General features: G+C 40.6%; 6 protein-coding genes across 10 annotated transcripts; 2 read left to right on the top strand and 4 right to left on the bottom strand.

The window, feature by feature from the left end:
• The first annotated feature begins 8,833 nt into the window (after positions 1-8,833).
• LOC5506437 (E3 ubiquitin-protein ligase TRIP12) lies at positions 8,834-43,803 on the top strand. 2 transcript variants are annotated; one of them, XM_048732281.1, is made up of 56 exons: positions 8,834-9,115; positions 11,462-11,524; positions 12,955-13,020; positions 13,513-13,566; positions 14,017-14,733; positions 15,401-15,469; positions 15,864-15,931; positions 16,500-16,580; positions 16,768-16,863; positions 17,275-17,357; positions 17,531-17,596; positions 17,906-17,941; positions 18,422-18,517; positions 18,952-19,044; positions 19,120-19,173; positions 19,761-19,868; positions 20,455-20,523; positions 20,688-20,741; positions 21,078-21,189; positions 21,304-21,371; positions 21,633-21,682; positions 21,796-21,824; positions 22,762-22,970; positions 23,798-24,402; positions 25,828-26,074; positions 26,608-26,808; positions 27,098-27,124; positions 27,322-27,404; positions 27,608-27,692; positions 28,073-28,144; positions 28,382-28,437; positions 28,753-28,795; positions 29,122-29,208; positions 29,644-29,723; positions 30,123-30,150; positions 30,233-30,264; positions 30,945-31,026; positions 33,121-33,200; positions 33,469-33,587; positions 34,256-34,309; positions 34,419-34,501; positions 34,705-34,786; positions 35,172-35,232; positions 35,356-35,440; positions 36,070-36,138; positions 36,301-36,399; positions 36,772-36,886; positions 37,420-37,470; positions 37,991-38,162; positions 38,578-38,785; positions 39,135-39,188; positions 39,554-39,667; positions 40,068-40,116; positions 40,712-40,757; positions 41,585-41,688; positions 42,061-43,803. In XM_048732281.1, the coding sequence occupies exons 1-56, from the start codon at positions 9,060-9,062 to the stop codon at positions 42,255-42,257; spliced, it is 5,967 nt and encodes a 1,988-aa protein (XP_048588238.1). In that variant the 5' UTR covers positions 8,834-9,059; the 3' UTR covers positions 42,258-43,803. The 2 variants fall into 2 exon arrangements, with proteins under 2 accessions (XP_048588238.1, XP_048588237.1); XM_048732280.1 differs by having other exon boundaries at positions 15,398-15,469.
• Positions 43,804-45,063: 1,260 nt separating this feature from the next.
• Positions 45,064-47,602, bottom strand: LOC5506443 (leucine-rich repeat-containing protein 74B). 2 transcript variants are annotated; one of them, XM_001627100.3, is made up of 2 exons: positions 47,463-47,602; positions 45,064-47,187 (listed from the first exon to the last, which is right to left on the bottom strand). In XM_001627100.3, exon 2 carries the CDS (start codon positions 47,159-47,161, stop codon positions 45,449-45,451), a length of 1,713 nt encoding a protein of 570 aa, XP_001627150.3. In that variant the 5' UTR covers positions 47,162-47,187; positions 47,463-47,602; the 3' UTR covers positions 45,064-45,448. The 2 variants fall into 2 exon arrangements, with proteins under 2 accessions (XP_001627150.3, XP_048588239.1); XM_048732282.1 differs by having other exon boundaries at positions 45,064-47,189; positions 47,466-47,602.
• A 7,753-nt stretch (positions 47,603-55,355) lies between these two features.
• Positions 55,356-70,495, top strand: LOC116614147. Its single transcript, XM_032374803.2, has 4 exons — positions 55,356-55,910; positions 61,729-62,077; positions 67,973-68,218; positions 68,643-70,495. Exons 2-4 carry the CDS (start codon positions 61,745-61,747, stop codon positions 69,234-69,236), a joined length of 1,173 nt encoding a protein of 390 aa, XP_032230694.1. The 5' UTR covers positions 55,356-55,910; positions 61,729-61,744; the 3' UTR covers positions 69,237-70,495.
• On the bottom strand, positions 64,543-67,209 carry LOC125572180. The gene has a single exon (XM_048732257.1). It carries the CDS (start codon positions 66,278-66,280, stop codon positions 65,660-65,662), a length of 621 nt encoding a protein of 206 aa, XP_048588214.1. The 5' UTR covers positions 66,281-67,209; the 3' UTR covers positions 64,543-65,659.
• LOC5506444 (leucine-rich repeat-containing protein 74B) lies at positions 70,491-72,907 on the bottom strand. Its single transcript, XM_001627101.3, has one exon. The coding sequence runs from the start codon at positions 72,207-72,209 to the stop codon at positions 70,764-70,766; it is 1,446 nt and encodes a 481-aa protein (XP_001627151.2). The 5' UTR covers positions 72,210-72,907; the 3' UTR covers positions 70,491-70,763.
• Positions 72,908-73,047: 140 nt separating this feature from the next.
• On the bottom strand, positions 73,048-118,382 carry LOC5506441 (protein unc-80 homolog). 3 transcript variants are annotated; one of them, XM_048732254.1, is made up of 50 exons: positions 118,092-118,382; positions 117,186-117,237; positions 114,894-116,639; positions 114,154-114,403; positions 113,188-113,561; positions 112,748-112,853; positions 111,541-111,830; positions 110,852-111,067; positions 109,737-109,895; positions 108,586-108,928; positions 107,497-107,680; positions 106,404-106,560; positions 105,817-106,016; positions 104,894-105,094; positions 104,291-104,546; positions 102,931-103,069; positions 102,653-102,761; positions 100,981-101,053; positions 100,142-100,403; positions 99,124-99,207; positions 98,109-98,219; positions 97,428-97,528; positions 95,514-95,600; positions 93,952-94,035; positions 93,777-93,845; positions 93,241-93,279; positions 92,923-92,982; positions 92,461-92,548; positions 91,794-91,918; positions 91,333-91,407; positions 91,066-91,170; positions 90,856-90,900; positions 90,064-90,251; positions 88,512-88,590; positions 88,271-88,321; positions 87,788-87,874; positions 86,671-86,778; positions 86,427-86,546; positions 84,923-85,077; positions 84,129-84,289; positions 82,896-83,110; positions 82,237-82,316; positions 81,297-81,420; positions 78,757-78,796; positions 78,624-78,679; positions 77,719-78,001; positions 76,756-76,980; positions 76,471-76,566; positions 75,963-76,051; positions 73,048-75,545 (listed from the first exon to the last, which is right to left on the bottom strand). In XM_048732254.1, the coding sequence occupies exons 1-50, from the start codon at positions 118,181-118,183 to the stop codon at positions 73,527-73,529; spliced, it is 10,458 nt and encodes a 3,485-aa protein (XP_048588211.1). In that variant the 5' UTR covers positions 118,184-118,382; the 3' UTR covers positions 73,048-73,526. The 3 variants fall into 3 exon arrangements, with proteins under 3 accessions (XP_048588211.1, XP_048588212.1, XP_048588213.1); XM_048732255.1 differs by having other exon boundaries at positions 104,894-105,091; XM_048732256.1 differs by lacking the exon at positions 99,124-99,207.
• Between the last annotated feature and the right edge of the window lie 5,109 nt (positions 118,383-123,491).

Raw genomic sequence — 123,491 nt, 5'->3', positions numbered from 1 at the left:
CGAGTTGAAACAGTATTTAGGCATAACAGTTTATTCAGAACAAGTCCAACAGCATTTTCGTCGGGTAAATTTCGATGCTTTAACGTGCTCGCTGCTAAGAGGAGCTGTGAACATGAGACTCTATCTGCTACAAAAGGTCAAATTACGAAATGCGTGCAATCGCTTTCACAAATGAATCTAGCAAAAGAGAGGAAATCTACCTCTCATCTAATAAATGTATTTGTATCTTGGGCTTTATTTCCAAACGCATTAATATATTTAGAGGGGAAATATTCACGCTTTACTTGACTACGTACGTATGTCGTGTGAATTTGACCTTGCTAACAAAACCACAATTTGACAGATAGCGCTTGTTGTCAATTAACACCTTGGCTACTACATAAGGCTCTGACAAAACAAATAGATTAGTGCAGTGACACGAATAGGGGACTGCTCCTTATTCAAGTTAGTTTTCGCGGATAAGGAAATGGAATCTCCCAACGTCCGATTTCGTTTTACCACTTTATCCGAATAAGGAATAGACTATGAAGAGGATTGTCAGTGTTTGCTTATCATTTCTCAATAAAGGAAAGGAAATTTCATAACTCCCGATTCGCTTTTACGACTCCTTTCTAAAGAGTTCTCGAAAAAGGAAATGGTATTTCATAACTCCCTATCTCGTTTTAACTACTTATCCGAATAAGGAATAGACTAAAGAGAGGGTTCTTTAGTATTTTCTTAACATTTCTCGAATAAGGAAATGGTATTTCATAACGCCTGATTTCGTTTTACCTACTTATCCGAATAAGCAATAGACTAAAGAGAGGGTTCTTTAGTATTTTCTTAACATTTCTCGAATAAGGAAATGGTATTTCATAACGCCTGATTTCGTTTTAACTACTTATCCGAATAAGGAATAGACTAAAGAGAGGGTTCTTTAGTATTTTCTTAACATTTCTCGAAAAAGGAAATGGTATTTCATAACGCCTGATTTCGTTTTACCTACTTATCCGAATAAGGAATAGACTAAAGAGAGGGTTCTTTAGTACTTTCTAAACATTTCTCGAATAAGGAAATGGTATCTCCAAACGTCCCATTTCGTTTTAACTACTTATCCGAATAAGGAATAAACTATGAAGAGGATTGTCAGTGTTTGCTCATCATTTCTCAATAAAGGAAAGGAAATTTTATAACTCCCGATTTCGCTTTAACTACTCCTTTCGAAAGAGTTCTCGAAAAAGGAAATGGTATTCCATAACTCCCGATCTAGTTTTAACTACTTATCCGAATAAGGAATAGACTAAAAAGCGGGTTTTTTTATATTTTCTAAACATTTCTCGAATAAGGAAATGGTATTACATAACGCCTGATTTCGTTTTACCTACTTATCCGAATAAGCAATAGACTAAAGAGAGGGTTCTTTAGTATTTTCTTAACATTTCTCGAATAAGGAAATGGTATTTCATAACGCCTGATTTCGTTTTTCCTACTTATCCGAATAAGCAATAGACTAAAGAGAGGGTTCTTTAGTATTTTCTTAACATTTCTCGAAAAAGGAAATGGTATTTCATAACGCCTGATTTCTTTTTAAATATCTGTTCGAATAAGGAATCTACTTTAAAGAGGATTGTTAGTATTTTCTCACAATTTCTTTAGAGGAGTATATTCGCGCTTTACTTGACTACGTACGTATGTCGTGTGAATTTGACCTTGCTAACAAAACCACAATTTCACAGATAGTGCTTGTTGTCAATTAACACCTTGGCTACTACATAAGGCTCTGACAAAACAAATAGATTAGTGCAGTGACACGAATAGGCAACTGCTCCTTATTCAAGTTAGTTTTCGCGGATAAGGAAATGGAATCTCCCAACGTCCCATTTCGTTTTACGACTTTATCCGAATAAGGAATAGACTATGAGGACACATGAGGACACATTCCATTCCATCTCTACAGTCAATTGAAATTTTGAATCTAGGAGAAACATCTCCATTCGAAATGTGTACTGCGTCAACTGCGTTGTTTACCAGCACCCTGGCGTCGGAAAGTAGCTTTTCTGCAACGTTTCGATTGATATGGACGTTAATACCCATTTTGCGCGCTTAACGACATAGCTTCCCTGTCTCTTAGCCTTCCATTGCTAGCAAGCTAGCTACAAGGGGACAACGTTCAAATGATGGACTTGAATATTACAATGATACCATGAGGTAATGACGTGGGAACCATCCTTATCGAACATTTATATCAGTGTCAGGGTGTAACCTAAACTGTGAAACTGGTACTGTTGTAAAACGCATTGGTACAATGAGGAGTATAAATCTTCATCCACAGGCTGCATAGCTGTCTTAATCCAGTGGCCTTCTATTGGGGTGGGGTATCTGAGTTGCGCTTTTCAGCCTTATATTTATTTTCATATTTATTTTTATATTTATGTTATCTGTTTAATGTTCTTCGGGCCTAGCCCTAACCCACACACGAAGCGTTAAAATTCAAGGCAGGGGAGCCGCTAGAGTATCTAGTTACAAGGCCGATACACCTAAACAACAAACTATTTACCATAAGTAGTGTTTATTTACTTGTTGAGAAAGAAAGAAAGAACAGGGAGCCTTCCTATCACCGGCTTTGCTACATCTTCTGATATAACCAGAGACCATTCAAATTAAAAGCATAGAATATGTATAAATTACCTTACTGACAGCGTTAACAAGAGCACGATGATAAAGATAAGCTGGACTACATGTCCTTGCGGCTTGGACATAGGACAATTTACTTGCTTGTATCGTGTATCATTTGCCAAAGTTCGTTAGAAAGTGTTGATCTTGGGCAACACACTGTACAGTGTTTTCATTGCAATAACATAGAATTAAACAAGACTTCAAATAATGGTCCAAACTCTGTATTTTAATATATTTATAAATACATTTATAGCACACACTAGAGCTGGGCCAGAACCGTAGCATGCCATATAAGATTGCGGATTGCGGGGGGGGGGGGGGGGGGGGGGGGGGGGGGGGGGGGGTGGGGGTTGGCACAAAATTGCGGGTGGGGGGTGCACAATACAAGAAATATTAGGAAACCCAAACAAGCCGATGTTGAAAAAAAAACACGCTAACAATCTTCTTTTTACTCCATTCCTTTTTCGGTAAAAAAAAGTAGTAAAAACGAAATCAGGCGTTATGTAATGCCATTTCCTTTTTCAAGAGATGTTGAAAAAACACTGACAATCTTCTTTTTGAGTTTATTCCTTATTCGGCATAGGTAAGTTAAAACGAGATCGGGAGTTATGAAATACCATTTCCTTTTTCGAGAACTCTTTCGAAAGGCGTCGTTTAAGCGAAATCAGGCGTTATGAAATTCCATTTCCTTTATTGAGAAATGATGAGCAAACACTGACAATCCAGTTTTTAGTCTATTCCTTATTGGGATAGGTAGTTGTTGCGTTAGGTTCCCGTGAGGATTTCGCCACAAACCGTATAACAATCCAACGATGTGTAAAGATATATTTATTCGATCTAGAATGAATGAAAGTTATTTGATTTACATTGATTGCATGGAATCAAAGCTTATTTACAGTTATTCAAACTCACAAATTAACTTACTTCAATGGCGTATCCTATCGTGTTTTCTGATTCTCAAAGTCCTGGTTGGCTGTAGGTTTTGTAATCGTACTGGTTAGCTGTATTTCAGAGTTCCGATCTCGGTTACTGTTGATCTGACTGATTTACAATGGATTATAATCACGTGGTTGAAATCGATATTAACGAAACTGTCACTTGTCACTTATGTAATAGATTTATGCCGAAACAGTAGTTAAAACGAAATCAGGCGTTATGAAATACCATTTCCTTATACGAGAAATGTTTAGAAAGTACTAAAGAACCCTCTCTTTAGTCTATTCCTTATTCGGATAAGTAGTAAAACGAAATAGGACGTTGGGAGATTCCATTTACTTATTCGAGAAATGTTTAGAAAGTACTAAAGAACCCTCTCTTTAGTCTATTCCTTATTCGGATAAGTAGTTAAAACGAGATAGGGAGTTATGAAATACAATTTCCTTTTTCGAGAACTCTTTCGAAAGGAGTAGTTAAAGCGAAATCGGGAGTTATGAAATTTCCTTTCCTTTATTGAGAAATGATGAGCAAACACTGACAATCCTCTTCATAGTTTATTCCTTATTCGGATAAGTAGTTAAAACGAAATCAGGCGTTATGAAATACCATTTCCTTTTTCGGGAACTCTTTAGAAAGGAGTCGTAAAAGCGAATCGGGAGTTATGAAATTTCATTTCCTTTATTGAGAAATGATGAGCAAACACTAAGAACCCTCTCTTTAGTCTATTCCTTATTCGGATAAGTAGGTAAAACGAAATCGGAAGTTGGAAGATTCCATTTATTTATTCGAGAAATGTTTAGAAAACATAAAAAACCCTCTTTTTAGTCTATTCCTTATTCGGATAAGTAGTTAAAACGAGATAGGGAGTTATGAAATACCATTTCCTTTTTCGAGAACTCTTTCGAAAGGAGTCGTTAAAGCGAAATCGGGCGTTATGAAATTTCATGTCCTTTATTGAGAAATGATGAGCAAACACTGACAACCCTCTTCATAGTCTATTCCTTATTTGGATAAGTCGTAAAACGAAATGGGACGTTTGGAGATTCCATTTCCTTATTCGCGAAAACTAACTTGAATAAGGAGCAGTCCCCTATTCGTGTCACTGCCCTTATCTATTTGTTTTGTCAGAGCCTTATGTAGTAGCCAAGGTGTTAATTGACAACAAGCACTATCTGTCAAATTGTGGTTTTGTTAGCAAGGTCAAATTCACACGACATACGTACGTAGTCAAGTAAAGCGCGAATATACTCCTCTAAACAAATTGTGAGGAAATACTAACAATCCTCTTTAAAGTAGATTCCTTATTCGAACAGATATTTAAAAAGAAATCAGGCGTTATGAAATACCATTTCCATATTCGAAAAATGTTTATAAAATACTTAAGAACCCTCTCTTTAGCCTATTGCTTATTCGGATAAGTAGTTAAAACGAAATCAGGCGTTATGAAATACCATTTCCTTATTCGAGAAATGTTAAGAAAATACTAAAAAACCCTCTCTTTAGTCTATTGCTTATTCGGATAAGTAGGTAAAACGAAATCAGGCGTTATGAAATACCATTTCCTTATTCGAGAAATGTTAAGAAAATACTAAAGAACCCTCTCTTTAGTCTATTGCTTATTCGGATAAGTAGTTAAAACGAAATCAGGCGTTATGAAATACCATTTCCTTATTCGAGAAATGTGAAGAAAATACTAAAGAACCCTCTCTTTAGTCTATTGCTTATTCGGATAAGTAGGTAAAACGAAATCAGGCGTTATGAAATACCATTTCCTTATTCGAGAAATGTTAAGAAAATACTAAAGAACCCTCTCTTTAGTCTATTGCTTATTCGGATAAGTAGGAAAAACGAAATCAGGCGTTATGAAATACCATTTCCTTTTTCGAGAAATGTTTAAAAAACACTAACGACCCTCTTTTTAGTCTATTCCTTATTCGGATAAGTAGTTAAAACGAGATCGGGAGTTATGAAATACCATTTCCTTTTTCGAGAACTCTTTAGAAAGGAGTCTTAAAAGCGAATCGGGAGTTATGAAATTTCATGTCCTTTATTGAGAAATGATGAGCAAACACTGACAACCCTCTTCATAGTCTATTCCTTATTCGGATAAAGTGGTAAAACGAAATCGGACGTTGGGAGATTCCATTTCCTTATTCGCGAAAACTAACTTGAATAAGGAGCAGTCCCCTATTCGTGTCACTGCACTAATCTATTTGTTTTGTCAGAGCCATATCTAGTAGCCAAGGTGTTAATTGACAACAACACTATCTGTCAAATTGTGGTTTTGTTAGCAAGGTCAAATTCACACGACATACGTACGTAGTCAAGTAAAGCGTGAATATTTCCCCTCTAAATATATTAATGCGTTTGGAAATAAAGCCCAAGATACAAATACATTTATTAGATGAGAGGTAGATTTCCTCTCTTTTGCTAGATTCATTTGTGAAAGCGATTGCACGCATTTCGTAATTTGACCTTTTGTAGCAGATAGAGTCTCATGTTCACAGCTCCTCTTAGCAGCGAGCACGTTAAAGCATCGAAATTTACCCGACGAAAATGCTGTTGGACTTGTTCTGAATAAACTGTTATGCCTAAATACTGTTTCAACTCGAATTAAAAGGTATCATTTAAGTACCCCCCGGATTTGAAAAGGGAACTGAGCAAATAAGGAAACAGACGAAAAAGGAACTGCGAATAAGGAACTAACTTCACTCTGGTCATCTGGGCAGGCGAGTTTCTTTAATGTAAATATCGCACAGTTGGATTCGAAAAAAATGTTACAAAACTTTTTGGTAAACTTAAATCAGCTATTCCCAGAAGAATATGCAAAACCTGTAAACGGAAGATTGACTCGTTAGTCAAAAGAGAGAAAATTCTGAATAAAGATAAGGCATTGAATGGCTTCTTTTATAATTCGTCGCGTGATATTTCTACGGAGGACGCCGTTTCGAATGCGGGCTTATTATCCCGCAGCGGATATACGTTTTATGCATGCGCTAGTCATTGTGGGCTCAAATAGTGTCCAGTAATTAATGAACGGAGCATGCGCTCTGGATCTCGTCCACGATCGTGGACGGCGGTTTGATCAAACGAACTTGCGACCCATGGCAGAGGTATCTTTTCCTCGCGAACTTCAGCCCAGCGAAATACAGAGAAAAGAGGCCTCTGCTAGCAGGGAAAAGGTCGTGCACCAGATCGAGCAAATGTTGTAGCTGTTGCTTACTCCTGGTAACAGACACCATGTCATCTACATAAAGCAGCTGATTGGTTAATGCAAAGTTATTTTCCTCCCTCCATTGTTTGCGTTTGAATTGGCGCACATCTTTTAAGATAGATCATAAAGTTATAGATTTTAGTCTAAAAATGGTTGTCGAGAGGACCCTTGACTCCAACATTACTGTCAAAGACCTCCAACATTTCCTCGTTAGCTTTGACGACGGCGCGGTCATGGCTGTACATTGATTGAAGGACAGATACAAAATGTCCTGTGACATCTGCCTTTTTTACCTTGTCAAGGAGTCTTTTTCTGGGGATGGTGTCGAAGACCTTTGAAAAGTCGATGAAACAGGAGAACAACAAGTTTTTTCTTTTTTCGGGTTTGCTTTTCACGTATTTATCGATCAAAGCCCTCAGTACAAAGGTCTTGTCGATGGTGCTGTTGTTTTTACGAAAACCACCTGTTCTTTTCTCAACAGCCCGTTTTTGTCTAGAAAGTAAGATAATCTATCTTTTAGAATGGACGTCAGGATTTTGTTGAGGCTTGGGAGCAAAGTCATTCCTCTGAAGTTATTTGGATCTTCAGTGTTTCCTTTCTTGAAAATAGGCACGATAACTCCCAAACCCCACACATTAGGCCAACGCCCTGATTCCAATATGGAATTAAGCTGAAATGAGAAGCACTCCGTTCAAGATATTGTAAAATCCTGGCACTTTGCCTCTTTTCAGCTTTTCGAAGGCGTTTACAACCATTGTGGTAAAAGCAAAATCTAGGGGACTTGTTACCCTGGAATTAGAGGGGTCATCTTCGGTCTAATTATTAGTAGGACTTGTTTGGACTTGTTTATCTAGCCCGATGCATTGCCGCTAAATTTTAAAAATAAGAACAGCAGGCTTCAAGGGGCACATTACAGGGGATGGTGCACTGGGGGCACATGCCCCCCCCCCCCCCCCCCCCCACACACACACACAAAAAAAAAAATTCTAAGGAAATGATAAGTGGCTGTTCCCCATGTTTTTATATCGTGAACCTCCCGATATTTTAAGGCCCGCTAGACACTGTTGCCATCTATGAGGACGTCCCGCAATGCCGTTGTCGTCAAGGGCGGGCCATGCAAATGGTAACGATGACGATATTTATCATGAACATCTCATTTTGATGTTACATAACATAACGAATCCCACAAGAAAGACTTTCTATGCTACAAACGTACTGTAAAGGGAATTATGGAGCCTTGTGAAAGACCTGAGAGCCCTGTCATCAAAACATAGGCCTTGAAATGGTTTCAATGGAATTATGAAATGGTTTACATGGAAATTAAAACCCGGTGCGCTCTGCATGTCGGAAAAAGGGGATGCGCGGGGGAGGAGAAGAAATACAACGCGTGCTGTCGTGGGATATTGAGTTATTTCAATAACTGAATTACATTTTTCGACGTTTAGGCAATGCTGCCTTCATCAGGAATAAAGGATTATAATCGTGACGAGTAAACATGAACAAACACAAGTTCCAGCACGCGCGGTAGTCGACGGCTTTTCATGTTTTTTTTTACTTCCTCCGACTCAGTATCGTGAGCGGGCAGCGATCTGAAGAAGAGAAAGACGTTGTGGCAAAAAACCCGGAGGACCAGGGCATAGATTACATATGCTGACCAAGGAAAATTCGTAAAAAGTTTATGATTTCAAAAAGCGACAAGTAGCTCCGTTTAACAACTCAGTATAGCTAGCAATTGTGGCAAAATCACAACCTTTTTTTTAGATTGTTTCTGTAAAAAGGATGTGAAATTTTATTATCAGAAAAGTTTTAGGTGAATATTCGAATGACGAATCGCGTTGTATGCGCTCTAATTTAACATAGCTTAAAAAAATAAAGACAATAAAAAGAGAGAGATTTCACCAATCACGGAAGTTTTTTTCTGTCGCATGTCGCGCGCACATCGCACATCGCGCGCGATTCGTGATCGCCGGCTCAAATTGCAAGTCGCGCACGCGTACGGACTCGTTCCTGATTGGTAAAGACCGCCTGTACAGGAAGCTGCGAGACCCAACAACTCGTGTCGATTGTCTCTTGTTGTAAATATACGGTCGAAGTATTGAGTCTACTTCGACCCTGTTTCGCCTCAAAACACCACGTTTTCTTCTAAGAAAACATTGCAGCTCGAACATAGATCCTTACAAGTTGCTATTTCTGTCCGCGAGTGCCACAAACGACCCTTTCTCTCGCCAGGGTCGGGTCATGCTTTGAGGTTTATATGGACGAGTCCTCTGTGGAAGGGGAACAAGGGGGGACTTTCAATCGTTCAAGAAGGTTCGTATTATTGTTATAACTTCTTTACAATGTAAAATATGCTGCAGTAGAATGATATCTTGATATCGAAGAATTCCATGTAGCTGCCATGATACAGTTTGAGGGAGAAATAGCGAACTAGGGTAAACATATCAAAATTCGTGTCGAACTCGCGCCATCATTCGACCCCTTATCGCTTCAACATTTCTAAACTAAACATCGTTCGTTCGCTTTAATACGGATTTCTTGGGAAATTATGTATCGGATTTACAGCAAACAATATTGATCTTTAGTTTAATGAAATTTCCATGGCTAATTTTGGCTAGAAACTGATGTTTTGCGCCTTTTAATATTAACGCGAGAAGCTGTAAAAAAAGTTGATCGTCTAGTCTGAATAAAAATTGTCTAGTGGTTTATATACGCCATTCCTGCTGTAATTTTACCTAACTTTTAAACTATAATGTCATTTCTAGTATAGACTTCGCTTTCAGGCTAGAAACAGACCCAATAATGGACGAGGGAGCACAGTGTCTTCGAAATGTTGAAAACAGCTTTGTTCAAAGTTGGCCAATCTCTATTTCTCGCTACGAAATGGTGCCATGACACTAAAGGAACATTTATCGAAAATATATCTCATTAAATCGAAAAATACCAATCATAGAACTCTACGTATAAATCCTTTGCATATTGTTTTTTGTGTGGAATCCTTTAGAGTTGTGCGTTTTCAATATTTATTTATTTTTTCAATGTTTGGTTTGACCACGTGATCAAGCTATAATTGAAGCACCAGAAACTTTATGTAGGTAACCACGCCATGTTGAAGGTCTGTTGATTTATAAAGTACCCCATTAACACCAAAATGCTAAACATATTTAAAGGTTATTTAACGGAACATGTTATTCAACCGTTCACATACCACTCCCCCAACTAAACTGGTTTTAAACGTGTTAAAACTAAACTACCTCGTGAGGTGGTTTAAACCATGTCTGACAAAGATGTGGGATTAAAAGAAGTATTTAAAAGAGGGGGTGAATATGGCATAGCTGTCGACTTACCTGCTTTAGGCGGGTGTCACAAGATTTTGGACCTCATCACAAGCCTAATTTTTGTGACAATGCTCACATACATTCTCTGTATTCACCCGCATTGGCTCCCTTGGGTTTCTTCACATATTTACTGTATTTCACCCGATTTAACAAGATTTCTGTCAAAGTTGGGTTGACAGCTATGACATGGAAACATGAGAATAAACTCCTTTTATTAAACAAAGGGGGCAAGGCAAATGTTCAGCAGTGGCTGAAAGAATGTTTACAAGAAAAAAGAGAACAGAGAGGGAATTTGTGCATTATCAATCGACAAACCTGTAAATTCCTACTAACTTTTACATTTTAACACTCAAAATATCATTCTTTGGGAGACAAATGGTCACAGGTTAATAGAAACACCTAAACTTAGGGATACAACATATCTTCCTCGGTCCACTAGAGACAACCATGATGATGAAAAATCTAAATTGTAACTTACAATTTCAGTACAATGTGAAAGGCAATGTTTGCCTGCCGAGTCCCTCTATAAAGCACAGTCACCCTAGATGATTGGAACAGGGTCACAGCCCTTTAACTCTAGGTTTTGGTATGCACTATGCATGTAAAAGAGGTCAAGACATTCTCTTCTTCGATGTAAATCGCAAAATTGCAAGACAATAGTGATTATTAAGGGGGCAATGACAAGGCAATAAGCGGGTTATTGCACGCCCGGGCGTTGGGACTAATCATCCCTTGGTTGTGGGGACATTTAATCACTAAATTTCATGCCATGGAAAATGAAAACCACTTTATAGAAAATGAAAAATCAATTCAACTGTGATGATGACAAAGTGTTGACTAAACTAGCCTTAACTCAGACTCAGATATTTTTGTGATTTAATAAATCTTTATATAAGGAATTAATTTCACCCTTTTATTTAGCTGCCAGAGTTGACAATTTCTATATACATACATACTATTCTACATAATGAAACATATGTTAAAAGAGGTCTGTTAGAAATCATAAATAATAAGCTCAAGGCTCAGAAAACAGATCTGAATTTTGCTGTTATTTGAAAATATTAAAGCTAGGATTCTGCATGTGAAGTGCTAGAGTACCATATGAGCATATGTAAATACTATTTTCTCTCTATTTTACTGTACACCAGTAAGAAATTTCAAAATATCTTCACAAGTTATTCCTTCTTGGATGCACACTATGTTTCATTTTCACCTTCTGATTATGGTTTCATCTTTACTGAGAGAAAAGCACAGTTACAGAATCTGAATAATGAATTCTCAACTGAGTGCTCAACTGGTTCTTTCACTTCCCTTTTATTAGGATTCCCTCTAAAAGAAAATCTCAGACGTCTGTCTCATCCGAGTTCAAGGTGGAAGAAAAACGGTAAGTCTGTTCCCAAATGATTTCCTTGTTTTGATTTATATACAACTATTTGAAAAAAAAATGTTGTCAGTGCAAACTGTAATAATGTTGATTGGCAAATCACAGTTCTAGTGTATGACTGAAAGGTCTCATTGTATTTTTACTAAATGCAGGCTATTATGGATCAAACAAAAGATAATCCATTTAAGACCATCAGTAAATGGCTTACCAATATTTATTGCCATAAGCAGTTTTCACTGACAATATTTTTTTAAAGTGAGTTCTGTATTTGTGTAATTTTACTGTACACATTCATAGCAAGTAAATATTTAGAAGTTTATTTATTCATTAAATTATAGTTTAATTACAGTAAACTCTATTTTTTATAAGGATAATTTTCAGTTGGGGCTGGGTCGTTCTTATTTTTGGAGTATTTTAAGGTTAAAGCTGCATTTTCACCTGATTACTTCCGGACACCCGACGGTAACCTCAACCGTTGACAAAAAAATCTATTAGAATCCGAGATATTTAACAGGCCATCCGCTTTAAATTATCAATCACATCTTTAAAGAGACTTCCAGTAAACACACTGCTTTTAATATTTTGCAATATTTTTCACGTTCTCCGTTAAAAATCATCGGATATTGTTAGGTAATCGACCAGAAGTAAACTGGTGACAATGCAGCTTTAAGGAATCATAAACCAAATATGGTTGGCCAATGTCCAAACACTATCATTTCTTCTTCCTGGAGTAAAGCAACCACCTACTGTATTATATATCACAATAGATAAAAGGGGGTAATATCCTTTGGATGTAGATAGCACATACCTGTTGCTTGCTGCCGAGGGATTTCTTGTAGAAATGGATGCTCTGGACCTTAAACTGAGAAAAGCATACAGTACATTTAATTTTACCTACTGTAGTATCATAAAACTTTCGAGACATCTATTAGAATCCGAGATATTTAACAGGCCATCCACTTTAAATTATCAATCACATCTTTAAAGAAACTTCCAGTAAACACACTGCTTTCAATATTTTGAAATATTTTTCACGTTTTCCGTTAAAAATCATAAGAGATTGTTACGCTGGTGACAATTGGTAAACTGGTGACAATGCAGCTTTAAAAATGTTCTTAATCATGATTTTCTAATGTGAGTGTATAATTTTTTTTTATAAAACCCAATAGATTATTAGGAAGAGAATTACACAAATGACCAGTAGCATTTATGTTGTTGGTTGCTATTATGAACACATCTTAAATCATTTATTTATAACGCATCACACTAATAAAACAATATTTTGCTTATATCTTAGCTTGTTCTTAAAATTTAGTAAAATCTCAAGCTGAACTTTCTTATTTAAAAATCTTATATGTATACATATGCATCTACTGTATGGCTTCCATTCTGAAAGGCACAACCCTCTGATACTGTATATTATCTTTCAGTAAAAAAGGCTCGGCCCAGCCTGCTGGAAGCAATAGTAGCTCAACCACACCAACTTGCCCATACAAGTAAGTAGCCTCTGGATTTGTTACTTTTCTTTTGAACCTCTGTTAAAGAAGGACAACCTCTATTAAACAGCAAGTTTGCATTGCTCTGGGGGTACTGTGCCACTTGTGTTGGTACTGTACGGTACCGCTCTTGAATATAAGAAACACATGTTTGGGAATAGTGCGTAGTCTAGCCAATCCATGGCTTTCATGTTTTCACTGTTGCGTCATAAACCATTTCAATGCACACAGAAAGGGAATTGATTGGTCATGGTGGTACGTATGATTGACTATGTGCTATTCCCAGATGAGAAATGGATTTGCGTTGTTTGTGAACAAATTCAAACACATTTGCATATGTTTGAGAGTGATACTGTACCTGGGATTGAATGTTTTGTTTTGACTAAAATGTGATGCATCCTGAAATGCGACCCTTTCAAAAATACTCTCATGTCTGGAAAGTTTTATAATACTACAGTAGGTAAAATTAAATGTACTGTATGCTTTTCTCAGTTTAAGGTCCAGAGCATCCATTTCTACAAGAAATCCCTCGGCAGCAAGCAACAGGTATGTGCTATCTACATCCAAAGGATATTACCCCCTTTTATCTATTGTGATATATAATACAGTAGGTGGTTGCTTCACTCCAGGAAGAAGAAATGATAGTGTTTGGACATTGGCCAACCATATTTGGTTTATGATTCCTTAAAGCTGCATTGTCACCAGTTTACTTCTGGTCGATTACCTAACAATATCCGATGATTTTTAACTGAAAACACGAAAAATATTTCAAAATATTGAAAGCAGTGTGTCTATTGAAAGTTTCTTTGAGGATGTGATTGATAATTTAGAGCGGATGGCCTGTTAAATATCTCGGATTCTAATAGATTCTTTTGTCTTTTAACGGTTGAGGTTTTCGTCGGACCTCCAGAAGTAAATTGGTGACAATGCTGCTTTAAGTCAAGAACCTCTATTGCCCTATTCGTTACTGTGATTTGATTTGATTTTTTTTAACAGTTTTGTTAGAAATAGATTAAAACCAGCAAGTAGCAGACAAGAAGACTCTGCTAAATCCATTGTACCTGATAACAACAAGTCCACAACTGTTAGTAGCTGCAAATCTACCACAGCTGTAAATAGCAGGACGTCAACGCATTCCGCTGGAAGCAAGTCTTCTTCGGCTGCTTATAGTAGGACACCAGCTTCTACTAGTAGTAGTAAGGTTACAGCCACATGTAACAGCAAGCCATCTGGTGATAGCAAGTCCAGTTCACAGTCATCCAGACAGAAAAATACACCCAACAGTAAGCTACCTGTTGGCGATAGCAAGTGGAGTTCACACTTTACGTCCAGACAGAAAAGCGCATCACACACTTCAATACCCCCTCCAACAGCCAGTTCCTCAAACTCAGAACTACTGGGAAAAGCCCCACCTACTAATCAAGGGAAGGGAAAAGCTTTGAGGGCAACAAGCTCTGAGAAAAGCCTCCCTACAGCATCTCGTGTCAATAGCCGAGTCTCATTGTCAGGGTTTGGTTTTCTACGTACATCGTTATCGTCAGTAGGTCTCCGAGGCAGAGACCTGGGTAACCAATCCAGCCAGCCAGGCTCACGGGCCTCACAGCTATCTCATCAGCTGAACAGGGATCTTGCTGAACAGCGTGACCAGCCTAAGCCAGACGGCTTTAGGCGGTCCCAGAAATCAGAGGCAACGGGGTCCTGTGCAAGTAACAGGTTAGTGTTGCTTAGCAAAGTAGAATCTCATGTATTAAGTAATCATTCATGCAAGAAGGAACCAAGGTACCATTGCTCTGTGCCAAAAAGCTTTCCCCATATAGGATCTTTTTATACAAAACATGCTGGTAAGAACATGTAGAATATAGTAAGATCTTGAGGAAATTATGTCGAAAATATGCTCTTTAATATATCTTATTGGTGATTTTCTGTTTTGAACCAATCAGATGGAGCAAGGACTATAGTTTTTTTTCTCTCTTCTAATTTTAACAAGGTTCTCCACATCAACTTTCTCTAATAAGCCATATTCAAAAAAAAAAATAATAATCCCTAACAATATATATCAAAACACATTATGAAGGTAAAATCTTGTTTGAAGTGTAACTTATGCTTGAATTCTGTGTCTCGGCCAATCAAATTTCTAGTATTAAAAAATAAATTTTTTACATGCCAGTGTGCATTTTGCATTCCATGCATTTTTTCGCTGTTATCTCTTAGCTGGACCGTTACTTAAGAACTATAAATGTGAAGTACAGGAGAATACACTTAGTGTCTTTAAAACTGTGTATACTGTATCTTCATTTAAATTCTGTCAAATAACACTCTTTTAAAAGAGCTTTATACAAAAGGAGCTGTCTGTTTATACCTTTCAATGTTTCCTTAGCAGTCGGCGAGGTTCCCAAAACAAGAAAAGGACCTGGATGCGCCGACAGTCACCAAATATGTCTGCTTCAGAGTAAGTATAGCACTAAGGGAAGATGTTGTTTTCAACTAAACTCCGTGCACATACTACTTAACCTTATTTTCTAAGCTCATTTGTAAAAAATATATATTAGGATCCATGTGGTTTTCAATCTTATAAAAGTGTATATTTAATCAGATAGGCTGACTAAAGATGCTGCCAATTTTCTTGTTTCTATTCCCATTAATAAATATAGAACCCAAAATGTCCATTTGTTTCACAAATAAAACTGTTACAATTTGGGATCTTCTCCCGATTCTATTTGTTATGGCATTTTTTTAACATTTTATTGTAAGAAGTAATGAGTTTGATTTTAGAATGAATTGAATGGCGATGTATGATTTATGTTGGCATGACAAAAAATTTTAATTGATCTTTTTGTGTTAAGGGGATCACCTGGGCGGGGCTCACCTGCTGGGCAGGCTAGAGCCAATGAACCTGGACAGTCTTCTAGTGGTGAGTGGTATAGTGGAACAGCACCAAGTAAATTATAAATAAACTTCCAATGGTGAAGGGAAATTTTGATTAACTTATAATAATCGGTATGATAAGCCCTGGCTAAACTAGTCGACATGTCGAGTGCGACATGTAGCGTGCGACATGTCTTCTAAATGTTTCCCAGTTTAGCCACCACCAAAAACATGTAACGCGCAACAAATTTTGTATAGCCTGACACGAAAATGTTTCTCAACTCTCTACAAGATTTGGTGTGTGCTATAATGTCTCTGGGTGTCTAAACTGAGAGACATGTTGCACACTACAAGTTGCACTCGACATGTCGCCTAATTTAGCCAGGCCTTTAGGGTAGTCATACTGTAACAAGTCAAATCTAGATAAACATTCAGGCAGGATAGTTGATTGTAATTGGCATCCCCCCCCACTCCATCATGATAGTGGAGCAGCTTCATGGGTATAGAATGTGGTAAACTATGGGATAAAGTTTCTTGTGGTCTGAATGAGATAAAGTTCCTTGTGGTTTGAATGTATTGGGTACCTAATGTGTGTGTTCTTGTTTGTCTTTAAGATGATAGAGCTGCTGGTGGTGGTGACACGTTACAGGCCGATGATGGAGAGTTGAAGGATGATGACATGTCCAGACTGCAGAGTAAGTCTGACTTGAGTTAGGCATCTAGCTAATTAAAATTTCCCGGTCATCTGATCAACTTTCTAGAGATCCAATAACATTTCATTGTTACTTTTTTTAAAATAATCAAAATAATGTTCCATATCGTCTGATCACCTTTTTAGTGTTCCAATAACATTCCCTGCTTACCTAATTATTCAACGTTCAGGTCTGCTCGAAGCTAGAGGTGTCCCCCCACACCTATTTGGATCACTTGGCCCAAGAATGCATCAACTTCTACACAGAGCTAGTAACAGTGGTTCGAGTAAGTAAGACACCCTTGGCATGCCTTGCTTTGGAACAGGACATGTTTTATGGATCTGATTGTATTGCTGTGTTTTTTTTTTCCAGTTTTTCAACTGCATTTTTAACTTTTAAATAATCTGTGCAGCTCACAGTTTTTACTGATTTCATCCACTTCTCCCCCATTTTTGTTTTCCTATTCCTTTTTTTTCAAAGTCATCTCACTATTTCCTAATTTCCATGTCCCTCTGATGCCCTCCTTTACTCCCCCCCCCTGTCTCCTTTACCAGGCCTAGAGCAGTATCTTCAAGCTCAAATAATTATTTAATGCAAAATGACAGAAAACTAGTCAGGTTTCCATTGGTGTGCAGTACAAGTGATGTTTATGTTCTGCTAGAATATTTTTAAAATGCTGTCTGCTCTTTTCTAACAGATAGCAAAGCCCAGCAGTTGCTGCAGGGAATCCAGTCATCTGATGAAAGCCAGCAACTACAGGCTGTGATAGAAATGTGCCAGGTAAGGCTTTTTAGTGCAACTTTGTATGTGGTATTATCACCTCTTGTTAGTTTGTTACCTCTTGATGGATTGCCTTCTTCAAATCATCTGTTTTTTTTTTCAATAAGGTATTTGTAAATGTGTCATGTATTAACTTGTTGTTGTATGAACATTTGTGGCACTGTCTTTTGTAGCTTCTTGTCATGGGAAACGAAGAGAGTTTAGCTGGATTCCCTGTTAAACAAGTAGTTCCAGCCCTGGTAAGTCAACTTGTACCTCAATTATACTTTAGTTGCTTTAGGATTTATCATTGCTGTTTTTCTTTTTGTTTCTATGGGGGTAAAGTGGGGTGTTCATTAGCCCCATTTTGCCTATGTTCGATTTCTAGCTCTGAACTTTGAAACATTCTCTTGTAGTTTCATGATTGAGTTTGAGGCTGGTTCTATGAATTTATCTTTGGCTGCATTTGGCCCACTTGAGATTGAGCATAAATTAGCCAATACAACCTTTTTTTTACTTTTACAGCGTCTTTGAAAGTATGTACAGTATGAGTGTTTCTTTTTTTCCAGATTAACTTGCTCAATAAAGAACAGAAATTTGAGTTGGTAAGTTGTTTAATTGCTGTATAATCTTGGTACTTTAGCTAAGTGCATTTGACACATTCCAACATAATCTTTTACAGTACCAGGAAATATTAAAGTAATTATAGCCCAGATTTTTGTGTTGCACGACTGCCAAGAATTCAAATCCATTTCCCATTTTTTTATTTAAAAAATGCAGTAATTCGATTTAATTTCAGCATATCTTCAAAGCATGCTCAAAGTTCTTGAACTCATGATATTTCTTCAACTTGTTATCTTGTTACTGTAGCTGAGTGCATTTGACACACTCCAACAGAATCTTTTACAGTACCAGGAAATATTAAAGTAATTATAGCCCAGATTTTTGTGTTGCTCAACTGCCAAGAATTCAAATCCATTTCCAATTTTTTTTAATTAAAAAATGCAGTAATTCGATTTAATTTCAGCATATCTTCAAAGCATGCTCAAAGTTCTTGAACTCATGATATTTCTTCAAACTCTTAGGTCAACCATGCCTGCCGAGCACTAACATACGTCATGGAAAGTCTACCAAGGTCAACAGTAGTGGTGGTTGAAGCAGTCCCGGTATTCTTAGAAAAGGTATACATGACACTGGTTTCCTATAATAATTTAAACATAAGTCTAAATTTTTTTAAGATCTGAAAGTTACATATGTTTTAATATTTTTTTTTGGAAGCAGTTTTGTCTCTATTTGACACACTGCACAAACCTATGCAGGAAGATTTTTAAAAAAATCAGGCGCATACCCAGGGTTTACTAGCCAGGAGACCTTAGTCATTGGTACTGTACATATGTATGGTAAAAACATAGTATTTGACAATCTTTCAATAAGGAATGACCAATTTTTTGGCATATAAGGGGGGTGTAAGTGTATTCTGTGCACCCCACTTGGTAGCCTCACCGAATTGAGATGTTGGCTATAAACAGTTGGTTGTTAACAGTCACTTGATTCCATGAATGGAGAAAGTCACTTTTGACAAAAATGATTTTACTGACAATGCTCTCACTTTCAGCTACAAGTCATAGAATGCATGGATGTCGCTGAACAGTCCCTCACAGCTCTAGAAACTCTCTCCAAGAGGCACAGTAAATCCATCCTACAAGCTGTAAGTCTAGCTAAATCCCATGAATTTTGTTAAAAACTCTTGTAATCCTCAGTATGTCTTTTTTCCTTACTTTAGGGAGGACTGGCTTCATGTCTACTCTTTCTTGATTTCTTTTCAATAAGCGCACAGGTGAGAGGTACCAAATATGAAGTGCTCTAGCATAGCATTATCATGATGGGTGATTACCAGATGCCCCCCCCCCCCTGCCACTCTTGTTATAAAGCCCCCCAAAAAAGAAACAGGCTTCCTTATTCAAGACAGCAAGACTAAAAGATACAGTATTTTCTGTATGATTTTCTGCTGTATATACTGTACCTCTAGTAAGGTTTCTTCGTTTTGTTTGTTTGGTTCTCCGTACATCCATTTATTGATCTACCGGTATTCATTCATCCATCCATCCACCCACAAACCCACCCACCCACCCATCCATCCATTAATTCATTCATCCATCCATTCATTCATTCATCCATATATTCATCCATTCATTCATTCATTCATCCATTCATTCATTTATCTGTTTACCCATTTACCCTTTCATTCCTTTATTCATTCATAAGACTTTTATTACCACATGGTACACAATAGAGCCTGGTTCGAACTTGCGAAAAAGAATATAAAAATAAATCATATGATAAAAAAATCCTGGCATTTGTACCTTCATACTTCATCTAACTTATTAAGGTTATACTTTGTAACACTGTCTATTGCATTTCCAGAGATCAGCTCTTGCCATCGCCTCTAACTGTTGTTCTAGTGTTGGTCCTGACGATTTCCACTACATTGAAGATGCCATTCAAGTTCTCAGTTCAAGGCTTCAAATACAGGCAAGGCTATTTGATATTTTGTAGTTATACCGGCTCTCCTGTTAAATATTGAACATATAGATACCTTTTTGAATCACTGAGTCATGGTTTAGCTACATTTTGGCAATAAAGCCACAACATATAGTTGCACTGGTAAAACAAGCGCAAATGGAGCACATTAGGGTGTATTAGATCCATGACACTGGGAAGCACATGCTGGCTCGCTCAAGTTCAATTATATGCTCATGGCTCATGTTCTGAAGAGGGTGTTTTGGATCCATGATTTTGGCATCTCTTGATTGAGTCAACACGAAATGCCATCCTTGGGCATGACGTAACTTCGGCAAGAAATGCTTGCATGAGGCTGTGTCCTCTTCCCAGCATCGTGGATCTAAATCACCCTTTTGACTTTTTCTCTTCTGTGGTCTGAGTTTGAATCTTTGATCTGCCTTCTTAACTTTACTGGTTGAGGTCTGGGGTGTGTGGTACTGTACACCTGTAATATTTTTCTACCTCTGTTGGAATGCAAAAGAGCTTGATAAGGTAGCCATTGAGACAATATTTGATCACACTTAGCAATAGTTATTATTTTGACTATGTTTCCTAGGACAAGAAGTCTGTAGAAAGTTGTTGCCTGGCATTCTCACGGCTGGTCGACAGTTTCCAGCATGATAAGGTACAGTATTAAGAGCTTAATGTAGAAAGTTGTTGCCTGGCGTTCTCACGGCTGGTCGACAGTTTCCAGCATGATAAGGTACAGTATTAAGAGCTTTAGTTTGTTCTTTGTATGCATGTAATACGGATACAAATTGGCTTACGACATAATGTCTCTTGCTTCAGGCCCATCTTGAAGATCTTGCAGGTCACGGACTCCTAACTAACATACAACAATTGGTATGTGAATAGAGTTTGGATTTCAGTAAATTGTTTCCCATTTGAATAAAATACATCACTATTTTTACTTCTGTAATAGTGTGCTATACTATGTCATCAATTCCTGTAGAAAAAAAATAATAAAATGACAAAAAAAGGTAAAGAGAAAATAAAAATGACATTCTTTACTATGCTGTATACATTTTACGCAAATAAAAAAGAATAACTAGGAAAATATATTTGCATTCACGAGTTGGCTCAGAGATTAAACCATGGACCACATTAAACCCATGACTAGTCATGATGCGTTAATTATTATTCGATATTTGTTAAAAGACATTTATTTCTTAATTATAGTTGATGATCTCCCCACCACTAATCAGCACAGCTACGTTTGTAATGGTCCTGAGAATGCTTGCTTCTTTGTGTGCAAACTGTCCAAAACTAGCCGTACAAATGATCAAAAACAGTAAGTGAAATTTTACTGGCCTTAATTTGCTTCCGACCTGTAGTTATACTTTGTTACCCAGTAATTTATGACCTTGTGTAAACTGGTGTAAAACAATTTTTTGCACTTACGCAGATATTGCCGACACATTGAAGTTTCTGCTGGTTGGAACATTGGATATAATAAATAACGAAAATGTAGAGGTAAGTAAGAGGTTTTAAAAAGGTGATGGTACAGAACATTCTGTCATCCTTGTGCTTTGGGTTCAAACTGTTGTAACAAATTTAACATCTTCATGTTTGCCAATACGTACGTTATTATAATTGTTGGTATGATTTTAAGTACTTGTTAGCGTTTATTTGGTGTTTGCAAGCATGGATTGCAAATTCTGCTAAAAAACCGTCCGAATAAACGCACGAATAAAATAGTAAAACACACCTGACATGCTAACCTTCTTTCATCAGCTCATTGCAAGAAGTCCTCAAGAGTTCTACGAAATTACTTGTTTTATCAGGTCAGCGACGTTTTCATGCTTTTGATTACACTTTTTATTATATGATGTTATTTTTTTAAGTATCACAGTTTTGCGTGCACTAAATAAGTCATTTCTTTTCTGTACCTTTCTAGCGAGCTGTTTCCACAGCTTCCAAAAACAGGTAAGAAAATGGATTGCATTCACAACGTTATTGAAGTTTCGCTTCCAAATATGTATTTTCGAGATGAAAGGGACCTTGACATGCAGCTATTATATTTTGACCGAGATAGTGTCATTGAAAGTAGCTTGGGAGTAAATCAAGCAAACTTTTATCTTGAAAACGGTCAAATTTATTAGACTAAGTTTATTTTTAAGAGCCAAAGCATTTTGGACGCACGCGGGTGCTGAATTTATTATATATGTGTAATGACTTTATGGGTTAACTTGTGTTTTCATTGTTTTTCCAATTGACCTGGCTGAAGGCTCGGGCAATTACAGAAAACATCTCGTGAAATTAGAATATAATTTTACTTGGCCCAAGTTATTCCCGATACTAATACCACAATGGTGGTAGAAGTGGTCAAAGTAACCAAGGTAAAAGGTGTCGTAATGTGGTAATATGTAAATTAGGGGATATGTGTGCCTCGTTGACCACAGAATATGTTTGCTCTCCATTTTTTTAAATGAAAACATCCTTTGTCAACAGTTTCTTTTATTCCCGGCCGTTTTCTCTGTGCACACTCTTTCTTACACTTCTTTCATATCTCCTCTTCAAGTGTGTTCTCTGTGGACACATGCCCCCTTGTCTTTTTTTCATATCTCCTCTCCTGATGTGGTATCTGTTAGCACAACTCTCTTTCAAACATCTCTTTCATATATTTTCTTCAGTTGTGTTCTGTTGGTGCATACATGCCCCTTGTCATACTCATTTCTCTGTGGACATTTCTCTGTGTTCTCTGTGGACACATGCCCCATTGTCTTTCTTTCATATCTCCTTCTGGTGTGTTCTCTGTTGTCACAGCCCTCTTTCTTATATATCTCCTTTACATCTTTTCTGCAGTTGTGTTCTGTTGGTACGTACATGCTCTTGTCAAACTCATTTCTATTCTCTTCACCAGGTGTGTTCTCTGTGGATGCTCTTCTCAACAAGAGCCAGCTGAGGACAGAGCACGGCCTATGGCAGTGGCGAGACGACAGGGGCACCTGGCATTCCTACTCCTGGATAGACTGCAAGATCATTGAGGCTGCCTTCCAGAGTGGGGAAGACGAGTTGAGTTTATCAACTATGGGGCGCAGCTATACCATCGACTTTAATGCCTTACAACAGGTACATAAGTGGACAAGTATTCCTTCGTTTTGTTGATGTTTAGATAAAAAAGTGTCTTACTGAAATTTTTGAATATTCTACATCTCTCGCTTACGATTTCAAACACCTAAATAAAAGGTTTCTAGTATCCCTTATTCAAAGTCTTTGGAGCGTTGTCATTGGCCGGCACTGAAATGGCTTCCAATGAGGCCTATAAGCAAGTTAATGACGAACCGAAAAACACCAAATGTATTTTTTTTAAAAAAATGAATGCAATACAACAAAAACTGGAATTCGACCAAATTTTCGTCTTTAATTAGACTCCTTCAGGGCTTTTTGTATTTGTTTTTTGGAATGAATGAATGGAGTATAAAAGCGGTTTAGCAGGACAGTGCTGAATACCGTATGCGCATGCGAGTGCTCTGGCTTAAACAAACAATCGTACTGTTGAATCGTTCGAGCAAAGGTATGAAAGGCTGACTTCAGTCGCTGTTTTGACTAACTGTACAGCATTAAAATCATACAGTACAAAAGATGACAGATTTGATTGATGAGGGAGTCATAAAGAAAAATATAGCCTTAAGTTTGATCTAGTTTTCTTAGCATTCGCCAAAATGTGACGGTTCGCCGGTAAAAAGCCGCTATTTCAAAACAAAAAGGCTGGTTTATCCGCAAGGTACTGGAACTAGTCTTGCGTTTTTCAGCACTGGCGTTTAGCAGTTTGTGTTTATTGACGAGTGTGACTGAATATTTAAAACCGCAGTAAGTCATTATTTTGCCTACAATTTTTCTGTTAGCATATGCTATAGTCTTGGCGCCAACAGGGTACTGATATTAATATTTCACAGATCAATGAAGATACTGGTACAACTAGACCCATCCAAAGATGTGCCGGAGCTGGTGAATCAACAAGCTTGACTTTGCAAAGCGGCTCCAATACAGAGCAAGACGAGCGCATAGAGATTCTCCAAGATGGGCCTGACGGCAATGCTTTCACTCACGTCCTCTTTGCTTGTCTCTACAACATTATGAACTCATCTGTAGGCGTGGCTGTGCGGCACAAATGCATCAATGCCATGCTTCGACTGGCCTGTTACGCCCCTTCTGATTTATTGAGCGAGATCCTCAAAAGGCACCCCATCTCGAGCCTAATAGGCGAGATGTTGCAGTCGAATGATCTACGGACACTAGTCAACGCCCTCCAGATAGCGGATATTTTGATGAAAAAGCTCCCGGACATTTATCACATTTCGTTCCGCCGCGAGGGCGTTATGCACAAGGCAAATGCATTAGCGAGTGGATCGTTCATGGCCACCACACCTCAATCTAAGCAGACCAAGAGTAAAGCTCAGGACGGTGGAAGGGGGCTGTCACTGGCTGGTGAGCCTTACTCATCTCATCAGGCACATTTAATACAAGTGTTTGAAAAGCCACCGTCACCACCAACGTCACGGTGAGTCTCAATTGTTTAATGGTATACCTTGTTGCTGACTGTGCGAGATTCACATAGACACATTTTACTGTAAGACTAATGCATGCACTACACCTCAGCCAGATTTCACTAGATGAAGTATTTTGACAAATGAACAAGCCAAGTTAATCAAAGCAAAGATAAAAAAAAAGCTTTTACTGTCAAATCCGTTGTATCTTGACGCAGCATTTTCAAAACATCGATTTTTTTTCTTTTGGGATTTTCTGTTCCGCCAGTCAAATTATTATAAGCCAATCAGATTCTTGCCATCTCTCGCCTAGTGCAGTTGCCTGGCTTTCTGTCGCAACACTGTCTGGTTTTCGTTCAGAGGATAGCCAGGGAAGTGCACAAAGCGAGACTCTGATTGGCTCAGAATGGTTTTACTGACAGAACAGAAAACCAAAACAAATCGTGTATTGAATACGCGGGTCGCGATACAACGGATTCGACAGTAATGAAACATTCGAGCAAATTTTTGAACATAAGGTGGTAACTGTATGGGTCAGTACGCAGCTCTTACAAGCTACAATTCGATTGGGCAAATGAACAAAATCCGCACCTCGACACAAAAAACGAGAAGAATAGAGACAAAAGAACTCCTTTGTAGAACAAAGATAATAGAGACAAAGCAGCTGCGAACCTTCCAAATTATCTGTCTGACGCCCTAGAGAATGTTCAGAGGCGTGCGCTCAATATCGCTTTCTCAGGTAGTAGTTATGAGGGCTCACTCACGCTTGCAAAGCTTCCAACGTTGCACGAGCGAAGAAATATCGCATGCCAGCGATTCGTTTCCAGAATCAAACCAGAGAATCCTCTTTTTGCTATCATTAAAGGGCGTCGCATTACGCATGATCCAGGTTATAATCTCAGATCTAAATCTTATCAGAGGCCTACTAATACGAGTCGTTTCAACGAGTTCGTTACTGTTAAATATGCTGATTACATTTGATTAATTATAGTTTATTGTATTGCTTACTTGTATCTCTGACTCGCCTGTAATCCAGTCTATACTGCGAAAGGTTGAATTAAACTCATTATTATTATTATTATTACTCAACTGTATATGAATGGGCCTGATCTATGCTTATTGTTGCGCTTTCAATGACAGAACAGTAGATGAACAGCTAAACACTTAAACCACAAAATGCGAACAAGTCTAAACAGATTTAGTACCTGAAGTGTTGCTTTGGCTTCATTGTTCATGCAATGTGTTTCATTGTATTTCACTTCATGATTCATGTTTCTGTAGTCGTGATGTAACAGCAGTTTGTTTCTCAGAGCTATAACTAAAACGACTTCCTGCAATCTATTGAACAATTTCGATGGTTTGCATAGGCATAACTGAAACAAGCTCTGAATGACAGGCATAAACCTGAAACGTCAGTGAATTTATTTCATTATTTTCAGGAGACTTGGGGATGTCTTCAGAGGGAAACGGAGATCTAAGCGCACGCCTCGAAGCAAAGAAAAGTGCCAAAGCTTGATGGAGCAGGATCTAAGGTCAGAGGGAGACGCACCCGAGCTCTCACGGTCAGGTACCATCCCCACGTCGTCACATCACCATGGAAAGTCCTCATTCTTCTCCTCTTTGTCATCGTCAAGATGGAGTGCAAAGGCTTCTACCTCGTCGCTTCCAGCTGATGGGCTTCCCAGGGTAAATGATCAAGAACGGCATATGCTTATAATTAGGAGGAAGCTTTAAAGAATGTGGTTCCGGTTCAACCATAACGTTATTATTTTCATTTAAAAGCAAAGCTTTCTATTTGCTAGAAAACTTTCAAATAACCATCTATGATTGTAGTCTGATTCTTTGTTCGTGATTTTTGGTTCAAAAGGTACTTGCTTGAATTCAAAAATACAGTATCTGTCCTTCTGCATTATGAATGTTCCGTTTTACTGTTTTGCTCTGAAACCTCTGAGCACTACATATCATATCCATATATTTTACAATAAGTTCCAGAATCATCTCCAAAAAAATTTCTTCATTCACACGTAGTTTATTTCGTGAATAAAGTAGGAAGGGAATGGCTAATGAAAAACACGGCATTCAATCATACCATGGCCATTGTATTGTGGGACGTAAAAGAGCTCGGTTTAACTTGCTCAAACAAGGAAGATATGCCTAGATCATGCTTGGATTCAACAGAAGTGATTAACTCGTGCTGAGGTTTGCCTTGTCATACACAGGTGGATGTCAATAACACCAATAGCGCCCTTCGAGTGCTGACATCCAAGTCATCTGATAACAAGGAGAAGATCCGCTCCTGGATCAAAGAACAGGCTGTCACATTCTATTCAACGTATTTTGATGACGACAGTGGCAAATCACACCCTGCTCTGGATGTCATGCAGAAACTAATTGAAGCCACAAAGTCTCTTGGCTTAGATGTGAGTGATTTGACTTTTGTGCCGTCTTTCTTAAGGTGATTTAGATCCACGAGGCCGACAAGGGGACGGCAGCCCGCGCATGTTGGCCAACATCTCGTCCTGTTCAGGATGACTTGTCATGTTCTGTCGCATCTTCTTGACGATGCAACACCCGTAAATATCGAACATGCGCGAGCCAGCGTTGTCTTCTCGGCGTTGTACATTCAACCAGCCCTTGTTTCTAGAAAATATACAGACTTTATTTACCTCTATATATTTACCTCTCGCATTTCCACACTTACTGTTTCAGAATTTGCATGACATCAAAGCTTTAAAGGTAAGCTAATATATTTCAACTACATACTCACCAATACTACATATTTCAACTACATACGGTACTCATTAATACTACATACTCATTAGAAGCTGTCGGTCTAAGAACTGTTTAGGACTCATTTGCACAACATCCACGCAAACACATGTGCTCACAGCATTCGACACATCAATGGTAAAGCTCACATTTCTTGTTTACAGGAAATTAACACTGTACTGTCAGACTCTGATGGCGTCAGCTCTTTTGAAATTCTTCATAGCGGTCTCGTCACGAAGCTTCTCAGGTAAATATTTGCTTTTTACACAACCAATTCCCTTCTCATGTAAACCAATGGTTTGTACATGCCCTCACCCTTGAGATTGTTTATTTTAATTTGATACTCGATCGCCATTGCCAAGTCTCCATCTTGAACATCGAACATTTGCAAGGACTGTGCGAGGCTACCTAGTGTAATAATGTAGCTAATAAACCTGTTTAATTTCACAGCTACATCACACCACAGCCATCAGACGACGGGCCTGATCTCGAGAAAAGACTGAGGGTGTTTGTGCAATCGTTCATGGATCAATCAGTAAGTTTTTTCCCCAAGCATAGCAGATATACAGGGCCTTACACGTATATAAGTTATGTCAAACATCAGCGAAACCCCAAGAGCTCCCATTTTTATGACGTCGCAAGGAAGAAGAAATGTGTACTTTGCGCTGTTCTAACTGATGTTTTAACTACTCAAAATCTTTTGATTTTTGCTGATCCGTTGTATTTGCTGATCCGTTGTAACTGTTACCTGAAATGTATTATGTGTTAATCATGACGGAGTTCACAAATTAATTTTTTGATTTAAAAAAAAGGGAAATTATGATATTCCGGAGTATCATTTTTTGATAAAGATACAGTACTGTATGATTTTTGTTGCCGTGTTCTCTCTTTGACAACCTGTTTTTGCTTGCTTAGAACGTAGATAATAAGCCAGCACTTGCATCTCTGATCAGCAAACTGCACTGCTGTGTCAATCAAGTTGAACAGGTTTGTGGTTACAAGAGAAAGGGAGTGTAATTTTGGCATTTATGCATTTATGGCCTTTATGTTTGCATCTGGGTCATGAGTGCTTGTAATAAAGTATATTGTATGAGTATGGTCTTGTGTTTGTTTTAATTTATCCTGTTTTAGCTATGGTACGATTCAACAGAGACTCATGGCCACATTGTAAGGTTTGGATTATCGTAACTCAATGCAATGCTTAGTTGACATGTGATATTTCAGTTCCCAGTGAAAGTCCACGATGCACCAAGCGGCACAAGCAGCTCGTCGGGGTCAAGGTAATGAAGTTCCAGAACAGATAACATGTGGTGGATGATTATATCTATGTGTAAGACATGTTCGGCTATACCATAGCATGTGGTACAGTCCAATCCCGTCAGGTGGAGCCATCTAAGGAAGATATGGCCTGTGTTCCAATTATACGAGTAGAAATGACTATACTCTTGGGAACTTGGGCTAAAGTTTATCAGGGAGTTGTCCGAGTAGAAATGACAGAGAATAACACTACATGTAGGGGTTTACCATAACACAACATGTAGGGGTTTACCATAAAATAATATGGCCAAAGGTTTTTTTTTCTATGTTTGTCACAGGGGTTCCCAAGCACTACGTTTCTTCAGCACCCATCAAATCAAGGTGTGTGTCTTCTCTCGTTAATGATCGTTACTTTTAAAATCGTTTTTGCCAATGCTCATCTTAGTATTTCTTTTCTAGCTGATGGCCCCTATACTTTTAAGTGATTCATCTTACCGATAATGATAATGAACCATTCCCTTGCAGTGGGCTATCTGTGTTACCAAAGTTTACGTTTTGTTTTATTAAAATTATACCCATTTTACCAAAGTTTACCGTATTTTTTTCTTATTAAGATAATTACCCTTTCTCTTGTAGCTGACTACACATTTTACCAAAGTTCACCTTTTGATTTTTTATCGTTTTAATCGCCCTTTATCTTTCTGTAGTGTCATCTACAGCGTCACCCCGACTGCAAGACGGTACGCCAGTGGAAGGGTGGACCCGTGAAGATTGACCCCCTTGCCCTTGTACAGGTAAGGGGAATGTCTAATGGCTCCAAAAGCATTGATGACCAGTTTGACGCAACGCCGGTGTAACAAAGACTGCAACACCAGCAGCAACGGCGGTTATAGTAACAGCTGCAAAGACAAAACAACAACAACAACAAACAGAACAACAACAATGAAAAAAACTACACCAAAGGAAGCATCAGCAGCGGCAAAAGCAACAGCATCCACTTATGATATGAATAGGAAGATACGTGCGTGAATTATTACCAACAGACTAAATTTTCATTCTTGCGAATATAAGCGGACACCCTCTATAACAGACACTTTTTAAGTTCCACTTCAGTCAAAAACTTTAAATAAAATATCATTTAAACTAACAACCCCAGACGGACACATTTTTCTGGCTCCGAGGTGGTATGGAGGCTCCAATATATACTTATATGTTAAACTTATTTTCAGGCCGTTGAGCGTTATCTTGTTGTACGGGGCTATGGCAGAGTCAAAGAGGCAGCTGAAGAGGATGGAAGTGACGACGAGGGGTATGTATCGCAAAAACACAAACACTCTCCTGTCTTCGTGCCTTGTATCACTTTACCTAGGCGTGGCATCACCACGGATGGATGGGATAGGGTCGGTGAGTGCTGAAATTGTACTAGCAGCATAGATATACTTAAGACCATTTAGTAATTGTTAACCTTATGTTCTACCCATTTCGAATTGAAGGCAACAATCGTCAGTGCAGACCCCTCTAAATGTTGGCTGGCAATGTATAGGCCACACAGTGAACCCAGTTCTAAGCATAATCGCTTAAGTCCACTACCTGAAAGAAAATGGTCCGCTAGTCTTCCCCACCCCACCCCCCCCCCCCCCACCCCCAGCTCATAATCCTGGCTACGGGTGTGGAAAGGATAATGCTTATTCTTTTTGGTTGTTTGCAGATCGGATGATGACATCGATGAATCAATGGTAAGTATCTAAGAGCATTTGTTTTCACCTTAAACGTGTTGTATGTTCTAGTTTAACAAAAATTTTTTATCAATTTTTGTAGGCATTTGAACTTCAAGTAGAAAGCATACCAAGGTGAGTAACATGCTTTTTCTAAATCAGTTTGTATGATCACTATAACCAAAGATGACTCGAAATAACTATGATGCGTAGTCCTTTTACATAAGGGCGAAAACGGCCAGTTTTTACTAATCCTAGAAATTAATCAAACAATCAATTTATAGAAAAAAGGTACATAAAATTCACTGAACTTGGCAGTACATAAAAAGAAATGAACAAAAGTGATCTGTTTTTTCAGAAATATCAAACCTATCTGCTGCACCTCTACTAATACTGCTGTGTCTTTGTCAAATAACTCTCGATAAAAGCACTGGAGAGGCAGATTTATTTATTATTAAACCGACCCTTTAACGACGATAATGGCCTGTGACATCTGTTGGTATGATGCCATCACTCCCATGTTGCAATGTATAGGTTCTGCTTTCGGAAATGGTACTGTGAGGAGTACTATAAACATAGTTTAGAAAGTTCACATTGCTTCCTTCATCGTATCTTTTATTTATTGCAATATAAAGGCGCACTAAAATGGTCATACTGCCCTATATCTTATACTTCACCTTATTTCAATATAAAGGCACACTTTAAAGATCTATATCTATCTATATATCATGCTTTTCTATTGCAAAAAAAAAAAAAAAAAGAAAACGAACACTATAGTAAAGATCACCACATTTAATAATTTTCTTTATCGTTAGACATCACCTGGAGATCATGCTTGGAGACAAAGTGCTTCCATACAACATGACGGTCTACCAAGCAGTTAAACAATACGGCCAGGTACCTTACGCCCTGTGTAAACAGCGAAACGTACTAGTAAACCGTGTGAACAGCGAAACGTACCAGTAAACCGTGTCAACAGCCAAACGTACTATTAAACCGTGTCAACAGCGAAACGTACCATTAAACCGTGCAAAAAGCAAAACGTACCCGTAAACCCGTGCAAAAAGCAAAACGTAGCCGTAAACCCGTGCAAACAGCAAAACGTACCCGTAAACCCGTGCAAAAAGCGAAACATACCCGTAAACCTGTGCAAACAGCGAAACGTACCCGTAAACCTGTGCAAACAGCAAAACGTACCCGTAAACCCGTGCAAACAGCAAAACGCACCCGTAAACCGGTGCAAACAGCGAAACGTACCCGTGAACCCGTGCAAACAGCGAAACGTACCCGTAAACCTGCCCAAACAGCGAAACGTACCCGTAAACCTGTGCAAACAGCAAAACGTACCCGTAAACCCGTGCAAAAAGCGAAACATACCCGTAAACCTTCCCAAACAGCGAAACATACCCGTAAACCTGTGCAAACAGCAAAACGTACCCGTAAACCCGTGCAAACAGCAAAACGTACCCGTAAACCCGTGCAAACAGCGAAACGTAGCCGTAAACCCGTGCAAACAGCGAAACGTACCCGTAAACCCGTGCAAACAGCGCAACATACCTGTAAACCCGTGCAAACAGCGCAACATACCCGTAAACCCGTGCAAACAGCGAAACATACCCGTAAACCTTCCCAAACAGCAAAACGTACCCGTAAACCTTCCCAAACAGCGAAACATACCCGTAAACCCGTGCAAACAGCGAAACATACCCGTAAACCCGTGCAAACAGCGAAACATACCCGTAAACCAGTGCAAACGGCGAAACATACCCGTAAACCCGTGCAAACAGCGAAACATACCCGTAAACCCGTGCAAACAGCGAAACATACCCGTAAACCAGTGCAAACGGCGAAACATACCCGTAAACCCGTGCAAACAGCGAAACATACCCGTAAACCCGTGCAAACAGCGAAACATACCCGTAAACCAGTGCAAACGGCGAAACATACCCGTAAACCCGTGCAAACAGCGAAACATACCCGTAAACCAGTGCAAACGGCGAAACATACCCGTAAACCCGTGCAAACGGCGAAACATACCCGTAAACCCGTGCAAACAGCGAAACATACCCGTAAACCCGTGCAAACAGCGCAACATACCCGTAAACCCGTGCAAACAGCGCAACATACCCGTAAACCCGTGCAAACAGCGCAACATACCCGTAAACCCGTGCAAACAGCAAAACGTACCCGTAAACCCGTGCAAACAGCAAAACGTACCCGTAAACCCGTGCAAACAGCGCAACATACCCGTAAACCCGTGCAAACAGCGAAACATACCCGTAAACCAGTGCAAACGGCGAAACATACCCGTAAACCCGTGCAAACAGCGCAACATACCCGTAAACCCGTGCAAACAGCGCAACATACCCGTAAACCCGTGCAAACAGCGAAACATACCCGTAAACCTTCCCAAACAGCAAAACGTACCCGTAAACCTGCCCAAACAGCGAAACGTACCCGTAAACCCGTGCAAACAGCGCAACATACCCGTAAACCCGTGCAAACAGCGAAACATACCCGTAAACCAGTGCAAACGGCGAAACATACCCGTAAACCCGTGCAAACAGCGCAACATACCCGTAAACCCGTGCAAACAGCGAAACGTACCCGTAAACCCGTGCAAACAGCGAAGAGTGACGCTGTTTTGACACAGTTGGAAAGTGCTGTGAAGTAGCTTTTCAACTTTTCTGTCCTGTGTTCAGCCGAGACGTGGCAGTACTAGCAATGCTTGCTGACGTTGACTCTGTATGCAAGAGGCCTTTAAACTTCTCAAAATGTCAATTCTAATTTATTTCTATCCACCCAATATTAAATAAGCATAACACTTAAGCGATTAATTGATTAGCCCGTTTTTAAAGCGCCATTGTTTAAGGGAGAATACGCTATGACGTCATCGGAGATGACGGGGAGAATCCGTACTTACTATACTACTCTCAAAATTGGCACCCCCCTTCTTTTTTTGTAATGTTCTCGCATTGATCGTTTTTCTAGAGCGACGATGACAGAGATTTCGATGAGGAACAAGGCGTATTAGGCCGGCCCAGCATCTGGGTTGGACAACACACTATTTGGTATGTTATCCCTTTTGTGCTTAATAGCTGAAAAAAAAAAACAGAAATAGCTGCGCTGGAATCGTGAAACCTATGTGAAGTCGCCCATATAATTCTTGATTGAAACAAAGCCGCATTCCATAGAAAAAAAAAATATATATATATTGAGCAAACGAACAGGCCGCGAAAAAATACCTTATACAGAAAAAAAAATCTTATGTAACCTTTGATGTAAGCTCAGATTCCAAATTGTCGGTCCTTAATGTGAGAGTGTCCCCCCATTTCACAGGTATCGTCCTCTTAATCACGATGGAGAAGTTTCAACGAACAACACGAGACATAGAGGCAGCTGCTCCGGGAGAGGGCCAAGCAAATCACCACCAAAGAGATCTTACAAGGATCACCAGAGTATGTACAAACATATCTTACAAGGATCACCAGAGTATGTACAAACATATCTTACAAGGATCACCAGAGTATGTACAAACATATCTTACAAGGATCACCAGAGTATGTACAAACATATCTTACAAGGATCACCAGAGTATCTACAAACATATCTTACAAGGATCACCAGAGTATCTACAAAAATATATTACGAGGATCACCAGTGTATGTAGTATGCCTCTTACCTCTTGCAGCCAGATGAGTGCTCATTATTTTGCCGAATATAATCTACCATAACTGGTGCAAGAGCCAGCTTTAGTTAACTTTGGAATAGGCGCCTTGCACCAAGGAATAATGTGACTTTTCGGTTGGCTTATTTTGCGTGCGTTTCGGCTTTTGGTGGCAAAATAACAACAACAACAAAGCCACTTTGTTAAAGGGGTCATCTCAGAAATGGCTTATTTTCATTGAAAGATTTTATTATTTTATCACTCTCTTGCGTGACGGCCGCAGCTATATCAGTGTTTATGTTGGCTATAGTTAGAAGTGGCGTGTATATTCGTCTTTTGCCTGGTCGCCTACTGCCAACGAGGCTTGGCATATTTCAGTGAGGAATTGAAATCGGATCAACGTGCGTTTGCGATAAAGTAGCCGATATCTATATAATCTTTATGTAATTGCCATTACAGATAAGCGACAGTCGCTCGAGGAAATGCTAGCAGTCTGTCAGCCATCTGATTTCTGTAAGTTCCTTGATCTTCGTTCGTTAGCCTTGTTTCTCTGTCTTGTACTCCACCACTTTGATAACTAACGCATCATCCATATGTTCCTTTTTCTATTCGATCTTATCAGCGCTTACGGACCCTTCACTGGAGATTATTTGTCTTATGAGAGCTATCCACATCCTTAACAACAATGCAGCTATGCTCTTTGAGGTAGGATCTCTATTGTACTGCTTCATTTGCGCTCATAGATTTAAAAATTGTATGTTGCACTTCTTATAATTTTGCCCAAAGATACGTCATCGGCAACAGCATCATCATCATCATCACCACCATCATCATCATCATAGTTAAACCTTCGTTTTCCACCTGAACAATGAAGTCTTAATTACAATTTTCTTCTATATTACCCCCAGGAGATGAACAGCAGGTCACTTGTTTCAGTCGGCGAATTCGCTAATCAAAAGTTAGCTGCAAAAGTGCTAAGGCAACTTCAAGGTACAAAATATGTTTTATCTGGTCAGGTCAGTCTGGCCAGCACGAGCGGAATCAGATCCCATGCCAGGGGCTGTCCAAAACATTACAGTTCATTAAAAGAGATTATTTGATAATGTATAAACACTTGTAAATATTAACAGGTCACGAAAGGTGACATTGTCAGGGTAAGACATGTACAAGGAAGAAGGCCATTCTCTTTTTTAATGGGCAAATATCCCTATCAATACTTCTTTCCAAAACATGCCGGGAGGCGTAAAAGCAAAGCAAAGCAAGTAAAAGGTGGGGGAGGGGGTGAAGGATCGTGGACAACCATGACGTTGTTACATATCAGGCACGCTTATCGTTTATTGTACTTTGTATTTGTAATGTATTGTCTCTTTTGTAGATCCTATTGCTGTCATGACCGGTAACTTCCCATCCTGGGTCTTAGAACTCCCGCGCAAATGGTAATGACAAAACTTCGCTTAGTTCAAGAAGGATTGTATACCAACCAAGGGCCAGGGGAAGGTAGCTGTCTTCACTAACCTTTTTTATTGTGTTTTAATGTAAATTTTGTTGGTTCCTTCCAGTTCGTTTTTGTTCCCGTTTGAATGCCGGCAACAGTTGTTTTTCTGCACGTCATTCGACAGAGAGCGTGCCATGAGCAAACTCCAGGTAAAACAAATGCTTTTATAGGTTCCGCTATAAAAGGAAAAGCTCCTCCCACCCCCGGGCTCGAATTTGCAATTATAATGAGAACACTGCAACGCTAGCGGTCACAAGTAATAAGCCTCCTGTAAAATTGCTTATCTCTGAGCCACAGTCGGCTGGAATAAAAATATTTTTGCACAGGTAACAAGACAGTTGTGTTAAGTTATTGTTAAATTAGTTATTTGCTGTCCTCTCACGTTTTCGGTGCAAAATTTTACATTTCGCGCTATCCATATTCTAGCGCATCTGCATAAATTATTCTCGCGCTGTGATGAAAATGCTTGTGTTTTAGAACGCACACAGCTTGGTATAGCATTATTTTACGATAGATAGAAACATTTTTAGATAGACAACTCTAGGAATGATATTTATTTTGGTTAAAATGGGAAATTTGTCCTGACATGTTGACTCATTGACGGCTAATTGATAACTGATTGTTCTCGAGCCCGGGGGTGGGAGGAGCTTTCCCTTTTATAGCGGAACCTCGTGTTTAATATACCTTTATAGTGTTGTGCCATTTTGGCACTTCTTTATCTTTTCTCGGAAATAAATAGATTACGCAATGAGATTCGTGACAATGATTTTTGTTTCAGGAATCTATCCCAGATTTGATTAATACCGAAATGTCAGACCGTGTTGCCCCAAGACTTGACAGGAAAAAGGTAATACGTTTTTCCTACGTGTTTAGCCAATTCCACGTAAAGGAAGGACGGGGTGAGGGGTAGCAATCACACTGAAAATCTGTAAAAGAATACTTGTATTTGCGAAGTTTCGTGTTAAATTTATATCTTGACATTAAAGATCACGTCTATTGTTTTCACCAGAGCACCGTGTCCAGGAAGGACCTACTCAGCCAGGCAGAGAAGATCATCCAGGATCTGGGCAGCTCTCAGTCCATCCTGGAAATACAATACCAGAGCGAGGTGCGTTTGCAGCTGTTCAGTTTGATGATTGATACTGACCCTAATTCACTGAAATCCTGCTTCGGCAATTCCGCTTATATCAGCACCACGTCGAGCAACCAGTCCTTTGTTATTGCTTATATTTGAGATTACAACTGTCTATTTGCAAGAAAACTTGACGGATTTAATACCGTGTCCAGAAGTATTCCAGTTACTTTCTTGAATTAGCTGATGGAATTGAATGCTCTGTGTGTCTCCGTATTGTGAGGGAAAAAAATACTTTATACTCACTTTTCTGTTTAAAACTTTTTCAGACGATCTATTTTGTCCCCTTCAACCCCAAGCAGAAGTTTTGGTTTCATATTAGCAAGTATTGTTTTATGTTTCTCATAGGTTGGCACTGGTCTTGGCCCAACTCTTGAGTTTTATGCTCTGGTGTCCAAGGAGTTCCAGAGGTCAAGCATGGAGATGTGGCGGGGGACAGAAGTCGCGCCCCCAGTGACTGAGGGTACGTCGTGCTCCTGCCGTGCCGAATCTAATTGTCTATTTATATCGGCACAAATACATTGGATTCAACGTTGATTCAGAAGTCGCACTAAATAGGTCGCGCTTAATAGATTGCGAGTAGAAAAACTTGACATTTAATAAAATAATGAGATATACAGTATTTGATTCGGCACATCAAAAGAACGACCTGCTTATTTTGCCGTGTCGAACTAAATTGATTGAGACGTCCAAGTGTCCATTTGCCCAATAAAAACAATTAGATTTGGCACGGCGGAAGCCTATAAATCTTTTTCGAGGAAAAACCCTTGTCTCCATCACATGCGCGGTCTGTTGCAAATGCAAGCAAAGAATATCGATGTTGTTACGAATAATTCATCAAATTTTAAGATATGTGAGAAAGTTATGTATTGTCTCTTGCTTAGGGTCTTAACACTATGCGACTCTGGACTTCTCCAAAGTAAATTAATTCTAAGTAAACGTTCTATTGAAGCAAACTATTTATACTACACTCCTTTCTCATTGACAACCTTTCAGATGCGGATGGTGGTATCAAATACGTCTACTCTGAATCAGGTTTATTTCCAAGTAAGTAAACTACGAAACCTAATTTCGAGTTCTGAAAACGGGGGACGCACAACAATAAATTTGGCTATGACGCATTCTTGAAAACAAAAATAGAATTTTTTTCTAGTAAAATGGGTGTTCATATGCAAAAATTGGTAATCTGTGCAAATGTGAACCACCGACATACTAAGGCCACATGCGACTAAAACTTTTAAACTGCAGAATTGTCCTACACGTGCGCCTAGTGAAAATCTCGAGCTTTGAGCCCTTGGAGTGAGGTGTAGGGATATGTGTGTATTCTTCAATGAAAACCACGAGACCGTTATCGATATGTGCGCTCTCGGCAAAGACAACCACGAACCCTGTTCATTTCTGTTCGAAATGGAAAGTGTACGTGCTTGGCAATGAAAACCATACTCTCCACGACACGTACCTTTACTTTACAACAATTTGTAATGATACATGGCTTGCAAAAGAGAGACTTATAACGCACAGCAGCACAAGACATGGCTCATGATTGTAGTCCTGCTCTCATTTGCAGTTCCAATACCAAGAAATGCTCGTGTAGCAATGGTCTCCAGGCTAAAGTCCAAGTTCCGATTCCTTGGGCGCTTCCTTGGAAGGGCTCTCTTGGATTTCCGCATGGTTGACATTCCCTTTAGCTGCGCTTTCTACAAGTGGATGCTTGGCTTTGAGGCAACCTTCGACTACAGGTGGGTTGTGATAGCGGGACGGCGCTATTCGGACAACTGCTCAATCGGCACCGCTCGTTGTTAAGGGCGTTTTTATTTTAAATCTCCTATGAAAGAAAGCTCATTCAGTTTGGGGGTTATAATATGTACATCAAATTTGTTGTTGTCGGGTAATTCAAGGCAAAGCCTATACTTCTGAGCTATTGTCGCCATTTTGTTGCCCCTAAAAGTTGTATGAAGCATTATACAACATCGTTTCGTGAGTAAGTGAGAAGTAAAAATCGGGTTTCCAGTGAATAGTAATCGAACGCCAGAGCGACAGAAGTCAAAATTCCACTTTGCGTGTGTTGACCTTCCAGCATCGCTAATTGCTCTGTGTCATCTTGTGTTGTCCATTCAAAATCGCTCTGCTCACTCGGTGTTGTTTCTCATTCAGGGACTTGTTTGATATTGACCCGGTCCTAGCCAAGTCTATAAGTCAGCTTCAAGGCCTAGTCCGTCAAAAACATCGCCTCGAGAAAGACTCGTCTCTGACTCCTGAGAGTCTTCAGCTAGCGGTGGAGAACCTGACACTGGATGGGGCTAGTGTGGAGGACCTGGGACTGGACTTTGTGCTGCCGGGATACACAAATATTGAGCTCAAGGCAAGAAACGCAGAGAGCCCCTGTGCTTATCGCCCAGACCTTTGTCATTTATATTAAAAGATAACAACGGTCTATTCGAGCGAAAACAATTTATTTTTTTATGATTACGGTCCACTAGCAACGATATAGTCCACTATAAGCGATACTTGATTGATAATGCCTCAGGCTTTTGTTTTATGAGCCGATGGATATGGATGCTTTGTGTGTGTCGGCATCTCTTGGAGAGCGTCATTGGCCTTCTTTAAACGGTCACATTATTGCAAACACTCAAAGTCTCGGCAATTTGGCAAGTTAAACACTGTATTGTGCACCTTCGTTAAGCTAACTAGTTGATTGCTTTGTGTTTCAGAAAAATGGAAGGAACATTCCTGTAACTATCCACAACTTGGAAAAGTACATCAAGGTAAGAACGATACACGGTAATGCTGTCTCTGTCGCATGGACTAATATTTGAAATTGAATTCGTCATCATCGCCCAAGCTGCTGAGCCGAGCTGTCCCCACACTACAGTACTCTTAACATTGCAGTTGGTCATTGTGTCATTTCCAGCGGATGGCTCCCTGTGTCCCTTGTATTAATCAATTGGTTGATTTCAGACAGGGCGACAGGTTGTCTCCAAAGGCGTTGGAAAAGTGTTTGGCTTCTGAAAATAGATTTTTTTTTCACTGAAGTCCCCCCTCGTCAAACATCGAAACAGCCTAGCTCCATTAAATTGATTTTATATTTTTTACCACGTCATCTTGAGTTTACATCTATCTCCGTCCACAGCTTGTGGTTCACTGGACGCTAGTGGAAGGAGTCGAGCGCCAAATGCAAGCTTTCCAGGAGGGCTTCGATTCTGTCTTTCCTCTCACTAACCTCAAGGGTTTTTCCGCAGATGAGGCAAGTATATTATGCTGTAAATGTTAAAATACTGTATTTTGTACAGCGCATACCACAACGTATATAAGCGCTTATCTTCAGTGTCCTAAATGATCTTATCCAAGAAGATCCACTGAACCCAGTGTAAAAGGCAGGGTAATTTTTTACTCTTAATGAAAACAACTCTGCCATTACAAGTCAGAGTCCAGGTTGAAAGTCTGGTCAAGTCAGCTGAGGTTGTTACGTCACAGGAAATACTGATCACACACTAGCTCACTTAGGAGGTCCGAAGTGTTTAATATCGTGTGAGAGACACATGATATTAAACACTTCGGACAAATCTAAAGCGCTGTTGCATACAAACAAGCGCCATCCCCCTTTCTTATGTAATTTATACTAATGATATCTTAATGTTATTTAGATGGACCAGCTTCTTTGCGGCAGTGTGGGCCAAAAGTGGGAGGTCAAAGGTAACCAGTAGTCTAGTCAGTCTACTGTTAAGGCCGAACTAAAAAGGATTTAATGACAAGGGATGCTTGCCGAATTCAACGCTGCAAAGGCTAATAACACATGAATAAGAATAAAAATTTGAGTTCGCTGACAAAAAAAAAATTGCGGTTAGAAATACTTGGGAGGCCTGTTGCTTTACAATTAAGAGATATTCAAGCGGACATGTTTTGGCGGGAATGCTATTAAGCATTAAATCATTTTTACGAAATGTTGCTGTCTTGTGTGTTCTGTTGCTTACTTGCTTTTGGCGGGAAGAAGAAACACGCACGCCCCTCTCTTTGGTGTAAGACAACAAGTCTCCCAAGTATTGTAATTTTCACCGAGAAAATGTCTATCAGTGTCGGATTGTTCAGTCGAAGGGTTTTTTTTTTTGGGGGGGGGGGGGGAGGGGGGAAGTTGTCAAGTTTACCCTGTTATTTCATTAAGCAGTGAAAATATTATTGCAATCTGGCTAATGGTAGTAATATACTGAATACTGACATTCTTAATACACATCTGTCACACATCTAATACACATCAGACATAAAGTATTGACTCTCTCGTTATTTTCATCAGAACTCGTAGAAAGTTGCCGGCCAGACCATGGCTACAGTCATGATAGGTAAGATAAATACTGTAGTTTTAATATCCTGGAGTTGTTGTACTTGTTGAGAGCGAGTTCTTTGTCAGTGGTTATATTACCTATCTTCTTTTTCCTCTGCCGCTGTGCGCTACGTTAATTGCTTCTGAACAAGCTGTCAACGTGAAATGACTTCAGTGCAGGAAAAAAACTGGAAAAGCCTGCTTCCACCCTTAACTCATCCCAACCACTCTGTAGCGTGATTGGTTATGATTACAAGGTTAATGATTGTAAGTAGGTCGGTTTCGGTTTACACTAGTTTGTTAGCATGTAATTGCCGTACAAGCCACGCCGTCTTTCCTACGAGCAAATCTTACTTAGATTATTTATGATAAATACGATCTACTGAACACACCTATAGCTGGGGAAAGAGGTAAGCCCCTTTATGTTATACTGTACATTGTATTGGTTAGCATAGGTAATGACATGCTGTACGAACCATTTGATTTTCTGGTCTATGTGCTACATTCAAGGACGATCTACGAGAATAACCACGAAGTGATTGCCAGATAATGATCTCTTAAATGTTATTTAACCTATTGTAAGTCTCTGTTACTGATTTTAGACCCTTTGTGATTTGTATTGCAGTTTTTACGTGCTGATTAGTGATAATAAACAACTATTCTCGATCAGTCCAGCAATTACCTTCCCAGCCGTTGTGTCGAAACTGACTAAAATCTTACACACTTCCTCCATATCCCCAATCCCTCCCAATTGAACTCTGCCTCCCGCTAGCATCTCCACGAAATAAATGATCAAGGCTTTCTGTTGACAAAGTATCATTAAGGGTTATGGTTTACCTTTTGCAGCCGTGCCATCAAGTGTTTGTTTGAAATCCTGAGCGAGTATGACGCTGACCAGCAAAGACTGTTTCTTCAGTTTGTCACAGGAAGCCCGAGACTACCAGTGGGAGGTGAGTGGTCCTTAGTCTCTTCTCAAACATAATCACGATGCACAAAGTGGAAACTTTCGCGCAGATCGTCACTTCGTTTCCGTGTTGATCGGTTCGATTTCTGGTTCCAACGTGAGTTGAGTTGGCTGGTTCTCGCCTTTGCTTTTCGAGGGTTTTTCTGCGGGCTTTCCGGTTTTCCTCCCTCCACAAAACCAAAATCTTAGCTGTGATATGTGGTCGGGCATGAGTTGTATGGCGGCGCCCCTTCAACTCAACCACGTCTGAATCTTCGCTCTCGTAATTCAGCATCTAGCTGCAATGGGAAAGATAAGCTACACCAATTTTGTTTATTTTTTGCTGATCATTTTCTCACATATGCTATTTTCTTGGCAGGCTTCCGGAGTCTCAACCCGCCCCTCACTATTGTCCGCAAGACGTTTGAGCCGCCGCTGAGCGCGGACAACTACCTACCTTCCGTCATGACATGTGTGAACTACCTTAAGCTGCCAGACTACACCAGCAAGGAGATCATGCTCGACAAACTACGTACCGCCGCACACGAGGGTCAGCGGTCATTCCACCTGTCATAAATGCTGTACAAACTGGCCAGCGGCTAATTCTGATAAGCTTTTCGGCGATAGACTAAGAATTGGAAACTACATTGACTGCCAAACAATGTGGCCAACTTTTCTATCGTCGTGACTGATGTAAATATTAGCGAGGTTAGATCCAACGGGTTTGATTGCGACACAACTATATCCGCGTGCAAAGGACAGCGGTTAGTTTTTGGCACTACGTTTGCAAAGGGCATTGGTTTGTTTGTGGCATTACACTTGCATGCTTACAAAAAGCTTCAGTTTGTTGGTATCACTTCACTGTCGGCGTGCAAAAAACAGCGGATCGTTTCTGACACTTCAGCGTTCAAAGGACAGCAGTTTGTTTGTGTCAAAAACAAAAAAGTGCCCGCGTACGAAAGACAGCGCTTTGTTTGCGACCATTCTCTTGCCTGCATGCAAAGGATAGCGGTTTGTTCACGACGCTATGTTTCCCTTGAGAGATGTGCCGTGATCGTTAGTCCTAATTAAACTCCACGGAACTCCAGGAAAAAACATCATTACTTAATTTCGCGAGCCGACTAATCCAGCTTAACTTGGTAAATCAGTTATTTTGTAACATGATGCTTCTTACTTTGTTGGCAAATACAGTGGTGGAATCTGCGGACTTTAACTTCAAAACCAGGTAGTGACAGCTTCAGTCTGCCTACCTCAAGCAGTAGAAGGCATGATCACATATTAGTGCACCTATTTCAATGAACAGTCGAGCCGTCTATTTCCATCATACCTTCTAGCTCGTAAGTCATTATGCTTATAATGCATGGATACTATATGAGCCATATTTTGCATTGGGAACGAAAAAAATCATTTTTCCCCACTGAGTTGTTAGTAAAGGTAACCATCGTTCTTTGCGGGCTATGGACATGACGGACAATTAGAGCGTTCAGCGTTTATTGGAGTAGAACGTATACAGATATGGCTGGTGCGATCGCGTTGGAGCGTGGCTTAGACTTGGTGCACATTTAAAGGGCGTCTTTTCGATGGAATTGTTTTCTCGTACTCTTGTGGTTGTCTAGACGGAAAAAAATATTTGTTATGGTTCTTACTTGCCAACATTTCGGTTACAGCTTCGTCTATTAAATAACCTTTCCTCATTTCTTCGAAACTCTTTTTCCATTTTCTAACCGTATAAAATGCCATTGGCAAACACACTAAAATATCTAGATTTTTGTGTTTGCGTATTGGACAAATTCAAGGAGCGTCCGTGCCAATCTTAGCCTCGATCCCGTGCCAAATGAACGCGCTACGCCACGCTATTTGTTGGATTTCCGCAAAGCTGGTGCTATATATATTAGTGATTTTCATTGCCCACTCATCCTGCTATGTGAAAAAGCGACAACGATGATGTCAGCATGCTGCAGAGAGGTCATGCGCGAACAATCACGTGATTTAGGCAAGTGACATCAGAGGTCATCCGAAACCAGGACGTGCGTTCTTGTTGTAGAGCCCCTGTGCGAAAGAAATTGCTTTAGACATCATGCTGCGAAATATTTTGTTTGAAATAAAAATCAAAGTTAAAGTATGTAAGATATTTTTTTATCCTCTATTTTTATAGAATCCGTCCCTCCAACCCTTCATATCTTTTGCTTGTGCCAGAATTAACCAAGAGACAGGAGTCACAAAGGACAGGGGCGTTGCCAGGATTTTTAATAGGAGGGCGATCTTGGCCTCAGCAGTATACCTTCCTTAAAAATTAATATTTGTGACGAACATTTGTGACATTTTCGGATGTAATGAGTGACCTGATTTTCGTGTCCAATGCCAAACCAAAACACTTGTTGCATCGAGTCCTGACTTCGCCAGCCAGACACCACGCAGTGAATACTTCTCTGAAAGTATAAATTTACGTATGTTCTCATACAACAGCATTAGTTTCATCTGGAGTGTCCGTATAACCTTTCAGAATTGCTAGATTTGGTCGATCCTTTATATTTTCATCTTCCAACTCGTATGTGATTTGTATGGATACTATAAAACGCGCGATCGCGCAAAGAACTCTAATCTGCAATATTGAGGTATTTTGGTCCACCTTCGGAAAAAAAGCTACTTGATGGCCCGGGTCCAGTCATTTGTGTCGTAGATCGAGATGTCAATAATAAATATCAGCGGGCTAACTAGTTCCTGTCTTAGTTATTGCTAAAGATCGTTGTGTCGTTACAAGTTTTACCGTCATCTTTATATCTCAACCTGGTAGTCAACTGATAATTGAACTTCAAGAAACTAATCTGCAAAATTGTCTGCAATTTGTTTTTGTATTTTGCGCGCGCGCTGCATGCGCAACCAAGAATATTTTCTTTTTTCGCATATAATTCTCTACTTTAAATGGTTTTCGTTTGATTGTAGGTGACAGAGCAAAACAAAACTCTTTGTTCATATTTCGTGGTATTGCCGTTTTCAAGTTTTAACTGATTTAAGGAAAATGCGTTTTAGATTTTCCCGCCAAAACATGAAATTTTCAATCTGTCGCGCAGCCAAGAAAAAGCTCAATAGAAATTCAAATTTCAATCAAATTCAATTACCTTTTCAAAATGTAAAAGCTTATCTTTGCTTCCTTTTGGCCAGATTGCTATAACTGAGAGGTTATAAGAACTTTAAGGTTGGTGATACCACAAATGTGCTTATCACAGCCTGATGTGGCCATCACATTAGCTTGTACAGTATACTATATGTAGTCATTACAGCTAACGCACCAGCCTACATATCGCATCGCATCAGCTTATACGTCACATTGGCTTGCATATGTGGACATCACATTAGCTTATACGTCACACACTGGCTTGCATATGTGGTAATCACATCTTTTATTGTGTTCATCACATTAGCTTAAAAATTACATTGGCTTGCATATGTGGTAATCACAGCTTATATTGTGGTCATCACCTTAGCTTACATATGTTTTCATAACATCAGTTTACATATGTGTTCATTACACAGCTTGCGCATCACAGCTTACCTATGCGGTCATCACATTAGCTTATACGTCACATTGGCTTTCATATGTAGTAATCACAGCTTAGATTGTGTTAATCAAATTAGCTTAAAAATTACATTGGCTTGCATATGTGGTAATCACAGCTTATATTGCGGTCATCACATTAGCTTATCCGACTGACCATGTCTGAATCCTAGATCCCTATGGCTAAATTCAGACGCATACGTTTCAGTCATCATAGCATAATTTTGCGTATATGCTCTTTCTGCAACTCCGATCTTCGTTTCTTCATATTCTTTTTCACGTACTTGGCGAGTGAGTGGTTTCTCATGGCGCTGAACTCGTGAAAATCTAATGTTCCGTTGCCGTCTTCGTCCAACGAATCAAAGATCACTCTCAGCTGATCATCCCTTAAGGGCGCGTTCAATCGCTTCAGCCCAAACACGAATGCTTCCTTTGACACGGAAAGGGATTGCTTTTCAGGGGACAGAATCTTGAACAAGTCCACCAGACGAAAGCCCATGTTCCGTACGAATCTCATAAATATAACAACCTCGTCAGGTCTGGCGAAACCTTTAGATACATCACTCCCCCGGATACTAGAAGACCAAGAACAACTAAAGGAGGGCCTGTCTTCAAGAAGAGCTTCCAATTCTCTTTCGCTATCTTTCATAAAGCCGATGCCATCAAAGGTTAACTCTCTAAGAGAACTCCTGGCGTTCAGCCTTACGGCTTCTAAGATGCACGGTACTCCGGCATTCTGGAATGGGTTTCTTCCAAGTTTGAGCACTTGCAGATTACGGTTCGCACGTAACACTTTGGCAATTACCTCCGCGCCGTCCAGGTGAATGCCACAGTTGCTGATGTCAAGGGTTTGTAAACTCGTACTGTGAGTAAGAAACCACTGAACTGCAATAACACCTCGACTTTGGAAGGTATTCCAAGATAAATCGAGCTCTTGTATCGTATGATTCAACCGCAGACCTTTCGCAAGCGTAGCCATGGCTCCAGGGCGTATATCATTCCAGCTGAGATCCAACGTTTCTAAAGCCGTGTTTGAAGCGAGCGCCTCACTAAGAAGTCTGCTGCCCTGGTCGGAGAGATTATTTGAGTGGAAGATAAGGCTTTTTAAATGAGGATTTGTAGCTATCCCCTTACAGAACTCCATCATGTCTTTGCCATTAATGCCACACTTTGCAAGGTTAAGAAAGACCAGTGAGGCGCTCTCCTGAAGCATGATTCCAATTGCGATTATTCCTTCCTTTCTTATCATGTTGCCGGACAGGTTCATGTGAGTAATGAAACAATTCACACTGAGCATCCGACTCAAATCCTGCGCCCCGTGTGGCCCTATACCGTTATCAAACAAATTCAAGATATTCACAAATAAATTTTGCTCAAGGACCTTAGCAACTACACGCACCCCTTTGTCACCAAGGCCATAATGCGGCAGGCTAACACACTCTGTCTCGCACTCGCGAAGAAACCTCCAGGATGGCGCGATGTTTTCCTTTTCACACAATCCCAAGTAGAGTTCCTCACAGGACTTCAAGCAGCGTTCAGGTTTATTATCCAATACGTCTTCATTAACATCTTCGAGCTCCGTGTCATACCCATCGTCACTTCCGCTTTCGCCAGTCCCCGGTCGCATTTCAGTAACACAGGAAGAACGTATTGGTGGCAATGAGGTGAGTTTCGAGTGTCTTTGCTCGGGTGGAGTTAGAAGACTTACACGTGATTCAGTTTCTTCAGGACTTTTGCCCATCGAATTCGCAGAGATAGGGCCTGGGGATAGATTAAGCGATCGAAGTTTTGTTTGATAAAGAGGTCTAGAAGCTTCTACGATCGTTTGTTCACTGAGTGTTATTTCTGGAGCTTTTTGTAGAATTATCTGAGGCAGTTTGAAAGATACTCGCCTTTTGGCAAAGTCCTTAGCCATACCATTCATTTTACCATTGGTTTTCGCTTGTTTATCTGTAAGGAAATAGTTGTTTACTTCAAATGAATTGACAAAAAGAGGAATTTCCCCATATTTTTCGAGAGAAAAATATCTATTTTTTTTATCCTTGTCTCACGCTATTTGATACAAGTCTTGGATTTTATACGAGTCTTTTCTATTAGATACTTTTCCTTAAATAATAATCATTCAGCTAATTAGTCCTTTGAAACAATTCTTTCTCGTCGCACTTCAAGACTCGAAGTTTTAGCCACCATTTTTTCTAAAATTAAACCCTTTACAGCACTTTTACCTTTTTTTAGGAAAACGTTATCCAGTCTTCTTTATCACTGTGAGCGCTTTTCACCAAAAGGACGTTTATTTGAAGTAGGGTTCCCTTTATCGCATATCCACTTCAATTTTGTTCTGTTGCTTCTTAGTACACTTTTAAAATGTTTTGTGCTGTTGGTATAGGGACTATCATATTACCCCGGGGCGCCATTAACACTGACCACAGCCATTGATTTGATAGTATCTCTTACGAGTATGATTGGGTCGTCGAGGATACACACGTTGTGTTTTGTTGCGATTTAATGGACCGTGCATGCCAGGAGCATGGAGTGAACTGCTGGAAGGCTTAAAATGATCACGAAATATATCGTAGTCCCTTCCATCGTTAGTATCTTAAAATAAACAATAGATGATAAGAATCTATATTTAGTCTGCTTTTTGAGAACACAATACTGATCCAAGTTTTGTTTCTATGAAAACGAATCATAACGTATTTTTTGTATGGTTTCTGATAAGATATTATTTACGAAACATGGCAGAAATGGATATATATTTGTAACTAAACTCATCTGATTTAAATTTCAAGAGTTTTTCAACTTTTTTTTTAAGTAATTGAACATAATTCTGTAGGTGGTTTTAAACAAAACAACGTTAACACTAGAATGGATGTAAAATTTACTGTCTTGTTTGAAAAAAATAATAACTACATATCAGCGCATTAGTACATCACAATCTGTGCATGCGTACATCACAATCTGAGCATGCGTACATTCCTATCTGAGCATGCGTACATCACTATCTAAGCATGCGTTCATCACTATCTGGGCATGCGTACATCACTATCTAAGCATGCGAATATCACTATCTGGGCATGCGTACATCAATATCTGAGCATGCGTACATCACTATCTGAGCATGCGTACATCACTATCTGAGCATGCGCACATCACTATCTGAGCATGCGTACATCTATCTGAACATGCGAACATCACAATTTGAGCATGCGTACATCACTATCTAAGCATGCGTACATCACTATCTGAACATGCGTACATCACTATTTGAGCATGTGTACATCACTATCTGAGCATGCGTACATCTCTATCTGAGCATACGTACATCAATATCTGAGCATGCGTACATCACTATTTGAGCATGCGTACACCACTATCTGAGCATGCGTACATCACTTTTTGAGCATGCGTACATCACTATCCGAGCATGCGTACATCAGTATCTAAACATGCGAACATCACAATTTGCACATGCGTACATCGCTATCTGAGCATACGTAATTCACTATCTGAGCTACGCATCAAAGGCGGATCTAGGGACTGGTTCTTTGGGTTCAACCTAACCACACTTTTCAAACGAAACGAAAACTTAGTTTTTACACATTAAGCCTCTTTTCAGTATAATAATAATAATAACAACAACAACAACGACGTCGACGTCAAGCATTTTATCGCTGTAAGAATGCAAAAATGACATCTAGTCTTAATTGGCATCCATACGCCGAATGCCCCCTTTATTAACACAGTAGTTTGTGATGGTTATCACGCCGATTGTAGTGCATCATAAAGAAGATCAAAATATCATTTGTCCCCATACCGACGAGTTTCACTATTGCCTTGTTTATAAAATAAAAATATGTTGAAGAGGCTGTTTAACACGATCCAAAATGACTTTTGTTACAGATCTACTTTTGCTTTATCTCTTTTGCATGCTTATAGAATATTTTAATTTTATTAATGATCACATACAATAAATGGCTTTAAAGAGATCATTGTTGGTCGAGAAGTATCCGCATTTGATACTGGTATTATGATATCATCTGACTCTTATAACTGAGTTAAAACTGCTAAGGTAATAGATGATGGATCGTACTTTAAGTTACCATAGACACCATAGCATAAATAAGGCTTCCTACCAACTCCCTATACTTCTTGGTTCCATTGGTAGCGTTTGTTGAGGGCATAGCCTCAGAGTAACTTTGTGGCACTCCTGAAATTCTGAAACAATAGTCAATACTGGAATACGTTATGTTATTATTTTCATTTATACTGGTAACATAATCATCCAAATAATCGGGGGGGGGGGGGGCTCTTTCTCTATGTGGATACCCCCTAGTGTGATTCTGATTATCTATCTGCTCACTATCACTGGGTGTACCATTAGCTTTACTATCCACTTTGTCCACCACTGGATGACTTTTGATAGCTACATCGTGGTTGACTGAATTGATTAGTTGGTCTAATTCAACCCCTTAATGAACATTGCCCACTGGCATTTCATTTTGAATGAGGCCTTCAGTCTTGAGTTTCTTGCTCGATGCAATCCTTATAAATGAACTTAATAAGCCTGTGCTTTAACACCTTCCCCTCTTCTGGGTGGTACACTAGGTATGCCGGGCTGTTTCTGTCATACCCTACAAATACCCCTCTCACACCACGAGAGTCTAACTTCTTATGGTTGTGATTGTATGTGTAACACTGTGATCCGAATATTCCCATTCTGGAAAGGTCGGGTTTCTTTCCTGTTAGCATGACATAAGGTGTGTTCTGCGTTCTTCTGTTATAACACCTATTCCTATTGTGTGCAGAAGTTTGAAATGCATATGGCCACAAGAACTTTGGCACCTGTTTCTGTATGAGCAAACATCTCAAACAGGGTTCGCCACTGCATTTCATCATTTCCATTCTGATGTGGGGAATGGGGACGTGATAATTCATGTTTAATGGATCTATCTCGGAGAAGTGCCTGAAAATCATCGCTAATAAACTCGCCTCTATTATCTGACCGTATGACCATCCATTTAACTTCTCCATAAGGGGCAAAATCTGCTAAGAATTTCTGGTCTGCTTGCACTGAATCACTTTTCTCTTTGAGAAAATACACAAATACTGCCCCAGGATAACCCTCTGTGAATGAGTTACTATAGCTTAAACCCTCCCCCGATACTGGGTTTATAGGGCCCGCCAGGTCAGTGTGAATCCTTTCTGAGGGTCTGGTAGCCCTAGCATCATTTCTTTTTCTGTTATTTACAAACTTCCCCTCGATGCAGGTGTTGCAAGTTAACTTAGACTTATCTATCTTTCCAGACATATTTATTTCCTCTACTACCTCTTTGACATCATCAAAATTGCAGTGGCCTAATATTTCATGCCATGTGTATATGTCATGTGAAACGCTTACATTATCATAGCTGGAACGCTTACCTTATCATACCTTATCATAATGTGGTTCTACAGTGTTCAAGTAGTACAACTTATTATGTTCCTCAATTATAAATGTAGTACCATCCTTATGGGTGAGTTCATTTTGTCCAGTTTGGAACTTTACTTCTGCCCCATTTGGAGTTGCAGGCTTAACAGAGAAGATGTCTTTGGGTTACGATGGTATGTACAATGCTCCCTTCAGCACAGCGTTTACATGTCTGCCATTCACATCCCTGAGAGTTACCATTGCATTTCCTCGCTTTACGGCAATGTTCCTGGTCTTTGTTCCATTAGCTAATTCCATACAATGTTCAACTAGTTTGAATGTGCCATCGATCCTTGTGATCGTATCAGTTGTAACCATATAAGATGTAGAACCTGTGTCAACTAGCATGCCCTTGGGGTTCTTGAGAACATTGTTACCGTGATCCTTCACATTAAATGTGAAGGTATGTTCCTCCTAATTATTTTCTGTATCATTCATAACAGGAACTTTCTTTGTTGTGTCTCTTTTTTTTTGGTGCCTTTTACATACTCCATCTGAATGGGTAGAACTCTTGTAATAGTTGCACCATTTTTCTGTTAAACGCATCCGTTTGGCATTTGAAAGAGTTTTTCTAAGCAGAGACCTGGCTACATTGTAGAGGTAAGTTGCTTTTTAGGGTTAAATGGGGGTAAAAACGTTTTTTTAAAGCTCGCGTTTCAAGCGAAATCTATTTATTGCTTGCAGAGAAAATTCCAGCCATCGATTAAGATTCAAAACGATCCCCTAAAAATTTACCTTTTGTGCTACACAACAAAAGGGTTAGAAATACCGTGTTTTTATGGATTTAAGACGCCTTTGTTTATTTTCCATAATATACTTATAGCTTGAAAAGTACAAACAATCTTTAGAATATTTTAGTCGTTTTCAAAGTTTCAATATCTAACCGACATGCTCTGATATCTGAGATCGGAGGCCGTCTTGGGGCAAAAAGGCCTCGTCAAAAAAAATTGTCCGCGACGCAAACTAATACTCGCGATCCACTGTGAAGAAATATCTCCAGCGATCAAATTCGTTTGGAAGACAACGTGTTCATTAGGGGGTTACTGTAATAGGTTATTATGCAACACTCAGTAAAGTTTAAGTAAGAGTTAATTACCGAGAGCCGAGGCAATAAGCGATATACATCCCGAGGACATCTTCTAAATCATCTAAATTGAAAGAATATTTGGATCAATTTTACTCAAAACACAATGTCCGGTAGCCGATACCAAAACCTCGTGTCGTGTGACAATGGTAAGTTCAATAAATTGAAGTTTGAAGTACTACCGCGGTGATCCTAGAACCTAATCCCTCAGAACCGAATCAACAAAAAACGGTCAGGGGGTACTTCAAAAAAAATAATAAAATAATAAAAATACGTTTTTAACGAGTAAAATCAGCTAGAATCGATGAAAAGGCATTACATAGATATGGTTTCCTGAATTATTTATAGCAACTTCTGTAATTTGTGTGGATCCTGGACTAATGTCTCATTAGAATCCATCGGTCTGGTTTCTGGTTTTAGACGCTTGCAAATTTCTATGGAATACGCAAGGAAATAGCAATAATATGCATTTCTAAAACATTTCTAAACCGATTTAGGGCTTAGTTATTGCTTAGTTTCCAAACAGCAATCGTCTACTTATGTACTTTTTGGCGCCGACATAATGAATGCTGTGAACGGTGAAGACTACCCAAGTGGAAGTCACGCTTGGATCACGCGCTTGGACGTCACGCTAGCTACATCAACTACTAACTTCGCTTCAATTACTGAGAGTTAAATATAAACTGGACTCGAATTGATCGGGATAAAATCAAATCGTCCGAAAGAAGGGGATTTTTTCCATTATGAGATCTGCATAATTTTTCATATCAATATTTGGGTGACCTTCAAACCCGCTCGGTCAATTTCTTGGAGGCCTGGGTCTAAGGTCTTTTCAAGATGAGTGCGATAAAAATTTGACCAAGCGATCAGGGATTTTTTGACAAATTCTTACAGCGAGTTTCAGATTGACAGGAATCAGCATTTTTCATCATATTTTCTGGAGAACAGGGAGCGGAAAAACTTTAGCTCTCCTAAATATGGGCATCAATGTCCATATAAGGCAATGCAAACGAAGGACAATATCCGTGTATAATAATAAAGAAAGAAAAAAAAAATGTTCCTACCAGCTGCTATTTATACGAACAAAATCCAGATTCGTTCCCCCGTATTTTTTATTCAGTTGTATTATGCTTTGTGTATGTGTAGGATCGCCTTTTGAATATTTCACGCTAGTCTAACTGAAATAGAAATTTAGCCTAAATCCGCTAAATAGCGCAAAAATCTCTGTAAAAAATGTTTTTGACTTATTTCCAGCCCTACTCTGTAATTCTATGCAGAAAAAAGGGAATTTTTATTTTTTTTATTTTATTAACAATTACCCTCCCCCCCCTCCTTCCCCTTGCTAGTAGGTTCTGTTTCGGTTCTGTTTAGGTTCTAAGAAATTTTAGGGTCTAGGATCACCGCGGTCCAAATAATTGAGTGTTTTTCTTATTTCTAGGAAAAAGCAAAGGTTTCTCGTAGCCCTAACGTAAAATCACTTTAAAAACGATGTCGCTGTGTGTTATGTCACCTTCAATATTTCTCTGGCGAATTTTTTTTTGTCAAAACTTTTTTATTTGTATTATGGGATATCTTCATACATGGTTATAGCCATTTCTTAGCCAATCAGAGCGCGCGTGAAATTGAATAGCTATGTTGTTAGAGAGAAATAATACCAGCGTTATGTGCGTCTTCTTGTTTTAAAATATACTATGGCAACCTATACGACTGGAATCCCACCTTTTGTGTACAATTCTTGACGTCAGCAGCCAATAAAAATTTTCATTTTCAAAAACATGAACCAAAAAGTCCCTGTTATCAATAAGCGCAAAGGCAGTTTGAAAACCAAATATCGATAGCTATATTTGAATATAAGAGCTCTGTAATAAAGGAGTGCAAAGACAGCTTGAAAACCAAATATCGATAGCTATATTTGAATATAAAAGCTTATGTATTTTCTGGTTGGAGTCTCTTAAAATCCATTCTTATTATTCAGAACCATTTATATCAAGAGCCTGTGGAGGATCATTCGAAACATTAATTGATTAGTTAGATACGAAGATCTGACACAAATCAAAACAAGAAATATTTATATGATATCCCCATAAAAAGTCCATCGCCAATAAAAAAAAATTTCACATTGAAAATTTGCTCGTGTACAACGTTTTTACAGCTATATATAGCAGAAAAGGCGCGAACTATCTAGAGCTTGGGAATCCAATAAAGTGCAGGTGAAACTCTGTAAAACAACTCCCCCGTTGCGCCTTCTTGAGAAGGACGACTTGTTTTTTTTTATACAATCCATTAAAAAATTGTTTGCTGAAGTTCATGGTACAAGGTTTGTACGGTTTCCCGTTTAAAGGTAAGAAACTGATGCAAAAATGCAGTTTTAAGAATAGCACGATAGAAATGTTGAAAATAATAGAAAAACGTAACGCGTCAGCATAACAGCTAACAACCAATAGTAACTTCACAAAAAAATCTCTTTTGCGCGATTTGTTCTTCTAGGGAAACTAAAATTCGCTAAAAAGCAACTAACCTTTAAATTGTTGGTACCCTAGCACTAGTCCGATTTTTGTATAATTAGGGAGGCATGTAATGATAGCCTTGCTTCAAAATGGGTTCTTATTTTTCATATTAATTTTAATCAAAAGTCATTCTCACCAAAAAAAAAAATTTGCGTACGCCAACTTTTAAATAAAGTAGCTCTTCAATGGAAAACGATATAGATGAAAAGCTGTTAGCTGTTTTAAAGAGCTAAAAGCTTAAAAGCTTCAGAACCATTTACATGTCAAACGTTTTTTCTTAAAAGTTTTCTCTTCCATTTGACTAAAAAAAAAATGGATTTTATTTTGTGTCCGAGCAATAGAAAATCTCATGTAATATTATAAATGATATGCAAATATTTGCGGACTTCGAAAGAAACTTCTAAGACAGATGTTTGGTGATAACCCTTCCTCTACTACCGTAAAACGAGGGTAATACTTTCTCTTCAAATACTGGAGTTTAAACCTTTTTGATCAAGAAGATTCAAACTGTGAAGAAAAGGGGAATTTTTTGTCGAGCCCACACAGGAAAATACTTCGTTTCTCCGAGGAACTTTCTTTGTTTATGTATACAATGATTGAACTTCCGATGATTACTTAGCGATGAAGACTTACTTAATTTAACAATTTTTATTCAAAGCACAATGTCCTGTAACCGATACCTAAACCCCGTGCCGTGTGACAAAGGTAATTTCAACAAGTTGAAGTTTGAAGTTCTAAAAATGTATAGCCAAATGATAGTGTTTTTCTTATTTCTAGAAAAAGCAAAAGGATTTCTCGTAGCCCTAACGAAAAATTCATTTTTTAAAAACGATGTCGCTGTGTGTTATGTCACCTTCAATATTTCTCTGGTGAATTTTTTTTTGTCAAAACTTTTTTATTTGTATTATGGGATATCTTCATGCATGGTTATAGCCATTTCTTAGCCAATCAGAGCGCGCGTGAAATTGAATAGCTATGTTGTTAAATAGAAATAATACCAGCGTTATGTGCGCCCCTTCTTGTTTTAAAATATACTATGGCAACCTATACGACTGGAACCCCACCTTGTGTGTACAATTCTTGACGTCAGCAACCAATAAAAATTTTCATTTTCAAAAACATGAACCAAAAAGTCCCTGTAATCAATAAGCGCAAAGGCAGTTTGAAAACCAAATATCGATAGCTATATTTGAATATAAAAGCTTATGTATTTTCTGGTTGGAATCTCTTAAAATCCATTTTTATTGTTCTCAACCATTTATATCAAAAGCATGTTGAGGATCATTCGAAAAATTAATTGATTAGTTAGATACGAAGATCTGACACGAATCAAAACAAGAAATATTTATATGATATCCTCACAAAAAGTCCATCGCCAATAAAAAAATTCGTATTGAAAATTTGCTCGAGTACAACGTTTTTACAACTATATATAGCAGAAAAGGCTCGAACTATCTAGAACTTAGGAATCCAATAAAGTGCAGGTGAAACTCTGTAAAACATTTCCCCCGTTGCGCCTTCTTGAGAAGGACGACTTGTTTTTCTTTATACAATCCATTAAAAAATTGTTTGCTGAAGTTCATGGTACAAGGTTTGTACGGTTTCCCGTTTAAAGGTAAGAAACTGATGCAAAAATGCAGTTTTAAGAATAGCACGATAGAAATGTTGAAAATAATAGAAAAACGTAACGCGTCAGCATAACAGCTAACAACCAATAGTAACTTCACAAAAAAATCTCTTTTGCGCGATTTGTTCTTCTAGGGAAACTAAAATTCGCTAAAAAGCAACTAACCTTTAAATTGTTGGTACCCTAGCATTCGTCCGATTATTGTATAATTAGGGAGGCATGTAATGATAGCCTTACTTCAAAAGGGGTTCTTACTTTTCATATTGTTTTTAATCAAAAGTCATTCTCACCAAAAAAAGCCAAACTTTGCGTACGCCAACTTTAAAATAAAGGAGCTCTTCAATGGAAAATGATATAGATGAAAAGCTGTTAGCTGTTTTAAAGAGCTAAAAGCTTAAAAGCTTCAGAACCATTTACATGTCAAACGTTTTTTCTTAAAAGTTTTCTCTTCCATTTGACTAAAAAAAAAATTGGATTTTTTTTTTGTGTCCGAGTAATAGAAAATCTCATGGAATATTATAAATGATATGCAAATATTTGCGGACTTCGAAAGAAACTTCTGAGACAGATGTTTGGTGATAACCCTTCCTCTACTACCGTAAAACGAGGGTAATACTTTCTCTTCAAATACTGGAGTTTAAACCTTTTTGATCAAAAAGATTCAAACTGTGAAGAAAAGGAGAATTTTTTGTCGAGCCCACACAGGAAAATATTTCGTTTCTACGAGGAACTATCTTTGTTTATGTATACAATGATTGAACTTCCGATGATTACTTAGCGATGAAGACTTACTTAATTTAACAATTTTTATTCAAAGCACAATGTCCTGTAACCGATACCTAAACCCCGTGCCGTGTGACAAAGGTAATTTCAACAAGTTGAAGTTTGAAGTTCTAAAAATGTATAGCCAAATGATAGTGTTTTTCTTATTTCTAGAAAAAGCAAAAGGATTTCTCGTAGCCCTAACGAAAAATTCATTTTTTAAAAACGATGTCGCTGTGTGTTATGTCACCTTCAATATTTCTCTGGTGAATTTTTTTTTGTCAAAACTTTTTTATTTGTATTATGGGATATCTTCATGCATGGTTATAGCCATTTCTTAGCCAATCAGAGCGCGCGTGAAATTGAATAGCTATGTTGTTAAATAGGAATAATACCAGCGTTATGTGCGCCCCTTCTTGTTTTAAAATATACTATGGCAACCTATACGACTGGAACCCCACCTTGTGTGTACAATTCTTGACGTCAGCAACCAATAAAAATTTTCATTTTCAAATTTTCAACCAAAAAGTCCCTGTTATCAATAAGCGCAAAGGCAGCTTGAAAACCAAATATCGATAGCTATATTTAAATATAGGAGCTCTGTAATAAAGGAGCGCAAAGACAGCTTGAAAACCAAATATCGATAGCTATATTTGAATATAAAAGCACGGCATAATCAATAAGCGCAAAGGCAGTTTGAAAACCAAATATCGATAGCTATATTTGAATATAAAAGCACGGCATAATCAATAAGCGCAAAGGCAGTTTGAAAACCAAATATCGATAGCTATATTTGAATATAAAAGCTTATGTATCTTCGGGTCAGAGTCTCTTAAAATCCATTTTTATTGTTCTGGACCATTTTTATCAAGAGCCTGTGGAGGATCATTCGAAAAAATAATTGATTAGTTAGATACGAAGATCTGACACTAAACAAGAAATATTTATATGATATCCCCACAAAACGTCCATCGCCAATAAAAAAAAATTTCACATTGAAAATTTGCTCGTGTACAACGTTTTTACAGCTATATATAGCAGAAAAGGCGCGAACTATCTAGAGCTTGGGAATCCAATAAAGTGCAGGTGAAACTCTGTAAAACAGCTCCCCCGTTGCGCCTTCTTGAGAAGGACGACTTGATTTTCTTTATACAATCCATTAAAAAATTGTTTGCTGAAGTTCATGGCACAAGGTTTGTTCGGTTTCCTGTTTAAAGGTAAGGAACTGATGCAAAATGCAGTTTTAAAAATAGCAGCATAAAAATGTTGAAAATAATAGAAAAACGTAACGCGTCAGCATACCAGCTAACAACCAATAGAAACTTCACAAAAAATCTCTTTTGCGCGATTTGTTCTTCTAGGGAAACAAAAATTCGCTGAAAAGCAACTACCTTTTAAAATTGGTACCCTAGCATTAGTCCGATTATTTTATAATTAGGGAGGCATGTAATGATAGCCTTACTTTAAAAGGGGTTCTTATTTTTCATATTGTTTTTAATCAAAAGTCATTCTCACCAAAACAGCCAAAATTTGCGTACGCCAATTTTAAAATAAAGTAGCTCTTCAATGGAAAACGATATAGATGAAAAGAGAACCCCTTTTGAAGGTTGGCTTGTGCGCAGTAAAAGGTACCAAAATTTTCGCTGAAGATAACAATATGATTTGTCCCCTAACTAAAAACATGAAAAACTCCTCGTAGAAAAAAAAAGCCATGGGTAGATACTCAAATATATTAAGAATCTCAATGTATGCGCAATTTTTTTGCTATAGCCAAAAATCTGGCGTGCGCATTTCATTTCTAGGTAGTTTGGATGTTTAGCTATTTTTAAAGAGCTAAAAGCTTCAGAACCATTTACATGTCAAATGTTTTTTCTTAAAAGTTTTCTTATCCATTTAACTGAAAAAAAAAATAATTGGATTTTATTTTGTGTCCGAGTAATAGAAAATCTTATGTAATATTATAAATGATATGCAAATATTTGCGGACTTCGAAAGAAACTTCTGAGACAGATGTTTGGTGATAACCCTTCCTCTACTACCGTAAAACGAGGGTAATACTTTCTCTTCAAATACTGGAGTTTAAACCTTTTTGATCAAGAAGATTCAAACTGTGAAGAAAAGGAGAATTTGTTGTCGAGCCCACACAGGAAAATATTTCGTTTCTCCGAGGAACTTTCTTTGTTTATGTATACAATGATTGAACTTCCGATGATTTCTTCGCGACGAAGACTTGCTTTAACTTTTCGATACTTTTTCGATGTTTCTACGATTACTTTCAAGGCTTCTGCTTATATTGTTTCAACTGTTTCAATTTATTTCTTTTCAATTTCACATTAGTGGTTACTCAACCCACTAATAGCTAATCGAGGTGGGTTGAGTTTTAAAATATATTTGAATAATTGTTCTATTATATTTTTTATTTATTATGGTGAAAAACACACACAGAAAAGACTAGGCTAAAACAAGAAAAAACAATAAAAACTTAAAAGGACAAAAGGAGATGTTTGGTCATAATTCAACAAAAGAAAAGCATAGTTTTGGTATAGGAAATTTGAGTAATGTTCTGTTTTGCAAAATGAGAAGGTTATTTATTTTGGTTGATGATGTTTCTTACTGCTTTGCCTATTTGTAAGACACCAACGTAGTCATCACATCTTGTTAAAGCATCCAATAACATGAGGTGTAATTTATTTTTGAAAGGGCTTTTTTAGGTTTGTCTCTAAGCTGGTATATGTACTGTTGCAATTTGTAAAAAAAGTCGAGATTTGTAATACCTCTCGCAATTTGTTACAAAGTTGTCGCAATTTTTAATAAAAAAGCTGTCGCAATTTTTAACACACCTCCGTCGCGATTTGTTATAATGAGGTGTTATTAAAAACACCTATACCGAATGTGTATGATTAAGTTTCGCTCATGCGAGAAGTCTAAATGGCTTTTTATTTGTATGTGTTACGCTGCATTCAAAAATGCACCCGAAATGGTCTCTGTAGTAAATAAACAATATCGCGAGCTTTCACGTTGAAAATGTACCTTATTTACACATTTTTCTTCGACTATTCTAGAAATAGCAATCTAGATCTGACTTTTAACAATATTATGGCGGAGCCCCATAGTCACATAGGAAAGTAGTGTATAACTGTTATACGTTAAAGTTCCGCCGTGGTCATGATGGGATACCTGTGGATTTTCCCGTTGTCTGATGTGCCCCTCGAATTTTTTTCTGGCGCGAGGACGTGCGTAAAACTAACGGGAAAAATATATCTGAAAAGAACTCACTCGGTTGCTTCAAACTATAAGGAAAGTGTATATAGAACAGAACAATAATTATTGAGACGACCTGACAAAGACTTCCCAGAAGTAAGAAACTACACAGAAGCAAGAACAACTAGACCCATGACAAGACTAAGACGCTAAGATTTTCAAGTGTTGGATGAATCGAAAAGCCAAAAACAGGCAAGGCGAAATAAAGCAGAGAAAGGGCGAAAGACGGTAAGTTCATTCTATTTTAAATGAATTTATCCGATACTTAGATGTGTATTTTGAAATTTTGAATGGATCAGTAGATTGGCTAAATAATTACTGAATTTTAATAAAAGTCCTAGATTTTTGTAGACAACTGGTACCCCAAACACTGTTGTGTTTGGAAGCCATTTGCCGTGTTTGGAAGCCATTTCACAGACGAGACGGCCGTTAGACCGCTATCCAATGAGAGAGCGCCAGAAAGAACCGAGCTCCGAAAAAGTAGACAAGAGATACAAACGCACACACGCACTAAATCAACAACAACGCAAAGCTGAAAAAAATCTAACTTTATTTAAACCGTAGAGGTGAGCTCCCTGTGTACTACGGTACCTGTTGAAACACAAAGAAAATCAAAATATTAAAGTCCAAATAATAGTTTTAGTTGTCATGCTCGGCTTTGGGGTACTTATTAAAGAGATGTTCACATATAGTTTTGGTTCTAAATGTTTTTTTTTCTCTTTTCCAGAAAACACTTCACGTAAAAAGCTGATGGCGATAGCACCATAGATTATGTCAGCATAGATAGAGCTATTACAAGAACAGGCCACCCTAACTATTAAATTTTTCAAACATAGTTTCATTTCAGATAATTCATTTAATTTTCAAAATTATCAAATGTAATTGTAACAATTTCGCTACATGAAAACTGCAGCGGTGAATATTTTTAATCAATAAAACTATTTCAATAAGCAAGTTCCACCTGCTTTGTACTGCTTGTACATTTTTAAGATCAATGAAATTATTTCTCCTTTTATGTATAAAAACAGATAATCATTAACCTAAAGATACCATTCTGTTGTTTATATAAGTCTTCATAACAATAATAAACTTTATCTATTGTTAACCAGTAAACGAATTAAAATCAAATTATATTTTATTCCTTTTACCACGGGCTACAAGATGTCTAATGTCTCGTTTAAGTGTTGAATAAAGCACGTATTCCAAGGAAAAAACAATGCTGCTTGGGGTCGAGTTATAACTATTTAGGTAACGCGTAGTGAAAGAGCTCGCTGGAGGAGCGAAAATGTGACCAGTTTAGGAGTACGTGCTTTAGTCAACACTAACAAGTCATTAGACATCATTATGGAGTCAAATTATCATATAATATGCAGCCTGTGCTTTTACCATAGAACTTGCCTATAAATCACTATCTCAGAAGCTCGAGCTACCTATAACCACAGGCAGCCTTAGACTGTAGTGGTTTATAAAGGAAATTTATAGGTCAGCAGAAAATAATTTATCGTAAAATATACCTTGTAATATTTTGTTTGAGTCTTCCTCGATTGCGGATAGAATGTCAGTAAGAGCGAATGTGAAGCCCGCTACGAATTGTGTGTCTTGCAGTATATATATATATAAAAAAATAGGAGGGGCTGGAAACTCGATCGGCAAAACTTCGAACACAACACTGCTTAGACGCAGCATAAAACTCGCCCCAAATCAACGAGCCGCCCATCCAGCACCAAAACACTTTGGAAACATACCTTAGTTTTTAATTGAACCGAGTCTCATGTCATTTCAGGGTGAATCTCCAACAAATGCGTGCTCTGCTCTTGGTGATCTGTCTCCTATCTACGGAGCACGTGACCTGTCAATATTGTCCCCAAGGAACGTGCTACGCTGGGAGTTTGTCTAAGGACCACGTGACCGAGGGCCGTTATCTGTGGGGGGCCTCGTACCGGAATCTGAGCTCAGTGGCGGGTCCTCAGACGTGTCACTCGGCGTGTGTCGGCGACTGTCGGTGTCGAGCGTTCCAGATCTCGGGAAAGCGATGCGAGTTGCTTGCGGAAGACAAGGACTCCCTGCCGAGTACAAGATTTCTACACGAAGCAAGCTATCACTACTATGATCTTAAACAGAGGATCGTTAAGGTAAAGTCGTAGCCAGCATTTCCAGAAGGGTGGAGGCGCGAGGACAGATATATGAAAAGACTGCAGGACCTGGATCTTGAAGAAAGCACGCTTTTTCGGCGTTAGACGGGGTGGGGGCTGGGGAGGGTTTTGCGCAATCCTTGCGCCTCCCTAGCCACGCCCTGATCATGGGACTATCTATTAGTAACAGAAATGTACAGTAGAACCCAAATTTTAACTATAAGGTAAATGAAAATCGGCGTGAGTTACCGGGCAGTGACTTGGCACAGACCCGTACGGCGAAGGCGAAGGTCCTCTTTCGCTATAGACGTGCTATTTGTAGACAAAACTATATTAAAGCAAGATTACTCTGGTATGTAGCCAAATCTGACAATAAACGTCCCGTGAAGATACTGCAAAGGCATAAAAATCCCTTTTTGTTTTTTCGGGGGTGGTCAGATTTTTATCAAAGAGCTAACACCCCCTCCCCCCACCCCCCGGAAAAATTAGAATCAGAATCAGAATGATTTATTGTCCTTCAGTGTACCAACTCTGGCGCATTTGAATACATGAACAATAAATGATGAAGTAATGAAAATGCAGGCAGAAAACAGGTGTTTCATGACTGAACAGTCGCTTTGCGCCTTTCAAAACAAGTGAAGATGTATTTGGCTATTTGAGCAGCATTAGACTTGGACGGATTGATAAGCGCCATAAAATGGGGCTTATCTAGTTCTTGCAATAATTCTTTCTTTTCTTTTCCGTACAGTTTGCAATCGATTAAAAAGTGCTTTTCATTTTCTACCTTCCCGGGGCAAAAAGGGCAAAATCTATCTTCTGCTCGGAAAAAGGGCCGTTTGTATCGCCCTTTCTCTATCTCCAGTTGATGATCACTTATTCGTAATTTAGTTAAAGCAACACGGTGTTTTATGATTTTACCTTCCAGCAGATAATCCTCTAGCTTATAGTTTGATTTAAAAAGACGGAATTTTCTTAATTTATTCTTTGAATTGTTTCTTCTGTTGCTGTCATCATGAATCGTGCATGGAAAGTTTGCGTTTCAATATCTTTGAGGCGCATTTCAAAGGCAGAAATAATATTTTGGGTTGCTTGCGCATCTATATTTTCTTGTGAATTCCAAAGCCATCCAAACCCGTTTGCGAATGAGGTTTCTTTGACGAGGCTAGGCCAAGATACAGATCTCAAGAGACCCTCTTTGTAAGCGTTTTTGGTCATTCTACCATCACTTTGGTGAATAAGTCTAAACCAATACTTCGTTGTGTTTTTTATGATTTCAGTTCGTAGGGGGAATCTTCCCAATTCTGCCTTACAGGCACTGTTGGCTGCCCAATTGCCAACTCCCAGTAGTATTCACAGAATTTTATTTGGACCTGTTCAATAGGATCACGCATCTCGTTACATTTCCCCTCTAGGGCCCAAAGCTCACTTCCATATAGTAAAGCTGGTTTCACAAATGAATCAAACATGCGGATAGTAAGTGAAATATCTGAGCAGAAATTTTCGCCGAGGTTTCTTTTCAGGGGAAAAAGTGCTTTCAAAGCATAATTTTTTAATTCCTGTTTCGCTGTATTCTACCTTCCGTTTGCGCTTAATGTGAGCCCGAGGTATTTGTATACGGTTACTTTTTTTATTGATTGTCCTTTCACGGTCAGCCTGTACCGTGAAAGTTTTTTCCCGTTACTATTAAAAATGATCACTTTTGTTTTCTCGGTACTTATTTCTAAATCGTTTTCTCTACAGAAACTATCCAAAATATCAAGCCTTCTTTGTAGGTCTTTTTCTGACGTAGAAAATAAAACAAGATCATCTGTATATAGGAGACAATTTAGATATCATTGATACGTGTGGCGTCTATTGTTACCTCGTTTTGGGAAAGGGCGAAATCATGGAGAAAGATATTAAAGAGGGTCGGTGACAAAATACACCCCTGTTTCACGCCGACTGCACATTCGAAGGGTTCTGATATCCCATTATTGTTTTTGACGCGCGCCGTATCTTTGGAATACATGTCTTGTAGCACGGCGAGGAACCCGTTACTTCGATATCACTAAGCTTCCTAAAAAGTTTGGATCTATTAACCTTGTCGAAGGCTTTTTGAGGTCCACAAAGCACGAGAATAGAAAATTCTCTCGTTTTTTGGGTTTGCTTCGGACGTATTTATCGAGGAGTGATTTAATAATGAAAAGATTATCGCTAGTCCTTGACGGAAGCCAGCTTGTTCTGGCTGAAAGATGTTGTTTGACTCGGCAAAAGTCCTCAGTCTGTGATTTAAGGTAAAAGTGAGAACCTTTCCTAAACACGAACGAAGGGTTATCCCACGGTAATTTTCTGGGACATTTTTTTTCGCCCCTTTTATGAATGGGTACCAAATAACCCCTCCCAAACTGTAGGGAATTCCCCACTTTCCAGAATTTTGTTAAAAAGTTTAACTAATATAGGCAGCAGCGCACTGCTTATCGCCTTGATTACTTCATTTAGTATATTGTCGGGTTCGGGGTTAAAAAGTTTCTACTGCCAATGACATAATCTACAAGGCTAGAACCATTATATTGGAAGCACGTTTTCCGCCCTAGCCGATCACCCATCATTCTTCCATTCAAAATACTTAGGTTATTTGAGATGCATGATTCTATTAGGTCCTTACCTCTACGGTCAGCAGTCTCATCTTGGGATTTTCTACTCGGGATCGAAACAAGGCCGCAATCGTCGCCAAATTTATCTCCCCCTTCAAAGAGCGATTGGTCCTGCAATTGGCCACACCTTGCATTTAAGTCACCCTGAATCAGAATGTAGCCACGCTGCGAAAACTTCAATAATTCCACTTCAAGGTCGTCAAGATAATCGCTTTGTGTTTGCCTATCTGAGTTTTCTGGGCTAAAATAGACGGTTGCAATGTAAACATCTTTGCTAGTATGAAAAAAAAGACTTGTCTAGTTTACACCAAATGGCGTTATCAGTTGAAATGTATGAAATGCCTTGTTTAAGTTCTTTACGGAAATATACTGCAATACCTTATATAGTAATTATTTTATAGTAATTATAATTAGGAAACTCAAAGTTTGAAAATTGGTCAGTGGCATGTGTTTCCACAACGCCAAAAAAGTCATGTGCAGAAGAAATATTTTGTACTTCGTGCAGTTGTAGTTTATTTGACCTAATTGACGGGAACGAAACCCGTGAATATTTCAGAAACCTACTCTAAGATTGCCTGGCATATGCTTATTGTGTTGAAAAGTTAGTAGGCGGTGCCGGTACAATATATTGATTTAACAGGGCCATTAACTGACTGTCTCGATGAAGCTCTGCTGACTCCCTCAGCCCTAACGCAAATTTTACGTTTGCGGCAAATATACGAGTACCGGTTCTGCTCAGGTGCAGGTTATCTCTATAAAATACCGTGTGATCAACTTCCCCAGTGTTAAACAGAACTACATTTGTATTGTCGACGAAACTAACGTCTCGATATTCTCCAATGGCGTACTTATTGTGGAGTCTTCTATTGAGCAAATTTATCATGCTATTTTTGCTGTAATCGGAGTGCAGGATCACTCCCGATATTTTTACTTTACAGCCGTGCCATTTTTACTTCACTTCTTGAATGATTAGATCGATGTTTTCCTCTATTTGGGTAATTGATGTATACCCACGGATGTCGTTTGTTCCAGTATGTATAAAGACCGATTCGTAGACCACATTATCATCCAGAGACTTCAGATATTGGAGGGTCTCTTTGGTGCCGCTTCTAACAATGAGCGATTGACTTAGACGGTTTTCATTTATTCCCTTGATCATGGAGTCGCCGATGATTAAAGCCTTTGGCACCGGGTTGTTTTCCCGTACAGTTGTGAGTTCCTGTCCACGGTCCTCCTCTGTTGAACTTACTGATAGTCTCCGTGGCTGCTGAGAAATCTCAGGCGAAACCTGCTCTTCAACGACCCGTTCCGGCGAAGATGTTGGTTCACTAGTAGATCGGTCCGGTGCTGGTGACGGGGCTGGTTCTTCGGCCTCGTTAATTACTGAGGTTTCAAGAAATTCTAGGGACGTCTTTATGGTTCCGACTTGTTTTTTTAGAGCGCTAATTTCCGAATGAAGTTTTGATATAGTTTTCTTAAGATCCTTGACCTCCTCTTCATGCGCCTTGGCTAAGGCACTAATTCTTCCTTCCAACATTTGATTACACCGCAGTAATACTTTTGTTTTCATAATATAACGTGCTTCAAGCTCCTCGAGTTGACTACGGAAGTTTCCAGTTTGCTGAATCTCTTTAATAAGTTTTTCATCTAGGTCCTGGTTACAGACTTCTTGGCTGGCTTTAAACTCAAAAAGGTCATTGATTTTGTCTTCTAGACTTTGTATATACAGTCGAACCTCTTTTAAGCGGCCCTCTATTGAGCGGTCACCCTCTATTCAAAGGTCATTTACCAAAGTCCCGAATTTCCCCCCTTATGTTTACTGTAAACTTGACCTCTATTTAGCGGTCACCTCTATTAAGCGGATGCGGTCACCAAAGGAGGGTCCCAATTGGTTGATTTCATTGTTTTTCATCTCTATTAAACGGTCATCAACAATATTTGTCAGCATGACAACAGATAGTGCACGTCATATTTCGTCATATTTTAACTGTCTAATCTAATTACTATGGCTAATCGCCTTGTGAGACTTGTGTGGTCTTGTGCGGATCAGTCGCATCAAATTCCTCGATTACCAATTTCCGCTTTAGCCAGCTAGAAGAAAAACTGTCACCTTCAAATATGTATTCACAAGGAATCTCGAGTCCATAGCCACCACCTCTGTTCACCCACTTCCCTTTGACTACGACTTTCTCACAGTTCGTAGGTCTCTTGAGATATTAGATAACCCACGTTGACATCAGTTTGGGAATATGCCTGATAACTTCGTAATCGTCAACTAGAGTATTCGGGTGACCGTCTCCATCCATCACTGTTTTGTCGGCTTTTTCTCTTACGATTGCAACAGCATTCGGATCCTTTATGTTAGTTGGTTCCCGCATAAGTTTGTAAACATCTTCTAGTGCTGGTTCCCACTCAGTCATGTACTCATGATATTCCCGAATGAATGCAACTGGGCCAGATTTGTGAGTTTTTGGGTACGGCAACGCACTGGGAGTTTTTGATTCGACTTCCAAAATCGCGCAAACGCTTTAATGACGGATATCGACGGAAACGACGCGTGTAACATCACCTTAAAACACTCATTTACTTTCCATAACGCCAGCGAAAGTAGCTCATGCCCATAGAATTGGGCAAAGCCGCAAGAGCCGTATGGCAAAAACAAACTGACTAGGCGGTTTCAAACATTTCTGGATCAAATTGAAATGCACCAGGCCCCGTCTTAGGGCTAACATGATTGTTACTGTTGTTTATTATAATAAAAAGTTCTTACGTATAATTACAGCCCAATTTACGCTAATTCAGGGGGGAAAATAACGAAACCTCTATTAAGCGGTCAACCTCTATTAAGCGGTCACTAATCTAAGTCCCGAGGGTGACCGCTTAATAGATGTTCGACTGTACTTGGTGTTCTTCCGTTCTTGTCGGTCCTCCCTCTCGGTCCACTTTTACGGATTTCGCACCCCATCCCCCCAAGAAAAATTCTGGGTACAGGCCTTTTGCAGATGGTAGTTTCTCAGAACATCAATAACTGTATCCATATATGTGAATGGACTATGGACTTACCCAACAATGATGAAAAGTCTAAATAATCGATCGAAATTACGATTTTTGAGAAGTAAAACGCGAACTAAGTTCGAGAAAAGGGACAATTCCAGTAATCCGAGTTTGAGTTAAAGGGAGTTTCATTGTAAACGGTTATGGGTAACCATAGAAGTAAAACGTTTGATGTCCTTATCTAAAATTATTTACCTCTGATTTATAGAACTCGCACTTCAGCCCCTGTAGAAATGGTTGTTGTATGAGTGAGCTTTGTAGAAACGGAGGGACATGCACGGAGCATTGTGAAGATCCCAAGAAGAAGTTCTCGTGCACTTGCCCGTCCACGTGCACCGGGAAAAGATGTGAGAAATGTGGAATCTACAAGTCATGCCGCGACCACCTCATCGCCTACCGCCAGCTCGGCCAGGAGATATCTGATGGTGTTTACAAAATACAGACTGGTTACCTGGTACGTAAGGATTGTTGAAACTTTTAGGTTCCTTGCTAATTATCTTCCGGGGAACTTGGGGCACGTGCCTCCCACATATTTTCTTAATGGCCCCAAGTGCCCCCCCCCAATGTTTTCTTAATGTTTCGTTTCACTTCCCATCAGCAGGGCCGTAGCAGGGGGGGTGGGGCACTTGGGGCCCTCCCCCCCGATATTTGTAACTAATTATAACAGGACCAGTAGGGGCGTGGCTGTGCCCCCCAATGTTTTCTTAATGTTTCTGTGTCGTGCCCCCCCTTCCCCCCTCCCATAATTCGAGGACCTGCTACGGCTATGATTAGAGTTTGGCACCTTCTACAATTCTCTATCCCTTTGTTCTGTTTTGTTGTTGTTGTTTTTGTTGCTGTTGTTGTTTCATGTCATGCTATTCAATTAACTTTTACAGATATTTCCTGTCTACTGTGTATTTGAAGCTACCAGAGTCTGGACTCTGCTGGAATCATTCGCTTTTGAATACAAGCTTGATTTTGCCAAGAAAACCTTTCTAGAAGCAGACAACACTATGTTCAATGAAGACACCCCGAACTGGATTAGGTACAGGCTATCCCACTCACGCATGAGTCATGTGCGTATTGACGCCACGATGTTCAAAGCCACGTGTGCCTACGACCAAAAGACCACCATTTCTGGATGGCCACGTGACCAACTGATCGCGCGATTGTCTGAATATGACGTTATGACCCCAGGTGTTTACGGTCAATGTGTGAATGTGGAATCAGTTATTATAAGAAATCAGTCTTGTTCCGGTTGTACGGTCGGTATTTATCAAGCTCAAAACTCGGTTCATATATGTCTAGACACGACACATCATTCATGTTCATTTAATCCCACGGGAGCGGTAGAAAGTGAAGACAGTTTCGGATTTTATGGTTTTACTAACCCTGAATCGACGTGCTGCTCTAGTCAAGAAGCCACAACACAATGGTGGCTTGGTCATGAACTCACCAATGCGAAAGTGTCACCAGCTGACCTTGGATAGAAAGTCATAAATATTGCACAAGACTTGACTAAGTTATCTACTCAGCGTCACCAGTTGATATGAAGTCAACAATGAAGAAGGACTTAACTGAATAGGTGCGTAGCCAGGGGGCCAGCCCTCCCCCCCCCAGCCCAAATTCCAGCATTTCCAGCAGCCAAAAATATAGTAAATGTATGAAATAATGATTAAAATACAGAAGAAAATGTCTGATATGGGCCATTCTGTTAAAAATTCTGGCTACGCCCCTTCTGGACTATTTACCAAGTGTCACAAGTGGTGGCTTGGATATGAAGTTATCACTAATGCATAAGGAATTGACTGAATTATCTACACAGTGTAACCATTGTTTGCTCAGATATAAAGTAAGCAAAATATATAAGGACTTGACAGAACTATCTACGAAGTGTCACCATTAGTTGTTTGGTTATGAAGTCATTACTAAAGCAAAAGGATTTGACTAAATTATCTACTTAATGTCACCATTGGTGGCTTTGTTATAAAAAAGAACACAGCACATTCTATGATTATCGACAACGTCACCAGTTTACTTTAGTCAATTACGTAATAATCTCTGATAATCTCCGATTATGGAAAAAGCGCTGTGTCTATTGGAAGATTCTTTAAGGATGTGACTGATAGTTTAGAGCGTATTGCCTGTTAAGATTCTTTTGTCTCTTGTGGATACGTCAGGCATCCGGAAGTAAATTGGTACGATTCCTGATATCGATCAATGGCTGTCGTTTCTCTAAATAGTCTAAAAGAGCCTGGGGCGAGCGCGACATTCTAAAACGTTATGGACTAGGCTCCATTTCCAAGATAGCTGCCAGCAAAATCGTAGTAAATACGAATTTCTGCAAGTTTACATTGAAAATCTCAAGTTAGAATAACCATTGTTTTTAAAACAAGATTGACTGATATATTATATATATGTTAACCACATTGTAAGTACAAAGTTTGTATATAATTCAAGTAGTTCAAGAGCCTCGTCTAAGAAGAAAACTATGAATAAGCGCCTCCACCTCCCCCCCGAATAAGCGCCTCGCCTAAGCGTTTTGCACCGACGACTAGAGGGACTAGGTTGGAGGGTAATGATCTGCCCCGGGGGATCTGCCACAGCATTTTATTATTGAAAGCTTGTATTGTTATGGCTCTGGGTGGATTTACTCCTTGCCCGTTGTATAAAAAAGAGTATTGTATTGTATATTGCACTGTAAACCAAACGGTTTCTCAATAACTCAATAAAGCAACAATTAAAACCAGGACTTTACCACTAAGGCTTTACCTTACCTAGTTTTTTTTTAAACTGTGGCGGTTGTGACTGTCGGCAATATTTTACAAGGACCGTCCGTAACGCAACAATTTCAACTAAGGCTTTACAACTAAGGCTTTACCTTGTAAAGATATTCCAAAGAATTTAGGATGTTTCGGTTTCTTTGGGTTACGAAAGTCAGTGGATAATATCAATTTGACAATTCAACAAAGCGTAAGCACAATTCAAATGGTAAAGTTCCTTCAATTTGTCTCAATTTAAACGCTCGAATTAGTCCCTCGCAACTTCATAGCTGCAACCATTGTCAAAACTGTCTTTCCCAGTCCCTTACGCGTTCGACTTTGGCGGCGTTTTTTCATGTTGATGAATTCCTGGTATGTGAGCCCACCAGACCCATCATCGTCTATGGTGTCGAACAGCGCAGCGAGCTGCTGCTCGCCCATAGGTAACTTCAGCTTTCTCATTCCAGCGACAAAGTCTTCCTTCTTCATTACCACGCTTCCGGAGTAGTTATTCGAAAGCATCTTAAACAAGTCATGTAGACGTAATTCTTGAGCATTAAGGTGCGAGAAGAAAACATCGATTATTTCCGGTCGGTTACCGGAAGTTACAGCACCGCCTTTTATACTAACGTCAGAGATGCAGTAAAATGCTGGATTTAGCTCAAAGATGTCGTCTAGAGATTTCTCACATTCGACATTAAGCACGACTTGGTCGAGATGGAGCTCCGCGAGAGTCATTGGGCTCCGCATCGCGCAGCGGAGGAGCTCATGCGCGCCTTCGGGCAACATTGGATTGTTACCAATCTTGAGAACCTCAAGCACCTTATTCCGTTTAAGGCTCCCCGCGATTAGCTTTACGCCAGCTAGTCCGATACAAGCTCCGCTGACATTTAATTCACGTAACGTTAGATTCTGCAGCAAAGCTTGAGACAAGTTCTCCGCTCCGCGATCCCCAAATCCATTCCTCGATAAATCCAATATTTCCAGACAGGTATTTGTAACCAGTCCTTCCGCTATTTTGTCGGTGTCTCTTATGTTATTCCAGCTGATGTCCAGGTAATGCAATCTCTTATTGTCACGCAAAACTAAGCCAATCAAAGTGGCGCCTTCGAGGCCAAGGTCGTTGTATGATAAATTGAGAGTTTTTATCGAAGTGTGGTAACGCAATGCTTCGAGTAACGCAACAGCGTTCTTCCCCTGTATTCCGCACGTTGACAGATTCAAATCATAAAGAAAGATATTGTCACTTAACATCCGCCCGAGGCAAGCTATGCTGCTCTTATTAACAGGATTTCCAGACAGATCGAGACTCTTGATACAAGCATTGGTAGTCAACATCGTACTAAGACACCTTAAGCCTTCGATACCAATTCCGTTGTCATGGAGACAAAGTGAACTCACTTCTCCTTGCTTGAGGACCGTTGCTAGGGCCAAAGCACCCTTATCTCCGACTCCGTAATGCTTCAGGTCTATGACTCCCGTTGGGTACTGACGGATAAATTTGGAAACGGGGAACGTGTTGTATTGTTTGCATGCGTCCTTGTACATCGCTACAATAAACTTTGCGTCCATCCTTTTTTCAGGTAATGTTTTCCCTTTTATGACAGTTTCTTGCGAGATGTCTTCACAGATATCATTGTCTTCTTCTTTCGGTAAAGATGGCAGCAGTTGTAGGTCTGCCTTTCTGACTACGCTTTCCATTCCGTGTATTAGATAAATTGTACAATGAACTTATGTTGTCTGTAAAAACCTTTTCGCTCTGACAGGGAGCTTAAACGCCTACAGATCAAGAGACAATTACGATCCAATGCAAAATTTATAAGTATGGAAAGTTGAACTGTTATTAATGAGATTTGTATCCCAAAATCATCGACTTTGATAATGCCTTGATATCTGTTTCATATACTTAAAACAGCTTTAACGAGCAAAGTACTAAAATGCATTTATGAGGTGGTGTCTTAACGAATGTTAAACATCACGAGATTTAGGAGTTTCCGAAAACCACAATTTAAAAGGGATGAACAAACCAGCAAATTAATTGGTAACAAAAGATGCCATAAATAAGAAGAACCGGAGCGAGTGGAGGGGGTAACGCCGAAGAAAAAAAAATGCAAGTTTAATTTCTTTAATATAAAAAATTCATTATGGGAAAATGGAGTCTTCACCGCAACGACTACCGCAAGGGTTCAATTAAAGACGTGTTTTAAACAGTTAAGTGGGAAATAAGCGCTTTTCAATGACGAGCACACTTTGAACGGAGAAAAAATATATAAGTTATAAACAGAAAAACATTAAGAAAATCCTAGGTTACACTTTAACTACCAAGGAAATCTTTTATATATATCGAGAGCTGTGTAAGCAAATTAGCGTTAACGCATGCTCTTATAATAATGTCGTTCCTCGTGGCCGCCCACGTCTAGATTTTGTGCTGCTTTTGAATCTTTTGTTCTTTGTTTTTCTGTTAAATGTTGATGGTTAGATGGAATATTCGTAACATGCTACCTGGGGTGAAGAGAGAAGAAATACCGGAGGGTGGTGGTAGCGGGAATATAAACCTTTAATACGCGTTTTTTTCTTAATTTCTATATACTTTGATACATTTACTAGAATAATTTTCTCTAGCCTAAAATGAGATATTTACGGTATTTATATACAAGGGCGTCGCTGGCACGCTACAAACTATTTTATCTGTTTAGAAGAAATGGCCAAATTAGTTACTATTAAAGACCGGTATTCTCCGGAAAGTAAGTAAATCTGATAAGCTATATTTCAAGCAAAAGTTACATAAGTTAATTAGGATATCTATAACCAATTCCAGCGAGGTCTGATAGCTTCAAATGCGCTCGTATCTCGCAAGGTTGCCTTCAACGTGTTTTTCTCTCCTGAATTTACACTTTACATATGTCTTTCTCGCGAGTTGTACACCCTACACGTTCCTCCCTCGAAAGTTTTCCGTATAATTTTAATCTATCACGAGTTGAACACTTAACAAATTTCTCTTCCCGCGAGCTGTGCGCGCTACACGTTTGTTTCTCGCGAGTTGTCCACGTAAGCCGCGCTACTAAAGTCGACAGCAAGCTCCGCCGAGATGTCCTCTTCTGACGCAAGAGGCACCATGTTACCATGGTGATTAGTCTCTGCGTACAGCCGATGCCATAACTTAGTCCTCCCCTGGCCCTTATTTGCCACGCGTTCGGTGAAAGGACCGGTAATATTGATGACGTAAGACGGTACTGACCGCTTGGCTGAGTGCACGGAGGAGGACGGTTGGACGGGAGGCGAGGGTTTAATCGACTCTAAAATGTCCGGCGAGGAGTCGCAACGAGCAGTAGTGACGGGACCGTTTGGAACCAAACCGGTTATGTCTCGGTTACCAGCTTGTCCGTTAGGGAAACTGTCCGGACTCGGTCCATCCTGGGGTCCATTCCGGTAGGGTTTGTGCGTGGGCGAGTTCTCATTCTCCTGAACATCCACACCTGAATCTCGATACGCACCACAGGACTCCCGGCTGGCGTTGTAATTGGTTAAGGATTTAGATTCCAGGGGCAGGAAAGATTCATGACGGGGAGGGGAGGGCGAGTAAGTCGTTATACCGTCAAGCTTCATCTTGGCTTCCCTAGATGCAGCGGGAGGCGACAACGGGATGATGACGTCATCTTGATTGACAGCTGCTGCGGCTTCCTCCTCATCCCAGTCCTCATAGTCATGGTCACGTGAGTCTAGTCTCGCCAGCACGGACGCCACCTCTTTTGGCCACTCGGACATCGCGTCAAGAAACTCCTCGTCCGATTCTTCGAGTCCGGACTTGACCGGACTAGAACCGGACGAAAATATATCCTGCTCTGTATCTTTGAGAGGCTCATCATAATCATCGTCATCGTTATCATCGATGATCGTCTCCTTCAAATGGTCCAGGATTGACTCCGGGTCCGTCCGTATCGTTCCAGTGTCCAGTAGACACTTTTCCTCCCTTTGTACTGTTCGGTTATCTACGTTCTCTGAAATTTCTATTACGAACTGGAGATTATCGTTGATTCGAAAAGCGGGCTTGGATTCAGTTTCGTTTTCAGTGAGACTGGTGTCTTCTTTCTTGGCATCCAATTCCGGTTTGTCAACATTCCTTTGCTCCTGTACGGAAATTCCCAAATCACTCTCAACATTTGGCTTATTTTGATTCGGGTCAGATTCCATATCAGCGTTGTCCTTGTGTTGTTGGTCTGATACCGTGGTAACCTGGTTTTTAAGGGCTTCCTGGACTTCTGTAGTAACATGAATGCTGATGCTTTCTTCTGCAATCTCAGTACACAATGCATTTTCGTCCTCCACGATTTCCTTGTTACTAGGGTCCTGACCTGTTTCGATGGAAACAACATTCCCAAGGTTCTCTTCGTCCAGTGTCTCAGTGCTGTCCAGGTTGTCCGGTAATGATAAACTCTTCGCCATTTCGGCCTCGTCCGGGGATTCCCTGACCACGCCCATCTCGTCAAACGACAGGGACCCGGCAGGAAGGGTCTTGGACCGACCCGAACCCCTCCGGACGGCCGACTTCTTCAAGGCTGTGCCCCTCTGGTGGCTGAATGGACTGCTGTCCGGGCTGAACTCCACAGTGGGTTGCTTATGTTGCAGCCACTTCTTTCTGCGGTCCTGACTGGTCCAGCTAGCCTCAGAACCTGTCGGTGACTTTGGTGGGATTGAACTTTCGTCGAAGCTTGTGTGAGGGGAGAAGGTGACCATCTTCTTGGGTTGCTTGGGCTGCGCACCGGTATCCTCGCCCTCTACCACCTCCACTTCACTCTCACTCTTCACACTGCTGCGTGGCTGTGGTGGTGAGTTGAGCATCATCATGTCATCGTCATCATTCAGGTCCTCATCTTCGTCTTTAGCTGCGCGTCTGCTTTTGATGGCTGTAAGCTCGTCCATGAATTTTTGGATGATAGCGTTCTTGCAGCGCGCCGCGTGATGAGGTCTGGCTAGGTTCTCGATCACTTGTAGTTTGTGAGTGCGTTCGGCGTGAGTGTGATGTTTGATCACCGAAGCCTGTAAAAGAGTTCACAATTACTATCAAAAAGAAAAGTTACGGAACATTTACAGAAACTGAAGAGCATGAACAGCATAACTGTTGATTGTTCCATCATCACTGGCTCATTTTTCTAACCGTGCAGATCTTCAAAGTTGGTTTTGGATAATTGAATCATTTTTGGGAGAAGTTCGTTCCTCCACTTTTAAGTTTAATAATTGAGATCGAATTTGCTTCGAAACTAATTTTAATTAGTTTAAAAATGCTTAAACAAAAAAGTGACTAAAACAAAAGTAACCCCTTACCCGAAAGAATAAGGGAACCTTGACGTACCAATCTTCTCTAGGGCTTAAATTTCTTTTGAGGCGACAGCTCAAATACTATGTTCAGTTATATATATATATATCCATATATTATTCACAATTATCGAAACTCACCTTGATTTGAATCAAGGGTAGAAGCATAAGATAAAGCGGCGAGCGATGAGAAATGGCGAAGTCTATGAAGTCCCAGAAAGCAAGCCCACCTATAAAAGAACAGCAGTTTTAGAAAAATAAATCCGGTAGTACGTTTGCTAAAAGTGCATCCTTTCTATGTGTAGATATTGAGTGAGACATCGCTCTAGGGACACTGAGAAACCCCGCTAACAACGGGTCTTCTCTGGATTATTGGAGCAGTCAATATGAATATAGATGATACCCTGTTAACAAAGGCGTTTGAGAAATATTGAAAGGGTTTAACTGTGGTGTACAGTTCCAAAACCCTAAAGAAGAGCACAGCTTTATTTGGTTGGATTTAGCAAGACCGGGTATGATTTTTTTTTTGGAAATGCTGCGAAAAATGAAAGAGTGAGACTCCTCACAGATGTCCCAAGAAACATCAGATGCGTGGTATGCTAGACTGGTAAATGATCGTATCGTGCTATGTGGCGTGCCCAGCACTTACACATCTCGTTGTCGACGACTTTGTCGATAGCGCTAAAAATCAAATGCCATTCTGTCGCGAGCTGATCCTCAAAACATACAATGAGAAGCTTCATCCCTAGAAACAGAAACAGCAAGCGACTTGAATAACAACGACGATACAATAGAATAAAGAGGGTTACATTATAACCTTGTCCAAGCTTCCTAATTAATGTAGCAGGCTTCAATAGCAATGCATAATGAATGCGACAAAGACGGCTACAGCATCAATAACGACTAACCGGACCAACACCACGAGTTAAATCACCTAAGTATGCGGCCTGGTATAGACTGTCCGGAATATCATCCTTGGAGCCGCCCGTCAGGAAAGGGTCATCGAACGCGAGCTGGCGCGGCCCGTCAGACTCCTCCTCTAGCATGATTGACAGGCGTGTGGTCGGGGCGCCTTGGTACTCGCCATTCTTAGTGGTGATCACTCGGAGGAAGCACTTGAGCGCGAACGCTACATCATCGGGGGAGGCCTTCGGCGCATCTAAAACACGAAGCATGAGTATTATAAAAATAATTAAAGCATTCTGTAATAGTGCTTATATTATAAGCCATAAGCCATATTATAAGCACAGTTTTCCTAGTTAGTTAGAATTTCACAGTTTTCCTAGTTAGTTAGAATTTCCATAGTAAGGTTGAGGAACGCGAGCTTCCTACTTTAAAAAAAGACTACTTTACTCCCCAGTCGAGGTAAGAGGCCTCATACGCTGACACGCTAACACACTAGGCCACTTGATTCCCGAATAAAACACCCTCCGTCACTCACGGTGTTGTCATTTTTCACAGCAAAATGTGAAAAAGCAACTATTTTCATCCGCTGATTTAGGGAGGCCAATGAGATATTTCCGATTGAACTTTGTAAATAAAGTATTAAACTTTGTTTTTAGATGGTTATTTCGAGATTCATCACATGATCCTTACAAGATTAAAGGAAAACAATAAAAAAGGTGTGGCAGACAAGAGCTCTTTAAGGAAGGCCACCCACGGCGCAATTTTATGCTACCGCTCAATCGCGAGTCACACAAAGCATCCATTTCCATCGGCTAATTCAATCAAGTAACCAAGATATTTCCAATCAAATATAGTCAATAACATATTAGAATTCGATCGAAGGTTGTCATTTTGAAGTTTCCTTGCGGATAAACCGCTATTTTCCAATAATAAACACACAGAAGGAGTGGGTGATCGACATTCTTAAAGGAGGAGGGAAAAGGTGTCTCACCTGCTCTTCCGGATCCCAGACGTATGCAGATGGGTAGCAACACTCTCAAAAACATCTTCTCCGTCCTGAGTGGACTACCGAAATTGGTGGTTCCACCGCACAGCTCCTTCAGCGTGAAGTCATTGTTGAGCGCGTGCATCAGACGGGAAGCGAGTTTGATGATGGTGTCGGAGAAGTACTGGGGAGGAGCGCATATGGGCGCCATTGGTAGGAAGGCGGTGAGAGAGATGGTGATGGTTGGGCGCTCCTCGAGAACGAAGCTCATGCATGTGGTGACAAGCGCCTGGGGAATACAAATGTATGAAGAGGACCAATGAGGCCTTCAGAACTCATGAGGTGTATAGGGGCGTAGCCAGGATTTTTCCTGGGGGGGGGGGGCAAAGTGATTTCTCAAGAACATTCGTTTCCAACTGACGACTAAGACGTTATACCTTTATTGGACCAGAAATGGGATGGGGGGGAGCTGGGTCACCCCCCCCTCCTGGCTACGCACCTGGTGTACATATTAAGCGGCGTGAAGTTGAAAATATGTGAATTTCTTTTTTTATGTAGATCTTGAAAGCGTCTTTGATAATGAGTTTTACTGTATAAACAAACCGTCTTTGATAATGAATTTTACTGTATAAACAAATTTTGGTGAGAATATTGTGTTTGTCTGTACCATGACACAGCTGCGGCTCATTTAGCGCTTTTGACATCGCCAGAACATTTTGTCAAGAATTGAGCCAGGAAAGCTGGAATATTCTTGTTGTAGCGGAAGGAACAGCTGCACACTCAAACAATGGAATGAAATCTCTTGATATGAATGAGGGCTTTAAGGATCTAGGATTCAAAATCAGGGCCGTGCTTAACATTTCTGGCACGAGGGGGAGGGAGAGAGGAGAGCATAATTGTTAAATACAGACCTTAAGGTACTGCGATTTAGCGATAAACTTCTGTCGACAGAGAACCAGGTAGATACCTAAACGATACATAAAAGTGTCACGTGAGGCAGCATGTCCATATAAGGTATGATAGAATCCTGAAAACTCAGTTTACCTCTAACGTATGACTCTAGCGATTTCCACTCGATGTTTCGCTGAAAAAAAAAACATGTTTCAGTATGAAGTTTGAAAAGACAAGTGAAAAGGCTAAAAGAGGGTCAGGATTGAAGAGGATGGAAGAAATAGGGAGCGGAAGCGATATAAAGAATGGTCAAAGATAAGTTTAAGGATGGGACAAGAGAAATGAAGGTGGGCGAAATGGCGAAGGTAAAGGTAAAAAAACGATGTTAAATATCGTTGGAATTCAAAGCATTGATATCTTATGTCGAATATGACTAGAACAAGTTTTAGCAAGTGTTAGAACCACTTAAACACAAAAAAAAAGAGAAGAAAGGAAATAAAATGAGAAAAGTTCTAAAAATAGGGACGAAAAAGACTTCATCAAATATAAGCGAAAAGGATTCTAATTACGGACCAGATAAGCTTTAAATATGGACAGGAAAAGTTTTAAAAATGGACGAAAAAAATTCCAAATATGGAAAAGAGTTCTGAATATGGAGAACAATTCCAAATATGGACGATTTCAAATACGGAGAAAAGGAATTAAAAACATGAATGCGGAATATTTCCATATGGAGGAGAATTCCAAAAAATTAAAAGCTTCCAATATGGCAAGAAGAGTTCCGAATATGGACGAGAACAATTCCAAATATGGACAAGAAGAGTTCCAAATATGGACGAGAACAATTCCAAATATGGACGAGAAGATTTCCAAATATGGACAAGAAGAGTTCCAAATATGGACGAGAAGAGTTCCGAATATGGACAAAAACAATTCCACATATAGACAAGAATAGTTCCGAATATGGACGAGAATAATTCCAAATATGGACAAAAAGAGTTCCAAATATGGACGAGAACAATTCCAAATATGGACGAGAACAATTCCAAATATGGACGAGAAGAGTTCCGAATATGGACGAGAGCAATTCCACATATGGACAAGAAGAGTTCCGAATATGGACGAGAATAATTCCAAATATGGACAAGAAGAGTTCCAAATATGGACGAGAATAATTCCAAATATGGACAAGAAGAGTTCCAGATATGGACGAGAAGAGTTCCGAATATGGACGAGAACAATTCCAAATATGGACAAAAAGAGTTCCAAATATGGACGAGAACAATTCCAAATATTGGCAAGAGTTCCAAATATGGACGAGAAGAGTTCTGAATATGGACGAGAGCAATTGCACATATGGACAAGAAGAGTTCCGAATATGGACGAGAATAATTCCAAATATGGACAAGAAGAGTTCCAAATATGGACGAGAATAATTCCAAATATGGACAAGAAGAGTTCCAAATATGGACGAGAAGAGTTCCGAATATGGACGAGAACAATTCCAAATATGGACAAGGAGAGTTCCAAATATGGACGAGAACAATTCCAAATAGGGACGAGAACAATTCCAAATATGGACAAGAAGAGTTCCAAATATGGACGAGAACAATTCCAAATAGGGACGAGAACAATTCCAAATATGGACGAGAAGAGTTCCGAATATGAATGAGAACAATCCAAATATGATTAGAAGTGATTTCTCAAAAACATTCGTTTTCAACTGATACGAACGGTCTAAGACGTTATACCTTTATTGGACCAAATATAGACGAGAACAATTCCAAATATGGACGAGAACAATTCCAAAAATGGACAAGAAGAGTTCTAAATATGGACAAGAAGAGTTCCAAATATGGACGAGAACAATTCCAAATATGGACGAGAAGAGTTCCGAATATGGACGAGAACAATTCCAAATATGGACGAGAAGAGTTCCAAATATGGATAAGAAGAGTTCCAAATATGGACGAGAACAATTCCAAATATGGACAAGAAGAGTTCAAAATATGGACGAGAAGAGTTCCGAATATGGACGGACACATTTCCAAATATGGACAAGAAGAGTCCCGAATATGGACTTCAAATATGGATAAAAAGAAGGTATGGGAGCGACACGAAGATTTCTAAATATGAACCTCAGTCTATAAATATCCAAATAAGGTAAGCGGTGGTGTTATGACGTCACGCGAGAGAACGGCTGGATCACTCGGTAAGCCTGGGTCTACCTTTCTCTTTTTCCTGCGTCGGTGACGGCGCGAGCCCCTAAAGTCCTACAGACATGTGCGGTACAGTACGTCAACGACATAAACACAACATACAAACTAAAAATTTACCACGACAAAGAGCGAAGACAAGATTTAGAAGATTTCTGTTAGGGTAAACAGAGCTCGTGGTCTTTTTAGACGTGTCTGGCCAACTTGATTTTTAAATAGGCCATTTTCACTTCAATGTTTTATGCTGTCACAGAGGTATTCCTTTTTATAGGACACTATAAATATGAATAAATAATCAACTGAAAGTTTATTCCCATCCGCCCGATGGGAGATTAAATCGGACAGTATTACATTCATCTCAGAGATCTAAGGATAATTATTTAGCCCCGATGGTTTTTTTTATATCTTTTCATGTTTTCGGGCTTTCCGAAATATCGTTAAAATAACTCTTAGGCCGTGCGAGCCTTCGCCACTTACCACAAGGTCTGGCTTATGGATGAGCTTGTTGAAGATCTTACTGAGACGCTTGAGGACAAGATTTACCGCGGGCTCAACTGCATCTGGCGACCAGTCAATTAAAGGTAACGCTTGCAGCATGTACCTGGAACGCAACAACATCACGCGAAGCAATCAATATACTCGATCCAATAACCACGTGTAATGCAATCCACATCAATCCCCATTCTCAAAGCAATCATCTAAATAACGCAATCACCATATGTAATGCAATTACTATCGATCAAACAGTCACCACATGTAACGCAACCACACCAGACAAAGCAGTTTTTCCATATGTAACACAATCATTATATGTGTCGGCAAATACATACACAATCAACCAATAAACAATCAGAATTACAGCCCCGTACCCCCCACGAAGGCCGAAGGTCCACTTTCGGTTCTCAATAGACGTGCTATTTGTAGACAAAACTATAAAGCATAAGCTAGATCAGTCTGGTATGTAGCCAAATCCGAAAAAAAACATCCCGTGGCAATACTGAAAAAGCATAAAAAAAATCATTTTTTTGTTTTTTTTTCGGGGTGTTCACAGACCTCCCCCCCAACGGAAAATTAGGTCAACTTTTTCGGATTTGGCATGCCCCAAGAAAAATCGTGGGTAAGTGCCTGAATTATCACTGCGTAATCAACATAGAAAATTATCACAATAACACAACCTAATCTTAACATGTTAGGCAAAAAAACTAGAAGAAATTATCACATGTAAGGCCACCACATTGATGTAACGCAAAGGTGATGAAGCACAATAGAAAATGTCAACACGTGTAAGACGATAAAGGGGGCACACCAAGACTTAGTCGCGACTTTCTTTCTGAAATTATGTTTAATCGCGATATCGCTCTATTAAAACAATCACGCAACGCAAAACCACAGTAACGCAATCCTGGTTGTCACGCACCTTTGTACCCCAGGACTGTTCATTGTGATGGGATCATACACCGCCAGTTTCATAAGCGAATACATGATCTCTGCTAACAGCTATGGAAATTACCAAAAACATGACATTAGGTTTTAACTAGGTTGGTGTATACAATGCTTTTCAAACAATAGACGGTTAGAGGAAAATAAAAATATAATTATTGTAAAGGCGAACTCTTTATCAAGCATGCTAGATATACTCCCATCAAAACATCTATATGTCGGACACAAATCACGAAAATACTAATAATGACAAGAAAGTCGGACACCCTTGAAAGCGACCAGTTAAGCACTTAACATATCTCTAAGTCGGCCACCACTTACGATAATATTGATATCGTCTAGTAAGTCGGATACCCAAAAAGGCGACCAGTAAAGCACAAAACACCCCCTCTAAGTTGGGCAACATTTACAATAATACCGATACTGATTACTGAGTAAGTCATGAGACACCCATGAAAGCGACCAGTGAGACACTTAGCACCCTTTTAAGTCAGACACCATTTACAACAATACTGATATCATCAGGTCAGTTGGATACCCATGAAAGCGACCCCCTAAGTCGGGCACCACTTAGAATATTACTGATATCGTCCAGTACAGTCAGTAGAATACCTCTCTAATTCGGGCACCACTTACGATAATACTGATATCGTCCAGTAAGTCCGGCAAGGCCTGTCTGGTGGGAAGCACTTTGCGGATCTCCTCCACTCGTCGTGTGCAGATACTCACATAATCGGCTACCAGTACGAGAAGTGCATTACGCGGCTTACGGTACTGTTCCAGCGCCTCCATCACTTCATTTTTCGCCTCCTGAGCCCGCAGTCGCTCAAGCAGCGGGCGTTCGCGGTGCACTGGTAATGAGAATATGAACTTGTTGAGATAACAGACGATAGCTGACGTACAAGTACACGCTGGAATGTTTATAAAACAGAACGATAGCTAAGATACACTAAAGTATACGTTTGCATCTTCGTGGATCATTGACTTGAAATGGGATCCATCTTTTTGAAGATGATATGATAATTGCAACGTTAAAACTGTGATACTATTTTGTTAATGAAAACAACGACGATGATGATGATGATGATGATGTTTTCCTAAATATAATGTAGTGCTCCGACGAAGGGCTAACGTTCGAAACGTCAGCGCAATTACTCTGTTTCACAGAGGCGTTTAACATACCTTTTCAACCTTGTGTTGATTTATACCTTGTCATAATGTAGTGTTTCGTGTGTGAATGTAGTGCACGGCGCTAACTGGGACCAAAGGCCATCCCTCGTCAGGTCAGTTATATTCGATCTACTTTTTAGTTTACGTTTGACGTGTTGAAAGATTTGAGAAAAAATCAAATATGAACAAAAATAAAATAAAACACATTTTCGATGAACGACATTCCTCGTGGACTTTCGTAGCTATGTGCATATGACTGAATGATTTTACCCTTTTTTAGACTAGTTAGTTGTTATATCCTAAGGGCGGTGCCACGCATGGGGCGTGTCCTGTTGTTCCCTTTTTTTGCATGTGTTTTAAAGGCCATTCCAGCTATAAGTTTGCGCGCGCATTACCATAGAAACCTACCTCAACTACCAGAATGCAGCGCGCGCATTTTTAAGCTTGCACCAATCGAAGCGCGCGCTGCATGCCGGTAGTTGAGGTAGGTTTCCATGGTGAGTGCGCGCGTATGTTTATAGCTGGAATGGCCTATTGTCTTCCAATTTATTCCATCTTATTTCCATACTTTTGTTGTTGACACAACGAAGTTGGAATCAAATACACAAACAAATAAATGAATACAAAGTTAAATAAATATATAGACAAATGATAACAGGCGTGGGGGATGGACCACGTGATTATCACGTGCACACTTACGCCCATCCCCGTCGTCGTCGTCTTCTCCATGCGCCACGTCATAGCTGCTGACGCTGCCGCGACTGATGTTGAGTGACGTGGTGGAACCCCACTGACTGTGACCCGCCTGGCGCTCAGACCGATCCGTCATGGACTTGAAACTTTGAAAATGCACGAATGACCTACAGAGACAAGTGAGTGGAACACTTTTAGTGACACAACTTGTGTAAACAAACACAAACAATAGATCAATAACGCAATAAGAACTCTTGATCAACACGTCACACAAGTAACACAACTTACACAAGGGTGGGGTTACCTGGTCAGGACGTCCGAACTCTTGATCAACACGTGGATGGAGTAACACAACTTACACAAGGAAGGGGTTACCTGGTCAGGACGTCCGAACTCTTGATCAACACGTGGATGGAGTAGCACAACTTACACAAGGGTGGGGTTACCTGGTCAGGACGTCCGAACTCTTGATCAACACGTGGATGGAGTAACACAACTTACACAAGGGTGGGGTTACCTGGTCCGGACGTCCGAACTCTTGATCAACACGTGGATGGAGTAACACAACTTACACAAGGGTGGGGTTACCTGGTCAGGACGTCCGAACTCTTGATCAACACGTGGATGGAGTAACACAACTTACACAAGGGTGGGGTTACCTGGTCAGGACGTCCGAACTCTTGATCAACACGTGGATGGAGTAACACAACTTACACAAGGGTGGGGTTACCTGGTCCGGACGTCCGAACTCTTGATCAACACGTGGTAGAGTAACACAACTTACACAAGGGTGGGGTTACCTGGTCAGGACGTCCGAACTCTTGATCAACACGTTGATGGAGGTGCAGAGCGCGCTGATGGCTGCCGCTTCTTTCTTGGTCGCCTCCATGTCACCATTTTCGCTCTCTTCCGACAGGGACTCGAGATAATACGGCAAGATAGCAGACAACACGACCTGAGGGAAGAGCATTGCACAAGCTTGAGTAACACAAGATAAGTCAACCAAGAGGTCAGGCACGATAAGTCAAGTAAAGTATATAACACGAAAGATGAGTCGGTATAAGTAAGGTAGGGTGGGTAATGCACATTGATAAGTTACGAAAGATGCATAACGCAAGATGAGTCACGCATGACATTCACGCACGATAATCAAGCAAAATAAATAACACCAGAAGATGGGGACATGCTAGGTGTGTCACGAAAGATGTGTAGAGTATTGTTGACATGGCATAACCTGAGTATCAGGCCCTCCTATGTTTCAATCGTGCCGGCGAGAAACAAGACAAGGGCCTGATACAAGAACTGTTCAAATCGCATGTTCTCATGCCGGATTCCGGCATGGCTCCTGATTGGTAAAAAAACAAAGGGAACTTGAATGGGACGCGCTATATATAGTACCCTAACCCGTCGACTGCTCGTTCTCCGAGTAATGGCGGACTCAAAAACGGCTTTTGACCTTGCGTTAGCAGTATCAGAGAAATCGTTTTATATAACATTTAAAAAAAATATTTTCCTCTCCTTATTTTCTTTGGAAAAATTAAAATTCCGCCTGACACTCAGGTTAGATGTTCAAATGTCTTGCCCAGGCCGATCATTGTTTATTTCACTTTGGTATCATTTTTCGAAGCGAAGATCTACTAGTTATACCAAAGTCGCTGGAAATATTGATGTCATAGAAGCTGCTAAATACTACGGACATCATAAGTAGCCGAATATACAAGAAATTTGTCTTCCAGCGAGTTTTTGATCGAGTGAGCTTATCAAATAATGGCATTTGTGTTCAAGTAGAGGACTGTCTATTTAGACGAAACAGCCTGTAGTATTGGTGATATGAATATCCTGTAGTAATTAAGCGATGTGTGGATCTGCAGTCATATACTTTTATACTTTCGTCTAAATAGACAGTCCTCTACGATTTAAAAATCGTAAATCTCCTGAGCCGTGAACTCTTTGCGTTTCAAATCATTTAGCATAAAGTTACCCTCACCGGAGTTCGTCGTTACTAAAATTATTACCCTTGCATATAACACCAATGTAGTTTTGTTTTACATAAATAATGTTGTTAATTTGATTTGGGCATCTGATTGTGCCACCACGCGAGTCATTGGAAAATTGACAGCCGACGTATTTTGACAGAGGCCTGAAAAGGGGCGGCAGGCGTCGCGTCTAGTATTTGTGTCAGGCGTACTTTTATTTTCTCTCTCTAACTTTTGAAAAATAAAATCTCCTGATACTCAGGCTAGACATGGCAATATAATATCGTGGGTAGTGCAGATCTGTCGCACGGTACAACGGAATGCTTACCATCATTTGTGTCGCGCGTTTGGACTCGGGGGCAAAGTCCACTACTGTCACGCAAAGTCGTAACGCAATATCTACTTTACTCTCCCCGGGTGCGTCGATTTCGTTCCCGTAACACGAGTCCTTAAAGGAAAAGAGAAATAAAATTTTTTTTACACAAGTTATTTTTTCTTTATGAAAACAATATATTTTCATATTTATCACAGATAAAATTTGTTTGTCACGCATGACAGGTATTGCCACTTACCATCGCTTTGAGTGGCTTGTCGGCGTGGACCAATTCAAGAATATCTAGTTCATCCGGGACGTTCTTGTCCAGTGAGGCCAGCAATGTGTACAGACACTTCGGGGGGACCTGTTGGACAGATAGAGGAAAGCTGGATGTTTATTGTCATAACCTACATATTGCATACCATAATATTTGATGTCCTTACTTTGGCCACATAAGAGCTTAAAGCCGCATTGTCACCAGTTTACTTCCGGTCGATTACTTAACAATCTCCGATGATTTTTAACGGAAACGCGAAAAAGCAGTGTGTCTATTAGAAGTTTCTTTGAGGATGTGACTGATAATTTAGAGCGGATGGCCTGTTAAATATCTCGGATTCTTTTGTCTTTTGACGGTTGAGGTTTCCGTCGGACCTTCGGGAGTAAACTGGTGACAATGCGGCTTTAATTCAGCGTTTTATACAGAGTCTTGTTTTCATTTGTCTTAGATGACAGCCATTTTGAATTTTCCCAAGAAACCCTCGTTTTGTATTATCCCATGCCTTTCGCGCGCTTGCCCAAACTAGAAAAGTACTTAGTTGTTACTCGAAAGACACAAGAACAATTATATCATATTGTTGCTGAGAATACAATACACCAAAAACTGGAAATCGACTCTGCCAAATTTTCGTCTTTAATAAGACTTCTTCAGGGCAGACTCAAATATGATATAGATATATATATGTAGATATATTGTTGCTGAGAATATACGTGCCAGTGTAAAACGCATTTATTAGGTTCCAGGGATACCCGCGATACCGACAATTGGAAAGCGTGACGCAGTCAAGCCAAGTAACGACAACTTGATCTGCCATCAAAATGCTCAACCTGATTAGCGGAAAGTAAGCAGAAAAGACAGTTTGCCGGAAGAACGCGTGTGTATAGAATATGTAGCGTAAACGAGCCGATTTTTGCGCGTGTTTCGAATGGAAAAGATTTTCTTATGCCTTATCTTAAGAGCGGGAAAAGAAGTGAGAATTACTTCAGACTATGGTTAGTACCATCTTGTGAGTTCTGTTCTTATAGTATAAAGTGGCTTTGGAGCTATATCAAAGGATTATTATTTTTTTTTTTTAATACTCTATTATTTGTCTTACCAGGGCTGTAGGATCATCTGGCTCGAGTTCGGTAGCATCTTCGAGTCGCGTCTCCAATAGAAGAATCGGCGCAACACTCGCGAACAGCTATGTATCGGATGTATAAGATGCTATGTATAAGATGCGTCAAGACAACAACAACAACAACAACAACAACAGCAACAGCAACAACAACAACAACAATAAATAACAGCAGAAGCCTCAACGGCACCAGTAGCAAAAACAACAGCAGCAGCAAGAGTATCGACGGCGAAAGCGCAAGGGATATCGGTAGACCTAGAGCAAACGCTGCTCCTTTCGTGTGATTGTTTTAAATGCAAATACATTCAAATGAACATAAAACAATCGACTTGCTATAATAAAAAAAGAGCAATGACAATAGCAGTAGCAGCAGAAACACAAAACACATAAAGCCAGTTACAAATATTGCTGCAATAACGATGCCTTGTAAAGATGCGCAAACTACTCTATTATGACCATCACCTGAAGCAGACACGGCTTTTGGTGAAGTGCGTAGAATTGACTCAATGCGAACTGGAATGAAAATGAAAACATATAATAAATCATGTGGGAAGACGTTATGCCGCCTATCGCTACAACCCATACATCCCTTCTTATTCTTTGTCTTTTTAACCCACACCTCCCTCCCCTCTCGTGTCTCTTTCCTCTCCCCCTCCCCCTCTTCTCACTTCCTCTCCCCTCCTGACTGGGGCTGACAGCTCACCTCAATAGCTCGCGTCACCATGTCGTTTCCCTGGTGATGAGCGTAGACTTGAAGCAGGGATGGAAACACGAAATGGAATCTGGGGATTTGAAGAAACGTAAGAGAAGCTCTATGCCCGAGCTTTTTTCAAGACCAATCATTCATCGTGGTGAATGTATACTAGTAGAACATATTTGTTGGTCTCACAAAGCAGTCATCGGTTGAATCAGAATAGTAATTGTCTAGAAGGATCGCGATGTTTTAATTGCAACCTTCAAGTCTGCTGTTGAAATATCCATCTAAAAACAATGATTTAAAGTTCGTTTTCCAAATTCAATCTAAATAATGCAACAGCTTTTCCAAATCAGCAGATGGAAAGAGCTGCTTTCTTACACTTGGTACTTTGATAGCATGACACATTTGCGGCTGAGAGAGACAGACACAGTTGTCTCCGACTTGCACTAACAGATCTAGGGCCATTTTTGGGTAATAAACTCGCACGCGCTCCGGGTTTTAGCCGCAAAATACCAACAATAACAAGAAAATTCTTTAGCGCTTACGTTTAAGCAGGGAAGTGCAACACCACGACATACAGAATCTCCAATGAAGACAATCAGCCAGAAAGTTTTTTTGCCAGAAATGTAAGAGTTTTTTTCGTCGTTCTTTGGCGTGGTGGGAGTAGTTATTTCTGTGTTTACTTTGCCTTGGATTTGCCACACACATTTGCCACACATGTAGTTGAGTTTGAATATATCTCATTTTCGACTACTTGTTGTCATCCCTAGACAACCTCCTCTACAAATGTTGTTACCAGAAAAAAGTTCTGATCATATCTCTTTATCCTCCAATAACCTCCTCTACAAATGTTACCAGAAAAAAGTTCTGATCATATCTCTTTATCATCCAATAACCTCCTCTACAAATGTTGTTACCAGAAAAACGTTCTGATCATATCTCTTTATCATCCAATAACCTCCTCTACAAATGTTGTTACCAGAAAAAAAGTTCTAATCATATCTCTTTATTGTCCAATAACCTCCTCTACAAATGTTGTTACCAGAAAAAAGTTCTGATCATATCTCTTTATCATCCAATAACCTCCTCTACAAATGTTACCAGAAAAAAGTTCTGATCATATCTCTTTATCATCCAATAACCTCCTCTACAAATGTTACCAGAAAAAAGTTCTGATCATATGTCTTTAGAAAAAAAGTTCTGATCATATGTCTTTAGAAAAAAAGTTCTGATCATATGTCTTTAGAAAAAAAGTTCTGATCATATGTCTTTAGAAAAAAAGTTCTGATCATATGTCTTTAGAAAAAAAGTTCTGATCATATGTCTTTAGAAAAAAAGTTCTGATCATATGTCTTTAGAAAAAAAGTTCTGATCATATGTCTTTAGAAAAAAAGTTCTGATAATATGTCTTTAGAAAAAAAGTTCTGATCATATCTCTTTATCCTCCAATAACCTACTCTACAAATGTTGTTACCAGAAAAAAAGTTCTGATCATATCTCTTTACCATCCAACAACAGTGCTGGGGCAGTGCCAGATCTAATAAATTACCAAACTCACCCGTCGCCGGCAAAGATATGTGAAAAGTGAATTGCAATGTTGATCAGTGAAGCGATGCCAAGACGAATCATAGCCGCGTCCTCACAGTGAAGGAGAATTGCACCATTGATCACGTTGATGAATAAATTCAGGTCCGCGGGACCCCATGGGAAGTCGCTAGGTGTGTACTGAAACAACGCGGCCACAAGCTGAGGATAGGAGTGAAATAGCCAATATGAGAAAGTAGCACGATAGCTCAGTGGTACGTGCTTAGTGGTACATGTACCTATATGTAGAAGAACTGCTGAGGACACTGGCCCGTTGTACCATCTTTACTAATCCGCACTCAAGATTGAAAGCTGCGTGGAGTAGTCCGTATGTGTGTGACACTTGACATAGTGTGTGACACGTGACAAAGTGCGTGACACGTGACAAAGTGTGTGACACGTGACAAAGTGCGTGACACGTGACATAGTGCGTGACACTTGACATGTGCGTGACACTTGACATAGTGAGTGACACTTGATATAGTGTGTGACACTTGACACAGTGTGTGACACTTGACATAGTGCGTGACACCTGACATAGTGTGACACATGACATAGTGTGTGACACTTGACACAGTGTGTGACACTTGATATAGGGCGTGACACTTGGTTATCAATGTGTGTGACACTTCGCATTGTGTGTGACACTTGGTATAGTGTGTGACACTTCGCATTGTGTTTGACACTTATCAATGTGTGTGACACTTCGCATTGTGTGTGACACTTGGTATAGTGCGTGAAACTTTGTGACGCAGCACATGCGTACCTTGACCCAATAGATTTTGTGAATCACGTCCATACCAAACAGCTCCTAGAGATAAGACAGAAACTTTTAGAGAGACTGGAAGTTATATCGACTCTCTTGAACACTTGGTCGCGAGGCTGAAATGAAAACTGGTCAACCTCAGGGTTTGGGTTCTTTCAAATAATAATGTGCCAAGATGATCAGACTATGGTCGTTATAGAGAGGTCTTACCTTGCCCTTCACTCCACCACTGTACAGAGCGAAATCACTATCCAGAGCTTTTCGCGGGAACGAGGTCTGTCGGCTGAACTCGCCATGCAGAAAGGAGGAGTGTTTCTGAGAGAAATGTGAGGGTCAGAGGGGCTTGTGTTATAGCTGCATCAATGCCAATGTATTCTAAACATCACTTTTTAGAAAGAGCGAGTTTCCAACAATACCGAAGCTGTTTTATTGGACGTATACTCGAAATGTAAATTTGTCCAATAAGTGGGCCCCCACCTGGTTGGGAACGGCCTTGAGAATGGCGAGGCACATTGCGATCCGCCCAGTGTCCGCAAGTTTAGAAGTAAACGCCTGAAATAGAGCAACAACCGAATTGCAATTTAACCACCTTTTATTAATACCAATAATTGAATATTTTAGTAGAGATATTTAGGCAGGACCCTGCAAAGAATGAGTGTTTTTTCTTCATTTAAAAAAAGACTACACTTACACAGTCACAAAAACGTGAACAACAGTTAAGAACATGGCTTTAAAAAGGGTTTAACAATGATGCTATTAAGCTTATCCAACTAGAAGAAATATAAAGACATATTACATACACGTCTTCGTAAGCAAAATAAAATTTGCTTATATTCTTTTTTAATATCTTTCTATAACTAAAAAAATACAGGGGCAACATAAGAGAGGGACTAAGAATTGATATTTCAACTTTGTAGGCAGATTATCACGTGACCAACCTGAGCCTGCCGTAATAGGAATGCGGATTCCGGGTCCACGTGCTCCAAGCTGAGCTGGGGACTGGGGAAACCTTTTCGGTGCGCAAACACGTCACGCACATAGTCACGCTCTTCCAGTAATTGCTCTGAAATGTGACAGTAACGCAACGATTATGAAGGCCACACAGAAATATAGATTGTAGGATTTGATAGGCTAATATGGCCTGACAAATGGTCATTAGTGCTGAAGCCTTCATGCACAACATCGCCCAACACTGTTGGTAAAACATAGTAAAGATAATGTCCCCTCCCCAATATTTTCAATTAAACCAGTAGGGAGGTGGCTGTGCCCCCAAATTATTGATGTTACTGTATTGTGCCCCCCCCCCCCCCCAACCCCCCAATCCTATGTAGCCTACTACGGCTCTGCTAAGCTAATAAATTAATAACAAGCAAGCAATTACAGCGCGACCAAAAACCGCAAACAGACTTTTAACCAGTCATATGCAAGATTAAATAGACGAGTTTTTGACTGCTGAGTGTATGCGAATCCTCGCTTGTGATTCGTAAGAAGACAATGAACATCCCACACATATTTCTGATGTCCATGGCCTTAGGTCGCGCTGTAAGCAAACATTCACACATAAAACATTGCCCATTTTCAAACGACTAGATTCTGTTGACTTACTTGACTTAGTGTCGATAAGCCACAAGTCCCGCTCGTTCAGGTTGAAGCGCGTGCGAAGGTAAGAGATCACTTTACTGAACGTCATTTCCTGCATACAATAAATTGCATAAAGAAAGAGAATGCATATAGCACAACGGACTTCACAACGTTAAAATATTGAGGGCAGGGTGATTTTCTGGTCTATTTTTTTTTCTAGCCTTGAAAACCCTTTTTTTCAACTGTATAACAACGAAAGCGTACGAGAGTGTCTTAACATGATTCGCGCACAAATTATTATTATTGCTTATTATTTCCATCAAATATTACTGTAAATTTGTCTGCACTTGAACCAAGACTCATCGAAACATGTATTTTCTATTGTGAGTGAAATAGTGAAGCTTCTTTCAATTCATACACAATGAAACAGAGAAGGCGCTCCTTGCCCACTCCCTTATCCCTTGCAGCCCTTAAAGCAATACATACCTCGTTGACCGGGATCTTCTCGGACATGGATTCTGTGTTGCAGCACGTGACGGCGAGTTTCTAAACAACAACACACGAATAAGCTTGGTTCTCCCGAGCAACAACAAACGATTAAACTTGGTTCTCACAAGGACGCAAACGCGACGCAATAAATTTTCGACTATCGCTGGAACTCAAGCGCAAGAGAACGCAAATGCTTATGAATTTTCACTAATTCTGGTTTCTGCCACGCTTGTGTTTGCGCAAACGATTCCGTTTTTCAAATACGAAAGTCAAGCATGTTCTATATCCAAAATTGGGTTCACGAATTCTTCTTACCTTTGCACCAGGGACATTTGCAAAGATCAGCATGGCAGCCTAAAACATATAAATAATCAATGGACACAAATAAAGTTCGGAATTTCAAAATATAATTTTTTCAAACAATTTGCTATTCACTAAACATTACATTATAGATATGAGATTACATACAAAAGTAATGAATTTTTCAATGTCAAAAACGGCCAACATTAGCAACGCGACATGGGCAGCGTGTGGCAGGGACTGTTAAAATAAACCTATTAGAACCTACTTTGCCTAAAATAAGTACCCCGAAATATAAGAACCTATTTTGCAAGACTTTATCTAGCGGTACTTACACGTGACTCTCTATGTAATCCATCCTTTAAGGCTAAGTTCAAACGTCGTATTATCAATGAATCGTAATTCAATGCAAATGCATGCAAATGAATCGAGTCGATTGTCTAATCTCCTTTTAGATGCATTTGCATTGAATACGGCTCGTGGATAATACGATATTTGAACTTAGCCTTATATACAACCCCTTTACAAAATTTGTGAGGTTAAGTACTTACGTCGCAATGTTCCTTTTTCAGGCATTGCTTGATGTCTTTCAAGAACAGGCCTTTGACGCTCGGTACAAGCTGCAGAAAATGCCAGTTATTTATCGAGGCACGTGACAAGGCAAGAGAATTAACAAGACTTCAAGTGAAGAGACTACAAAATAAACACTAGACCACGTGTACTAACCTCCCACGTCAAGGACAAGACGAGCGCCACAGAGTCCTGGGCACCAGGCTTGTTGGTTCGAGCGTAATACATGGCGACACCAACCTGAACAAAAAAATATGGGAAAAATGAGTGATAATTACAAACAGTAAATGAAGTATGCATTGAGGCCGGGTAATTGTTTTCAAAAATTCGTTCAAATTGAAACGCGTTTAGAAGACCATTAATGTAGGGTGCGATCGATCTGTTGCGAATATAATGACCAAGGCTTCTAGTTTGCAAATTCATAAATCAATGAGATACTTTTTTAAAATAATTACTCGCGATAGCCCTTAATTATTTTAATCTTGGGGAAACGCCAAAACATTACGAGTACCGCCGCCATCTTGAAGGCTCCAAACATTGGTCGAGGGATAAATCGAGGGGGGGGGAGGGTGAGGGCAGACTCGCCTTAGGCCAATCATTCGCGCCTTCAATATGGGGGCAGCACTGGGGTCTACGGTTTTAACGGAATGGATGCTCTAATGAGGGCTAATGATAATTCCAAAGGTTGTGTTTTGATGTTCAATGTTATTGGTTGCTCTAGCGTTCTAGCGCGCTTCAATGATCGGAATGATCAGACGTTGGACAGTTACCAGATTATTGAAAAGGAGCGCACTTCAATGATCGGAATGATCGGACGTTGGACAGTTACCAGATTATTGAGGAGGAGCGCGCTTCAATGATCGGAATGATCGGACGTTGGATAGTTACCAGATTATTGAGAAGGAGCGCGCTTCAATGATCGGAATGATCGGACGTTGGACAGTTACCAGATTATTGAGAAAGAGCGCGCTTCAATAATCGGAATGATCGGACGTTGGATAGTTACCAGATTATTGAGAAGGAGCGCGCTTCAATGATCGGAATGATCGGACGTTGGACAGTTACCAGATTATTGAGAAGGAGCGCGCTTGAATGATCGGAATGATCGGACGTTGGACAGTTACCAGATTATTGAGAAGGAGCGCGCTTCAATGACCGGACGTTGGACAGTTACCAGATTATTGAGAAGGAGCGCGCATCAATGATCGGAATGATCGGGCGTTGGACAGTTACCAGATTATTGAGAAGGAGCGCGCTTGAATGATCGGAATGATCAGACGTTGGACAGTTACCAGATTATTGAGAAGGAGCGCGCATCAATGATCGGAATGATCAGACGTTGGACAGTTACCAGATTATTGAGAAGGAGCGCGCATCAATGATCGGAATGATCGGGCGTTGGACAGTTACCAGATTATTGAGAAGGAGCGCGCATCAATGATCGGAATGATCGGGCGTTGGACAGTTACCAGATTATTGAGAAGGAGCGCGCTTGAATGATCGGAGAAGGAGCGCGCTTGAATGATCGGAATGATCGGACGTTGGACAGTTACCAGATTATTGAGAAAGAGCGCGCTTCAATAATCGGAATGATCGGACGTTGGACAGTTACCAGATTATTGAGAAAGAGCGCGCTTCAATAATCGGAATGATCGGACGTTGGACAGTTACCAGATTATTGAAGAGCGCGCTTCAATGACCGGAAGTTGGACAGTTACCAGATTATTGAGAAGAAACCTCGCCGATGCCGGTGGCAGTTGATCAATGTACATAAAGAGCTTCTTTATCAGGCAAATGTGACTCTCCTGAAACAAAAACATCAAAATTAATTACTGAGAGGAAGTCAATATGTAAAGTAAAGCATTGCTAAAGCGAGGCAATCATTTTAATGATAGTCATAGTTTGATTGACAGGCAAACCTTTTGTATGTTCTAACCCACTCTCAATTATCCATTATGTAGGCAGATATTGACAGCACGATGCATTTCACAACTCGAGTCGTAGTCGTAGCCTACGACTCTGCTACGGTGCTCGACTACATCGTAGTGTGTAATTCAGGGCAAAGACATGTCGTATAGGTAGCATAAGACTAAATCTTGCTGTCTGAATCCGCATTTACGCCATCCTATAAACCTCTCTTTGACCGTTGACCTATCTCCCCCAAGAACTTCAATGCGTAAAAGACCAGGGCGAATGCGTAGGAATCTCTACAAATTAGTCCGTGTACATTCCTTTTCTTGCACTAAGAATTTACTTTTGATATGATAGAATGAATCATTGAGACACCGTTCTGCGTTTCGTAAAATGAACAATGCGCACAGTTTTCTGTAGTGCGAACTTCTATTGCCGCTCACTTGAGCGACACGGCGTATACAAATATAGTATGTACGCAATATGTAGTACCTAGCGCACAGTATGCAGTATCTAGCGCGCATTATGTAGTAACTAGCGCGCAGTATGTAGTATCTAGCGCGCAGTATGTAGTATCTAGCGCACAGTATGTAGTATCTAGCGCGCAGTATGTAGTATCTAGCGCACAGTATGTAGTATCTAGCGCTCAGTATGTAGTATCTAGCGCGCAGTGTGTAGTAACTAGCGCGCAGTATGTAGTATCTAGCGCGCAGTATGTAGTATCTAGCGCGCAGTATGTAGTATCTAGCGCGCAGTATGTAGTATCTAGCGCGCAGTATGTAGTATCTAGCGCGCAGTATGTAGTATCTAGCGCGCAGTGTGTAGTAACTAGCGCGCAGTATGTAGTATCTAGCGCGCATTATGTAGTATCTAGCGCGCAGTATGTAGTATCTATCGCGCAGTATGTAGTATCTAGCGCGCAGTATGTAGTATCTAGCGCGCAGTATGTAGTATCTAGCGCGCAGTATGTAGTATCTAGCGCGCAGTATGTAGTATCTAGCGCGCAGTATGCAGTATCTAGCGCGCAGTATGTAGTATCTAGCGCGCAGTGTGTAGCATCTAGCGCTCAGTATGTAGTATCTTGCGCGCAGTATGCAGTATCTAGCGCGCAGTGTGTAGTATCTAGCGCGCAGTGTGTAGTATCTACCGCGCAGTGTGTAGCATCTAGCGCTCAGTATGCAGTATCTAGCGCGCAGTATGTAGTATCTAGCGCGCAGTATGTAGTATCTAGCGCGCAGTATGTAGCATCTAGCGCTCAGTATGTAGTATCTAGCGCGCAGTATGTAGTATCTAGCGCGCAGTATGTTGTATCTAGCGCGCAGTGTGTAGTATCTAGCGCGCAGTATGTAGTATCTAGCGCGCAGTATGCAGTATCTAGCGCGCAGTATGTAGTATCTAGCGCGCAGTATGTAGTATCTAGCGCGCAGTATGTAGTATCTAGCGCGCATTATGTAGTATCTAGCGCGCAGTATGTAGTATCTAGCGCGCATTATGTAGTATCTAGCGCGCAGTATGTTGTATCTAGCGCGCAGTATGTTGTATCTAGCGCGCAGTATGTAGTATCTAGCGCGCAGTATGTAGTATCTAGCGCGCAGTATGTTGTATCTAGCGCGCAGTATGTTGTATCTAGCGCGCAGTATGTAGTATCTAGCGCGCATTATGTAGTATCTAGCGCGCAGTATCTAGCGCGCAGTATGTAGTATCTAGCACGAAATATCTACCTGCTTGTCCTTCTTGGTGACTTCCTCCAGGATGGTACGGAAGAAAAGGACGGGATCCTCAATCAGAGAGTTCCACACCAGTCGGTAAGCAACGGTCATCACTACAAAATAACCACGTTAGACAAAGTCGGTAAGACCTTTCTAAACAGGGCTCATTGCCCATCAACACAAACCTCGTTAGACTGGACAAAGTCGGTAAGACCTTTCTAAACAGGGCTCATTGCCCATCAACACAAACCTCGTTAGACTGGACAAAGTCGGTAAGACCTTTCTAAACAGGGCTCATTGCCCATCAACACAAACCTCGTTAGACTAGACAAAGTCGGTAAGACCTTTCTAAACAGGGCTCATTGCCCATCAACACAATAAGACAAAAGCGATAAGATCATGTGAAACTGCGCTCTTTACCATTCAGCACAACAAGACAAAGACTGGATTAACCGGGCGCTTCAGCGGTTATCATTGCAAGAAAAAAAAGGCGCTAAGATCTTGATGAAACAAGACCTAAAACAGCCATCAATACAAGACAAAGACGGTAAGACCTCGTTAAAGGGGAGACTGTAGTTGTTACAATCCCCTTTAGTCTTCAAGATCTTTATGGATTTTTGTTTAAAACTTATCTAAAAAACGAAGTAGAGGTGAAATAGTGCACAAACTTAAAAAAAAAAACATGCGGGATACCTGCGGTTTTGTTGGTATCTACGAGAACATCGTCCAACAGTCGTATGATGTGTGGAACGGCTGAAGAGAAAGCCGCTGGCCACATGTCCGCATTTACCTGATGAGACTCGCCTAGAAAAAACAACAATGTATTAGTATTAAGGAGATATTCGGGAGCAAAACTGTCCTCTCCTCTGTAAGTTCCCTTATTAAGCAATTTTGGTTATGGATATATTCGAAACCAAAAACTGTCCCCGTTAATATAGTCTGCTCGCACAATACTGAACTCGCCCCCAGGAACCACGCGGCTTAAAAAACAAGATGGCGCCCGATCATCGAACGGAGAGGGTTTTCCGCAAAGATAACATTAAGTACCGCCTACAAGCAGGCTACCGTTAATACGGTGCCCTTATTAAACCAATTTTGGCTATGGATATATTTGGGACACTAAACTGTCCCCGTTAATGAGGTGCCCTTATTAGAACAATTTTGGCTATGGATACATTCGGGCACTAAACTGTCCTCGTTAGTGAAGTGCCCTTGTCAAGTGGGTGTAATTAGACCAAAGCTCAGCTATATTGTAAGATTAATCTGTTTTGATTATCTTTATCCTGTTATACCAAGTTGAATTGCGGATTTAGTGTGCATTTTTGTAGTGGTACTTCCCATGTATAAAGTTTAGCAGAACTAATAGGTAGGCTGATATATAATGGATGTAGTAGCATGGTCTTCAGGTGAGGGCTGACCACGCTATGCAGTTTGTAGCTACTTAATCAAAGATTATCATATAATTATTACTCATTATAAAACATAAAAAAATTTTTTATGAAATTAACAAATTAGCATGATTGGAAATAATACTGAAATAAACTATAATGTTTGTTAGCATGTTGGAGCTTATTGTTAACATGGTGTAAATTATTGTTATTAATAAAAGCGTGACATGTTAACCCCGTGGGGTCCCGGGACATCGCCTCGTTTCCACTAGTAACCGCGATGCCCTGGGTCCCTATGGAGTGAGTGTTAGTATGGTTACCGTCAGCGGTCATATCCTCGAGCATGCGCGGAAAGACATTCAGCTCCCAGTTAGCGTGGGTACTTTTGCGCCTCTGCCTACGCCCTGATCAGATCACGTGATATCAAACGTATAGTTAGTTAAACGTTTAGTTATAGGTTGGTAACATAAAGCAGTTAATAAATCATAAGTCTGAAGACCTTCTATCAATAGGCGGCTTGCACTAAGTAGAAAGACAACAAAAGCATTACTAATAGGTAAAAACATACGGGGGAACCTGGATTTTACGATACTGGATTCTACGATAACCTTGATTTTACGACGGCGTGTCTTTCTCCCGGCTGAAATACAGTAAAATGTATAAGAAACTACCTCGATCTAACGATATTGGATACAACGATATTCTCGATTTTACGATACCAATTTTGTTTTCCCAAGCGTAATTTTGACCTCGATTCAACGATATTACTGATTCTGACTATCAACAAAGACAGAAAAACAAAAGACACCACACACGTACATTACAGTTAATCGATTTTTTGACTTGAGATCTTGTTAAGACAGGTTACAGTCCCACAGAGAGTAACTGAACAGTCTTACCCTAGAGTACATTGACAATATCATTACTTTGTAAAGGTTGATTAATCCGACCTCGCTACAACAATATTTTTAATGGATTTTTCTTTATATCGCAAAATCGAGGAGCTCTTTGCAACGATACCTCGATGTTACGATACATTTTCTTTCTCCCGAGGCATATTGTAAAATCCAGGTTCCACTGTATTGCCGGTAAACATTCACATCTCAGAGAACAGGATTTCGTCGTCTATGCGTTATCCATCAAGTACTGAGGATTACGACACATGGATTCTACAGTGAAGCCTTTTTGAAAGAGGTGTATACTTTGGTACGATCTAAATAGTAGGGTCCAATCCCTGACAATTGGAAGCGTAAGTGTTCGTTTCCTAGCAGACTTTGCACTTCCGTGCAGTGCAACAAAAACCCTAATGAAAAATAAGTTAACCTCCGCAAAACCTACCTGTTTTCTCCTCCTCCCCAGACCCCATGGTCGCCTCTATAGACACGGGCACAGTCCTAAGGGGGAACTGGGCACGAAGTATCCTCTTGGCTTCCGCTTCCTCCGCCTCCTTCACTTTCTTGTTGCCTTTGCTCTTCGTCTTCCTGTTCCCAGGCTGCTCTTCCAGCATGAGTAAGGGATCCCACGGACAGTCAGGCACGTGTTGGGTCTGGATTCCCAGGGGAGGGGAGGGTAAGGTGAAGTCAACTCGAGGTGGTGGGACCTTGGGGGGGGAGTTAAGAATATTTTAGTCAAGAGCATGACAAGAAAATAATATTCGAGATCCTTGCGAATAAGTCAGCAGAAATGTTTTAGGAGATGTTTTATCGCGCAAGGACCTGGTATTGTCTTAAAATCGCGCCCTCCCATCCACCCTTTAGCATTTGCGTCTTCATCTCTGTAAGCCTGCTAATCAGAGGTTACTTTCACATGACGATTAATGTCAATAAGAAAACAGGAAGGATAATGTACAATACAATCAGCTATGTTATAATAGAGGTCGACACTAATAAAGCTGCTTTCACACTATAAATAAAACAACGCTGGACATTTTTATCTGTGTTTAAATTGAGTGACAAAAAGTTACGCATGGATACCGGGACTGATCTATATTATACTAGGCAGGTGACAGACACACCTTCTTTATCAGAAAAAGTAATGTCATTTTGTTTAATATAATCTTGATTATCAAGAGAAAACACTGAAAATTTTCGGGGCTGTTGTAGAAAATACACACACACAAAGAACCCTAAGATTTCAATACCCCTGCGTGGGGGAGGGGGAAGGGAGGGTTGTTTTACCTTCAGCACAAAGCTTGCTCGTTCCTCGAGGCGAGGCCACGCGTGGAACCTGGACTGCCACAGCACCTCATACCTGCAAGACATCGGGTCTAGTGTCACGTGCATGGAGACATATCCGAGTGTGCTATGGAGCTAGCTTGAAGTAATCTTAAAGCCGCATTGGCACCAGTTTACTTCCGGAGGTCATCCGCTCTAAATTATCAGTCACATCCTCGAAGAAACTCCCAATAGACACACTGCTTTCAATATTTTGAAATATTTTTCGCATTTTTCGTTAAAAATCATCGGATATTGTTAGGTAATCGACCGGAAGTAAACTGGTGACAATGCGGCTTTAATAACAGCACTCGAGCTTTGCAAACAGCTCGCTAAGCGACATGTAGCAACCCATGCTACGGAGTCTTTGTTATGATAGGAGTACGAGTCACGCAGCTGACTTTGTTATCTGCCTTTCACAAACACGTTTTACCATAGCAATGAGCTGTTACATTAGCAACGAGCTGTTACCTCAGCGTCGAGCTGACTTTGTTATCTGCCTTTCACAAACACGTTTTACCATAGCAATGAGCTTTTACCTTAGCGTCGAGCAGACTTTGTTATCTGCCTTTCACAAACACGTTTTACCATAGCAATGAGCTTTTACATTAGCAACGAGCTGTTACCTTAGCGTCGAGCAGACTTTGTTATCTGCCTTAACAAACACGTTTTACCATAGCAACAAGCTGTTACATTAGAAAGGAGCTGTCACCTTAGCGTCGAGCTGACTTTGTTATATGCCTTAACAAACACGTTTTACCATAGCAACAAGCTGTTACATTAGCAGCGAGCTGTTACCTTAGCGTCGAGCAGACTTTGTTATCTGCCTTAACAAACACGTTTTACCATAGCAACAAGCTGTTACATTAGCAACGAGCTGTTACCTTAGCGTCGAGCAGACTTTGTTATATGCCTTAACAAACACGTTTTACCATAGCAACAAGCTGTTACATTAGCAACGAGCTGTCACCTTAGCGTCGAAAAGACTTTGTTATCTGCCTTTCACAAACACGTTTTACCATAGCAACAAGCTGTTACATTAGCAACGAGCTGTCACCTTAGCGTCGAGATGACTTTGTTATATGCCTTAACAAACAAGTTTTACCATAGCAACAAGCTGTTACATTAAAAAGGAGCTGTCACCTTAGCGTCGAGCTGACTTTGTTATATGCCTTAACAAACACGTTTTACCATAGCAACAAGCTGTTACATCAACAACGAGCTGTCACCTTAGCGTCGAGATGACTTTGTTATATGCCTTAACAAACAAGTTTTACCACAGCAACAAGCTGTTACATTAGCAACGAGCTGTCACCTTAGCGTCGAGATGACTTTGTTATATGCCTTAACAAACACGTTTTACCATAGCAACAAGCTGTTACATTAGCAAGGAGCTGTCACCTTAGCGTCGAGATGACTTTGTTATCTGCCTTTCACAAACACGTTTTACCATAGCAACAAGCTGTTACATTAGCAACGAGCTGTTACCTTAGCGTCGTGCTGACTTCTGCCTTTCACAAACACGTTTTACCATAGCAACAAGCTGTTACATTAGCAACGAGCTGTTACCTTAGCGTCGAGCTGACTTTGTTATCTGCCTTAACAAACACGTTTTACCATAGCAACAAGCTGTTACCTTAGCAACGAGTTGACTCGATCATCCGCATCACTGCATGTGAGCTCCTTGTATAGCATTTCCTCCACTTTACTGCGCAAACGGATACCGGAGAGCAGAAACACGGCAGCTGGAGGAACAGAAACACATTACACAAAACACCTGGCAATCTAGCCGAGGGGGAACTAGCGATGTGACAACATGGCGTGGAACATATCGACGTTATATCAAGACGAAAGAGAGAAAACAATTTTCTGTCGTTATGCAAGGCATCCTACAAGGCATTATGGGTAACTCACCGGCGGCAGAGACAAGTTGTTGGTCCTCGTCTAGGAGTAGTTCCCAGGCCACTGGTAGTGTCTCCTCCAGGAGCTCCTGCTCTATGACTGTGCCAGCCTTGGCAATGAGGGAGAACGCACAATGCGTCAAGCCGCAAAGCTAGGGAGTGATACAAGACATAATTTTATGTTTTATGTTTGTCACCTATAAACTCCTTATCATATTCCGACGCGAACGCACACACGCATCACGCACATTAGCACGCATCAAGCACAATCTTACACGCAGCACGAATGCAAACGCGCACGACAAACACACTCAGGCAAGAACCCATATGCACCACAGATGCAGGCATAAACACGCAAACATGCACAAGACACAAAAGACACACGCACGCACGCACGCACGCACGCACAACAGAGACACGCACGCATCAGAAATGTACATACGACCATGAATACACACACACAAGAACGCATACGCACTAACGATGAATGTTTAAACACGCACAAACACGCTGGAAGTGAAGAACACATGCCCAACACGGGTACACACGCGCCAAACAAATGCACCAAGGCACAATATGCCCCATGCACGCACCAGAAATGTGTGCATAAACAGACATTAACATGCACACACTACGAACGCACAACAGACGAATACACAACAGCAGGGGCTCATAAGTAGGGGCAATCAACTTCCACACATTCTGGTACTATATAGGTGTCACAGCGTTTCCTAGGATCAGGCTATTTTTAGACGCGCGGATAACCCAATCAGATTCGACCTTTGTGTTGACGTTTTGGCTGGGCTCAACTGCACGCGCAGTCTCAGACAAAAAGCTATGTTCTCTCTTCGGTACTTTGACTTTTGTTGCTATTTTCTTTAATATGAATCCAATTCTACCTACGACTTTGAATTCTAGCTTGTAATTCTTTTGATAAACAAACAAAACCGACGGATAATATATAAAAATATATTCTTCCTAACTGCAATTTGCGCGTGCAGCCTCACGTCACTCGCGCGCGCGACCAACGTCAAAGTAGCTGATTGGCCCGTTCGTGCGCGCGCGTCTAAAAATAGCCTGATCCTCGGAAACGCCGTGACAGTTATATAATACAGATGATTGCCCCTACTTATGAGCCCCTGACAACAGACAAATGCACAATAGACGAATGCACAACACACAAATGCACGCAAAACACACGCCCACATAAACATGCAACACATATCAGGACGGACGCACGCATTAATACCAAGCACGAACGCACAGAAGAATAAGCCGACATAAGATGTTGTTATAATCCCTATTCGTCTTTCCAAATCCCTCCACATTCATCACCACCACTCACACACACACGCCTGGACACGCTCACGCACCTTGTGTTTAATAAAGTCAAGCATGTTATTGTCATCCTTGTCCTTCTTGCCGTGTGTATCTCCCGAGCCCGCGCCGTGCTGAGGAGAACCCATATGCATGCTAGCCAGATTGAACCCCGGTTTACTACGGGACTTCTCTAAGCCGCGTGTCTTGTTAGCGTCCGACTTGTCCGCCTGTCCGGTATACACGTGTTCTAAAGCCTTGACAAGCCGGGAGCAGACTCGCTTTTGGCGCTGGTGGCAGTTAGGCGGACACCTAGGAGAAAAACAATGGATAGAATAACAAGCTTGGAATGTATGCAAACACATGGCTAGCTATGTCAAAGGTCGGACTGTTATCTTTATACAGTGGTAACTCCACTTTCTCGTTTCGAAGGATTGGCAATTCTAACACTGCATTTATAGAAATAACAACGTCTGTGTGGAAGACGTTCAATGGAAACAATGCAAGCCCTGAAACTAAAAAATGAAATTTGATTCCCCCAAATATTGCACAAATACTGAAAATGGACCCCCCCCCCAATAATCGGGCATTTTTCCAATAAAATCCAAAAGAACGGATAATCTACATAAAAAGATATAAAATATCCTTAGCTGAGGTACCTGGATTGATGGTCGCACAAATATGACGTAGAGCTATTTAACAAGATGACCGCGGTGAGCCATGGGAAGCGATTCGTTTCCTCGTCTTCTGATTCGTCATCCGAGCCGCCGAAATCTCCACTCATCCCAGGCCCACTCGGCCGTTTACGCGTGCTTGCTGTTCGTCGCTTGTCGCCGGTAGTACCGTGCCTCGGCTGTCTGCTGATTGTATGGGAAAATAAAACATTCATTCGCGGCGTGGAGAGGCGGGTCATAAGTTTCTTCTGTCCGCGCGCGAGTCAGAGCCCTTGAAATCCGTGCTAAGCGCGCATGGTATCCACCATCATGGGTATTCTCTCAGGTCAGGGAGTACCAATGCTCTTACTCCAAGGCCTCGCACAAACAGACGAAGCGATTTTTGTACTTCGAAATTAAAATTATAAATCTATATATGTAATGCGTAACTTGTTCGTGCTATGTGTTCTGACTGATGCCTCTTATTCAGTTTATTGTAAATGAACTGCCAAAGGTCTTCAATAAACATATCTATCTATCTGTCTGTCTGTCTGTCTGTCTGTCTGTCTGTCTGTCTGTCTGTCTGTCTGTCTGTCTGTCTGTCTGTCTGTCTGTCTATTGATTTTGTGGGGTATTGGCAAAAAAAGACACTATGTGGCGAGCGTTATTGCGCCACAGAGACAAAGTTTTTTTTTTCGAAAATCAGTCAATTTAGCATGCGAGAATCACATATCCACTATGTGGTAGATAATGCCCGTGACACTGAGAGAATTATCACGTGATACAGGCTTTACAATAATTTGGAAGGCTGGGAAAATTGTTCGAAAAAAAAACAGAACCCCCGCTGGTAAAGGGTATTTTCGTGGCCATTTTTCGGTCCGTGAAAGGTGATCCATACCCCCCTTAACCACCCTGTAATGTCTAATTACCTGGGTAGCCTGGGACTGGCGTTCCCCACACTGGTCTTGGGCAGGTACAGACTGCTCCTCTTGGGGGAGAGGAGGGGATCGGTTGTCATGCCTATCCCGCAGTCGGACAGCTTCCGCACCCTGCCGGCATCAGAGGCGCGCCTAACAAGCAGCATGGAGTCGTCCGCGGCACGCCCTTCCTGGTCTTGTACCATGATTACCTGGAATAAAACGATACCATGAGAACCTGGGATAAATAAAGCTGTAGAAGGCCTCTAATTTTTAGGGGGGGGGCACTATACAGAAGCCGTCACGCCCCCTGAGGGTCATTTTTAAATTATTTGGGGGCAATGCCGCCCCCCCATCCCTGCTACGGCACTGGTAAAACAATGATTACTTGTAAAAAATCAAAACGTGTTGGATAAAATGGACGCAAAAACGTGTGGGTGTCACTTAAAAATAAAACCAACAGTAAAATCACACTGAACAGTGCTGTCCTGAGTTATAAAGGCGAACACCACCTCTGACCTTGTAATTTTATTACCAGGAATAAAACATGCTTTGGGTACTGGAATGATGCTCAGACATTAACAACTGTAGCGCCTTACCGGGGGCTCATGAGGGCTGGATCGTCCCGGGCTCAAAGAGCTGCTAAAGTCGGACGGGACAGAACCCTGGCTTATTGCGCTCTGCTTGCGGATTCGCTCCCCTCCGCCAAACAATCCGCTGAGCCGGTTATGCGGCTGGTCCGAGAAATGAGTAGACCTGGAAAAGTAACATAACGTTGCTATTTTGGAGCTGATAGAGTTAAATGAGAAATAAATGGTCACCTTACAATCGGATTAACATATAAGCGGTAGTCGCAAGGTCGGAATTGATTTTCCCTTCTTCTTTGACCAATTAAATAATATCGCATATAATGTGTTTCGTAGACAATGCTGAATAATGTGTGCGCATGCGCGTGCTCTGGTGAAAACAAACACAATCGTACTGTTGAATCATTCAATGACTTCAGTAACTGTTGCGACTAAGTGTGCAGCATTAAAACCATACTGTACAAAATATTTGTTTTATAATGAGAGAGTCGTAAAGAAAATTATAGCCTAAGCTTTGCGCTAGTTTTCTTAGCATTCGCCAAAATGTGACAAATCGCCATTGAAAAGCCGGTACTGAAACTAGTCTTGCATTTTCAGCACTGACGGTTTCGTATAGAATGGGACAGAGCAAAAAAATGGCAAGTTTTCCCAAAATAAGGTCTGGTTAACTTCTGTAAGCTTGAATTTTTGCATAGAAGTTTCTTATGTTATGTAAACCAACATATCAAAAAGTATTTTTTTTTTACTTATGGATTCGTCTTCGAGATATGAGGCTTGAAGTGCAATTTTCACATGTTCAAAGTATGAACTCTCTTGGTTTTTAGAGAGAAGTCGGGCTCTGATCAGAAATTAAGCCAACTTTGCGCGCTAATATCTAAATTTCATATCTTCTAAATTTCTTTAAAATTTGGAATTGAGCTTTTGGTCAGAGAAATTCCTTGTATGCGCAATCTTGAGCTTATATATGGAGAATTGGAAAATTTCATGCCACTTTTTTTGCTCTGTCAAAGAATGGACAGAAGCTGTCGGTGCCGACTTGTCCCAACGGGCAAGTTTTACTGTAAAAAAATTTCTATAAGAGACAGGAGATACCTTATTAGCTTACCTTCGTTTTTCTGCGCCAATCAGGCTCTTTCCCCTACTACCTCGCCCCGCCATTTGTCTGCTGTCGCGTCGGATCTGGTACATTCCGTGGCTCTCCCGCAAAAACGCGGTGATCTCGATCAACAACTGGCACGCGGCCATTTTTAACGCGTAAGGACACTCTCGACTTGCCTCGCTCAATGTGCCTAAAACAAGCAAGGACTTAGTTAGCTAAGCTTTATTTAAAGAGTCGTTATAAGCCACCATTTTGTTATAGTAACAAAGTACCACGGTTAAAAAAGCATCATCCATCGATTGATTAAGCTATTGAGTAATTTTCAATGAGATGGGTTATTTCTAAATTTCCTCACGTAATTTGCCTTTCAATATTGATTGAAAACAATAACAAATGCGTCCCTGACAAGGACATTAATCTCCCCATACTTAAGCGATTAAAAAACAAGAAGAACATGTAAGCAAACTGCTCTTCCAACAACATGAATCCTCGGTAACTCCAACTTTTTACCTCTAACTCCCTGCGGACCCTTTTACAAAATTTGGGCCAAATGTCCCTCATTCATTTTTCACCACTGGAAATCCAAATACAGACAAGCCAAAGCACTAGCCCCTCGACCCCATATTTGTTTCTTCTAAGAACCTGTAGCTCTGTAATACTAACCTTCGTCACCAAATATTTGGTTCTTCTAAGAACCTGTAGCTTTGTAATACTAACCTTCGTCACCAAATATTTGGTTCTTCTAAGAACCTGTAGCTTTGTAATACTAACCTTCGTCACCAAATATTTGGTTCTTCTAAGAACCTGTAGCTTTGTAATACTAACCTTCGTCACCAAATATTTGGTTCTTCTAAGAACCTGTAGCTTTGTAATACTAACCTTCGTCACCAAATATTTGGTTCTTCTAAGAACCTGTAGCTTTGTAATACTAACCTTCGTCACCAAATATTTGGTTCTTCTAAGAACCTGTAGCTCTGTAATACTAACCTTGGTCACCTCATTTTTGGTTCTTCTAAGAACCTGTAGCTTTGTAATACTAACCTTGGTCACCTCATTTTTGGTTCTTCTAAGAACCTGTAGCTCTGTAATACTAACCTTCGTCCATGAAATCCTCATCCACTTCTTCTTCCAACAGATCCAGCCTCGTGTTGCTTCTTCTCTCCTCTTCCTGCAGATTCGGCGCCGTATTTTTTCTCTTCTTCAGCACCATCTCGAGTTTCTGACCCAGGGCCACTCCCCATTTATGGAACAGGACCCCCGCCTCGTGCATGGCTTCAAGGTTACGCTTAGGGGTAGTGAGTGAGAAGGTTTTGGCGCGTTTCTGTGCGAATCCTGACTGGTTTGCGCGCAGCCACATCGGCCACTCGCCGCGATTACAGCGATGAACGAAGTACGCGCACTCCAGGAGAAGTGCAGCACGGGCCACCACTGGCGCTTCCTGGAATAAAGAGACATCAAGTGTAGGTTTACTTCCATACAGAGGAGGACTGGGAAGACTTGCCCTTTTTTTATAAATGTGAACTTCTAAAGTTCTTTTTTTATAGAGGGGGGGGGAGGGGGGCTCCAGAGCATGGATGGAGCCGCAAGCCCTAAGTCCCCAGGCCCGTACCCAGGGGGATGCCGTTCAACTAACATCCTCCGGCACATATTATGCGACTCTGTTGTAGCTCTCCATTTTAATCCCGAATGCTTTGCCTGATAAGACTTTTCAGCGATGTGCTTTAGGTTAACAAAGCGCTGTACTTGACAGGTGTGACGCTTTGTGTGACGTTTATATTATGCGACTCAGGCTTGTTCATGTCGCGATTAGTCTATTCTTACTAGGGCATTTTTTTTTTGGGGGGGGGGGGGTGGTGTTGTGTTGTGTTGTGTTGTGGTGGTAGATGTAAGTATTTACCAGATCAAATATTACAGTGATGATAAGAAGGCCAGGTACAGCCAGGTAAGGGTAGGGGCAAGTAGTGTTTGGGGGGGGGGGAGGCGAAAGGAGGGAGGAGTAATAATTGTTGAATGAGTGATGATTTGTGGGTCAGTTAAGGCACCAGGCTGAGTCTAAGTACCATTGGGTGGGCACGGGTAGGGTGGGGTCAAGTGGTATTGAGGGGGGAGGGGTGGTAATTACCAGGTCTAGCATAGCAGCGACAATTTGTTGGTCAGGTACCGCGCCAAGCTGACTCTAAGTACCATTTGGTGGGGACAGGGTGTGTGGGGGCAAGGTATTGAGGGGGGGGGGGGGGAGTAATCACCAGGTCTAGCATAGCAGCGACGATTTGTGGGTCAGGAACTGCGCCAGGCTGAGTACCCTTCATGAGGAAGCGTAGGCGGATGAGTCCTTCCCTCAGAGCTGTGATATCCACAGGCTTGCGCTGATACTCCTGTACCACTATGTCAATAGTCGGCGACTCCTGCATACATAAAGTAGCGCCACGGATACAAGGAAGAATCAATTGTAATAATATCTTTGTGTGACAAATGCTTCACATAGCATGTTTGATTTACGTGGCATTTGCTGTGCCTGTCAAATAGCCCACTTGACAGTGCATGATGTGACAAACACTTTCCCCGTGAGAAATGGTTTCTCTCTCTTCATGTTCTCCGTTTTCCCCACACGCACGAGCACTCTGGTGCACGCGCGTGGTGTGTTTGCACTTGCTTTATGCAATTTGTTGTAACGATTTTTAGTCGCCCAGAAAAAGGACAGAAGTCGCATATTATGCGACCATGTTGTAGATCTCCATTTTAATCCCGAATGCTTTGCGTGATAAGGCTTTGCAGCGATGTGCTTAACATAGCGCAGTTAACATAAGCGCTGTACTTGACATGTGTGACGCTTTGTGTGACGCTTTGTGTGACGTTTATATTATGCGACTCTGCTGTAGTTTTCCATTATCATCCTCGAATTATATGACAAAAACTTTGTTAGACAAACTCAAAGGACTAAAAATCTGTGTAACGATACGAGTGCAAGACAAAAACTTTATGTTACAAGCTTTATGATAGACGACACTTGTCGTTCTTTCTATGTGCAACAAGCCAGGGTATTTTGCCTGCAACAGTTTCAGCAAACACAATTGTTCTATGTGGCTTCGTTATTTTAACAAAGGAATCTGCCATGTTAACCACCTTTTTCTTATTGCAAGGCATACATTGTAAGCGCGGATCTAGGATTTCCCGAAGGTGGGGGGGGAATGGGGTGACCCTAAGGAGGGGCACCCTGAAGAGAAATAAATTTGGGGGGGCACTGTACCCGCCCCTGCTACCTTGACCCCCCCTGCCTTAATTTTTTTTAAGAAGCTCAGACAAGGAGAAGATACTGCACAAAATAATTTAAGTAGGACAAATATAAAATATCCCTTTTTACCTGTAAAGACGAAGAGGACGATGTGCAGAGTTTCTTGCGTGAGTTTTTCACGGCTGAAGGGAACACCTCTTCGATGCGTTTTCGGCTTTTTTCCTTGAACAGTTTTCTTTTCAGACTCATGGCTTGGCTGTTAGGATCGTTAGGGTCGTCCTCGTCGTCGCTGTCGTATGTCTGGCCGATGGCCCCCTTACGCCGCCATGCGCTCAGGCTGAAATTCTGCGAAAAGGGAATGACTGGAATACTTACTTAATACTTAGAAGGTCATAGTAGAGTGATGATCAAGGCAGGCAATAGTGGGCTAAGTGTTTGTTGTTGTTATTGTCCAGGCATGCTAGCGCAATTTGCATTTACAATTTGTATTTAAACCGGCTTTTTAATAACCTTTAAAAGGATATATTTGGTTTTCTGTTAGCTAAACAGTAAGCAAACTAAAACTATCTACTGTAAGTTAGATCTCGATTTAAACGACAAAAGAAACTTGATATATGTAGGAATTAACGGTTGGTACTCCATTAGTGACATCTCCTGGAAACATGTGTAAAACAAGAAGAGTTATCTACCTTCAAGAAAATTAAGAGTCAGTAAGAAGAGGTGTCAAGAAGGTTTGTTTACTAGGGGTCGAATGAACCTGAACCAGTTTAAGGCCAAATATACGACCTTTAAAAAAATCTAAAATACTGCTGACGCACCTTTCTCTTAGATCTCGGTGAAAGGGTGTCCTTGACTGCAGTGCCATCAGCAGTGACTTTACAGCTGCTAAAAGACGTCGCAGAGTGTATTGACCTCAAGTCTATGTCGCTCTCCTCGTGTTTGGTTTTCTGGCCTTTGAAGAACTTGCGTCTGGTCGCCTTGGGCGTCATCTTCTCTCGAATGCTCATCTCTTTCTTGACGGCTTTGCACGTCGCCACCACTGGCTCTTTAGAGGTCACGGTTACTGCAGGAGTAGGCTGGATCACTTCTGCTGTTTCTACTGGTTTCCCTAGAAAAATGTAAGAACGGGATTGGGTTAAGATTTTGGTTTAAAATAATAACATCTATTAAGAAAATATTCATCAGAATATACCATCAACTTAATTTATTTATAAAATCTACAATCTAATTTATAAATCTATAGTCTAGTTATATACTTCACAATATATAGAATTTTAACACCAAGGAATATTGATAAAATTGAAACAACACCTTGAAAGGCTATCTACTATGGAACTGTCTGGATTAGAATGAAAAGCGCTAAAATTCAAACCTGATACATGACACATTCGGAGACCCACTAATTGTCCTTAAAACAATAGCGGGATCACAATGTAAAATAAAGGTATTCTTCAGGCCCGTACCCAGGAATTTTCTTGGGAGGGTGCAAAATCCGAAAAAGTGGATCTAATTTTTCCAGGATGGGGAGGGGTTTGAGAATTCTGATAAAAATCTGACCTCCCCTGAGAGAACAAAAGGGATTTACTTATTCGATTTCCACAAGACGTTTGAATTTTAGATTTTTGACATACTAGTGTGTTCTAGAATGCCATTTTTAAATTCGCTTATGCTTTATCGTTTTGCCGACAACAAGCATTTATATTGCTAACTGGACTTTCTGCCGTTGTGTGTGGGGGGGGGGGGGGGGGTGCAAACGCACCCCCTGCATCCCCCTCCTCCCCTGGGTACTGGGTACACGGCTTTCACAGACCAGTATCCATCCATTTACACGGCTTTCACAGACCAGTATCCATCCATTTACACGGCTTTCACAGACAAGTATTCACCCATTTACACGTTGCCCATAAACCGATGCGGGTTACGATACATAGATGCTCGAGTACAACCTTATTTGACATAGGTGCATACACGAGATCTCCGTGACCCCTCCCCCCCCCCCCACAGTGATTTTGATTGACAGCTCACCTTTGAAAGCACACTCCAACAGTCCACTCATGGCGACCTTCCAGAATGCCCCACCGTAGTTTTCTTTGATGTATCGTAGCAACTGCCGAAGCTCACCATAAAAAGTCTGAGAAACAAACGTTAATTCATCTCACGCCTAAAAATTGACAAATTTCGAAGGTATATTTCACGCAAAAAACACAGAAACCACATTTCCCACTCGAATTCTTTCCAGCTGAAGCAACAATCATCCCATTTTTTACATTCATCAGATTTTCCGCCCAAAAAAGAGCAATTGCATTCTCATGACCACTTTTAAGTTATTGTCAATTAAATTTGCAAAATAACAGACAGACAAGGCGCACCCCCTCCCCCCAAAGAAAAAAAACTATGCAGTGGACTAAAAAAGCATCATGCCATCATCTCGTTCAAACCACACATATCTCACAAACAGTGCCTACCAAATTATCTAGATCGTTGAGCTTCATCTCTGCCACTCTACTGGTCAACGGTTTCAGGAGGACGTCCACCACAATAGACTCGACGCCTTCTTTATTCGCGAACAAATTCGGCTTTTCTGGCTTCTTCTTGACCTCCTCCTCTGCCGGCATCATGCAAAACCCCTCTTCGTCACCGCCAAACCCGCCACCATCCTCGCAAAACCCAAGTAGCGCGTGCAGAAAGTCCACTATTTCCTCCACAGGCTCAATGCGCGAGTAGTTGAGCAACCAGGCCTTGAAGAGTCGCTCGTCTTGCTTACGTAATGACTCCAGGTAGTTGTTGGCCTGGTCGCGTAGGAGATCGCCTCTGTAGGCATGGCAACCCTCACCACAGCCTAGGACGATATATGGGAGGGTTCGTTCACAGAGAAAATATAGACAAAACTAAAGACTGACAAAACACAGATTGCGATGGCACGCGCTCAATTGTTGAGAATGTCAACCAATTCGAGCGGGTACACCTTAAATACTGAGGGGTCGAATCAAGGCAACTTGAGATTTTCTGAGATCATCTGAGATAAATAATCCTATATCTTCTTGTATAACGATATCATGCGATCTTTAACCGTTTTTTTTTGTTAACGTATATCGTTTATGGTCGCTTTACAAAGTCTCAAATCTCAAAAAAATCAAAAGTAAAAAATTAAATGATCTCTTTGGAGAAGGACTGTCCCTTCCCGTCATGCCCTGGGTGTCAAGAAGTGCCCAGGGGGTGGGGTAAATCTTATCCAATGAACTGTATAACTCTACCTAGGGGAGGGGGGTCAATCCTACTTAATGGACTGTACATTAATATCTCCCCTAGGGGGAGTGGGGTAAATCTTTTCCAATAAACTGTATGACTCCACAAAGGGGAGGGGGGTCAATCGTACTTAATGGATTGTACATTTATATCTCCCCGCAGAGGGGGGATGGGGTAAGACTTACCTAATGGGCATCCAAGAGCTTTAATCAGCCGGATCCCACACCCCGTTGCCAAGCTGTTTATGGTCGGAGTCTTTCCATAAAAGCTTGTCCTGAGTCGGCCCAAGACCGTCTCGCTCTGGTGCGTCTTCCAGCCGACCGCGATGGTCTCGGCGACTGTTCTGTCGTCGATGTGGGGTAACGATGTAGACACGGTGCTCGAACGCTTTCGCGAGCGCTCCCGTTCATGGATGGTTGTCAGAAGCTCCAAAACCTTGGACGTTCAAGTTCAACATTATCACAACAGTTTCTCAAAGTGGCTCTGCGGGCCGCCATAGGACCAGTAGGAAATCCAATTGCGTCAGCTTATCTACAATCCTTTTAACATTTTTGACCATTTGATTGATCAAGCCAAAGACAAAGTTATGTTTTTGGCTATATATTATGCAGTTTAACCCGTAAATACCGCGAAATGGGAGTAGCGTAACTTATCCGATTTCCTTTAATCGTTTAAAAGTTCCTTTCTATTTTTCAGTTTATTTCGTACTTTCTCGTAGAACCGTTCGAAAATTCTAATAAGAGAGTCTACTAAGGTTTATCTAACCATTGAAAAAATATTTTTTTAATTATTTTATTCTCGAGCTTAAATGAAAGGAAAAAAAAATATCTCAGAAAATGTTGTGACTTGTTTAGGCATTTAACACTTAACTTGTTTAAAATGTCTATAAAAGGAAAAAGAAATTAACCAAGTCGTTGTGCCATACCTTCACGGCGGTGCCACACACACGAGCGCTAAGATTCTCCTTCAATACGCCATTAACGGCTTGCAGGATGACGAGAACGCTTAGTCGGCCGTCTGTCGTGATGTAATCGGCAGCTCCCGGAAACACGAGGTAATGCTCGGTTCTGGTAAACATTGAGTCGTGTATACTCGCAGCGCTCACACGTATAAAAGGTTCCACAGTTTGAAACACTTCCACACTTTGGATCGCTGTTTCCTGGGTGACAATGCTGCTGTCACAAAGTAAGTTTTTCTCGGCATCAGAGCTGCCTGTTTCTGTGACTTCGTTCTCCTGTACGTGGGGTTTCGACTGGGGATCTGTGTCGCTGCTTATGCTTGACTGAGCCTCGAGTTGACGCACCCGTTCCAGGCGATCCCCCTTAGTTTTGATCAATTCTTCGTTACTGTCGGTACCGTCGATCTGGCCACTCCCCAACTGACTTACACTGCTAAACGAGAACGTTAATCTATCTCCGTCACTTCCGGTTTGAATGGAGGATCCGGAACCAATACTCAGCTCTAAGGAACCTGAGCTATCATATCTAGCAAGCCCCAGCCCCTCGATTCCGCCGTTTTGGCTTTCCGTATCCGCGCCATTGTTAGTGTTTCCGAGGTCAGACTTGACATGGTCAGTTTCATTGATCAGCTCGACTGTGGCAGGACTAGGGGTCACTGAAATCCTGTAATAGGAACTGTTCTCTCCTTCTACCGAGGCCTCCCCAGTCGGCGAGCTACGACGACGCATTATGGGTGAATCAACAGTTATCCTCAACTTAGTGACGCTGGGTCGATGTTCGTCAGGCTTTTCAATGAGTTTCACGTCACTTGAGTCCTCGGTGAAGTCATCCGCTGTTTCCACTACTTGCTCTGTCGCGTCGATCTTCTCCGCCGCTGTGCATTCAACCAAGACTTCGGCGCTCTCGACTGGAGGAGGCGCCGCATGGACGACATCTGTTTGGTCTTCACTGGTGACTTGTATTTGCACCCCTATCTCTTCACAACAAGACACACTTCTGTTCATAGAAGAAGTCGCCTTAGGGAGAGGGTCGGGAATGTCGAATTCCCGCTTGAGGTAATCAATGATGTACTGTAAGGCCCAATAAACACCCTCCTCACACCACCCCGGAGAAGACAAGCAGCGCAGAACGGCCACATCAAAGAAGGTAGCGCTACTAAAAGGTAAAGCGTCCGGGACTCCTGATTTACGCGAGTATGTGTTAGAGCTACGGCTGTTCCTGTTCCCATCATACATGATCCCAGTCATACTCATGTCATCAGGGTTATTGGGATCTTTGTACATCACATGGTGTGTGAAAGCGGGCAGAGGGGGCAGTTTATGAGACCACAATGGTTTCCACAGCTGTTGGCCATACTCTAGCCTGAACGTCAAATCATTTTCATGGATCTTGAAGACGTGTGGAATCAAAAGATTTACAAATAGTTCTATTGTGGTCATTGGGTGCAGTTGATTCTCTGGGTCTTCTATATTGCAGATTGCAGGTGCTTCGTATAAGATCCATTGTAGCGTATAAAGAAGCTCTCTCTCTGAGTTGCTAAGCCTGTCAAAGTATCCAAGTTGGTGTCGGTTAGAAAGCAGGGCCGCGCAGCACTGGATGACATAAGGGACGGAAGAGTGGACGAAGTACCATCTTGGGACACTCTTGACTGCACTGGCAAGGCTAGGCTGAAGATCTTGGATACGGTTCTCACAGATAACTCTCTCTAAGGCCTGTAAATGAAGATAAACTCACGATTCAAGATAATTATCTTTTTGTTATAATATTTTATTACAAAAATCTTTATTGATACCAAAATAATAATTAGTAATAATAATATTATATTATATTTATTATATAATATAGACACATAAAATGAACAGCTATGCATATATAATAAATACATGATTATTAAAGTGACAAAATGATATTGAAATAGTGAGAGAATGAAAAAAAAACAAGACTAGATCAAAGTCTGTTAAACAATAAAATTGTTAATAGATACACCTAATTAAAAAAATGTTATCAGTGCAAAGTGAAAATGGCAGTTCTACAACTGGAAGGTAGCATGGATTTATTGCATTTATTGCCTTTACAGTGATATCACATAATACGAGATTTTACAATTATACATGTCTTCTATATGTTGATGCCCCCCTGGAGAAGCCTGGAATGTGTGAATATGATATTTCGCATGGAAATAACTGCAGTATTTTTCTGCCTACATAATGCGCTATTTTTCACTGTTTTATTTTACTGTGAACAAAATAATTACTTACGATACAGGCGGATTCATATTGCCTTTTCACGAGCTTTGTCTTGAGAAGTTGACTGCGACAAAAAAAACATCCATAAAATACAGTCAATCAAAAACAGTGAGAAATTATAGAAAAAAAACAAAAGCAAATTATTTGTAGTAACAAGACGAAATGCAATTAATTCAAAAGCTATAATATTACATGAGGGTTTAAATCCTTTGTCAACTACAAAATTACATATTCAGAAATCGACATGTAGCCTTCAATTTAAAACCGATTCAAAATAAAGCGCAAAAAAGTTGTAATATTTGGCATTGAACGCTGAACGATCACCCACTTTATCTCCAAGTAACAGATGACTTTTTATTTTGCTTTACCTTATTTTGAATACGAAAACAATAGAAAATATAAAGACTCAAAATATTATGAAATGGGTTGTTTGAATTTGAATAATATATTTCTTCCCCAAAACTATGGGCACTTTTAACGCAATTAAATATTGTTTTTACTACGCGAAGGATCTAGGGGAAAAATTTTGAAAATATCGGGTCGTAAAAGATAGCGATCATAGTACATTTCAAAAGCGAGTCGGATCTATTTCTACGCGAAGAAATCTTTCTTGTACAACTTGTCACATACGCAAACAATAGCGTTGATTTGTGAAAAGAAATAACTCCAAAACACCCTCACTTACTTGAGCTTTTAATTCTTTGCAAATAATAGAATAGATAGAATAGAAGGTTTTGTTCTAATGAGGTGAAATATTTCTCGGCAGGGGCTTTTAGCGGCAAGTGAGCATTCGGAATTGAACGCATAATTACTTCAAAGGGTTGACACTTTATTTCGGCAAAAATTTAGGATAACTTTAAGCTAGACATTTTGACGGAGTCCGTAAAATATAATATCTAACGATCGTTAAATACGCACCTAGTTTGCCGCCAAAAATATGTCTGAATAGCCAAAGGAATTGATCTTCTTTCAACATTGAATTCCCGAATGGCAAATGACTTGTTGGTCATTCTGAGGCTGTCGCTTCGTTCACAGCAACCAGTTTATTACTACCGCCATGAGATAACCAGGAGGTTGCTTCTCCTAGTCGTAGGAGATCAGCAGATGGATAGATAGACCGGAGTACTAGCCATCCTTGAAATTCAAAACATTTTCCGTCAGCTGCTGAATCGAGCGGAAGCCATGTTTACAAGACGAAGCGTGTGGCATTCTGGGCGAGACAAGTACCACAGGCTACCCGAGAAATAAAGGGGTTAAAAGGTCGGTCATGAGGGCGCTTTTGATGTAGTAAGAAAAAGACTGAATGATTGAGGCAGAAAAAAAAAGACTTTTGTAAACGTAAAGCATTTTTAGCAGGGGAATAGTGTATTGGAAACACATCTATCGTTATGTGTCGTTTTGAAATTCTTACATAGTAAAAGTTTCTTTTTAGTCAGATGCAGCCCAGTACCCAGGATCTGGGGGTGTCACATCTGAAAAAGTAGACCTAATTTTCCTGGGGGGGGGGAGGGGGGGGGTATGGGGGGGGGGGGGGGGGGTTGGAATTTCTGATTAAAATCTGAACACTCCCGAATGAATAAAAAAGGGGACTTTTTCTTTCGGATTTTTCTACAAAAACGTTTGACATATAAATTAATGATATACCACCGTGATCTAGAATGCCTTTATCTAATTCGCTTATGCTTTAAAGTTTTGTCTACAAATAGCACGTCTTTTGCGGACCTGAAGTAAATTTTCTGGCCGTTGTGGGGAAGGGGGAGGGGGCTGCTGACAGTTGGATCAACATCAATATCGCCGCACTCCAACTCCCAGTGATATCACTAAGGTGTCGTCCACACCAACACGGATTCGTTTGGATCCGTATACTTTTTGATACGTTTAGGCCTTCCGTCCACACTAACACGCGCGCTGGATCCAGCGAATTCGGATATTTTTGAAAACGCCGTCGAAAGTGAATCAAAATGAATCCGTATACTTTGGTCCGTAGTGTGGACGGTCGAATCCGTATCAAAATGAAAGCGATGGCGTCATATCGCAGGCGCGTCTGCTGCTTTAAAAATGACGTCACCCCGTTTCAGCGTTTTCAAACGTTTAAATCCGTGTTAGTGTGGACGTCGGTAAAGACTCAGAGATACAAGGCACGGTCATACTGATGCGAAGCACCCTACCTATGCTATGATTCTGCGAGGTTTATTTTACCGTGCGAGTCTGGATTTTGAAAGGATCGGTGGATTTGTTGAGCACTTTGGAATTTGGCGGTTATTGGAGTTTGCAACCTTGATGTTTATTTTATATACAGAAGGCGACGGGAAAAATTCGCAGCGGCTAAAACAGCTTAAAATGGCAAATAATGGCGGGTTTGAGTAGCAGCAACGTCCGTAAAGCTACCGTTTTATTTTCAAATCAGCATATTTATTTCAACGAGATTTGTTCGCTCATACAAACTCTGTACGCTCATACAAACTCTGTAATAAACCTACACTCACCGTGAGCCTGGGCTACCTGTGGATACTTTTGAATCCGTGTTAGTGTGGACGGCTGGATCCAGGCGAACACGCTGCGAAAACGATAGTGTGGACGCGAATCAAGTGATGCTTTTTCGGCGAAACGAATCCGGATACTTTTTAATCCGTGTTTGTGTGGAAGACCCCTTAAATTAACCATTTGTGCTTCAAGTGTTTTATGTCTACTTCTTTTAATATTGTGTGAAGTGTAAATAAATTGATTGATTGATATTTAAAGTTAAACGGTCTCAAATAATAGACTTCAATTAGTGCAGTTTTCAATATTCTGCGAGCTACCGCCGACGATTTAGTACCTGAGTAGCTTCCGGATTCCGTCATTCAAAATCCTTGAAGCGGATTCATTGGCCAGCACTGAAATGGCTTCCAAACACACCACTTCTCCGCAAGACGCTGCACAATACAAGTGCGAAGCTTTCCGGACTGTATATAATTGCTCGAGCGAGCGCATCGAGCGAGAGCAACACTAATTTCGGTCATCATGTCGATTTGGAAGGACTATACTGTGGAAACCAAGATTTGGGCTACCTTTGGCAGTCCGCGATACAAAGCGGGCATGTTTTTTTCGCACTTGCCCTGTGTTTCCGATAATGTTGAAAGCTCCTTCTTTGATTTATATCGCGAATACGATGGCGAAATCAAATAATTATTTGGTAAGTATGACGACTTATGATCCTGTTTTATTCGTGTTCAGTTGACTACAAGCTAAGCCCTGCAGCGCAGAGCCTGGTAACTAGCAAATTCAACAGGTATTCCATAACATCTCCCTTTCTAGGGACAACAAACATTAAACACAATTGTAGACTAAACAGCAACTATAACTATAAGTCAGTTTCAAATAACTTATGACTGGCATTTAAAAGTCACTACGTAGTAAACTATGACTGAGCATTGATCAGCCTTTGTGGAGGCTTCACAACTCGTCCTGATCGTGTGACTACTGGTTCTGTAAGTACAGTTGTCGTGGCGACTAATGGACCTGGACCACTTGGTTCTGGTGCCCTGGACTGCAGGTAGACATTCCTGAAGACTTTGTTGCATCATGGCTTGGCTTTGGAGCAGAATGGTCTTTTGCAGCTGATAGGTCAGGTTTAGCGTCTCGCAAATGTACCAGATTTCTGCGATACGTCCTGCCATTGACTTGTACAACGTAACTGCGTGGCGTTGTTGCCATGGAAACCACTGTCCTGCCTTCCAATGGCTATGAGCCTGTTGTGGATCTACCTTCACCCTTATTGGTTGACCAACAACAAGACTAGGCAGTGACTTCGCTGTGCGATCATGATAGTGTTTGGCCTGCTTGCGCTTTTGGATGATCTGTTCTGTCACCGCTGCCTGTACTTCGGGCTTGTGCAGGGCCTGGCTGCAAGGCAACATAGACCTGGTTCGGCGGGACATAAGTCGTTGTGCTGGTGAGCTGGATGTTCCTGGAGTTGGTGAGTTTCTCCATTCCAATAGTGACTTCCACAGGTCTGAGCCGTCTTTCTTGGCCTTGATGATGATTCTCTTCATAATCTTCACTGCCGACTCCACCTTCCCGTTAGACCTGTGGTGATGAGGACTTACAGTTACGTGATATATTTCCCATGCCTTGGTGAACTCTTGGAATTCCTGTGAACTGTAGCTGGTTCCGTTGTCTGATATAAGAACTGCTGGTGTCCCGTGGGTTGCAAAGATAGGTTTCATCTGCTGGATGAGAGTTTTAGATGATATGTCTGGAAGCTGAACTAGTTCTATGTAGTCAGAGAACAGATCTACTAGAACCAAGTAGTGTTCGCCTTGCACTTCAAGGCAATCACTGGCAACTGCTTGCCATGGTAGCTGAGGTATGGGATGTGTCATCATTGGCTCTTTCTGCTGTGCTGGTTGCATTTCTTGACAGGTGTAGCATCGCTGTACTGCTTCTGTAAGGTCAGCTGACATTCCTGGCCAATACATGATGTCTCTAGCTGTATTTGTCGTGTACTGGATACCTAGGTGTGACGCATCTGCTCGTGTTGTCATATCAGTTCTCATTGTTGTAGGAATGACAATCCTGGTTCCCCTGAAGGCAAGTCCGTTCTGAGTTGATAGTTCATCTCTGTATGGCCAGTATTCACGAATACAAGCGGGAACTTCAGCTTTGTTGTCTGGCCAACCTTGCTTGGTGACTGTCATCAAAGTATGGAGTGAGGGGTCTTTAGCTGTCTCTCGTCTGATGTTGTCAAGTCGTTCCTCAGTCACAAACAGGGACTCCTGCATGTCGATATCTTCTATTTCTTCTCGTATCTTCTCTTCTTCACTTAGCTGGAATATCTGATAGGCTGGTGTGTCTGGACGTGCGTGGTCGAGCGGTAGTGATGCGCGGGATAGGGTATCACTGAAATACATCGTGGGCCCAGGCTTGTACTCTACAGCAAGCGAGAATTTCTGTAGACGTAGTCGCATTCGCTGCAGACGCTTGCGGCAGGTAAGGATGGGCTTCTTGAAGATCGTGACAAGGGGCTTGTGATCTGTAAGGACTCTGACATTCTATTTGCCTAGAATGTAGTGTTCAGAACGTTCAGTTGCATACATGATTGCTAAGGACTCTTTTTCTTTTTGAGCATAGTTGCACTCAGTCTGAGTGAGAGCTCTAGAGGCATAGGCAATGGGGTGTCCCTCTTGTGAAATGACTGCCCCCAAGCCTACGTTGGAGCTGTCACTTTCAATGGTTACCTCTTTGTTGACATCATAATAGTGTAATACCGGTGCTTTGGTGATCATCATCTTGATCTTCTCAAAGGATTCCTGATGCTGTGGCAGCCAGTCAAACACTGCGTACTTGTCAGTCAGACGTCGGAGAGGTTCTGCAACCGTGCTTAGCTGAGGAAGGGATTTAGACAAGTAAGTGACAACACCAATGAGGCGCTGGACGCCTGCAATATCAACAGGCTGCGGCATCTCACAGATGGCTTTCACTTTTTCTGGATCAGCAGAGATTCCGTCTGCGCTAAGGACATTTCCTAAGTAGGTCAACCTGTCCAACTTGAATTTGAGCTTCTTTGGGTTGAGCTTCAGGTTGTGTTCTCTGCATCTATCCAGTAGGTCTTTGAGAGCTGCAACATGACATGCCATTGCTTCTTCTTCTGTTTCTTCCGTTCCATAGATGATGATGTCATCATGGACTGCTGCGATGTTTGGAAGGCCTTCAATACATTCATTGATTCTGCGCTGGAACTCTTCTGGGGCGGACTTGATCCCGAATGGCGTTCGCAACCACCTGTAACGGCCATAAGGTGTCCAGAATGTTGTGAGGTAGCTTGATGGCTCGTCCAAGACAACTTGCAGAAATCTATCTTTTGCATCGACTACTGAGAGTACCTTGGCATTGGTCAGTTTGGGTGACACTTCGTCAACAGTTGGAGTTGGATAATGGTTTCTGATTATGGCCTTGTTCAACTCCGATGGATCTAGGCATACTCGTAGCTTGTTTGGTTGTCGGACTACCGCCATGCTGCTTATCCATAGCGTTGGAGTAGTTACTCTAGCGATTACTCCCATTTCCTCAAGATCCTCAATCTTCTTCTTTAATTCCTGTACTGGGATAGGGACACGCCTAGGATTGTTCTGCTTGGGTTTCACAGTTGGATCTGTTCCTATGTGGGTACCCGGCAGCCTTCCGAGTCCACTGAAGACATCCTTGTAGTCATGTAAGACATTTTGTTTTGTCAAGGGTTCGTTTGGACCTGGCTCGATTTGGTGGACACATTCTTCATTGAATTCAAGAAGCTTAAGTGCTTCGCAGACTCTGCCTGAGAGACATGACGTTGGTCTT

Source organism: Nematostella vectensis, chromosome 9, assembly GCF_932526225.1.
Source record: "Nematostella vectensis chromosome 9, jaNemVect1.1, whole genome shotgun sequence".
In the NCBI taxonomy this organism is placed as follows: domain Eukaryota; kingdom Metazoa; phylum Cnidaria; class Anthozoa; order Actiniaria; family Edwardsiidae; genus Nematostella; species Nematostella vectensis.
Note: the sequence above shows the minus strand (reverse complement) of the source record. Positions and strands in the feature narration are given on the sequence as shown.

Coding starts and splice junctions, on each gene's coding strand:
- LOC5506437 (XM_048732280.1), top strand. CDS start 9,060: ATGGACGAGTCCTCTGTGGAAGGGGAACAAGGGGGGACTTTCAATCGT. Junction 27,693..28,072: donor AATCGTTCATGGATCAATCA/GTAAGTTTTTTC, acceptor TTGCTTGCTTAG/AACGTAGATAATAAGCCAGC. Junction 35,233..35,355: donor TTAGAACTCCCGCGCAAATG/GTAATGACAAAA, acceptor GGTTCCTTCCAG/TTCGTTTTTGTTCCCGTTTG.
- LOC5506443 (XM_001627100.3), bottom strand. CDS start 47,161: ATGAATGGTATGGCTAAGGACTTTGCCAAAAGGCGAGTATCTTTCAAA.
- LOC116614147 (XM_032374803.2), top strand. CDS start 61,745: ATGCGTGCTCTGCTCTTGGTGATCTGTCTCCTATCTACGGAGCACGTG. Junction 62,078..67,972: donor TTAAACAGAGGATCGTTAAG/GTAAAGTCGTAG, acceptor TCTGATTTATAG/AACTCGCACTTCAGCCCCTG. Junction 68,219..68,642: donor AAATACAGACTGGTTACCTG/GTACGTAAGGAT, acceptor TAACTTTTACAG/ATATTTCCTGTCTACTGTGT.
- LOC125572180 (XM_048732257.1), bottom strand. CDS start 66,280: ATGAAAACAAAAGTATTACTGCGGTGTAATCAAATGTTGGAAGGAAGA.
- LOC5506444 (XM_001627101.3), bottom strand. CDS start 72,209: ATGGAAAGCGTAGTCAGAAAGGCAGACCTACAACTGCTGCCATCTTTA.
- LOC5506441 (XM_048732254.1), bottom strand. CDS start 118,183: ATGACCAACAAGTCATTTGCCATTCGGGAATTCAATGTTGAAAGAAGA. Junction 117,238..118,091: donor TATTTTTGGCGGCAAACTAG/GTGCGTATTTAA, acceptor TTTTTGTCGCAG/TCAACTTCTCAAGACAAAGC. Junction 111,068..111,540: donor CACCGAGATCTAAGAGAAAG/GTGCGTCAGCAG, acceptor CCCTTTTCGCAG/AATTTCAGCCTGAGCGCATG.